Source organism: Ruditapes philippinarum, unplaced genomic scaffold (genome assembly GCF_026571515.1).
Source record: "Ruditapes philippinarum isolate M1 unplaced genomic scaffold, ASM2657151v2 ctg1605_1_1_1_1, whole genome shotgun sequence".
Taxonomy (NCBI): Eukaryota; Metazoa; Mollusca; class Bivalvia; order Venerida; family Veneridae; genus Ruditapes; species Ruditapes philippinarum.
In genome coordinates this window covers 167,703-311,881 of record NW_026866689.1, presented here as the reverse complement: position 1 = coordinate 311,881, position 144,179 = coordinate 167,703, and the positions used below count along the sequence as shown (strand labels likewise).

Here is a 144,179-nt window from a genome sequence, read left to right as displayed (position 1 = left end):
TCATATCCTAGACTTTAAGACTATAACTATATTCATTATATTCACTGTTAGACACTTTATTAGTGAACAATTGCAGTTATTCAATATCTAATTCATGTTAATTAGAGCTTATTCTCCATATTGTATAAACTGAAACATTAATTATTCTCTTTCATTTGAATACCAACCGTGACAAAATGTTTTATATGTATTGATGTATAACGAGATACATGTATATGTATAAGTTAAATAAAAAAAAAATTTCTTCTTCTATAAAGTAAAATCAGGCAAAGGGTTGTTATTTGTCTGAGAAAAGTAACGATGAACAAAATTATATATTTCATGAGAGGCATAGATCAGTTGACATCGTAAATGACACAGTTTTCTAGTACATTGTATTTATTCTGATTATATAGCTCTTCATTGCAGTCATTCAATATATGTTTTATGTAGAGATTGATAAACAATAATACTGGTAATAAACTAAATGACTAATACATTCTTTTCCTACGTAAAGACACAAATACTTCTTGTCACTTGGGCTCATTACTTCTAATGCTTTTTGTGATTAAAAATAAAAACTACAAAAAAATGGAAATTCCAATGCATAGTGTGTTATGAAATGAAGTAGACATTTTTATGAAAAAAACTAATGATTATGTGTATCATTTGTCTATATTAGCCTTTTTCAAATACTAGCCGACATGTTGATAATTATAAAGAAACATAATATTGATTCATGTTTTTCTAAATAGATCCGCCGAGATGTTAATATGACTCAACTAAAAGACCATTAGGTGACTACAAAAAATATGCAATTTATATATGGACAACAAAAGGATCTAGGAATAAAATGTTTAGATGCAAATATCTGTATTGATTTAACTAGACGGAAGCTGTCGTCACTGTGAATGATAGATAGCGGATATTGTGTAACTTATAGAACCAATTTAAAACACCATCACATATTTGTAACTGGCTAAACAAAATGCAAATGATATTTCTTAATCAGAGAAGGTCAACGTACGAAGAAGTGTTTCATTAATTTTACTTACGCTTAAACTACAGGATTATAATCTGCCAAAGTAATAACTTAAGTAATGAACAAATTCATGATAATTTTGAGATAAAAACAAATAAGGGTAAAAACTGCTTGCTTTTGCTTATTTAAATACATAAAGTATTACTAGACTGCGAGACGTATTTTGCAAGATTATTTATTACAAACAAAGTTTAATTGTTAAGTTTTCACAAAAGGAACTAAAACACCACAAAGATGAAGTAGATTAAGAAGTAGAGAGTTGGACTGTAAATTGGGCGACCTGAGTTTGATTTCCGGACTGTGCAGGTCACTTTCGTTGTGATTGATCATGAAATCCTTTCTGTGGTCATTCGCACCGTACCTCTGCTCTGGCAGGTACAACAATTATCAGTTACTTACGAAAGTGACGGCAAGTAGAACTGTTAAACTGCGTGACAACATGCCAAGGGACATGCTGGGACTGAACTCAATGTGGCTTAATGCCGTGATCCGGAGTGAAAACTACTAACACTTCCACCACGGGCCAACATTTAACGGATGCAACCTAGAACTTAACACCTGCTATTGTGAGCATAATGAATTCAATTTCCCGATAGTAGTAAAAAAGCAAATTGTTTCAATTTAAGCAATAATGAAATGTACAAGTGTTCGATTAGCCTATATGAGAGAAATAGTGTGCACCTTTTCCTACTTCTTGTTACACATGTAATTTTAAAGAAAATTGTCCGTCATCAAATAATTCATTTAACACTTGTGCTTATTTCAAAATACTTCCATTATCAAAGCTTACCATGAAATTAAAGTAAATGAAGCAAATCCCATTCAAAGACACGTTTAATTCTACTTAGCTCATACTTATATACATAATTGAAAAATGAATCGAACTTTACGATAGATGTATCATTGTTTTATGCAACAACACAGGAAATGATATTTGAAGAGCTTGAAAGAAGTACAGAAGCAATTTAAATATCATGTTTTAAAGTCAAAAGCTTTCCAATTAATGTTGCACTTGTTTAGGTGTTGTAAATTCGAATGCATTTAAATGAACACATGTCTTTATATTTAAATTGTATATAAAATTTCAATAGTATGCGGCTTTAGGTAACATGGTTTGGGAAGGAAATAAATAATGATTGTATCGCAAATATGTTTATGCCAAACAAAAGGAAGCCTTAGAAATGAATAGTGTCAACAAAAGGCGAATCGTGGTTTCAGCTAAAGTAAATGCAAATTGAAGTTTTCTCTTAGAAAATGTTAAAATGTTAGCAAAGTGAATTTTCAATGTAGAGCTCGCTCCTTGGACGGGAGGGTTCTACGTACGGCTCGTAGGATTAGTGAAACGTGCTTTAAGAAAAACGATTGGAAAGCGCCTGTTAACAATGATTCAATTTCAAATTGTTTTGAAAGAAATAGAGTCTTTAATAAATTCAAGGCCTTTAGTGTATGTGGACGACGATATCAATTCCAATGTACCAATTACTCCTGCAAATTTCCTGATTTTAAATCCAAAAACAGGAATCCAAATACAGAAATAAGTAATAACAGTGATTATAAACCTTATACAAGTACTGGTGACAAATTAATTGAAATTTGGAAAAAGGGTCAGAAAATGTTGGATACTTTTTGGAACATATGGAAAAAGGAGTATATATTAAGTTTAAGGGAACGGACTCAAACGAAACTGTAAAGTGGGCGTGTTTCTTCACAATTTAAGCCAAAAGTGAAAGATGTTGTACTGATAAAAGAGCACTCTCCAAGAGGAAATTGGAAATTAGGAAGAATCAGCAAATTGCTAAAAAGTAATGATGTAGAGAGTCGAGCAGCAAAAGTGGTTGTTTCTTCGGGAAATGAAATAGGTCGACCACTTAACTGTTTGTATCCGCTAGAGATGTCAAGTGATGAAGATTGTGATGAAAACAAAATGATAAAAAGTGATGTACTTGTCAAAGAAAATAGACCTATAAGAAGGACTGCGATTAAAGCTAAAGAAAAAATAAAAAGGATGATAGAGGATGAAAGTACTATGTAATTCAGCACTGAATTCAAGAATATGATCATCATACATCAAGATATTTAAATAATATCAGCTTTTATTAAAAATAAAACAAATAGATATACAGGACCTAGAAACAATTTTTTGTTTTAAAATGCCTTAAACGTTTCTTGTATTGTTGCATGTAAAACACGTGCAGCGGTTCTCGTAAAACTCGTGTAACGGATCTTTAAATAGAAATTTGTTTCGTGGAACACGTGCAACGGCTCTTTATGACATATATTTCTTTTCAATTTCACCAATTTTAGCAGTAGTACTATATATTTAGAACTAGCAACATGTATGTTTGTGATACATGCCGACGTGAATATTGTTCACAGAAAAGTTTGCAGAGACATATTAAAGAACGGCATGTGGATGAAAAGTGCTTCCCATGTTATTTTTCAACTTGCAAGACGAAATTTATCCGACGAAGTTATTTATTAACTCATCTTTTCAAAGTACATAATTTGGACAGAAATATTGCAAAATCACTCTCTTGAAAGTAAAAAGTGTTCCAAAAGAGTGTTTCAATACGAAGACATTAGTGACACAGAGGATTGTTTCACAAACCTTGAAGGCCAACAAAGTTCTAAAGTAGCTGAAGAAGAATTATTCAATGTGATTGATGATATCTCAGCATCTAACTTACAGTTGGATAGAAACAACAATTTGTTGGATATGTATGTTTTAAGTGAAAGTGAAGTTGATGATGCTTCTACTCTACCAGATCTCTCGAACAAGGAGCGACAACTCGATGACGAAAAGAGTACGGTGGGTTACTCTCAAAATGAATGTGACAGTGACAATTCTATTTGTGCCGCTAAAATGATGTTTCTTCTTCAGAAAGCTATACTGATATCAAAAATAGTTGTATTGAGAGTATTGATAATGATAAAACTGGTTATGCTGATAGTAATGAAAACAATACACCGAGGAAATTTGATGTTGGCGGATGTTATAGTGATATCAGCGATGATGAGAATGTCACTAACGATTCCTCGTTTAATGTTCATAACAGTAATTCTTCTGTTAATGTTCCTGATGTTAATACAGAGAATGCAGCCTCCGCTGATAACTTTGATGAGAATAATCCTGAATCTTCTCATACCGGAAGTACTACTGACAGGAATAGTCATGATGTCGAAGAAATTATAGTTTTTGGGAGTGGCAGTGACAGTGAAGACTATGATGAAATAAAATCTACGTCTATCTCCTTAACACTTGTTAAAACTGAAAAATTTAAACATGGAACTGTAAAATCAGTGAAGCGTAGTGCTTCTGTTGGCTATACAGAAAACTTTGGTGAAAACAGCATGAAGTTCAAACTAAACGAGGTTTTTGATTATGTGCAAAAGGAATTTGCTGAGTATGCCAATTTCTATCATGATACTACAAAGTGACATTATCATTTAGTGTATCATAGTTTGGGTACCTTTCTGTTGAAAATGTGTCGAGTTAAATTGTATACATATACATGCACCGTGCGTTAACTGGAGTGCAGGTATTAGTTACCCGCACTCCAGAGCATGCCCATTGATTGGCTCATTTTTGCCGGGGTTTACTTATTGTGACGGCAGAGAAAGGGAAAGCGACAGAAATGTCATATTTAGATGCTCGTTCATTGGTTACCTTTCTCCGGGGTTTCATATTGTAACAACAGGGAACGTGTTTTTATGTTTGACTATGATACAAAAGAGAAAGAACATCGAAACACTCGGCAATCTGATTTATACTCGGGGGCTACGCCCCCTCGTACAAATCAGATAGCCTTGTGTTTCGATGCTCTTTCTATTACTTATGGAATAATCTCTCCTGTTGGGAATGTCGCGAACATCGCGATTATTTATAATATTTGTTAATAATTTAATAAATGTTTAGTTTTTTCTTGTGTTAAAGTTAATAATATGATTAACTCATATAATGAATTAACTCAATATGCTTATGTTCTTTTTCATATGCAACGGTGTTGTGTGTTGCTGTAAAGTATCCGTTTAGCAACGGTGTAATTTACATTTATTTGATATACATGTTATTCCGTTCTTATTGTAACGTACAATCACCGCCGGTATTGATGTCTATTGTTACATCAACGGTGTTTGAATCCGTTGGTCATGCATTTTTTGTGTCTTTCATATATTTGGCGGGATAAGTGATTGTATATAAAGGTTTAGTAGTATATGTAAATGTTAGTTTTTTTATGTATTTAGAACATTTCGGACTTGTGGCATTTGAAACTTAAAATTTGATTAAAAAATGTGATTATTGGATATTTTACTTTGAAATAGAAAAAAGATGGATATTAAAAGTAGTGAATCATTTCTTGTTGTTCTTAATTTTTTATATTACTTTTTCCAGTGTAGCATTTGAAAACTTAAAATTAAAACTTCGCTACATTGTTTGGTCCCGCGAACCGGATTATTCTTGTGTTTATAAAAAATGGCAAATATCTCATATATCAAAGGTGTTAGAACTAGGTTTCGTAATGTTCTAGAAAGAGAAATCAGTGTAGTAAAGGATTTACGTACGTATATTGTTGAGGATGGCGAAGAGGATGAAATGGAATTAAAAATTTCAAAGTGCATGGAAAAGCTTAAGTATTTCATTAAAAAAAGGAAAAAATTTAAAGTGAAAAATTGGTTTTCATTAAAAAAGCGAGACTTGCTTTGGGGGAAAGAAAATGGGGAAAAACTTCCCTTTTTGTACAGATGCTTTGGATTTACATTCGGATTTAAAACATTTCAAAGAAAAAATTGTACTTCGAATAAAGAAAAGCACCATAAAAGAAGAAGCCGTTGATCATTCTACAACAAAGCAATTACTTGATCTGCAAGCTAATATGCAGAAGTTACTTGAGTCTCAATTGAAACAAAAAGAACATTTTGAAATGAAATCGTTAGAAAATGTTTCAACGGTTAAGTTACCTAAAATTGAAATGATCTCATTCGGTGGAGACAAAACAAAGTGGATCGAGTTTTGGGACTCTTTCAAATGTGCTGTTGATAAAAACAAATCACTAACGGATGTTGAAAGATTCAACTACTTAAAAACAAAGTTGTTTGGCGAAGCTAAATTTGCTATAGCAGGTCTAGCACTCTCAAACGAAAACTACAAAGTAGCAGTGGATATACTATTAAAGAGATTTGGTAATCCTCAAGAAATTATTGACGTACACTACAATGAATTGATAAGCATGCAACCTGCTTCAAATAAAGTTGAGTTGATAGTCAAGATCAACAAGGAAACGCGGCGTTCACCACACGACCCAGCAACAAGAAAAGTAGAAATATAGTAGTAATATTAGTAGTTATAAAGTATTTAATTAAATGCAAGTGACAATGGATGAAAAGCTCCCAAGCACTGCGAAAGAGTGCCCTCTCCGGCACCGCCTGATTATTTAAGGAAAGTTTCAAGCAATTTGACAGATATAAGCAATTATCTATGTTAAAGTTAATCTCCTTTATTGATTCCTTGTGGCTCAAACGTATTAGTCGGCGAATCTAGTATGTCTCACGTGATTTGCGTGTTACATTTGACCACCGAGTGTTGTGCTCAATACAAGAGGAACACGTCTTTAAAATTGTGTCCCTCAAGGTGAAAATGTTTAGCGACCGGGGATCTGTTTACTTTGCTCCAGTCGGAGCGGTGTTAGTTCATTTGTTTACTTAATGGAAGTTTAGTTTCGCCGAAATATTGTTTGTTGCATACAAGAGAAAAGATGAGTAACATTTGCTGTTTTACAATTTATCATGTCTTGGAGAGATGTTTTGCATTGTAAGAAGTAGTTTTTGTATTTGCTCATACTTCAATTGAACAGTGTGGCAAGCTTAAGAACTCAGTGTTATTTTCAGCTAATTCCATGTTATGGTGTAAATTGATGATAGATCTATATATTAAGGTGTTAAAATTTATTGTCCTAAAGGATGGTCAGTAATTTTAGCTTGTGAATGCAAACAACCATACCTATCACCTGATTGTAATACCTTCTTTGTAGTAGCAAATAAGCCTTGTAGAAAATTAAAGAAAAAATAACACAAAGTGCATATAACTGGTAGTATAATAAAAGGTGACTGTGTTGACCTGTGCTGAGTTTGTATATGGCCTAGATGACTTGAATTAGCAAGACTGTTTCATTTAGACTGTAAGCCTCCCATGCTACTAGAAACACCACCCAGGACAACAGTTTCTGAAACTGTTAATTAGAAATATGGATTGAATATCACAATCTTGGTCCTCAATTCATATATAAATGTGAAAGAATACCTATCTAAGTTATATGGTTCTTTTCATAATTTTACTAACATGTACCTGGTTTAAGCATGAAACTCTCTAAAGTTTATATCATATTGAAATTTGCTTTTAGCAAAATAAAATATATATTACTGGAAATGTTAAAACTCCACATCATAAGTATTGTCATGAAATATGTATGTGTATGCTGTGAAGCAAATTTGCCCAAATTCTCAAAAATTATTGATGGTCGAAGGGTTTATTGATTTACTTATAAATAATTGCAGAGATCATCACCATCCAAAAGACAACGGAGGTCATCATGTCTCCAGAGTCATGCCAGAAAATCTTAGGAGTTTTTTGGCTAGCAAAGACCCTGATTTGGAGAGCATAATATTTTGATATTTCTTTCCAATAATTATAAACAGCAGAACGGTTTTCATGACCTTTCTTGAGGTTAGCCCAGGCAGACTTTCAGCATATTATTCTCAAATGAACAGAAATAAAGGAAGGGCTACATTTATTATTTTGGTATAAATATTCATGATAATGAGTAAAATCAACAACCTAAAATGATCCAAGTGGCCGTAATTAAAAATAATTAATTTGTATTCATTGCACTTTTTTGAAATTTGTCATACATGATATGGCAGAGTGTTGAGTATCTTTAGTACATTTTTGTTAAATACATGTACCTATCAGAAGTCACAATATATAAATATGGGTAATTTAAGATGTGTATGGGGGTGTATTTTGATTTAATTTCATAATTGTGTTTACATAATTATCAAATCAGTGTATCTCTTTTTTTTTCATGACTCTTTTTAAAGATTGTTCTTCTTTCTCTTATGCGCTGAATATGTGTAATGGATTTTTTATTATTAGCTCTTTGACAGTTTTCAAGTAATTGTTATAACACAGTCATGGGTGCTGGCTAACTTTTTATGGTCATGTACTTCAATACTAAGAAACATTTTACATTGAAACTTCATACATTATGTATGTGGATGCATATTAATAAGTTTTACCTCCCACTCCTTTTTTCAGGTAAAAAGTCAAGGTCACTCAGACCTGTAATATGTAATAGGTTATGGTCCATTTTCTCTGAAGCTATAAAAGCTATGCACTTCAAACTTGTTATAAATGTATGTGGTATATTACATGTGCAGATGCTTTGTTAAATTTCTCAAAAGAAATTACCAAGATAATCATTTGAGACATTGAAAGCAGCATGCCTTCAGATGAGCAAAAATATTTCAATAAAATCAAAATTGAGAACATTTACTAAGATTTCAGGAAAAGTGTTTAGATTCAAAATTCAAGTAATAACATGCATGCAATATGCAATGGATGACTTCTTCCAGTATGAATAACTATATTTCTACTGCATTTCTAACATAGTAATGGCTATTTTTGCATTATTTTGACCTCTCTTTGGTAATAAATGAGGGTTGTGTATGCCATTGATAATTAAATAATTGCTTCCTTTTGGTAAATTCACAGTAATTTACTTTTAAATACAGTTTCCTTTTATATAGGGCTGTTTCCCCAAAGAAAAATTCTTCAAGGTTTTTTTCCCTTTTTGAAAAAAAAATGTCGTTATTTCTAGGAATCTTCTGAGGAAGACTTGGAGGCAGAAGCTAGGGAAAAGGAGAAAGGGAAAGGAAAGGCACCCACAAAAACAACAGAGCAGTGTGGGGAAGAAGAGTACAAAGCAGGGAAAACACAAGTTTCATTGGACAGTGTTTGATGAAGGAAAGGTAGAAAGGCTACAGAGATTGCACCAGGAAAGGACAGAAAAAGCAAATGTAAGTGTATTAATGATGTTCATGAGTCCTTTTTAGAATAACAATAATGAATTTGCTCACTGTTTACAACATTCCTATTTGTCTATGATCCTAAAGGTAACTTCCGTGGTATTTTGGTATGGCATTTGTCCATCTGTCCATTAGTCTACAATTTCTGCTCAAAAGTTTTTGAAATTATGTGCGCTGTCAACCAGTTTGAGGACATTCTTTCATTGTCAAAGTCAATAACTTGAAAAGTAATAAGCTACGATTTCAAAAACAAAAGGTCCATGATAGCCCTATATGGCTCGCCCCGAGTATAAAGACTCAAAGTAACAAGAGGACTAATAGTGATGGATGAAAGACCAGCATAGTGACAAATTCCAGGTCAACTGATATCAAAGTTCAGATCAGCACAAGATTTCATGCTTACAGTAAAAAAAAATACCTTATAGCTACTTTTAAACAAAAAAAGAGGTCAGTGGGCCATTGTCTAGGTCAACTAATGTTAAAGTCTACAAAGTTTAATTTTACATCTATAAATGTCCAAAGTTCATATCTGTAGCATTAAAAAATAGGTCTTATGGTTTGAGTTCAAACTATTTACAAAAAAGAGAAATTGATGACCCACCTATGTGGGGCCAATATAGACACCAGGGCTTAATTTGGACAAACTTGGTACAGGTCCACTAGAAAATAATTCATAATAAACATCTAGAAGCTTTAGCCTTAATCAATTACGAGATTTTTTTTAAAGTTTTTACTACATGTATACACATGTAAGGATAATACATGACCCTGGGCAAGCCAATTTTTATATATTTCACACCTGCATAGATACATAATAAAACTGTCTCAAAATCTATATCCTTTATGCAGGAAAAAGTGGAAGAGCTCACTGATGAGCAAAGGAAGGAGTTGCTCCTGTCTGTTGTTGTGCAAGATCCGGGTCTAATCCTGGATGCTCACAGAATCTTATCACTACCCAGTGAGGGACAGCCACCAGAACCAGAACCAGACCAGCCAGGGGTTGGGCCAAGCTGGTGTGTTTGCAGCCACTGTCCTGATATGCCCAGAGAGGAAGACAGGTCATGTTGCATGATGGCTCCCACACACTGCAACAGTCTGAGGCCAGTAAGTAAACATTAATGCATTCAACAGGTATACATGTAACATTCATACCTGCATAAAGCAATAAATGAATTATTGTGATAATGAGTAATCTGATGGCCATATTAACCTGTGAGTACTGAGCAGTCATATCATTTTATTGTCTAAATGATTATAATATATAAAGGGCTTTCTTGGGTTTGAAATGGTTTCACAACATGCGACTGAAAGGTGTTAAATATCAGCAATATATGTAGAAATAAATATTACGTATGTGCGAAACTAGAATACTATAGACAAAAAAATGCATGTAACGTAGCCACGTGAATTTAACGAAACTGAACATTGATAAGAGAGAGTTTAAATAAGCTTATGGCTTTCAAAGCAATCGAGCTGAAATAAATTCATATAAACTAATATTGATTAGGAAATATTGGTCTCACATCCAGTCCACTTTATTTACATATAATTATATAAACAATGATAAATATTAAATAATAAATAATAAATTTTGTATTTTAGGAAATGGGATTGATCGTCTTGGATGAATTTACACTGAGCATGACGACATGCTTGCATTAAATGCAGCTAATGAGTCGGATGCCAATAAATCCTTTCGCCATGCCGCTTACAGGCAAAATGTTCCGTGGGTACATGGGCAGTTGGCGCAGGAAGATAGAAGGAAAATACCTGCCTGTTGTGTTCGTATGATTAGAGAAAAATACCCAAGCCCAAGTGGTGAATACACAGGGTTTCAACAAGGTGGTATTGGCATGTAAACCTCAATGATATAGCCAATATTACCTAAAAGTAGCATGATGTTACATCGTTTCAAGGCCCATTATGCCTGAGATATGCTATCCATTTTATTTCTCAAAAACTTTGTACTTTCTGTATCTAATACAGTTTTCAAAATTTTCAATATTCATGAACTGTCTTTTGCTTTTGCTAATTGGTAGAATTATAGAGAATAAGAATAATGTATGGATGTCAAAATACTACTTTGTTCACATTTTGCTTCCTTTACAACACATTACTGCTCGGTAAACGCTACTTTCTAAAGTACTCAAACATGTTACATACTTTAAATTATTATTGAAACTTTATAAGCACATGTTTTGCAATTCTGAAGAATAACAACCATGTGGAATTCTGAGGTATCTTGTGCCATTATAGACGAAGTAGAATGAGAGAATTTGTCTTTTTACATTATAATTGATTATCAAATTCAAAGTTTTGGTTCAATGTCAAAAATAAATGTCAAATTGAAAATGCTCTTTTGTGTATGATAACTACCAATGACAATGACAAAAAGTTTATTGACATATGGCCAACGGCCCAAGATCAACAAATGACATAAATACATATAATACAAAGCTTTCTGTGATACAAGAGCATATATAGTGATATCAGTACTTTCTTCTACAGAGAATATATCTAAAGTTGTTCAATTTTACGAATTTACGTATATCTAATACATCAAGATACTGTTCATGGGAAAACTTTTGTTTGTACATGGCATAAAGAACAAGTTTATGAGAATCGTTTATAAGAGAATGCCAATTTTGTAAATATTTATCTCTTAATCTAGTTACAAACTGATTTAAGAATAGCTGCTCATTTTGCACATATTGATTGTCCCAAACATAACCCACACCATTTGAATATAATAATGTTTTAACATCTATTACCCAGTTTTTTGTGCCCCCACTTTAGTGGCGGGCATTTAGATTTACCCTTGTCCGTCCGCCCGTCCGTTCGTCCGTCCGTCCGTCTCTTCTCTTTTGTGTCGCACGTAACTCAAAAAGTATTTGACCTAGAGTCATGAAACTTTACAGGAATGTTGATCAGCATATGTAGTTGTGTACCAGGGTATTTTCGTCTGGATATTTTTAGTATTTTTAAAGTTATTGCCCTTGACTTAGTAAAATATTGCAATTTTCAACTTGTGTCGCATGTAACCCAAAAAGTATTTGACCTAGAGTCATGAAACTTTTAAGGAATGTTGATCAGCATGTCTAGTTGTGAACCTGGGTATTTTCATCTGGATATTTTTAGTATTTTTAGAGGTATTGCCCTTGACTAAGAAAAAATTGCAATTTTCAACTTGTGTCGCACATAACTCAAAAAGTATTTGACCTAGAGCCATGAAACTTTAAAGGAATGTTGATCAGCATGTGTAGTTGTGCACCTGGGTATTTTCATCTGGATATTTTTAGTATTTTTAGAGTTATTGCCTTTGACTTTTAAAATTCTTGCAATTTTCAACTTGTGTCGCATGTAATTCAAAAAGGATCTGACTTAGAGTCATTAAACCTTACAGGAAGGTTGCTCAGCATATTTAGTTTTACACCTGGGGTTTCGCTTGTGGATTTATCCAGTATTTGTAGAGTTATTTCCCTTGACTTATTAAAAACCGTTTCATTATGTTGTTAATTGTTCCTTGAGTGCTTGAGTTAGAATCAACGAACTTTACAGGAATAATGATCAACATCACTAAATTACAGGAATAATGATTCACATCACTGTGAAGCTATGCACCTGAGACTGTGCATGTGGAATTTTTTCAGTTTTGTTAGAGTTATTGCCCTTGACTTGCAATTTTCAACTTGTTCCTGCATAGCTCAAAAAGTATTTCACTTGTAGGCCTGAAAGTTTACAAGAATGTTGGTCAGTATGTGTACTTATGCACCATGGGGTTTGCTTGTGGATTTATTCAGTATTTGTAAAGTTCTTGCCCTTTACTTAGTATGTCATAAGAATGACAGAACAGTGGCGCGGTGGGGGCACATGGACACATTTCTAGTCTTGCCATTATTTGATAGATACAATAGCATATTATAACATTTCTTTACTAATCTATTGTCAGGTAGTTTCACAATTTTGCACCAGTATCGAATAACTCGATTTGCAGCTGTAATATATAAAGGATGTCTCCCGCAGTCACCAAGGACAGCTGCATTTATAGTGCTTTTATTTACACACATGTATCGTTTACATGCATAATTCTATTGAGGTTTGGCGGTGAACGCCCCAATTTTCTGAACCATACAATAAAATTGGACTTATTTTAGTGTAAAAAATGTTAAAGAAAACACGTCTAGGTAACTGACCATAGTTATATAGTTTCGATAATGTGTGAATGAGTACACGTTTGCCTTTCGTTGCTTGTTCACTTGCCATCTTTGAAAAAGAAAGGTAAGAGCTGGATGTTGTTCATAACGATGGGTTCTTAAGCTTGTCACACTGATGAAATGAACTATAAAGAAATACAAAAAACTACTTCTTACAATGCAAAACATCTGTCAAAGACAATATGAATTGTCAAAACAGCAAATGTTTACTTATCTTATCTCTTGCATAGTGAGCAACAAACAATATGTCGGCGAAACTAACCGCGGCGTCTAATAACAAACCTTTGGCTGATTGTACTTTATATCAACAACACTTTATTTGGGATTGGAATCTTACAATAACTGACATTACCAGGTATCTTTAGAAACTAAGATGATAGTATAGTGCTGTTATTCAGTATAATTTGTTCTCCGAAAACAGAATGTTTTTATATGCCCGAAAGAATTTCGGGCATATTATGTTATACCCCCTGGCGTCCGTCCGTCCGTCTGTCTATCCGTCCGTCCGTCTGTTCGTTAGCAAATTGGTTTCCGGAGAATAACTTAAGTTCTATTTGGCCCACAACATTTAAACTTCCTAGGATGATTGTCAATATTGGGTAGAAGACCCCTATTGATTTTGGTTTCCGGAGAATAACTTAAGTTCCATATGGCCCACAACATTTAAACTTCATAGAATGATTGTCCATATTGGGTAGAAGACCCCTATTGATTTTGGGGTCACAAGGTCAAGGTCACTATCACCTTAAAACTGAAAACAGTTTCCGGAGCATAACTTAAGTTCCATTTGGCCGACAGTGTTCAAACTTCATAGGATGATTGTCCACATTGGGTAGAAGACCCCTATTTATTTTGGAGTCACAAGGTCAAAGGTCAAGGTCATTATTACTTTAAAAATGAAAACAGTTTCTGGAGCATAACTTATGTTCCATGTGGCCCAAAGTATTCAAACTTCACAGGATGATTGTAAATATTGGGTAGAAGACCCCTATTGATTTTGGGGTCACATGGTCAAAGGTCAAGGTCACTATTACTTTAAAACTGAAAACAGTTTCCAGAGCATAAGTTAAGGTCTATTTGTCCCACAATATTCAAACCTCATAGGATGATTGTTCATATTGGGTAGAATACCCTTATTGATTTTGGGGTCACACGGTCAAAGTTCAAGGTAGCTATTACCTCAAAACTAAAAACAGTTTCCAGAGCATTAGTTATTTACACTTTAGCAGTGTATGAACGTTTATTTTCTCCCAATGTATTGTTATTCTGTCGACGTTCTTGCATTCTTGTATCCTTTTTGGGATCCAGTGTTTTTGTTTATGATAAGTCTTTTCGTAGGAAAATAATGTATAAAATATGATAAACAAGATCAACAAGGAAAGGCGGCGTTCAATGAACGCAACCCCCATATGACCCAGCAACAAGAACCAGTGGCAAGGAGCCCAGGCGGACCCCAAACAAAAACAGGACAGGGCTATAAGTCATTTTGTTTATTATTAGTATTATCGTTTATCAACTCTTTACATAAAACTTATATTGAATGACTGCAATGAAGAGCTATATAATCAAAACAAATAAAAATACTGGAAAACTGTGTCATTTACGAGGTCAACTCATCTAAGCTTCTCATGAAATAATGTTCTTCATCGTTACTTTTCTCAGACAAATAGAAACACTTTGGCTGATTGTACTTTATATCAACAACACTTTATTTGGGATTGGAATCTTACAATAACTGACATTACCAGGTATCTTCAGAAACTAAGAGAATTATAGTGCTGTCTTTCAATACAGTTTGTATTCTGAAAATTGAATGTTTTTTTCAGAGATGTGGATGACATTCAGTTGAAGATTTTGTCACTTGTTAGATCAGTTTCGTAATGCATATTTACTTCATTAATGTGTATGAATTTAAAATAACCTTCAGTTTTACACAGGTGTACGCAAAAAATGAATATAATAAAGTGGTTCTTTTAATAACTGCATTCTCTTATGAAATCTAGAAACAAGGGACAACCAGCAAGTAGTCCAACAGGGCACTGAACAAAAACAGAGAAGGGCACATGGACAAAGCAAAGACAGTGCGGTTTCTCAAAAACGAGCCAAGAACGAAAGCTTTACAAACCGTTATACGTGTATTTTTTGGGTATGGTACAGTACAGATGAAACTGTCTGTATGGGTTGCTTGAATCATGATTTATGACAAATAAATGAAAACATAAAGACCACCCAAACATCCAATTATAAACTGAATTTACCATGATTGTAACTAAAATATATTTTACTTTTTATGCTGTAAAATTTGTGAAAAAGGGAATAATCAATAAGAAAATAAAACGTGAAATAATCTGTCGTATATCTCTGTCTGATTAAGTATGCTCATAAGAGGTTATTCATATTGATTTTGTCGTAAACTGCACAATTTCGAAAACGTTAGTCTTTAAATAAATCAAAACCTTCAGTTCAGTTCTAAAGATACAAAGGTCATACATAATAAATTTGGTTTGATATCTATTTTTGTTTAAATTTAGTTTAGATTTCAGTTTGAAAACAAATCCTTAACTTCTCTCATAGGTTAATGAGTTTTGAAGAAATCTATATTTACTGTATTTAATTCATGTTTTTCGAAAAAGATCTACCGAGATGTTTATATGACTCAACTTAGAAAAAGGTATATAAGACCATTAGGAGATTACAAAAATTGCAATTTATATATGGACAACTAAAGGATCTAGGAATAAAATGTTAAGTTGCAAATATCTGTATTGATTTGACTAAACGGAAGCTGCCGTCACTGTGAATGATAGATAGCGGATATAGTGTAATTTATAGAACCAATTTAAAACACCCTCACATATTTGTAACTGGCTAAACAATATGCAAATGATATATCTTAATCAGAGAAGGTCAACGTACTCAGAAGTTTCATAAATACAACTTACGCTTAAACTACAGGACTATTATCTGCCAAAGTAATAACTTAAGTAATAAACAAATTCATGATAATTTTGTTATAAAAACAAATAAAGGCAAAAACTGCTTGCTTTTGCTTATTTAAATACATAAAGTATAAATAGACGGCGATAAGTATTTTGCATGATTATTTATAACAAACAAAGATTAATGGTTACGTTTTCACCCAAGAAAAACCAGCCATAATACGTCATGACGCAAGGCTTCTCTACTCTAATTTCTGGCACATCTTGAAAATTATTTATGCACGTTACGCGACTGTTCGTATCAGTCGAGAACAGTTTATTTTCTTGCCATAAAAAATCGTGCGCATAAGAAAGAAAACTAATACAACGAATACATGGCAGTATGTTTCCGAAAAGCCAAAAATGATGTTAATAGTATATAACCAAATAATTATGTTTACAACTGCGAAATCTGTATTATTAAGTCTGTTCATGAATGATATGTTATATGAAACATTTCTCACTTCTCTTGAACAAACTTTAGCATGAGTCAATCTTTGACACTAAAGGAAATGAAGTCTATTATCCCAAAATACCACTTGGCCCTTAATGCTGTGGATTCGAATCCCGCCAGCGATTTAATAATGTGATCATCTTAATTAGTGCAACAGTACCAAACTTTAATAACATTTAATAACAATTAAAATACCTAACATACTTGAACTGAAATTTTGTATTTGTGGCAAGTTCAAATTGTGAGAGTCTTATAAAATTAGATTTTTTTTGTTCCATGGAATATCCTTTTAAATATATGAAAGTAATGGATAAAGTGAATGATACAGAAGAGTACTTGTTTTGTTATACGAGACAAGGGCTTGTATGATATGTCATTATACAGTTACATTATAAGAAACTGTCCAAACCTTAACAGACACATCTCTTAATTCTCGACAATAGCAGACAGTTGATTAATAAGATTAAATTTTTATCTAAGAATAAGCTAGTTTTATCATGATTGCAATCTCAAATTAAGGATTTTATGCAAATAATATTTATTATATCGTTAAAATGACTGGCAATTGTAACAGCTGTAAAAAGTTTTTTTTTCTTGGGTGGTTATGAATTATAATAATATATTTGACATTGCAGAATACTGCTTTATCCGGGGCTAGGGGCTTTAAGCAGGTTGCTGATTTACATTTTACATAGTGTCTCGATGTAACCAGTTCGTGTTTTTGATCTTTTCGTTTATTTTAAACTTTTCACATTTTAGTTTTACAGAGTTGTCTATAATCTCCCTTTCATTGTAAATTTGAGTGATTAGTCAAGCATTTGAATTCCCGCTGTTTTTGAACCAATTATTGTGGTCATGTGATATAGTGTTCACTCTTGCACAAGTCTTGATACTGAGAAGTCAAATGTGAACTAGCTTTGCTGAACTTTATATTAATTTTATTATAACTATTTTGGTGTTTCTTGGAAATTGAAGGTTGAGGTTGGTTGGTCTTATTTATTACTATTGATTCATCTTTTTTGAGTCACAAATGAGCAATGCTTTATTTGTATTAATTTAGTATTTGTGTAAACATGTATATTGGACATGTACATTGTAATCAAGATGGCAGCTTATATTTCTAATAATTTGGTAATTGGTACATCACTATTTACTATCTTGTATTATCACTTGTCATTTAACCATTTACAGTTAATAGAGCACAGTAAGAGTCAGTGAGAGAAACAGAGGTGTATTACCTATACAGTATATGAAACCTGATCCACAATTGGTATGTAGATATATGTATTCTTTGTTTAATTTCATTTAAGGTTTAAATATGTTCATTAATTATTTTAAGTAAGGACTAATGGCTGACTTGACCACAGTGTGAATTTATAACATAATATAACCATAATTAATATATTAAACTCCTATATCATGTATACATCAATAAATGTATTATACTTTTGTGATTTAGTAATATGTTGTATTTGTTAATTTACAGGGTTTGAGAAATATATATATAGTATACTCGATCACAGCCTTTTGTTGTATTGGACCCTTATACTGACTGCTGGCTGGGGCCAGTGTGGTTGGCCATTACTCTTATGTACGTACATGGGCTGGAGCCCACCTGGCCACAGATGGCGCCCAACGTATTATACAACACCGGACCATTTTGATTTCTTGTACGGGGGAGGAGATATGTTACATATGGAACCGACGGAACTTCAGACTAGTGGAACGATCATGGACTTTGTGTTTTGAGATTATGTATTTTACAGAGACAGTGAGTGGTCAAGCAGCCTATTTTGTACATATGTAAAATTTGTGAGTATTGTATATTTTGTGAAAAGTTTCATTTCTGCACCTATATTTATTTTTGACTAGATCTACTTAAATAACAAATTTATTTTTTTATATTTTTCCTTTTGGCTATTTATCTTTTTATGTAATTGTTTAGCTAAGTAAATTTTGTTTACATAGCTAGTTTAGGCGGCATGGTATTAAGAGATTATAAAATGAGATTATAAAATGAGTCACGAATGTGACATTTATTGTTGGAAGATTTCTTTGTTTTTGAAACTTTTGAAAATCAAAGTTATTTCAATAAGCTGATCGAAAAATATTTGATAATTTACACACATTAATGTGCAATACGATGAACCCTTGTTAAGTCGTTTTATAGATAAAAAAGTAACATCATTTGTCAACATTTGTCCATAGAGATAAAATGTTCCATGCACACCTTCAGTTATGACCTAGGAATATTAGAAAGATTGGACATTTTTTTAAATTCAAATCTTAACACTCTCTGGTATAATAACAGACTCAATGTTCTGTAATAGAACGTTTAGTGCAACATTAGACAGGTTATATAGTTTGTGATATGTATGTGAATCATTACCTTATTCATGCTTCTAAAGCTCATATCTCATGATAGCTGCACAATATATGATACACATTCACAAAACATGAAATATTTTTCACAAAACATTATGCATTTCACAAGCTTAGATGCAACTAAGTAATTCATAATGACACGGTCAATTGTTAAATGTAAATTTTTTTATCGAGTTGTTTTAATATTAGACTTTGAAAACATCTGGTAACACATTTGTCAATGAATGTAACATTATTTAGCCAATATACACCTAATACAAATTATATTATTAAACTGTACCATTTTTCTCAAATTCTTGCAAATAGGGAATTATACATTATTTAAGTTAAATGAAACACTGAAAGTTAATCAAAAACATAGAAAATGTTGACCCTACTTAGATTTGAACCCAGGACCCAGTTGACAATATTTGTAGACTATTTCATTACCTTTTAAAGCGGACGTGTAACATTAGGATGTTTATAAGATTGATCGTTGATTGTTATTGTTAAAGTGATTAAAATCATGCATGTTTGTGCGTTCTTGAACTCAAACGTTAGTATATATATTAATGAAGTAATTAATTGGAGGCTGAAGTCTGAACTAAAATACAAAAGTGCAGTTTACATTTAGTTACATTTACATTCAATTTCAGGTACTATATCATCAAACGGTTTGTTATAATTGGAAACATTGTGTATAATATGTCAATGAATTATTATTCCTTTTAAGGTGTCAAATGAAAAGTCTGTTTAGTCGTAAATAACACGCAGGTTATAACTTTGTCTAAAATTATTGATCAAGATACAACCACATCAAATATCAAACACTATATTATTAGATATATTATTGTATTTATCAAGAAGAACTGAAGAATATATACCCTTACAGATTGCAAGGCACGTGTTCTTTGGCGTTATCTTATTTTCTACATTTGTTTAATAAAAGTGATACTTATTTAAACTACAATTTTGTTAGGGACATCTTAAAAACATATCTTCAGAAAAGTAAAAGTATTACAATTATTATCATCGTTTCTTACAAAAGCCTAGCGGCTCGGATTATATATACAAACAATCGTTTATATATGGCCATATTACCTGCCAAAAATCTTTATAACTAATAATATAACAATTGTTTGCACTTTTCTTAAGAGGGAAAATCCATTTCTGAGGCTCATGGAGCGTTTAAAGAAAAGTTAAATAACGTAGTGCAAAAAAACCCTACAGATCTAAGATATCGTATATCCCCAGGCGTTTGTATTCAGGTACATGTAATGTAGCTTTATAAAGGAGACTTTCAATGTTTCATGGAGTCACGTATGTTCGCCTTATGTTCATGTCTTACTCTACAAAGAAGTATGATATAGGATAATTTGTTTTGTTTAGTAAAAGGAGGTTCAATATCGTGTTATATTATGCCTGGCAGCTGTAGACAATTTATTGCAACGATACAACATTCGAGATTCAAATTTAAAAGAAGCATATATATATATGTGTATCTAAGTATTCAAGATTTTAAACGTATTAAAAAAGTAGAATCCCTAAAGAACGTATACAACGGCAGAAATGAAAATATTGCAGACTCAAACGCTTCTATTAGTATTTATATATACTAAAATGCCAAGTACATATTCTACTTTATCTTCAAATAGAACAAAAAACTTCGAAGTAAAATGCATTACCCTTTTAGCATATTTTCTGATCGTTTAAGATGCACACAGAATTTTCTATTTATATGTTTATATGCAAACAAATACATGTCATAGGGAACGTTTGTGTCTTAATTGTTTTGTATATCGTAGATTTACTCTCACTATCTTTTTATAAATATTTTATAAACTGCGTTGAGCGCTTGAAATAATTCTTTTAATTACGATTTGGACTAAGTGGAATAAGTTTCTGTTATCAACACTTTTCAAGAAGAATAAATCACTTCTCATTAATGTTGTAGTGATTATCAATGGTATATTATATTATGGCACTTCTTCATTTACATACATGTATGAAACATATTGAATTGAGGAAATATATATAAACAAACGAGTATTATATTCACATTTGGTAAGTCCGAGTAAATTGTAAAACATTGTATAATGTGTTGAGAATGTAATACAAAAAACATAAAAATCTCGTGTTGTACCAGTGGTCTTTTGTTAATAATTTACACAAATATTTAATGTATAACTTCGTGTCCGTATAATCACTATGGCATGTATAGCATGCATATATGTATAAGTTACCTGAGACAAATCAGAAAGATTAAATGCTTGTTTATCATATTGGTATTATTAGATTTCGCTGTCCAGTGTTAGTTTGAAATAACAATACTGCATAATATAACCCAGCTTATATAATATATAGAATACATACTCCCCTCCTGGGATATATCAACAGACAAAATATGAACTTTTGGTTAATTCAGTGCAATATGGAACTCATAACGTAGTAAAATTCTGTCAGACTATGTTACTAAAAGATAATGAAGGACATAACATATTAACAGAAAACAGGGTTGAAATTAATTTCTATAATTTTGGTACACTGTGTATAGTGATGATTTTAATCCTCTAAATAAATAGATAGACATCGTGCAGACACTAATACCAATTGTAGATAATTCAATACGTTTGAAAACTAATAACTTACCACTGGTGGCAAAGTTTGTAATATAATAACTTGGAATTTCATTTCTGACCGATGAATAAAACTAGTTTTAGTAACTTAGTTCGAAAAAAAAATGAAAATGATATCCGTTGTCATTGACAAACCATTGTTTATTACTGTCATTCTCCATTAATGCATTTTTAAACTAAGAAAGGTTCCTTGCTTCATTATTTAGTATGCATTTTAACATTATCGACAGATATTTTTTCTACTTGCTGATTATTCATTTACCATGTTTACAGAACATTAATCTTTTTTTGTTTAGTTAAGTTGATAATAGAATTTCTTGACTGTTTTTATCTTAAGTTAACTTTTATTCCATTTCTATGTCCATTCGTTTTTGCAATTTAAGTATCATTTTTCAATTTTGGTTATCAAATGTTTATCACTGATTGAAATACAGGAATTATAAGATGATAATGATAATATAATGTAAACATAGGAAACAAATATAAGTTTTAAAAGAAAACTGTCCATAAACAGGCTAAATTAAACCGAGCCTGCATCTTATTTTAAATTGTGCCTTTTTGTGCGTTCTTTAGGAATCATGGTGTCACTATATAATTGAAATGGAAATATATCATACAAAAAGATCAATGCAGTAACGGTGAAATTTACATTTTGGGAGCGAAATACCTAATTTGATTATCGATGATTTATGGCTTATGCGAGCACCTGAATTCCGTTATAGGATAATAGGAACGTGCAGATATGTGCTAGTAATTCCTGCCGTTTTCTTAATTGCGCTATATGATAAGGGTTTGTTTAGTGACGTTGGTAAAACATACGTTTAAAGAAACGTTTTGTGTTTCTTCGTGTACATATTTGTTGGGCGTCCTTGTCTATGGCCGGCTGCTGAAGGTCGTTAATTTTAGAAACACTTTGCATTGACTGCGTTTGTTCGGATCCCGTCAATGATTTTTTTATCTAGCTAGCTTCTAGAACGCCGGTGGTTTTTCTCACGTGCACGTTCGTGCCTTGTATATATTCAAAGATATATTTTTGAGGATTTGAAGTGCCATCCCCGAAATAAGTGCAACAGTAACAAACATCTGCATTTGTGGAAAACATTTTGTGTGAGGATCTTATAATAACAGATTTTGATTTTCATTGAATATCTTTTGGAATATCTTAATACCTAAATTTATGACAGTAATGGATAAATTGAATGATATAGTAGAGTATATGTTTTGTTATGCGAAACGAGAACTTGTATGATATGTAATTATAAATTACATTATAGGACACTGACCAAACCTTAGCAGACACATCTCTTAATTCTCAGCAATAGCAGACAGTTGATTAATAAGATTCAATCTAATCTTAGAATAAGCTAGTTTTATTGATTGTACTCTCTGATTTAGGATTGTATGCAAATATATGATAGTTTTGGTGTGTAAAAATGACTGAATTTTAATAAAGGGTTAGGGTAAGGGTCTGTTCAGGAGTAGATACTCTCATGTCATTTGCAAAAGTGAATATTATTGTGATATTTTTGTGCCCCCACTTAAGGGGGTGGAGGGCATTTAGATTGACCCTTGTCCTTGCTAGATTACGAAATGTTCTACTTGGGTGCCCGTTCGAGCCCGTAACATTGCATGGAGGGGACCTTAGGTTGCAATATGACCTGAACTGTATTGTAGCGACGTAAAACCTTAACAAAAAGTATATCCAAATGCATAGTATGTTTTGAAATGAAGTAGACATTTTTATGAAAGAACCTAATTTACATGTGTAGCATATGTCTATGTTAGCCTTTCGTACATAATAGCCGACAGGGTGATAAATATAAAAAAAGCATAAACACAGAAAAAAGCAACACACAAACTCATACATCATGATTAATCTAAATATTTCCTGTTACGTTTTAAGGAACATGCGTAAGTCTTAAGAAAATTGAAGACAGATCAATGTCCTTAATATTTTGCTGTTAGTGTGATATCTTGAGGTTTTATTGACAGATTACCGGTTAACGGAATATAGCCCTTTATAAATGATAGTTTACACCATTTCACCTTATAAATAAGGATGATACATTTGAAAAAAATTTCGTAATGTTGCGAGTTAAAGTACGTTGTTATAAATGGTAGACTTGTCTATTATACCATGATAATAAACTTTATGAACTGCCACGCGAGGAATAACAAACTATCAAATTGTGTTTAATGGCCATACCATACTATAAGGTATGGCCTCTGTTTATTGTTTTAACCAACAATACTTAAACATGTGCAAGAATGTACATACTCAATATTCATGCAAATTAATACAATATAGAAAATACCATTTAAGGAATATAATTAATCGAGTTCTACTATAATAGTAAGAAGTGAGGGTTTCGTAAGAAAAACGCCATAAAACTAGAATTAGACTAGCTTTCCCACATTCACTTGCATAGGAAGAGAAGACCAAGATTAATGAATCTTGAAACTTTAACCAATAAAGGCTTTATTTAACAGAAATTCCCGAACGGTATAAAAATTGGTTAATGGTATTATTTTTTTTTTTTTTTTTACTATTTTTTCTTTTTTAACTGAAGCTAACCAACCTATGCTATTTAATGAAATAATAATCAAACATATCATTTGTCACAAGCCCCCAGCAAGTGACCCGAATACATATACACACAATGTTATAACTATTGTCACCAAGCCCAAGCAAGTGATGTTCATTATGTACAAATTAAAATGTTGACATTTTGTGTTGACTGCCTAAAGATCGATATGCCACAAAAATATTAACAATTTTAATAATGGTATTAACAATTTTAATAATGGATTGGTCCAGATTACAACCAGCAACTAAAAGTCTTTAAATTAGTTAACAATAAAGTCTTTGCATCATTATAAACAATGTTCAGCTGATACCGGCCGACTTTATTGCTTAATAATAGATTATGATATAATCAAAAAGATTAACCAATAAACTCCAAATACGCTTTTATATAGAAAACAATTGTAGTAAACATTATAATAGATGACACAAAAGTCGAACAACAAAAACCAACAATGTAAAAAACTTTATAAAAATGACACAAAGTTGGACAACAAAAAACACCCACATTTACACATGTATGTAAAAATATAGATATGTATATATAATATTGTATATAAAAAATATTGTATATATCATATACATGTAAACTACTGATCATTAAATATTTTTCAAATCGTGGTCGACTCGCCCAGGAAAACCATAGTCTGGAAACCTGTGCCCTTTTATCTTGTGTCTAGTACCCACTTGATGTAGGGCTACATCCTTGAAAAATATTTTACAAACCTTTACTTCAAGTAAGTAGGCTGCTAAAACATAAAAGTTAAGTTAATGCATTTTGAGTAACAAAATGATAATATGCAAAATTAGAAAGTAAACAAAACAAAAGGAAACTTATAATAGGGTAAAAGTCCAAAAGTGTACGATTTGCGCGCCTCCTGCTGTTATTGTGCTGTCATAAGATCAAAGAAATATACAGTTGTAATATATTTCAGACATATAAAATAATCAATTGTAAATTTCTAGACATATAGAACAGATTTAATTAACGTTACAGTATAAGTTGAAATACATATCTTAAAGAAATTGGTTGATGGTTACTAATAAAACGAATTGTGACATAAAGATTATTTACAATTTACAGACAAAAATATAGATAATTATGAAAATTCTTGTTGTCTACATATAAAAGTATATACATATAAAAATACACTTACTATCACTATTAGTATTGTTCTTGAAAAACCAAGAATGTTAAAATTAGAGTCACTATAAAACAGATCTTATCTTATCTCATCTTATCAATGTATATTTATCACAAACTGTTCTTAAGTAAAACATGAAGTTCAAAATAAAGTTAGGATTAACTGTGTTATTTATACATAGTTTATTATCACTCTTGTGCGTTAAACTACAAAAACATTTTGATTTGTTAAACTGATAAATTAAATTCAATATATAAGCTATAATTAACATTTAAGCAATACATAGTTAACATATACTTCAATATGTTAAACTAGTCTAACTGTGATTTAATTTATTAAGACATTTTATTCCTTAAGTGAATGCATAGTTCGAAAAGAACATACAAACTTTAGGTAATTGTTAATTCAATTTACAAGTTAAAATTAACATTTAAACACTACATATTTAACATACACCCCAATATGTTAAACTAATATCTAAACAAGTACTGTCTCATAACAACAATATTTATTAGGTACAGGATGCCATAGTTTGAAAATAAAATACAATATAATTTTATAATTAATGCATACATTATAATTAATATTTAAACAACACATACATGTAGTTAATATACACCCCCATATGTTAAACTAGTGTCGTAAACCTGGGATTATCGTAATGCTCACATATTCACTCTATTAGATTAAAATCTATTAACTTGTAAATCGTTTAATGCATAAATCTTGACAATGTTGTCAAATTAAATCAATTTCAACCAAAAAGTTATATCTTTCATTCTAGCATCTCATATTTAACATACACAATGATGCTGCAAATTAGAAATGTGTTATAGACACAATATCACTGTGTTACATACGTAGTCAATTTAGGGAATGTTTTAACGTCAATAACGCATAATTATTGCTAATATACTTAGAATACATCACAATATGTTTAAATGGTGTCGTAAATAAAACAACACATTTATTTATCAACAAATATGTGTTAAAATAACAATGTATAGTATTTCTAAAATTTATAAAGAAACTCGTGATTAAATGAATAACATATAATGTAAATAACACTTTCGACGTTAATAATAAACACACGCTAGGATTGTAATTTTTCATAATCGTTACCATCTTATAAATTCAGTTGTACTGAATTACATGAATATAATTCTTTAAATGCTTCAGAAGTAAGTTTCAGATTGATAAGTCTAACAAAATGGACCTATTAAATGCCTATAAAATCATCCATACGATTTGTTACATGTTGGTATTAATTAACACAGGTACTTAAACTACGCTACACTACAGTGATATTGATTACCTATCAACTAACATTGCATGTGTTCAATAGTACTATCAGCAGTGTTATGTAATATTGTAATGATTATCATTTCTGCATTGCAGGCAGGCAATGGTATATGCTAAAATTATGTAAATTATCAGACTTGCATGTACTTGTAGCCCGATATCGCAACGAGAACTTCCAACAAATAATTAATTTTACAAAAAATTCATTTGTTGAAATTTAACTAAATTGTTATTATGTTATTATGACAATCAGTCACTATAAAATATGAGTTTGTCAGTATAAAAAAAAGGTGTGTTATTAATACTCTTTCGACTTTTAAATTTATGTCTAAATGAATTGTCTACTTATTACCATACACCCCAATTATGGTAGCAGTGGGTAAAGTTTCACAAGATATCACAGATCAGTGTCAGTGTCTTAAAGTTGTAATCAAAATCCAGAAAGTCTCACCAATGATATTGTATACATGATATGTAAAATTGTCAAACTCCTCAAGGTGCCTCATGTATTTTATCATGTACTTATATGAAAGATTTATGAAATGGTTCACACTCAAGAAATGTTAAAAAATTGAAATATTTGGAGTCGGTTTGTTTTTTGCATCAGTTTTTATTTTGAAGAAATCGTTTTGTTTTTTTGTTTTTTTTTTGTTTTTTTTTTTGTTTTTTTTGTTTTTTTTTATTGTTTTTTTATTCCAAATGCTGGAATGTAAGAACAGTCATCTAAGTGTTTCCATCCGTCAGATTGTTTGTGGTCATGTTTAGGTTTTATTTCCTTTATAAAACTAATTATTCCCTGTATGTGGATGTCCTTCTTTAATGTTTTGTGGTATAATCTCGTACACTGGTACTTCCGTAATTTTGTATTTACTAGTAGCTGTAAGCAAAGTTTGTAGATTCTCTTCAAGGCTCTCCTGTAAAATAAATGAGAGAGAACAAGTACCTTGTTTTTCAAACAAAAACATAAATTCATTTTCAAAGGTATATTCCCTTAACTGTTGTTTTACATAGCGGATATGTATGTCGGTAGTAATTGTATTGAAGAGTATAACGGTCAGTCGATACGAAAATAAAATAACAATAATTATAATAAAACTGCCATATTTTATTTATTTAAGGTTTTGTTATTCATAACAAAATCAAAAACACTGACTACTATTATAATAGTACCAGATTAATATAATAATCTGGTACATGACATGGAGGCATGGCCTTTGCCGCTGAAACATTAAATATCAATTCATTAGGAACTGACTACTATTATAATAGTACCAGATTAATATAATCTGGTACATGACACTGGAGGCATGGCCTTTGCAGCAAATATTTAAATTAAAAATAGTAACACTTTAAATTCTTAATAAGAATAAATCCATAATTTTATTTAATTCGTAATTAATATATGCTTATGTTTTTTTTATCATTTTAATTTCATGTTGCCATATAAGAGATACCACCCATTAAAATTCTGGCTATTATTAATTAATAACATTTTATGATTCTTATAATATATATATATATGTATTTTTTATTTTTTATTTATTTTTTTTTATCTATTATTATTATTATTATATATATATATTATTTTTTTTTTTTTTTTATTACTATTTACTTATATAACAAAATATATACATATATAGATATGTATTAAGTTTTAATACTTTGTTCACTTGTTTAATATGTATTCATTTTTTATTTATTTACTTTTGTATTTCAATATTTATTATCATTATTATTTATTTTTATCTTTTATTGTTTATGATCATTCTACTTCCATTTGCTTAAACATACTGATAAAGTTATTAGCTAGCAATACAATAAAGCATGGACATCTTAGGGATGAGAATGTATATCAATGCCTACATCAAAGAATTCACAGTTCAATGTTACTATTATCCTGTTTGATGATACCAATATCTCTGCAGGGGTACTGAATTAAGCATGAACAAAGTTTTATGACCCTAACTTACTTCCAAGGCATCTTGCATCTGGCATTAATGACCATGACAAATTACTGCCAGATAGACAATTTCTCTATCTTCCTCTTTCATAACCTAAGTGTTTATGCTATTTAAAAAGATATATTCACACATTAAGTAAGTAAACATAAATTTATGGCGGTCCAGTCATTAAATAACTTAAATAAAGCTCACAGAAAAATAAAAACCTGCGCTAAAGCCCTAAAGACTCGCAGAAAAATAAAGACGTGTGCTAAAGCTCAAAAGCTCACAGAAAAATAAAAACCTGCGCTAAAGCCCTCAATGACTCGCAGAAAAATAAAAACCTGTGCTAAAGCTCAAAAGCTCACAGTAAAATAAAAACCTGCGCTAAAGGCCTCAATGACTCGCAAAAAAATAAAAACTGTGCTAAAGCTCAAAAGCTCACAGTGAAATAAAAACCTGCGCTAAAGCCCTCAATGACTCGCAAAAAAATAAAAACCTGTGCTAAAGCTCAAAAGCTCACAGAAAAATAAAACCTGCGCTAAAAGCCCTCAATGACTCGCAGAAAAATAAAAACCTGTGCTAAAGCTCAAAAGCTCACAGTAAAATAAAAACCTGCGCTAAAGCCCTCAATGACTCGCAGAAAAAATAAAAACCTGTGCTAAAGCTCAAAAGCTCACAGAAAAATAAAAACAGCGCTAAAGCCCTCAATGACTCGCAGAAAAATAAAAACCTGTGCTAAAGCTCAAAAGCTCACAGGGGAAAAAAAAAAAAAAAAAACCTGCGCTAAACCCTCAAGACTCGCAGAAAAATAAAAACCTGTGCTAAAGCCCAATGGCTCACAGAAAAACAAGTTATTTAAGCCTGCGCTAAAGCCCTAAGGACTCGCAGAAAATATAAGAACCTGTGCTAAAGCTCAATAGCTCACAGAAAAAAACATGTTGTTTAAGCCTGCGCTAAAGCCCTAAGGACTCGCAGAAAATATACACACCTGTGCTAAAGCTCAATGGCTCACAGAAAACATGTTATTTAAGCCTGCGCTAAAGCCCTAAGGACTCGCAGAAAATATAAAAACCTGTGCTAATGCTAAATGGCTCACAGAAAATAAAGCTGTGCTAAAGCACAATGGCTCAAAGAAAACAAACATAATAATTTGAATAAAGTTAAAGATCTGTGTGCTTAATGTGATATGCACAGAAAGTGTTCCAAACAATTGAACATTATAATGGTAGACATTAAGTGATTGTGATCATTGTCTGTTTATATTCTACTTTGGAGTTTTTTTTTATATTTTGCTAAAGACTATTTATGGCTTATAAAAATTTATAAAATTTCTGCTATAGCCCAATGGCTCTCAGACAACAATAATTAAGTTAATTGTCTCTGTAAAGACTATACCGTAATTATTATCTTCATGATAACATAAATAATATTATGAATATAGTGACTCTACAAGCTATAATATTCTATTCTATGATATCATATTATTTATACTGGCTTTATTCCCTTCCACACTTCTTATCAACAGACAGGTTTTATGATGAACTAATATACCAAAAAAAATAAAAATTAACAATACTCCCCTACGACCGATCCTTGATTACCGATCTAACAGCTGACATGATGGCATGTCTCAAGGACCTGTAAAAGCGTCGCTGTCCATTGTGGTTAAGGTGGATTCCATCTTTCCGGAATATGGGAGTCTGTGAGTAAAACAGCCTTCTGTGCTTCCAGAATCTTGCTTTATCATGCATATCCAAAAGAGTTTGCAGGATTGATACTGAATGCAAGCGTTTGTGTTCAAATAAATCTGACGTAACTTTCGTTGGTCGAGCACAGGTGAATATTTCGCACACTACAACTTTCTCTACAGCATACTCCTGAATAATTAGAGCTGTAATTTCTTCAATTCTATTGGCAATGTCCAGAGAAGATTTTACTGAATCGACGTCGTTACCTCCTAATTGAAGAAGTACGATGTTTGGCTCAACTTGTCTCAGAAAATCCCCAAATTTTGAGCTGAAATACGTAACTGCATCACCATCACATACTCTAAAGCCACCTATACCAAAGTGGACCACGGAACACTCTTCCAAATCGTAGTTTGCGGGATATGAATTTTGTTTAAAGTCTTCATGCAGCCGACGAATAAAACTGTGACCTAAAATAGCCACACGTATTCCAGTTTGAATACGACCCAATGCCACATTCCCGTTTTGACTCGGTGACAGACGGCGATATAAACAGATAAAGAAAACAAAGTTTTTAAACAATCGGTGGTAATCACACCAAAGAAACAAATATATCCAACCTGGTACTTTCCAGATTAAGTTTTGTGTCCTATGATATCCACAAATGTCCGTAAAATTAGCTATATAAAATCACTAAATATCAAATCACTTTCTCTAAAAATTGTTGCTTCCTCTTTCTACGCTTCTTAGTAATTGCTAACTGGTTCAAGACGATTTTATGTAGGGCTATTATCCGTTCAGCCGTCTCTACGAACGGCTAAAACCCGTACCTCCCGTGGCGGCGCATAAAGTTTGCTGATGCTATTCGGCATAGCTTATATAAAATATATTTTACTTTAAATTTTGTGAAAAAGGGAATATTCAACAAGAACATAAAAATTTAAATAAATGCAAAACGTTTACTAGTATCCCCGTCTGATTAAGTATGTTCATTAGAGATAATTCATACTGATTTTGTCGTAAACTGCACGATTTTGTAAACGTTAGTCTTTTAAAAAAAAGCAAAACCTTCAGTTCAGTTCTTTAGATACAAAGGTCATAAAAATTAATTTGGTTCAATATCTATTTTTGTTTAAAACAGGATAAATTTTAATTTGAAAACACATCCTTAACTTCTTTCATAGGTTGTTGAGTTTTGAAGAAACCAATATTTACTGTATTTGAATCATGTTTTTCGAAAACGATCCGCCGAGATGTTAATATGACTCAACTTAGCAAAGACTATATTAGACCATTAGAAGATTACAAAAAAAATGCAATTTATATATGGACAACTTAAGGATCTAGGAATAAAATGTTAAGATGCAAATATCTGTATTGATTTAACTAAACGGAAGCTGCCGTCACTGTGAATGATAAATAGCGGATATAGTGTAATTTATAGAACCAATTTAAAACACCCTCACATATTTGTGACTGGTTAAACAATATGCAAATGATATATCAAAATGATATATCTGAATCAGGGAAGTTCAACGTACTCAGAAGTTTCATTAATTCAACTTACGCTTAAATTACAGGACTATAATCTGCCAAAGTAATGACTTTAAACAAATGCATGATAATTTTGTGATTAAAACGAATAAAGGCAAAAACTGCTTGCTTCTGCTTATTTAAATACATAAAGTATTAATAGACGGCGATACATATTTTGCATTATTATTTATTAAAAGCAAAGATTCATGGTTAAGTTTTCACCCGAGAAACTATCTCCATAAAGGAAAACAGGCCATAATAAGTCATGATGCAAAGCTTCTATACTCTTATTTATGATTGACTATGAAGTTACGCGACTGTACGTATCAGTGGAGAAAAGTTTATTTCGTTGCCATAAAAACTCGTTCACATAAGAAAGAAAGAATACAACGAATACATAGCAGTATGTTTCCGAAAAGCCAAAAATGATGTTACACCTGCAAACTCTGTATTATACTGGTATGTAATATGAAACATTTCTCACTTCCCTTGAACACACTTTAGCAGTAGTCAATCTTGACACTTAAACTAATGAAATCTATTATCCCAAATGACAACTTGGCCCTTAATAATGTGGTTTCGAATCCCGCCAGCGATTTGATGGTGTGATCCTCTAAATTAGTGCAACAGTACCAAATGTTAATAACATTTAATTACAATTAAAATACCTATAAAACTTAAAATGAAATTTTGTATTTGTGACAAAGTTCAAATTGTGAGAGTCTTTTTTTTTTGTTTCATGGAATATCCTTTTAAATATATGAAAGTGATGGATAAAGTGAATGATATAGAAGAGTACTTGTTTTGTTATACGAGACAAGGGCTTGTATGATATGTCATTATACAGTTACATTATAAGAAACTGTCCAAACCTTAACAGACACATCTCTTAATTCTCGACAATAGCAGCCAGTTGATTAATAAGATTAAATTTGTATCTTAGAATAAGCTAGTTTTTTCCATGATTTCACTCTCAAATTAAGGATTTTATGCAAATACTAATTATTATATCAATAGTTTTCATGTGTTAAAGCAACTGGTAATAGCTGTAAAAAGCATTTTGTTTTATTTTTTCTTGGGTGGTTATTAATTATATTAATATATTTGACATAGCAGAATACTGATTGCAATCTAACATTAAGGCTTTTTCCCGGGCTAGGGGCTTAAGCAGGTTGCTGTTTAACATTTTACAGAGTGTCTCGTTAACATACTCGACCTTGCAATTTTATCATGTAGTTTGAGTCTGTAAACAAGTAAGGATTACTTTGTTTCCAGATTTTAATATTATCATAAACAAAAACCCTGGATCCCAAGACGGATACAGTAACGTAGACAGAATAACAATAAATTGGGAGAAAATAAACGTTCATACACTGCTAAAGTGTAAATACCTAAGTACTTTCGGCGTGTAATGTTTTCGTCAGGAGTGTATTACATGTATAATATGCACACAATAGAGCACAAAACCTCTATACGTGTACTGAAACACCGTCGCTCGAAAGGTGACAAAATTGCATGGACTATGAAAAGACCGTTATTGAATGGTCATTATTGTTATACTTTACAAAAGAATAATATAGCTCGCGGACAATATGGTGTAACGTTGATATAATGTCGAATCTTAGGGAAATTTAAACTTTTTTACAAAAAATTAAACTACATAAATAAAGGCGTTTTGTGTTTATTTACTAAAAGTATAATGTCATAAATTGTTATTTTCATAAAAAATATGATAATCAAGATCAACAAGGAAAGGCGGCGTTCAATGAACGCCAGCCAAAACGCCCAAAAAAACAAAAAAAGTAAAAATAAGTGAAATTAAGTGTTAAAAAGTAGAAAAAAAATTTTTAAATGAAAATAGATGAAAAGCCCCAAAGCACCAAAAAAGGGGCCCTCCTCGTCCCGACTGTTTATTTAAAAAGGGGTTTCAAGCAATTTGTCAGATATAGGCAATTATCTATGTTAAAGGTAATCTCCTTTATTGATTCCTTGTAGGTCAAACGTATTAAGTCGGCGAATCCAGTATGACTCGCGTAATTTGCGTGTTCTATCTTACCACTGTGTGTTGTGTTCAATACAATAGAGAGACACGTCTTTTAAACTGTGTCCCTCAAGGTGAAAATGTTCAGCGACAGGGGATTTGTTAAATTTGCTCCAGGCGGAGCGGTGTAAGTTAATTCGTTAATGGAAGTTTCGCCGACATATTGTTTTTGTGTAAAACCGAAGGGTTTTTAAACATCATACAAATAAATGAAATAAATATGCATTACAAGTAATGATCTAACAAGTGCAAAATCTTCAATTGAATGTCATCCACATCTCTGAAAAAACATTCTGTTTTTAGAGAACAAATTATACTGAAAGACAACACTAATAATCCTCTTAGTTTCTGAAGATACCTGGTAATGTCAGTTATTGTAAGATTTCAATCCCAAATAAAGTGTTGTTGATATAAAGTACAATCAGCCAAAGTGTTGTTATTTGTCTGAGAACTTTGAACAAAATTATATATTTCATGAGAGGCATATATCAGTTGACCTCGTAATTGACACAGTTTTCGAGTACATTCTATTTGTTATGATTATAAAGCTCTTCATTGCAGTCATTCAATTCATGTTATGCGTAAAGAGTTGATAAACGATAATACTAGTAATAAACTAAATGACTTATACATTATTTTCCTACGTACAGACACAAATGTTTCTTGTCACTTGGGCTCATTGGTTCTAATGCTTTTAGTGATTGAAAATAAAAACTACAAAAACGTAAGTTCCAATGCATAATGTGTTTAGAAATGAAGTAGACATTTTTATGAAAGAACCTTCTCTACATGTGTAACATATGTCTATGTAAGCCTTTCGTACATAATAGCCGACAGGGTGATAAATATATTCATTTCCAATTTATTGGCAAATCGGCATATACAATATACAATTGGTCATACATCTAACAATATACAAAAGGATGGCCAATATAATACTACTTACATTAAACATAAATACAATAATGCAAGACAGTTATAACACAAGTACCTAAGAAACAGCAATAATTGTTAGTCTTTCATTTCTCAATTACATAGCATAAAATACAAATTTGGCAATATTTCTAATAGCTCTGTTATTATTTGAAGACAATAATGTAGTAAATTTATTTATGCATGGAAACGAATAATTAACATTATATTTTCGACGAAGGTTTCTATAGAGTGGACAGCATAACAAAAATGATATTCAGATTCAACATTAAGTGAACAAAGTTTACAAGTTCGTAGGTTTTGATCAATACCTGCAAAACTACCACTTTCAATTTCAAGAAGGTGAGAACAGATTCTAAAACGAGACAATTCTTTTCTTTGATGCTCATTAGTAACACTATCTAGATACTTTTCATATTTAAACTCACATTTGAATTTTCTATAATAATGTAACTTAGATTAATTCATCATTGTATCTTTCCATGTTTGAACGTACTGATCAAGCAGCCTTTGTTTAAACATTGGCATATAATTCATATCAAAGTTTAGATAATTCCATAAGTAGCTATATCCAAGACTATCAATTTGTTTTTTAACAGACGATGACCAAGTAGTCATGGTATTATATGGCAAAAAAGCACATTGTTCTAAAAATAGTGCATGTACTAATGATCCTGGACATTTCATTATATTAAACCAGTATTTAAGAGCACGTTCTTTACATACTACAGATAAAGGTAAGTGAAAAAACTCTCCAAGCACAGCAGCATTGGAAGTCTGAGTACGAACACCAAGGAATGTTTTACAAAAACGGGGATGCAATTTGTCGATTTCTTTGCAGTTATATATTCCCCCAGACTTCAGATACATACAATAGTATTGGAACAACGACAGAGTCAAATAGGGACAATTTAGTGTTAATGTCTAGTTAAATTCTACTAAACACGGACAACAAATTGTTATATGCCTTCAGAGCTTGGTCGCTTAAAGTGTTTACAGCATTAACCATAGAACCAGTATAAAATAATTGTACACCAACATAACAAAATGAATCAACTATTTCAATAGGCTTATTATCTATAAACCATCTATAATTATGTCTAGATTTTCTCTTTTCAAAAATACATATTTTGATTTCATTTACATTAATTTTCAAACCCCATTTTTGTGAATACTCATATACCTGGTTGAACTGAAGTTGTAGGATTGGTAGTAAACATTGCAATGTCGTCAGCAATCAATAACATATACATAGACAAAAAAATTATTTATCCTGTCACTTGTATCAATTTCGGCCCGATAACAAGGTGCCGTATATTTTTACTGATCTACGGCACTTGATCACGTGTTATGCATGTTTGCCGGATTACTTTTCAAGAAAAATATAAAAACTGTCCTTAAATCTTCTGTGTGTAGAATAACGAATTTTGGAAACGTTGATAAAACTGTGTTTATTTTATTTCACTTTTTCAAGTGAAATAAAAATTATTAAAAGTGAAATAAATGTTAAACTTAACTCGTTTGCGACATTAAAATAGCGTACTTGATTTGATTGTTTTGCACGTGCTGTTTGGCGCTACATTGTGACGTCACGTAAACAATACTTTAAACGTCTGTACAGCGTTAACGACTGAATAAAAGATATTGGTGTTCGAATTCATTTTCTTAGTTAGACCATTTTCTTTCATTCTAGATAGTTTTCACAACAAAATTCGACAAAAAATTGTTTTTATTTATCACATTTTTCAAACAAAATGGCGCCCTCAATATGAAAATACACAGGGGAGATAATAAGAACGGCGAGTGCATTGTTGTAGAATAATGCAAGCTTCGGGCCTTCTTTGTTTATATAGAAACATTTCGATAGTGTGATTAAAGGTAGTTTGCCTAATAAAATTCTTTAAAAAAAAAAACGGTGACAGGATAAATAGCATAATAGATTGGTGTCGTGGATGGAGAAAGTTTTTCTGGCTCTGCTCCGGAATTAATTGGGTTCGCCTTCGGCTCACTCAATAAATTCCTCCGCCTCGCCAGATAAACTTTCTCCATCCACGGCACCAACCTATTATTCTCTATATCATCACTAGAAAGTTGTGAGAAATCATTACAAGAAGATATATCATTAACAAATAAAATAAAAAGAAGGGGCGAGAGTGGTTCCCCTTGTTTCAGTCCGAGTGACAATGACAATGACAACTGCACGATTTCGTAAACGTTAGTATTTTAAAAATCAAAACTTTCAGTTCAATTCTTTAGATACAAAGATCACAAAAATAAATATGTTTCGATATCTATTTTTGTTTAAAAAAGGATAAATTTTAATTTGAAAACAAATCCTTATATTCTTTCATAGGTTGATGAGTTTTTAAGAAATCTATATTTACTGTTATAGTTATCTAGGTTTAGACAACGCCATAATGTAAACTTTGCATCAGTGTGTGGGAAAAGTGGTAGTGTACCTCAGGAAAAAGTAAATGACTGGATTAAGAGTTGCCAGACATAGTTTCTGGTTACAGGTCATGTGACGTTTATAACAAAAATGAAACGGGACTTTTCTTTCGTGCACTTCCTGATAAGTCTTTAAACATGCGCGGCGATCAATGTTAAGGTTGGAAAGGTCAAAAGATCGCATAACAGTCATGCTATGTGTGAACATGGAAGGGAAAATTGAAAAACCACTAGTGATAGGGAAATCAGCTAAACCAAGGATGCTTTCAAAACATTAACACAAAGAACTTACTTGTAGATTGGAGATACAACAAGAAGGCATGGATGACTAGTGGACTATTCACTGACTGGGTGAAGGATTTTAATGCTAGAATGAAACGTGCTGGGCGCAGTGTTTTGTTATTCTTAGATAATTCTCCATCTCATCCTCATGACTTGAACCTATCAAATGTGAAACTTGTGTACCTACCAACCAACACTACAACAAAGCTTCAGCCTCTTGACATTATTCAAAATATGAAACAGATCTACAGGGGAGATTGCTGAGATCAGTGCTTGCTAAAACTGACAATGGATCTACTGTGAGTGCTGATGAACTTTCTAAGAGTTTGACTGTCTTAGATGCCATTCAATGGACTAGTTGTGCAGTAAAAAAAATAAAGCCAGGGACCGTCACTAAGTGTTTTGAGACCTGTGGACTGACTGTTAGTAAAAGTGTGGATGTGGAAGATGATGACTATGATGATAATGTGCCTGTTGTAGAATTAGTAGAATTGATGAGAAGCGCTCAATCAAAAATATGTGTTGAATCTGTCATGACGCCAGAGGATTACATAAACATTGGCAATGAATTGATAGCAATGATGATATCAATGAGAACTGAGAGAACGATCTTATTGAAGCTCATAAATCTACGGGATCTATAGATGTGGATAACGATGACTGTACTGATGACTTAAAACCTGGTACTGAGTGTTTAATCAATTCCCACCAGGATGCTTTTAAGTGGATTGAACAACTCAAGTTGTACTATTTCAAAAAGGACTTAATGACTATGTTGCCAGCATTTGACCAAGCACAAGAGGACTTTGAAAAACTGTCAGTTAATGTTATGTGTTGATCAAAACAGTCAACTTTGGATAGCTTTCTTGTAAAGTAAAAATACAAAAAGCCCTGCAAGAAGAATATAAATTGGCTTGTGACAGCATCTGATACACACGAGTTGGCTTGTGACATTTTTAGAGAAACATTGAAGAACAATTTAAATGCTAATGGCTATATTTTAGTGCACTTAATCAATGTACATATACATGTATGTTGCGATTAAAATGTGTCTTACTTCATACTTAAATGTTTTGAGAATAAATGAACGAATAAAAAATTGCACATTATTGTATGAAAAATGATTAATTTATTGCAATAAAGTTATGTAAAATGAATATTTAATTTAATTTATAAAATTCTGATGTATTTCCAACAAATAGGGCAGGAATTATAGTAACAATGTAGATCTACATTTAGAAAAGATTGCAAACAAATGACCAGGCTATCATGCTAATATTCACTAATCAGACCACCCCGCAATAAAAGACCACTTGAGGGCAGTCCCATGGGTGGTCTTGAGTGAGGGTTGCACTGTATTTGATTCATGTTTTTTCCAAAAAAACAATCCACCAAGATGTTAATATGACTCAACTAAGCAAAGAGTATATTGGACCATCAGAAAATTACAAATAAAAATGCAATTTATATATGGACAACTAAAGGATCTAGGAAAAAAATGTTAAGATGCAAATATCTGTATTGATTTAACTAAACGGAATCTGCCGTCACTGTGAATGATAGATAGCGGATAAAGTGTAATTTATAGAACCAATTTAAAACACTCTCACATCTTTGTAACTGGCTAAACAATATGAAAATTATATATCTTAATCAGACAAGGTCAACGTACTCAGAAGTTTCATTAATTCCACTTACGCTTAAACTACAGGACTATAATCTGCCAGCGTAATAGCTGTTAACAAATTCATGATAATTGTGTGATGAAAACAAATAAAGGCAAAAACTGTTTGCTTTTGGTTATTTAAATACATAGTATTAATAGACGGCGATACGTATTTTGCAAAATTTATTACAAACAAAGATTAATGGTTACGTTTTCACTCGAGGAACTATCTTCATAAAGGGAAACAGGCCATAATAAGTCATGATGCAAAGCTTCTCTACTCTCATTTCTGGCACATCCTGCATATTGACTATACAATAAACGCTACTGTACATATCAGTTGAGAGCAGCTTATTTACTTGGCATAACAAAATCGTTAACATAAGAAAGAAAACAAGTACAACGAATTCATAGCAGTATGTTTCCGAAAAGCCAAAAAAAATGATGTTTATAGTATATAACCGAATTATGTTAATAATTATGTTAATTATGTTTACAACTGCATACTCTGTATTATTTAGTCTGTTCATGAATATGTAATATGAAACAGTTCTCACTTCGCTTCAACAAACTTTAGCAGTAACTAAAAGTAATGAAATCTATTATGCCAAAAGACCACTTGGCCACTAATGCTGTGGATTCGAATCCCGGCAGCGATTTGATAATGTGATCCTCTTAATTAGTGCAACACTACCAAACGTAAATAACATTTAATAACAATTAAAATACTTAACATACTTGAACTGAAATTTTGTATTCGTGGCAAAGTTCAAATTGTGAGTGTCTTATAAAATTAGATTCTTTTTCTTATTCAATGGAATATCCTTTTAATTATATAACAGTAATGGATAAAGTGAATGATATAGAAGAGTACTTGTTTTGTTATACGAGACGAGGGCTTGTATGATATGTCATTATACAGTTACATTATAAGAAACTGTCCAAATCTTAACAGACATATATTCTCTTCATTCTAGACAATAACAGACAGTTGATTAATAAGATTAAATTTTTAGCTAAGAATAAGCTAGGTTTATCCATGATTGCAATCTCAAATTAAGGATTTTATGCAAATAATAATTATTACAAAAATGTATATCAATAACTTTCATGTGTTAAAGTGACTAGCAATTGTAATTGCTGCAAGAACATTTTTTCTTTCTGTTTTCTTGGGTGGTTATTAATTATATTAATATATTTGACATTGCAGAACATTCCGAGGCTAGGGGCTTGAGCAGGTTGCTGTTTTACATTTTACATAGTGTCTCGTTAACATATTCGACCTTGCAATTTTATCATGTAGTTTGAGCCTGTAAACAAGTTAGGATTACTTTGTTACCAGATTTTAATATAATCATAAACATAAACACTGGATCCCAAGAAAGATACAAGAACGTAGACAGAATAAAAATAAATTGAGAGAAAATAAGATACAGTGCTAAAGTGTAAATACCTAAGTATTTCGGGCGTGTAATGTCTTCATCGGGAGTGTATTACATGTACAATATGCACACAATAGAGAACAAGAACAAAATCTCTATACGAGTGTAATGTATGTATACATGTAGTATCAAACATTGAACTGAAACACAGTCGCTCGACAGGTGATAAAATTGCATGGATTATAAAAAAAGACCGTTATTGAATGGTCATTGTTGTTATACTTTCCAAAAGAATTATAAAGCCTGCGGACAATATGTGTAACGTAGATATATTGTCGAATCTTAGGGAAATTTAAACTTATTTTTACAAAAATTAAAACTACATAGATAAAGGCGTTTTGTGTTTATTTACTAAAACAATTGTGTCATAAATTGTAATTTTCATCAACAATTATGATACTGTATTCCTATAAAAGATTTCGCGCATTTTAAGTTAGCGGATTTCGCGGTAGGAATGATTCCTTCATGTTGATTACCCATCTTACTTTTATCGTTACTAAACTCATTCTGAACGATATTTACCTTACGTTAGATTACCCTGGTTAATCTAAGCTTACCTAGCTTACTCTAAAGCAGATCAAACTTACTCATAAAGTAATCAATATCAACAAGGAAATGCGGCGTTCATTTAACGTAACCCCCACACGACCCACCAACAAGAAAGGTAGAAATGTAGTAGTAATATAACTAGTTATAAAGTATTTAATTAAATACAAATGACAATAGATGAAAAGCTCCAAAACACCGCGGAAGAGTGCACTCCTCGGCACCGCCAAATTATTTAATGAAGGTTTCAAGCGATTTGTCAGATATAAGCAATTATCTTTGTTAAAGTTAATCTTTATTGATTCCTTGTGGCTTAAGCGTATTAAGTCGGCTAATCCAGTATGTCTCGCGTGATTTGCGTGTTAAATCTGACCACTGTGTGTTGTGTTCAATACAACAGAGAAACACGTCTTTAAATCTGTGTCCCTCAAGGTTAAAAAAATCAGCGACCGGGGATCTGTTAAATTTGCTCCTGTCAGAGCGGTGTTACTTCATTCGTTTACTTATTGGAAGTTTAGTATCGCCGAAATATTGTTTGTTGTACACTTAGCAAGAGATAGGATAAATAACATTTGCTGTCTTACAATTCATAATATCTTTGAGAGATGTTTGGCATTGTAAGAAATAGTTTTTGTATTTATTCATAGTTCATTTATTCAGTGTGCCAAGCTTAAGAACCCAGCGTTATTTTCAGATAATTCAGTTTATAATTGGATGTTTGGGGGGCTTCTGTATTTTCATTTATTTGTCATAAATCATGGTTTAAGCCACCCATATAGAGAAACTAGCACGATTTTAAGACAGTTTTATCTGAACTGTAGAATACCACAAAATAAATACACGTAAATTGGTTTGTAAAGCTTTCGTTCTTGACTCGTTTTTGAGAAACCGCACCGTCTCGCTTTGATATGTGCCCTTCTCTGTTTTTGTTCAGTGCCCTGTTGGACTACTTGCTGGTTGTCCCTTTTTGCTGAGAGAATGCAGTTATTAAAAGAACCACTTTATTATATCCATCTTTTGTGTACACCGTGTAAAACTTAAGGTTATTTTAATATCATACAAATTAATGAAATAAATATGCATTACGAAACTGATCTAGCAAGTAACAAAATCTTCAACTGAATGTCATCCACATCTCGGAAAAAAAACATTCAATTTTCAGAGAACAAATTGTATTGAAAGACAGCACTATAATCCTCTTAGTTTCTGAAGATATCTGGTAATGTCAGTTATTGTAAAATTCCAATCCCAAATAAAGTGTTGTTGATATAAAGTACAATCAGCCAAAGTGTTTTTATTTGTCTGAGAAAAGTAACGATAACATTATTTCATGAGAGGCATAGATGAGTTGACCTCGTAAATGAAACAGTTTTTCAGTAATTTTTTTTTTTTTTTTTTTGTTTTTGTTTTTTTTTTATTATATAGCTCTTCATTGCAGTCATTCATTATATGTTTTATGTAAAGAGTTGATAAACGATAATACTAGTAATAAACTGAATGACTTATAGCCCTGTCCTGTTTTTGTTTGGGGTCCGCCTGGGATGCTTGCCACTGGTTCTTGTTGCTGGGTCACATGGGGGTTGCGTTCATTGAACGCCGCCTTTCCTTGTTGATCTTGTTAAACATATTTTATACATTATTTTCCTACGAAAAGACACAAATATTTCTTGTCACTTGGGCTAATTGGTTCTAATGCTTTTTGTGATTAAAATTAGAAACTACAAAAAAGTAAATTCCAATGCATCGTGTGTTAAGAAATGAAGTAGACATTTTTATGAAAGAACCTAATCTACATGTTAACATTTGTCTATATTAGCCTTTTGTACATAATAGCCGACATGTTGATAATTATAAAGAAACATAAACACAGAAAAAAGCAACAAACAAACTCATACATCAATCTAAATATTTCCTGGCACGTTGTAAGGGACATGTCTAAGCCTAAAGAATACTGAAGACAAATCAATGTCTTTAAGTGTATTAATGCTGTAAGTGTAATACCTTGAGGTTTAATTAACAGATTACCGGTAAAAGGACAATATAGCTCTTTATTAATGATCTTTGACACCATTTCACTTAATAAATAAGGATGATACATTTGTATAAAATGTCGTACTGTTGTAATGTTTTATATACCATGATAATAAACTAAAATATAGTTTACTTTATTTGCTGTGAAATTTGTGAAAAAGGGAATATTCAATAAGAACATAAAAAGTGATATTAATGGCAATCGTTTACTAGTATCCCCGTCTGATTAAATATGTTCATTAGAGGTATTTCATACTGATTTTGTCGTAAACTGCACAATTTCGTAAACGTTAGTCTTTTAAAAAATCAAAACTTTCAGTTCAGTTCTATAGATACAAAGGTCATAAAATAAATTTGGATCGATATCTTTTTTGTTTAAAAAAGGATAAATCATAATTTGAAAACAAATCCTTAACTTCTTTCATAGGATTTTTGAAGAAATCTATATTTACTCTATTTGATTCATGTTTTTCGAAAAAGTGCTGCCGAGATGTTAACTATATGAATCAACTTAGCAAATAGTATATTAGACCATAAGAAGAGAACAACAAATTGCAATTGATATATGGACAACTAAAGGATCTAGGAAAAAAATGTTAAGTTGCAAATATCTGTATTGATTTAACTAAACGGAATCTGCCGTCACTGTGAATGATAAATAGCGGATATAGTGTAATCATAAATTCATTTAAAACACCCTCACATATTTGTAACTTGTTAAACAATATACAAATGACATATCTTAATCAGAGATGGTCAACGTACTCAGAAGTTTCATTAATTCAACTTACGCTTAAACAACAGGGCTATATTCTGCCAAAAATTAATAACTATAAACACATTAATGATAATTTTGTGATTAAAACAAATGAAGGCAAAAACTGCTTGCATTTGCTTTTTTAAATACATACAATATTAACAGACAGCGATAAGTATTTTGCAAGATTATTTATTACAAACAAATATTAATGGTTAAGTTTTCACCCGAGGAGCTATCTTCATAAAGGAAAACAGGCCATTATAAGTCATGATGCAAAGCTTCTCTAATTTCTATTTTCTGGCACATCCTGCATATTGACTATGCAAGTTACGCGGCTGTAAGTATCAGTGGAGAACAGTTTATTTCCTTGCCATCAATAACATTGTGCGCATCAGAAAGAAAAAGATACAACGAATACATAGCAGTATGTTTCCCAAAATCCAAAAATGATGTTAATAGTTTATAACCGAATAATAATGTATACAACTGCAAATTATGCAAATGTATTATTAAGTCTGTTCATGAATGATATGTAATATGAAACATTTCTCACTTCCCTTGAAAAAACTTTAGCAGTAGTCAATCCTTGACACTAAAAGTAATGAAATCTATTATCCCAAAATGACCAAAAAAACACTTGGCCAATAATGATGTGGATTCGAATCCCGCCAGCAATTTGATTATGTGATCCTCTAAATAAATGCAACAGTACCAAACTTTATTAGCATGTAAATAAAATTCAAATACTTAACAAGCTTGAAATGAAATTTTGTATTTGTGGCAGAGTTAAAATTGTGAGAGTCTTATCAAATTAGATTTTTTTTTGTTCCATGGAATATCCTTTTAAATATATGCAAGTGGTGGATAAAGTGAACGATACAATAGAGTACTTGTTTTGTTATACGAGACAAGGGCTTGTATGATATGTCATTATACAGTTACATTATAAGAAACTGTCCAAACCTTAACAGACACATCTCTTAATTCTCGACAACAGCAGACATTTGATTAATATGATTATTTTTTTATTTAAGAATAAGCTAGATTTATCCATAAATGCAATCTATAATTAAGAATTTTATGAAAATAATGATTATTATATCAATAATTCTCATGTCTTAAAGTGACTAGCAATTGTTATAGCTGTAAAAAAACATTTTGTTTAATTTTTTTCTTGGGTTGTTATTAATTATGTTAATATATTCATACAGTGCTAAAGTGTAAATACCTAAGTATTTTCGGCGTGTAATGTCTTCATCAGATGTGTATTACATGTATAATATCACACAATAGAGCACAAAACCTCTATACGTGTGTACTGTATAGTATTAAACATTGAACTGAAACAGAGTCACTCGAAAGGTGATAAAATTGCATGGATTATGAAAAGACCGTTATTGAATAGTCATTGTTGTTATACTTTACAAAAGAATAATATAGCCCGCGGACAATATAGTGTAACGTAGATATAATGTCGAATCTAAGGTTTTGTACAAAAAAACTACATAAATAAAGGTGTTTTGTGTTTATTTACTAAGTTTATAACACCATAAATTGTAACTTTCTTCAATTAATTATATAGAGGATATTGAATGAGTGCAGTTTAAATATAAATTTATTGAACGAGTTGAAGAGAGTCATATTTTGCGAGTCTCTGGTGAGCATAATATTGTTTTATTCAACGAGTTCATTGAATTTAGTATTGAATCTTCACGAATATAATATTCTATTTATCACATATATAAAATAAGAAAAGTAGACTGCTAAAATGTGTAACCTTTCAATGACGCGCCCATAGCGTAACACTAACATTAGTGCGCTTTAACACTATTTTTCTATGTAGAGCAAATGACGTCACGTCAAAGTGTTATTACACTCGTGTAATATTGTTTTTATTTGTTTGGGTCGTCAGACCAAACAAATAATGGTAGCGAAATGTCAGACCCTGATGCTGTTAATTGCAAATGCCGAAAGTAGTCTGCTTTTTTGAAGCGGTTACTTCCCTTTATATGTACACTAACGCCGAAAAATTCAGGGGAGATCACTGCGTTAAGATTGTCAAATGACAGGCGCATTAATTTCCAAGCAAATTAGTTCCAGAATAGTCGAAGATTTCTATTATATTTTTATTCTTTACAGATATACATGCTTATAGTAATCTCCATGATTATTAACATCTGTGTTAAGCGTCAAAATAATAAGAGTTACAAACCCTAATTTAGATAAATATGGTTTTCTTCAGGCCGTTAACATATAACTACACCGTGGCCGAGGGGTGTACACTCGTTTTGGAATCGAGAGGTCTGGAGTTCAAATCCTAGTTAAGGCAACTCATTTTTTTAAAATTGTTTAAGTCAATTAAACATTGAATTCAATATCAGTGTTGCAATTAGACTTATAGCTAATTTACAACAGTTAAAACACTGGTAAACATTGGCGGCACTATACAAAAACAAATTGGTTTTTAATCTCACAACCTTCACCTTTTTGACATTCTGAAACCCAAACAAATTCAGCGCCTTCTGTGCTTTGATTATTAAATGGCTTTATTACACTCCTGTGCCGCGGTTTATGTGATAAATTAATATATTTGACATTGCAGCATACTGCTTTATCCGGGGCTAGGGGCTTAAGCAGGTTGCTGTTTTACATTTTACATAGTATCTCGTAAACATACTCGACCTTATAATTTTAATATATTAATATGTTTGAGTCTGTAAACAAGTAAGGATAACTTTGTTACCAGATTGTAATATTATCATAAACAAATACACTGGATGCCAAGAAAGATACAAGCACATAGACAGACAGAATAACAATAAATTGGGAGGAAATAAACGTACATACAGTGCTAAAGTGTAAATACCTAAGTACTTTCGGCGTGTAATGTCTTATTCAGGATAATATGCACACAATAGAGCACAAACTCTCCTGTGTACTGTATAATATCAAACATTGAACTAAAACACAGTCGCTCGAAAGGTGACAAACTTGCATGGATTATGAAAAGACCGTTATTTAATGGTCATTATTGTTATTCTTTACAAAAGTATAATATAGCCCGCGGACAATATGGTGTAACGTAGAAATAATGTGGAATCTTAGGACATTTTAAACTTTTTTTACAAGAATTAAAACTTCATAAATAAAGGTTTATTTACCAATAGTATAATGTCATAAATTGTAATTTTCTTAAAAATATGATAATTAAGATCAACAAGGAAACGCGGCGTTCACCACACGACCCAGCTACAAGAAAAGTAAAAGTATAGTAGTAATATTTGTAGTTATAAAGTATTTAATTAAATAAAAGTGACAATAGATGAAAAGCTCCCAAGCACCGCAAAAGAGTGCCCTACCCGGCACCGCCTGATTATTTAAGGAAGGTTTCAAGCAATTTGGCAGATATAGGCAATTATCTATGTTAATAATAATATAATAATAAATACCACATTTATATAGCGCCCTTTTCATTAAAATGTTCAAAGGCGCTTTACATCAATCATATATGTCTAAAACAATATAAATGAACAGGATTATGAACATTAAAAATACTTTGCATTAACTAATTAAAAGTATAAATTATGGAATTATTTTTACATATTAATACAATATAACTCAAAGATCCTTAAAACTCACTTTACAATATTATTGTCATACATTAAAATTGTCTTCAATATATAATAATAGATAAGATCTTGCTAAATCATCATTATAAAACAATAGAAATACTAAATTGATTTAAAAAATTGTTTGTTTAAAAAAAAAAACAAAAAAAAAACTTTTTTAATAAAACTAATATTCAAATAACAGATACTTCGTATTCACTGTTTATAAAATTCATTCATAAACAGTCACTGATTATTTTCCATAAGCTAAATTGAAGTAGTGTGTTTTAAGATGTTTTTTTGAAACTTTCTACTGTGTTACAGTTTTTTAGATGACTTGGTAGTGAATTCCATAGCTTAGGAGCTGATGCGAAAAACTCCTTTCACCAAATTTCAGTTTAGTTTTTTTTGGTTGCACTAATCGTACAGGTGCATTTGAAGAGCGCAGATTTCGGGAAGTAGAATAAAACTTGAATCATTTCCTGCATATATGATGGAGATTGTTGTTTCAGTGACTTGAAAGTATGTAATAAGATCTTGTAATTCACTCTATATTCGATTGGCAGCCAATGAAGATCTTTCATCACTGGTGTAATATGATCTTTCCTAGATGTACGTTTAATCACACGGGCTGAAGTATTTTGAACAAGTTGAAGTTTTTCATGGTTTGTTGAGGTATACCATATAGAAGAGCATTGCAATAATCCAGTCTTGATGTCACGAGAGAGTTAACGAGTGTTTTTTGTAGCTTCTTCGTTGATATATTTTCGAATACCTCCTATCTTACTTATTTGGGCATACGAAGATCTGCACACGAAGCTAACATGATGTTCCATATTAACCCTTGAATCAAGGAATGCACCCAAATTCCTTACACTTGATGACTGTTTGATTTCAACTTGGTCCACATTGACAGTTATATTTTTCACTGAGTCTGTATTGCTACCCGACGAAAAGACTATAAGTTCTGTTTTTGTCTGAATTCAGTTTGAGAATGTTGCTGTTCATCCAGAATGTTTATTTCTTTTAAGCAGTTTGAGACAGAATCAAGTACAAGTTCAGTTTTTGGTGTTGTCCAACGGTTTGAAAGAAATGTATATTTGAGAATCGTCAGCATAGAAGTGACATTGCAGACCATGTTTTCGACAAATTTCGCCAACAGGTTTTTGTGAAAAGTATGTAAAAGTTTGGTCCTAATACAGAGCCCTGAGGGACACTGTATGTCATATGCACAGGGTCAGATAGTTCTCCATCAATACAACACAGTCTGATAGCGACCACTGAGATAAGATCTACACCAAGCGAGCACTTTTCCAGTAAAACCAAAGTCACATTCGAGTCGATTAAGAAGAGTGTTGTGGTCAATCGTGTCAAAGGCAGCAGATAAATCGAGCATTACTAATATTGTAACTTCGCCTTTGTCAAGAGATTGGAGAATGTCATTTTTGCACTTTGATAAGTGCAGTTTCTGTGGAATGAAATTTCCTGTATGCAGATTGATTTGGTTCATGTAGATTGTTAGTGTTGAGAAACATATCAAACTGACAGTCAGCGCAGATTCTAGAAGTTTTGAGTGATATGTTTCATTAGCAACTGGTCTAAAAGTTTTTCATAATTTCTTGATCCAAATTGTCTTTCTTTAATAGTGGTCTGATTATCGAAGTCTTATTGCGTGGAGGTACGTCGGCGGTGTAAAATGATAAGTTGAACATGTGCGTTAGATATGGTGATACTTTTCAAGTTTGCATTCTTTTTAGGAGCCAAGTCGTATCGGATCTAGTTCACATGATTTAGTAGATGACTTTGATATGAGCTTAAGAACTTGCTCTTCTGTAATAACTTCAAATTCACTGAAATGTTTCTTTAGGCTTTTGTATTTGAGTTGAATTAGATTCATTTGTTATATATACATTCATTTTTAGATGCTATGTCAGATCTGATTTTTTCAATTTTGTTTTCAAAGAAATCACTAAAATCTTGAGCTAGTTCTTTAGCAGAAGTGTGTGATGGGAAGCTTAACTTCAGGTTTGTTTCCGAGGAGATGATTTGTTACTTTTGAAAATTTGTTTTTGATCATTACCACACGATTTTATTTTGTCTTTGTAATATGTTTCACGAGATCTTTCAATTACATCATTTACAACTAAGCACTGACTTCTGTATATTTCATGATCTACAGTTAATTTTGATTTCCTGCCATTTTCTTTCAAGTTTACGTTTAATGTGTTTCTCGTCATGTATTTCTTGATTGAACCACGGGCATTGGGGTCTGAGAACAATTGTTTTTGTTTTCTCTCAGGTGCATGTTTGTCTAACAAAGATGAAAGGACAGTGTGATATTTCTCTGATGCTTCTCGCCATGCTGTCTGGTTTAGGACCAAAAAGTTCAGATGATCTAATATCTGCTTTGAAATCTTCAATGTTTATATCACGAGATTTTCTGTATGTGACTGTTTTACGAATAGGTGGTCCGTGGTTTCGAAACATTCAAGCTTTCATTAGGATAGCAAAATGGTCACGTGTTACTTTTTCCGTTTGAAGTTTTAAATCCAGGATCAGTTATTTTAATATCAGATACTACATTTTCATTTTCTCTTGTTATGACTACATCTAAAATGTGTCCCAGCTACATGTGTCGGTTCATTGACTAACTGTTTTTAATCCAAAATGTGTTTCAGGATGGATAAGAAATTCTGCGCATCACGATTATCAAGTTTATCAATGTGAAAGTTTGTATCCCCTAAAAACACTGGGTTTTTTTCGTTTCAGCATTTTTTCGACAAAAAACGGGGAAACAATTGTTCAAAAAATTTTTAAAGTTTTGGGACTTTTAAGGCCTTTGTTTTGGATGGAGGGGGTCAAATTATTTTCTACAAGGGGGTTGAAAATCAGGAAAACTTAAAATAAATTCCGTCATTTGAATTTCCCGGTATTTAAAACAGATCCTCTATGATCCCTCCTGCTTCGGCCTTGGTTTCACGGTTAATTTTTTATTGGACGAGTAATTTTGATTTTTATTTGAGGTTTTGTGAAGAATGGCAAAACACAATTCTCTTTTAATTTCGGAGGAAACATGAGGGATTTTATACCCGTGCAGGCAAAGTTCACTAAGACAACTTTGTCTGCCTTTACTCCCAAGGCCAGGTTTGTTATAACCCAACTGGCCCAGGTTCATTGGAAATAATAAAGTCATAGATGGCTAACCGTTTTTTTTAACTGATCTGCGTTTATCAAACATATTGGACATATATTTTGAACACTGACTGTTAGTGTTAGAAACTTGGTTTAACTTGGAATCAAATTTTTTTTAATCAACTTTCGTCCTGGTTTTATGTTCGACCCTCTGTTTTAATTTACTGTTCATTGATTTAAAAATGTAGGTATATAATTTGAATGATTAAGTGTTTTCAGATTATTTCAGGGTAAAAATGCCTTATGAATTTGTAGCCCATTTTCTCTTCTTTTATTATATTTTGTCCCACCTTTAGAATTTCCCTATATTGAAAAAAATTTATAATCCTTTAAAGTTTGGAATGGTATCATTACTTAAATCCATGTTGCCTTCGGGGTGGTTTTGCTAGTTTTAACAATTTGATCTCTTCGTAACATCGTATAAAGCCAACATTGTTTGTCTATTTTATATCCCAAGGTTTTAAAAAATTTATATCACATACATGTCATATTTAAAAAATGATTGTCTTTTCTAACATATATATATATATTTCCAATTGTTTGATATCAGAATCCAATGTAGGAAATGAAATATCCAAGGATTTTATTCACACACAATAGCTTTCTAACATTTATACTAATAAGACCACTATGCAAATATTTCCAGCAAAAATCTACTTATTTCGTTAAAAGCCACAATAAATTAAAAAATTAACAGGGGCACAAATTTTCTACGCGAAGCCCTTCTAACACTTAGGGCGCACTTCACTATGTTAAAGTTAAAACCCTTCTCTTATTGTTTCCGTTTCGTCGGCTCAAAAACCGTATTACACGTCGGCGTAATCCGAGCTATGTTCTCACAATGCATTTGTATCAGGTTTCTCCACGTGTTACCACTTTGCACCACTTTGGGCCTGTGGTTGTGTTTCAATTTTACAAAGGGGAAACCCTTTCCTTTAAAATTTTTTGGAAAATTTTTTTGGGCGCGGGGATTTTTTTTATTTTGCCCCCAGTGGGAAAAGGGGTTTGTAAAGTTCATTTTTTTTTCTTTTTTGGGAAATTTTATGGTTTGCCGAAATAGTTTTTTTTGACACTTTTTTGCCAAGAGATAAGTTGGTAAAATTTTGCTGTTTTAAAATTTTTAAATTGTTTTTTGGGAGAAGGGTTTTCCCATTGAAAGAAGTAGTTTGTTGTATTTTGTTCATACTTTCATTTTTAAAACAGTGACTGGCAAGCTTATGAAACCCTAGGCGTTATTTTCCCAGATTAATTCAAGTTTATAATTGGATGTTTGTGTTGGTCCTCTTGTTTTTTAATTTATTTGTCATTTTAATCAAGCCAATAAAATTTAATAAACCTTAATTTAAGTTATTTTACTATAAATTTCTTAGGTTTTGAAGATTCTGAGTAATGTCAGTTATTGTAAGATTCCAAATTCAAATAAAGTGTTGCGTTGTATAAAGAACAATCAGCTAAAGGGATGTTATTCGACCGCCGCGTTTAGTTTCGGCCGACTATTGTTTGTTGCCACATTTGCAAGAGATAAGATAAATATAACATTTTGCTGTTTTACTTATTCAATTTGTCTTTTGAGGAGATGTTTTGCATTGTAAGAAGCGGATTATTGTATTTGATTTAATACTTCATTTCAACAGTGTACCTAGCATTATTTTCAGATAATTCAGTTTATAATTGGATGTTTGGGTGGTCTCTTTTGTTTTCATTCATTTGTCATAAATCATGATTCAAGCAACCCTTATAGAGAAACTAGCCCAATAAAGACGCGTTTCATCTGTACTGTAGTATACCCAAAAATAAATAACTGTCTCCTAACGGTTTGTACAGCTTTCTTAATTGTCTTGTTTTTAAGAAACCACTCAGTCCCTGCTTTGTCCATTGGTCCTTCTATTTTTTGTTCAGTGGCCCTTGTTGAACTCTTGCAAGTTGTAACCTTGTTGCTGGATTTTCTAAGGGGGGAATGCAGTTATTAAAAAGTAAAGTAGAAAGAAAATCTTTAATATCCTTTAATTTTTGTGTTCCTGAAGGGTTTTATTTTTACATCAAACAAATTTAAAGGGAATAAAATTTGGGAAATTACGAGTACTGATTTTAAAACAAATGACAAAGTCTTCAAATCGAATTGTCTCCTATCTTCCAGAAAACACTTTTCTTGTTTTCAGAGAACAAAATTAATTAATTTATCCTAAAAGACAGACTAAACTCCTAGATACCTTCCAGGTATATGAAAAGGTTTCCCTATCCCAATAAAAGTGTTCAAAATAGAAGGCGAATTACGTATTTTGCAAGATTATTTATTAAAACAAAGATTAATGGTTAAGTTTTCAACCCGAGGAACGTAAAACACCCACTAAGATGAAGTAGATGAAAAGTAGAATTCGTTCTGGACCTTGTGAATTGGGCGACCTGTATCACACGAGTTTTGATTTCCCGGCTGTGCAGGTTCAACTTTTTTCGTTGATTTCTCATTAAAAACCCTTTCTGCCGGGTCATTAGGCATGTACCTCTGCTCTGGCAGGTAAGGATTTATTCAGTTCCCTTGCGAAAGGACGGACAAGTAGTTACTACTGGGAAAACTGACGCCGTGAACAACATGCCAAGGGAACCCGATGCTGGGGCTTAACTCCAATGTGTCACTTTATTTGCTGGTGATCTGAGTGTGGAAAACTACCAAACCCTACACCACGGGCCAATATTTTAACCGGATGCAAATCTGCATTGATACCCTGCTATTGTGAGTTAATAAACGCAATATCCAAAAAGTTAGAGAAAAAAAGCAAATAGTTTAAATTTAAACAAAAATGAAATGTACAAGTATTCGATAAAAACAGCTTATCAGCCTATATGAGAGAAATAGTGTGCACCTTTTCCTACTTCTTGTTAAAACGTGTAATTTTAAAGTAAACGGTCCATCATCAGATAATTCATTTAACAATTGTGTTTATTTCGGAATATTTTCATTATCATAGGTAACAATAAATTTTAAGTAAAAGAAACAAATCTTATTCAAAGACACGTGTAATTCTAATTAGCTCATACTTTTATACATAATTTCAAAAAGAATTATACTTTACGACAGATGTATCATTGTTTCATGCAACAACGCAGGAAATAACATGTAAGAGGCTGAAAAGAAGTACAGAAGCAATTTAAATATCCTGTTTTAAACGCAAAAGCCTTCCTATTTATTTTGCACTTGTATAGATTTGCACATTTGACTACCTTGAAATGAACGCCTGTCTTTATATTTAAATTTCATATTATATTTCAATAATATGCGGCTTTATGTAACATGGTTTCGGAAGGAAATAAATAATGATTGTATAGCAAATATGTTTCAGCCAAACAAAAAGAAGTCTTAGAAATGAATTGTGTCAACAAAAGGCGAAACCTGGTTTGAGGTAAAGTAAATGCAAATTGAATTTTTCACTGAGAAATGTTTTTAAATGTCAGCAACTTAATCTACACTATTTACATACAAACGAAGATTGTCAACGTTTGTATCAGACAGATAAGAAAACAGTTACATATAAATGACAAAATGTAAACCCAAGAAAACTATCGTTTTATTCGTAGGTCAATAGTAAGACAACAGGCATTCTCTTTAGAAACGGAAAAATGTTTTGTATTAAAGATGATGGAAACAGTTTTGCTATGAAATGACATATAACAAGGGAATCAATTGTTGACTATATATATAAATACTTTTATTGAGATGATCTCATAGGAAACGAGCCCAATAGGTACGTCAAGAAGTTGCCATATATGGTTATAATGTAATGATGTCAACAGAATGTTACTACCTCTCACCTGACAAAAAATTTACTTAATATTATTACGATATTAATATTATTAGTACATGTATATCCAAATCAATGACAAAAATCAAAATTGTAATGAAGCAGAAGACATACACTGGCGGATAACCCCTTCCAAACTAATGTACCAGGCTGCCTTTTATCGAACTTCTAACATCTTTAATTCAAGTTCTGTTAGTAAATACGACATGGCGTACAAAAGCATTTCACTGCATATATATAGCCGCCGTACAAAGGATTTCAAAGGCAGAAATCATAAATATTTCAGACAAACAATTAATTAATTAATTAATTAATTAATTAAGGTTTAATGCCATTTACTCTGTTGATGCTCCATCCACTTGAATCATCATAGCTACTAGCGTTTAGACAAAGTCAATAGATAATAGGTATATACATTGTAAAACAGATCCATAACATTTTATCATCTCATGTTTGAATTGCAGTAAACGTTAAAAATTATAGAGAAGTTGTAGTGTACACTTTTTAAATTTCTTTGTTGGTACTTGGTAATTTCTTCATAGCCATTTTAACAAAAGTAGGATCCAAACTTCAGTTAACAAAATGTATTAAATAATCAGAAATATCGTTAAAGATATATAACAAAACAATTCTATGTTAGATAATACCCCTATACAAAATGTTGACACGTATTCCCTGTTAAAATCATTATTGACAGTCTTGATATTAATACTTTGCAGACAGAAAAAATTCTCAGCAGCTTAAAGCCATCGGCAGAAGGAAATAATTTCATAATATTTTTTTTACATATTTTTCCCATTTCCGTTTATTTTGTGAAAAAGTTATTAGGTCTTCGGTGTTATTCTAATTTTATCGTATTAATTCTCTTGGGTCAGAAATGAAAGGAAATAAGGAAGCAGTGCATGCTGCTGCCCAAATTTTTTAATATTTTTTTCGTTTGTTTGCCCCCGGGGTAGAAAATTTAGAACAAAGTAACAAAAAAAATTTCAAAATTCCTTTTTTTGGGTTTTACCATTTTAATTTCCCCTTCCCCGGGTTTTTAAACCCAAATTTTTTTTTAAAAATCGTAAACAAATATCAAAGAAAGTGGCGTTTTAAAGAAAGCAACCCTAACACGAAACCCCAAAAAAAGGGCCAGCGCTTGAAAACACAGGGGGACCAAAAAATTAGGATAAGGGGGGAAAAAGGCCCGAGCAGGAAAGGATAGTCCCCTTTATATGCATTTAAAGGAAATAAAACTAACCGTTAAGGAAATCAAATACAATTGATTGATTTATAGGTTCGCAAAGGGAAAGGAGACAGGTTCTTTTGTACGATGAACGGGAGGGGCAAAATTTAAAACAAAAATTTTAAAAGGGGCCAAAAGGGAAATACTTTCCTTTAAAACGGGAGCTTTCAGCCCTTTTTATTTATTGTGTTTTTTATTGCTTTAAAATTGATTGGGTTTAAATTTTTTTGATTATAAAAATATCTGCAAAAAATAATATTTGTTTTTAAAATTTGGGTCGGTTAACTTTTCTAAAAATTTTGGGTTTTCTTTTTACTTTTAAAAAAAAATGGCAAAACCCCTTTCCCGTTTTATTGTTCGTATTTTATTATTTACCAAATTTTTTAAAACAATCAAAAACGTTTACGTTTTCTTGAACCTAACTGAATTGAATTTAATGAGTTATAATAAGCATTTGTTTTTAATGTTTCTCCGCATTCCCTTCCTACTTTTCTGAACACAAACACGAATATGTACAACATCTAAGGGGACACCAAATAATAGTTCATAGAACTGAATTCCTATCCCAGTTTCAACATACATACATTTCCACAACAATAAAAAAATAAAGGCTTTTATTTAAGATCTGCTCTAGTATTGACCATGGAATGATTGATCTATAAAACTCTTTAACATAACTAAAATCAATGAAAAACGTGATTCATCATTTCTTTCATGGCTATCAAGTTTTTCTCCAGAATTTTTATATCACACAGAAGCTAGTGTTAATGTTTGGTGGTAAGTGAAATATGTTGCCTGAATCTTTGTCAGTATTGACTTGCTCTATTTTCTTATTGGTTTGTTTTTATTTTTTCTGTTGTTGCTGTTTTTTTAGGTTCAGGGTGAGCTATAAGTATTCAATGGGGATACTTCGTCGTTCGTCGTCATGCGACAACAATCGTCTTCTTCTCTAAAATTGTTGGGCAGTTTTACCTCAAATTTGGCCTGTATCATCCTTGTGGCAGTCACGCTTAAATTTGCTCATGTCATTTCAATTGGTCCCTTTGAGGGGTGTCAAGGACTAAAAATAGAAAAACCTTTAATCATCTACGACAGAACTAAATGACGGATGATCATAAAACTTTGTCTGTAGCATTCTTAGGTAGTCTTTTATCAAGTTTGCTCATATCAATTTCAATGGCCATTTTAAATGTCTCTAGGGCTAAAAATAGAAAAATCTTTAGACTTCTTCTTCTACAGAACTAACTGATGGATGATCTCCACACTTTGTCTGTAGCATTTTTAGGTAGTTTCTTATCACGTTTGCTCATATTAATTTGATTGGCATCTTTTAAAGTCCGCTTAAGCTAAAAATAGAAATACCTTTAAACGTCTGTTTCTACAGAACTAATGGATGGATGGTCATAAAACTTTGTCTGTAGCATTTAGGTAGTCTTTTATCAAGTATGCTCATATTAATTTGATTGGCTCCTTTTAGGGGCCTATATAGCTAAACATAGAAAAAGCCTTACGACATTTTCTTCTACAGAACTTATTGATGACTGATCACCAAACTTTATCTGTAACAGTTTGGGTAGTCTTTTATCAAGTATGCTCATATTAATTTTGGCCTATGGAGCTAGAAATAGAAAAAAACATTTAGACATTTTCCTCTACAGAACTAATTGATGGATGGTCACCAAACTTTGTTTGTAATATTTTGGGTAGTCTATGATCAGGTTTGCTCATTTTAATTTGATTGGCCCCTTTAAGGGGCCTCTAAAGTTAAAATAGAAAAACCTTTAAATGCTGCTTCTACAGAACCAATGATGGCTGATCACCAAATTTGTCTGTAGCATTTTTGGTAGTCTTTTATCAGGTGTGCTCATTTCAATTTGATTGGCCCCTTTTGGGGGCATCTAAAGCTTAAAGTAAAAAATACCTAAATCTCCTTTTTCAGAACTAATTGATGGATGATCACCTAACTTTGTCTGTAGCATTCCTAGGTAGTCTTTTATCAAGATTGCTCATATTAATTTGATTAGCCTCTTTTAGGGGCCCCTTAAGATTAAAGTAAAAAAAAAACATTTGATCATCATTTTCTACTGAAATATTTGATGGATAATGACCAAACTTTGTCTGTAGCATTCATAGGTAGTCTTTTGTCAAGTTTGCTCATATTAATTTTATTGGCTCTTTAAGAGGCCGCTTAAAGATAAATTCAGACATACACTATGTACCTTTAAACGTCTACTCTCACAGAACTAATTGTTGGATGATCTTTTGGACTTACAATTACATGTATATATATTAAAGAATATTTAACGTTGTCTGTAAAAGTTGCATCCAACTAACATAAGTATTGTATTTAATCAAAAGGACAAAAATAAATCTTTGGAGATACAATTTTTTTTTTAAAAAGGGGTAACCAAATAACCCCCACTGTTAAGTGTTTGAAAAAATGAATAAAAAGGAAGATTTTAATTTGGGTTTAAAAAATAAAGATTGATGCACAGTCTGGAAAATAGAGGTATTAAAAAAATTGATGAAAAACAAAAAAAAATCAAAACAAAAGGGGGCCCTTAAAAGGCCTTTAGTGTTCACAAAAACGACTGTTTTTAGTGATTTAGCATTTTTTGAGGTTTGTCTTTTATCCCAAATTTTTCTCAAAATTAAATTTATTGGCCCCCCTTTTAAAGGGGGCCCCTAAAAGCTAAAAATTAAAAAAACTTTTGGGGAAAATCATGTCCCACCCGGGAAAACACCCAAAATTTGTCTGTAGCATTCTTAGGTAGTCTTTTATAAAGTTTGCTCTTAACAATTTGATTGGCTCTGTTCAAGCTAAAGCTTAAATGCCCCAGGTCATGACATTTCTTTAAATTATAGTTTAGAAATATTCAATGCTCAAATTAAATATAAGAAAATATTGACAATAGATAATTTTTCATCACTGAAAAGCAGTCGTTGTTTGTGAACGACTCAGGGCCATTATGGCCCTCTTGTTTTGATTTCGTTGTTTTTCATCATTATTTTAATACATGTACCTCTAGTGTCAGACTGTGCATCAATCATTATTGTTAAACAAATTGATCTTCCTTTTTTATTTACTTTTCATAACACTCAACAGTACGGCTATTGTTACCCTGTTATTTAAAAAAGTATTTCCGAAATGTTATTTTGTGCCTTTTGATTAAATACAATACTTATGTTAGTTGGATGCAACTTTTACAGAAAACGTGAAAGATTCTTTAATATATCTACATGTAATTGTAAGTCCAAAAGATGTTCTCTTTTTCTCTTTTATTATTGATTACTAAAAATAGTCTAGAAGTGGTAAAAAAAAGAACTGCACCACTAGTTAATATTTGTAGACTGAAAAAATGACTGTTTATGTCGAAGGATACTAGTGAACAGCACTTAAGATAATGCTTTGACAGACTGAAGATTTGTAAAAATCTCCTAAAACTGGTGTTAATATTATTGAACGATGGTGTTAAATATAAAGAAACACAAACTATGGCGCCATCTTTCGTGTGCTATAACGAATTTAACAACCCATCCATATTCCATGACATTACGTTTTCTTTATATTCTAATTGGCTTAACTGCGAGTAGTATTTAAATATATCATCGACATAAAAGTTTGTTTATGTTCATTTGTTGTGTCAAAGTTGTGTTGGCTAACTCTGTATGGTTTGACAGAGAATGTATGCGCAAGAAATAAATATTTGTTAACATTACTAGATTTTGATATTCTAATGATTCAAATAAAATGTTTGGGATATAAAGAAATCGTACGCAGAAATAGAAAAAAAACCACAACAGAAAGATGTGAGACATAGAAATTTTAAAGCATAGCAATAGCAGTAAATCCATGACGAGACAAAACGGTTTCCCTTAACATATAGCGATCTATTTAACTGTGCAACAAATGATGCTGATCATCCAAAACCTTCACAAAAAATAAAAAAGGTATTTAACTATCGACATGGAATTAATCTTAGGAAGTGATTGTTAAATGAAGGAATATTGCATAGAGGCTTTGACATAATTTGTGCCCGTTTGTGTGATATAATCCATGCTATTTTAAACTTTAAAAAAAGTGGTAGCACTGATAACGTTAACTTTAAACTGATGCTTAATTTGTATGGAGGGCGATCGTTGCCAAAAGTCTAGACATGTAATGTGTTTCTTTTGAAAACTACTTTTGAAAATGCGAACGTAAATGTCTAGCATTTTTGATTGTATTCGTGCACAGCAAATGATATGCCTGTTAATCCAATCTTTTAATTGAAGGCACCCGCTTTTAAATAACAAGTTTACATGTTAATCTTAACAACTGACCTAACATGGAGAACAACAACACATTTACAAGTTCGTATCTTCAATTGCATATAATACATAAGCATGTTTGCACACTTGTAGATATCTATCTGTACCTGAAAAATACAAATGAAATGTAAAACTCGAAATACAGAAAATATAATTTAATAAAACGTGTTTCCAGTCGTAGAACTACAACAGTACGTTTACACAGTAACATGTTTTAAATGACAAAAGTAGATTCACAAAGTTATACGATTTTAAGTTCATGCATGACGCCCCGCCCTCTCTGAGTATTTACGATCTTCTATTACGGAAATGTATGGACAAGTATTATACCCCGTCGCCACTCTCCTATTTCTCATAAAGTGAAGGAAAACACGGCGTCCATTCTAACTTCTTTTTTATTTCTATAAAAAGTCAAATATTTTTTTGTATCAAAATGAAAGATTACTCCATAATTTTCTATGAATGCCTCAGAAATAAAAATGAATTAAATAGATGTTTTAAAATTTTTGTTTCAAAATTTATCATGTTTTTCCTCTGAAAATCTCGAATTGGTAAGAAAAATACGGCGTTCCCTCCAAACCTATTTTATTTCGTTATCAATTTTGATAATTTTGAATTATATATGATATATGATTATATAATGCCTAAAAATAAAAATGAATTGAATCAAAATGAATTAACTTTTCGTTTTAAAGTTTATCATGTTACTTTCTGTAAAATAGAGAAAATAAGAATCCCTAAAGAACGCTCAAAACGACAACATTGAGAATGTTGCAGGCACGGTTTGATTGAGCCTGTTCGTGGACGGTAATGGAAAGAGCAAGTTACCGCCCATGCCCCCTAGCACCGGCTTAAGCAAAATTCAACATGAACTGGTACAATTTTGAATTTTGAAACATCCACAGATGTGTTAATATGGCTATTATCATGGAACCTTCAATGTGACATGTAAGTGCCATTCCATGAAAAACGGCATATGGTCCCCAAGTAAAAAAAAACAAAATACACTCTGAAATTTAGTAAGAGAAACATACTACTTACTACTACTTACTTTTTTATTTCTCGGTCATTTTTGATAATTTTAGACTCAAGTAAAAGAATCCTTCATGAACTTTCTAGTAATGCCTTAAAAAAGAAAATTAATTACGTAGAAGAATTAAAAATTTTGTTTCAAACTTATCGTTGTTTATTTTTCTCTCTTAAAACCACACTCATATATTCGGAAAGAAAATCACGTCGCTTCCTTTAGATACTTTATTCAAAAAAGAAAATGAATATTGAATGAAAGTTAAGACCATAAGCTTTGAACAAGTATACATGTATTAAAAAGTCTGGAAACAAAGTGACTCCTCGGAAGCATTAATCACAACAAAGTTACATAAGAATTGCAGATTCGGTTTGAATGAGTCTGTACATGAGGGATAATGAACAAGTGCAACATCCCTCACGCCCCTGGCACCGGCTTGAGCGGACTCAATTCTCAACACTTAATAGCGCTGGCATTAATGATCCCGAAGGACCAGATAAATATAAAAACACTGAAGTGAAGTACGGGGCAACTTTTTACGGCTGCCACACGGCACTTGACACCTGCTGTTGTAAAGTATAAAAAATTTGGAAACAAAGTGATCCCTCGGAAGCATTACTCACAACAAAAATTACATAAGAATTGCAGACTCGGTTTGTTTGAGTCTGTACATGAGGGATAATGAACACCTGCAAAAAGTTTTTATTTATACTGAAAAAGCCTTATTAAAGCCACTGACATCCAGATGGTAAAATGAAAAAAATGAAATAAAATTTCATGTAAACAGGAAATACTGATCTAGTTAGGTTTATTGTATAAATTTATTATCACTGACACCTTAATTCAAGAAACAATGTAGACAAAAGCGTTAATATATCGGGTTTATTCTTTTCCATTATCTACTACGTTACTAACGCAGTAGCCAATATAAATAGAAGAAGATAATTCATTTAACGCGGTCACGTGTCACAACAGTGGTCCGGAAAAATCCCGGTAGGCTCCTATCACATTTCAAGCTCTACGGAACGTCGGTGGTTCTACTCAGGTGCCCGTTCGTGCCTGAAATTATGCACGGAAGGGCACCTGAGGTCTTCCTCCACCAGTAAAGCTGGAACGTCGCGATATGACCTATACTGTGTCGATGTGACGTAAAACCCAAAACAAACAAACAAACAAAACATTTCAAGCTAAAGGTTAAATCGATAAATTGGTCATCATATATATGAAATAATGATTAAGTACGTTTTAACTATTTTTGTTCTCTCACGGGACTCTCGAAACCGCGGCTGTGGCGTTATGTTCAATCTTAAGAAAGTGGTGTATCTGATGTCATGCAAACCTGTTGTCTTTATATGACCAATACACAAATTAGGCAGAGCCCACTCGCTATATAAAAATCGATAAATTATTTGATGTGCTGAATCTTTGCAAATTGTCTTAGTATAATATTTCTGCATTGCATTTTCCCATATTAACAAATTCCCATATACAAGAAGTTTCATCAACTTCATTTTAAAAAATATGAGTTTCCCATACCAACCATAGCAAACTTAAAGTGAAACAGCAGCAAAGATTTTGAAATACATATAGGTTGATATAACAAGCTCTTATGGTATTATGATTGATACATAAAATTCATCTATAGATAATAAAATAAGTATTAATAAATAAAATATAAACGTTTCACTTCGATTTAGTTTTTTTGAAGTAATATCCTTCTCACAATTATTATTGTCATCATACACTCACTGAAATAGGCAGAGTGTTTGTACATATGATGATATTTCATATCATCATTTTGAATAGGGGAAATTTCTAGAGATGAATAAAAACAAAATGCAAGATGAGCAAAAGTGCAGTAGCTTTCATGCCCCTAGCAACAAAGTAAAAGATATATGTATTTGCATAGGAAGCGACAAGATTATTAGATACAAAATGTAAAATAATACTCTAAATGCGTATGAATAACCAAAGAATACACATCAAATACTTACAGAGTTGTACATGATTTAAATAACATGCTTTTTAACAGAACGGCATTTCAATTTAGTGAAAGATAAGGAATTCTATAATATAAGAAATTTAATGAATGGCATGATAATTTATATCGTATAGGTTATTAGACACAACGTGTTTTGTTAGATAATACTTTTTTCAAAATGGTTTAACGCATTCTCTGTTAATGATTTTAACTTTTTCACTGCACCTTTAAGCCGTTGGCAGAAGGAAGTAATTTCAAATTATTTTTACATAATTTTCTCATTTCCGATTATTTTGAAAAAGAAGTCCGTCTCCGTTGTTATCGAATCTAATTGTGATAATTCCCAAGGGTCAGTAATGAATAGAGAAAATGAGGCGTTCGATGCTACATTATATCGTGTTAAAAGAAAAATGAGAAAAAAGATAAATAAAGCATGGCAATGTTCACAGAATATTAAAACTTTAGATATGTGTATTTCTTATCATTACGCACGTCATATGTACTAAGGTTCATAATTCTAGCACCTATCTTATCAGAATTATCATACTTGATCATAGAATGTTCATGAAAAAATGTTGTTTGTTTTTAACTTTTTTTATTACTTAAGGTATCTACTTCGAGCGTCAAGTAAATGTTTCTTATTATCACTCAAATCATGTGTACGCTTGACTTTTTCCAAAATTATGTAACCCTTGAACTAACATTTTTTAACAAATCATTCTTTCTTCATCCTTTACAGGATTTTCTTCAAACTCCCACATTATAATAATATGACAAGGTTTATAAATAACTGTCAATATTTTCAGAATTATTTAACCCTTAAACATGGAATTTCACCTTTTTATTCTCATTCTCTAACCTTAATTTCTTCATATATTTACTTCAAATTTCAAATATAAATTTGTTCATTATTAGAACATACATCATATGTGATTAGATTTATAAATCTAGCGCCTGGATTGCAATGATTTATTTCAGTTTGAGCTTGGAATTAGTTTGAAAACTGTTATATATATGTTTCATTTCCTTCTTTGTTACTATAAATGGTAAATATTTGACAATTGTTATATTTTTCACTTTCTTTTCTTTATTACTATAAATGGTATCTACTTTGGACTTTAGATAATTGTTCTCTGTCACCACTCACATAATGAAGTCTAGCATCTTTATTTTAAGAGTTATCTCCCTCTAGTTAAGTCCGTTTGCCTGGCCATCTCTAAAATACCGAGATCCCTTTAAAAGAACTTTGAATTTTTCTAACAAATGTAAAGTAAATAGAGAAAAGTGTTTGTACTTTATGAAAGTAAAGTTATATAACATCTCGTTTATGAAATACTTTATTCATCTTGAAACTATATGTATTTACTGTCACCAAATAAATTGATAACAACGTACTTTTAAAAACTTATAAACCTCAATTTAATGTTTTGTACGTTTCCAAATTAATTAAGAAAATATAACTTCTGCTTCCTTGTCAGTATTGATATTTAGTGTCACATATTGCTTTAAATCATAGCATTATGTTTATGTAAATGGTGAACTGATTAAAACTGAGTACGAGGACATTGGATGCTGAAACCTTTGTTCAGTTTCTTTTATTGTTTGATACTATTCGAAAAGTGGAGATTCTGTTTCTCCGTTAAAAGATAATTATAAATTAGAAAAGTTTATAAGCAATTAAATATATAACATAAAGTACTTTGCTCAGTTTTATGCATTATCGATTTCAAAAAAAGAATCAGTAAGTATCATATTCCTCACAAAACTAATTACCTTAGACTTTTACCCAGAAATAGTTAATTTCTAAACTATCAGAAAAGTAATGAAGTCAATGTTTTTAAGGCTGAACAATTCAGTTATGATTGCTGCTTCCGTTGAATTTACATTATAGCCTATTTGTCACAACTAAATTGTTATGGTGACACTATTGGATGAGTTGCGTTTGATACAATGCTACAATGTGTTGGAATAAGAATTGATTGCTTTGTTTTGTATGAGTCTTTATCGTCTACTTCAATAAAAAATTAATTTCAAGATTCCTCTTGAAATAACTCTCCAAAAGATTAATCCGGAAATTAGTATTTTTTAATAAAAAATGCAGTTGTTCAATTTTTAACTGTTTTATTTATTTCACAGCAAGTGAAACATGTTTATTTAACTATCCCTGCTTAACCATTCTGAAGCCGTGGTTATAAAACTAGTTATTGTATACCCTTTAAATTTCTCCCTTAAATACACGCATGTCTTCAAGCACAAATACGCTTCCACGGATAGAAAAATCAATATAACATTAGTTACGAATATGGTTCTATATATGGAAGTGCTGAATTATTTTTTCCGTTACTTCCCACCCTAGCTGTGCATTACGTTGGATTTTGAAACGGACGTTAATGCTACTGGGAGCGTTGCTTTTTTTTGCATCCGTCTTTTTTCTTAGAACTTATAGGTTAATGATGAATGGTAATTTATCTTGTTGTATATTTCTTAGGCGGTGGATTTTACTACTTTAGTATCGGGAGATAACAATTTTCCCCCGCTGTTCGTAGCAAAATACAAAGCTACAATATAATACTCCGTATTTATAAACGGAAGAGAAAAGCACAATGACGTGTCTTTGTCACCGCACATAAGTTAAGTCTTGATGCTGAAAGTCTTATGTAAACTGCAAATTTGAAATGGAGAAACTTTCGTCTTATTTTAAATGTTTATATACTATAAAAAAGTATTTCTAAAAGCAGAAAACGAAATTTTGTCATTTAATCTACGGTTATATGAGTGTTACTGTTAGCCAACTGTTGCCTTTGAACTAAATTTAGATAAAAGTAGAAGCTTTTTTGGTAGCAAGGGCAACACATTTTGAGATAACTGTCTATCTAATATTGATTGTTTATGATGAACGACGACTTATCCAATACAATGTCATTCCTTTAATGATTTCATTATGTCATTACGGCTTCCAGAAAATACAAACATATATTGTAATGAAGAACTTTAAATATGTTAATACTTTTTTAAATCAATAATGTACAAGTACAATGCTGTTGTAGGTTGTCAGAAACATTGTAATATGTACATGTATATCACCTATAGTGAATAGCGTCGAATGTAAAATACTTTCTGATAATGGTAGCACTTCCATACAAAATACTTAAGCGCTATAATCGTACTTAATTGCACCAAACCGAAAAGAAACATTGTGTTGAGTTTCTGTTTTCACATATTTAACATGATTGAGCAGTTTACAATTACACTCACAAATTTTAAGAAATTTTATCATATTTGCAAAAATGTATTCCATATTTCACTGAAACTAGCAAATATCTTCTTAGCTTTAATTGTTTGTTCCATGTTTTATGCATTTTCACAAATTTTCTGTCAATTCTATTTGCTTTTAATAAGCTGAAATTTATATTCATTTTATCGATATTTTAAACCAGTATTGCTACAAATGAATTTTTGAAATATGCTATTTCTTATAAACCAGATCTGTCCGACTGGAAATGCTTACGTTCTCAGTTGTGAAAAAGAAAGAAACTAAAGATTTACAAACACAGTCAAATATAAGAGAGACGAAGACACAATTTGAGCACAAAGGTAACAATTGAGGCCGGGAAAGAGGACGCTTATGAACAATTGAATAATTTGCAGTGCAATATTCGACACTTGGCAGTAATTAGAGCTTTTAAAACTCTTTAAATTGAGGGTAATGTATCAGGAACATAAATACTGACCTATTGAAATGCGTAATAAAATGAAGACTTATTTTTGATATAATGGATGACAAATCAGTTTTTCAACATTGAGATAAGTTGATTGACTAATTGACACATATTTTATAATCTGTGTCCAATTTTGAAGTTTAAAAAGTCAGCAAATGCTTGTTAATTTGTTTGTTTCTTTTCAAATTCGACCAATCATTGAGTCAAATACTAGTAAACGATTTTAACATATTAATTTAAATTACTCATTCTGATGATAGACAGAAACATATATGTGTACACATCTTTAAATCTGTTATACCTATGCTTTTATTATCTTTATTCGATCTTTAATTGTTGCCTAATGTTTCTTAATGAAGATGAAATGATGTTTGTTTTCTCAATTAAAAGTATACTAACAGCAGCTGTCATATAGGAGAGATTTACCACCACGTCACTGATAACTGCTGTGTGGACTACGTATACACACAATCTTAGAAGGTCGTACAAACAACATGAAACAATGATAGCATTTTCTGTAAAGTTAACATAAGATGATGTTCCTGGGGCAAAGTTTTAAAGATCAGAATTATCTGAACATATATTTTTGTAATATTCAAAATGAAGAAAAATAATACAAAACTAATTTCTAAATAGTATTGATATATTTTATATATAAGATAAGTGTGATGTTATAAAGGGTTTAATTTTTGCTAAACATCTACATGTACTTTAATTTTTGTGTCTATATCAATCTTGAAACAACTCGCTACATGTGTTCTATGAATTATCATTTTTATGTGAAATATGCCTGCTAATTGCTCAGTTTTGTTTCATTTTCATTTTCCTTATTTTCACCCTGTCAATGTAAATATGTTTTATGATTCAAGGGTATTATATTTCAGCCATTGTTATATGTATGCTTAAGACCCAAAACTGAGTGTTGTTAACATAAATATAATTTAAAACTTTATGCTTAGTTCATGTTCAGTTTTAAGTATTTAGCATCAAAGTGGTATTTATAATGCTCATATTTTCATAGTCAATTTGAGCTGAATTGACTTTATATTTCAAAAGATTGACTGTTAAAATGGTGTTTGACCAACAGGTGATATTTGAAAATGTTTGGGATAAATTTGATTTATTTAAAAAGTTGACAAAATCCCCAGTTAAACATGTTTACAGCAGCCAATATAAAAAAGAAAAGGCAACATAATTACTCAAAATGGTCATGTGTCACATCTGTGGTTGGAAAAAAATCTGGGATCAGGTAGTTATGATAATGACCTCCGTGAATTTATTTCAGAATACTGGTACACCTCTAAAACTATATCATACTTATAAGCTAGGCATTATATATTTGATGTAGTTAACTAATTATATCTTTTTTTAAGGCCACATATTATAACAAATATCTAAACAATGTCTTTATAATTATTCGAATATTTCTTTTGCCTACAGTTTTTATATTATTGTTTGAAGATTTCTTTTCCCTACAGTTTTATTTATTTTCTATAATAAAATGAGATATGAGATAAGAAAGATTATTTTGTTCATATAATTTTGTAGTCGGTACCTTTAAAAGTACAATAGAATTGCATTGTTTTTACAATAATAAAACATATTTTCCCAGTCACTTTGCAAGCTTAATGTTGATGCTTTACTTTAATTATTTTCAATCACCTGTTTTATTCGCGATGAATAAAGTTTACGATGAATTAAGTGTACGTTATTTTTTGCTGATTTAAAAAATGATAACAGTTTCTTGACAATATTTCTAAGCAAGTTTGTTTCACATATGTCTTTATTGTAAATAAATAGCTACTCAATATATTGTTAATCTTTTCTTTATTCATGAACCATTTAACTGATATTTTCTTGAATTTATGATAATACAATCATTTTCTACTCGGGGACTAATGATGCTTTAGCATCAAAACTTCTAATTAATTGAAACAGAGCTCATATTTATTTCTTAATAGACATACACACCATAGTTCTCTTATGTAAAATGACTAGGTAGTACAAAGAGGATGTACGACCAGCAACGGTTGCTATGGTCAGTGCTTATCAGCAATTCTATTTTTAGAATATTGGCCACTGGTAAATCTCTCCTATACGATTAAGGTAAAAACTTTCATTTTAGGAGTAACATTACTTCAAGATATAAAGTGACTGATTTTCTGTGACAGTGTAGATGTCAAACTTTTTCTATTGACACGTCACATTTTATATCATTTTACATTAAAATGACTTAATGTCTTATTTCAACTTAAATTAACCTTAACATAAATGAACAATTAAAATCTTTGCAATTGTTTCATTTCAATTATTTCGTTTTTATTCTTAAGGTAAGTAGTTAAACACTGCAACTGTAAATGAATTAATGAAACGCAATTTTGAAGACATTATAGCACTTAGGTTTAAAGAATTGATATTGTTCAGATGTTTTACCTTATACGGAAACATGGGTAATGGGTTATTTTATCCCAATAGCTACATGAAACCGCGTAAATTGGCAGACTTATTTAAAGCAAAATGGTTTTAAATCGAATGTTTGTTTGAGAATGCACACGTCTATTTACTAAATAAATGTTCTTAACAATGTCGTCATAGTTTTGAATAATTTCCTTCCACTCACTGAAAACTCATGGATTTTTATGTATATTTAGGCGCCGATCGTTATGGTTATATGTTATGTTATGTCTAATAATGAAGTGGAACTCATTTTCTTTGTGTATTAAATGTTTACACATTTTCTTTCATACCCGGTATTGGATTAACAGAAAATCGATTTCTTTTTCTAAAACGATAATAGGCCATGTGGACCCAACCTAAATTGGCATAGAATGGGCAACATTTGTACCGAAAGTGTTCCATTATTCTTGTATGTCGTGAAAAGAAATGCATTTCTGTGTAAAGACATCTAAAACAAAAAGCATAGGAAATATTTAAAGGCTTTAACAACTTTATTTGTTTCAATTTGCATACAAAGTAAAAGATGGTATGGTAACGGATTTACAGACAGGGAGGCAGTTACCTAAAACTGTAACAATGACATTATATCTTACATAGAGCGTCAATTTTCTACAGAAGTGAAACTTGATACAAATAACACAAAGAGAAAAACCGACCGTATTTAATGATATTCAAAGTGTCTTTGGTTAAATAGAAATGAATCTTATAAAGATACAATATTAAAATAAAGAATGTCATGAATCCGTTAAAAGTGAAGGAATAATAATATGCCTGGCAAACATCTGGCGTGTATTTTGATAATAAAGATGTAAGAAATTATGTATAGAGAAGATTTATCGAGTGCAATGAAACAAGAAATCAACTGTAAAATATTGCACACTCAATTATATTTATTATGTTCGTTAGTAATGGCTTAAGCAGTATTCAAGCCTCAGGAATTTGTTTGAATCAATTATCTAAAATAAAATGGAAATATACAAAACTAACATAAAGAACGAGAAACTTTTGACAGCTGCCATACAACACTTGTGAAGATGATAACAAATGATTCACATTTTCAAAAACAATATTCTACGTAATTACATATTTAGTATTATACATTCCCGTTGAAGGATTTTGAAATTCAAAGGAAAATCAATTTGTAAAATTGGTCTCAAATTAAACACGATATTTTGTAATTCCAAAGCATTGAATAAAAATTGTACATTTGGTACAAGGCATGCGTTTACATATTACCAATTTCCGGTCATTCTTTGTTGACATTTATAATCATCAATTTTAAATTGATAAAGAATGTGTCTAGACAAAACCACAGAAATTGTCAATTTACAGGTTTAAATGCATACGAAATTCCCAAAGGATAAATGGAATCGTAACAAAAGTAGCATTATAATAAAAAACTCTAGAGCATCTGGTTTGTCTGGGTAACATTTTAAACATATATGCTTATAAAACGATATTCCACATACCTTAAGATCTCTGTAATAAAGTGTTAACGTTATCATAACATTAAAATAGAGTAAGGACACGCATCTGGTGATATTTTACTGAGCAATTTTTGGCAGAAGATCTTGGATTAGATACAGTACGCTGGGAACCCCAGTTATTGATCAAGGACAAAACGAACGATACTGTAACATAACATGTATAAACTACAATAATGCCGTGCTGAACGAAGGTGACCCTTCAATGTTGTGCAAAGTCGAATCCGCAAAGAAATGAGACCAATCATGTTGAAGCAGTTTGCCAACGTATATCATGTATTTATTTAAATTTATACACTTTGTATACAGAACGAAATAATGTTGAAGCAGTTGGCCTACGAAGATTGTGTTTATAATATAAATATATACACTTTATATAAGGAAAGAACAAGTCGCAGTCATAAAAAACGACCATGCCACGCGGCAACGAAATCAGACGAAAAATGTTGAAGCTGTTGGCCTACGAATATTTTTTTATGTACATTTACACACTTTATATACTGAAAAAACGACCATGCCATGCGGCGATCTTACGGATGCTTTAGGGCTAGGGCCTTGAGTATTATATTTCTGTAAAGGTGACCCGTCAACGTGGTACGAAACCAAATCTGCAACGAAATCAGACGAATGGTTTTGCAGTTTGCCTACGAATATTGTGCTTTAAACTAAATTTATACACTATAAATACTGAAGGAACTAATTGCCGGTCATAAAAACAACCATGCCACGCGGAGATCTCATGGATATTCTACTTGCGGTAGGGCCTTGAGCCTTATATTTCTGTAAAGGTGACCCTTTAAAGTTGTTGAAAATCGAATTAGCAAAGAAATCGGACGTATGGTGTTGAAGCAGTTTGCCTACGAATATTGTGTTTTACGTAACTTTTATACACTTTATATATAGAGAGAACAAATTGCCGTCATTAAAAACGGCCATGCCACGCGGAGATCTCACGTTCTACTTGGGCTAGGGCTTAGAGCCTTATATTTCTGTAAAGGTGACCCTTCAAACTTGTCGAAATCGAATTAGCAACGAAATCTGAGCAGTTTGCCTGAAAATATTGTGAGTTTTTTACGTAAATTTTACATTTCATATACACAAAGAACAAATCGCTGTTATTGACGTCACCCAAATGATTTAACGTATTTTGTCTTTATAAAACTAATTGTCTGACATTTATCCGGAAATCGTATTTTTTCTCCAATGACAAGAAGACAGAACCCCACAAAACGTGTATCGAAAATGAACAATACCACAAACTAGCGATAAGTTCCTTTTGTGGGCTTTTTATTCAATCATCTATTTGTTTTCTTTGAATTCCTTATCAGTTACAAATTAATAATCTTTTTAGTGATTAACCTGTCCGTGCTCTTTCTTGTGCCCTGCCCTGTTTTTTTTTTTTTTTTTTTTTGGGGGGGGGTGTCCGCCTGGGCTCCTTGTTACTAGTTCTTGTTGCTGGGTCGTATGAAGGGTTGCGTTCATTGAACGCCGCATTTCCTTGTGGATCTTGTTTATCATATTTTAGAGATATGCTGAAATTGCAAATACTAACAAACTAGTAATTTAAGAAAAATATTTTAGCAATACGCGATTTGTTTATTACCTCGTGGTATGAAATGTTCACATTTTAATCGTGGCTACCGCCACTCGTGAATCATTAATCTTTTTACCACTCAATTATTTAAATAAAAAAACTTGAATATCCCCTGTATATTTAATATGCACTCATTTGTTTGATTTAAGTGGTTTGCATTTTCAAAAAAGCATGGTCGATTTGTCAAAATTTCGTTCAGCTAAGTGAAATCTAAAGTTGTAAACAAACGATCAATTTTAAATGTAATTTGATATTCAATATATATCCCTCCTAATGCATTACCTCCACTTTGAATAGTATTTAAATAGACTAAACTTTCTAAAGTTGCATGATGATTTTTAGGAAAACACCACGATTTTGTGCCATGATTGAAGCAATTAACTGACTTAATATTATATTGAGAACTGTCTGCAATTTCAGTACTCTGCAATGAATTTGCTATGCTTCAAGATGTTTGTAATTTAAACTTTAAGACAAAATTTTGTGTTTGCTATCTCCTTGACGACAGAAATATATGATAAAATATTTGACGGATTGGCAATGAGTAACATATTAAGCCTACGATAATGTAAAAACACGACGGCAAGTCGGCTGTAGATGTTAGATGTACCATGAATGCAATGAGATTGAAATTTACGCTTCTCGTAGGGTTTATTCCTTTTCGTGAAATCATTTTAAAACTTAAATTAGAAATTTATTTGTATGAATATTTTGATGATAAAACACTTGGTTGTCAGTCAAAAAGTTCATTAATATTATTTCATTTTATAGTAAAAATAGAAAAATGTATAACGGAAAAAAAGACCAATGAACACGCATCTGAATATGATATTTCTGTCACTTACCCTTTCTCTGTTGTCACAATAAGTAAACCCAAGAAAAAATGAATCAACGCGCATGATCTGGAGATCGTAAAAACTAATACCTGCATTCCAGTTAACGCACTATGCATGTATATGTATACGATTTTACTAGATATGCAAAGCGGAATATTCTCAAAAAGCGGAGACACCTCAAAGGTACAGGGATATTTATTAATGCAGACATAACTTTACTGAACCAAAGAGTTTTAATGAGAAGACTTGGTATCTGATGTCTGGACGAAGAACGGAAAATCCTTTTTAACAATTTAATTGTATAAATTTATTACTGCATAGCTCACGACAGAACAGTCTCGTAGGTTAAATATAAGGAATTGTGTTAAAAAACAACTGATGTTTCGTTCTGATTTTTATTTTAAATGCATTCAATACATAACATCTACTTATAGTCGTTTTTAATCCGGATTGCTGTTCGAATAAAAATATGAGGTTATAGCATTTTTTTATGTTAAAAAATCAATTTCAATGCTTAAATCTTTAAGTCCTGATTAGAATTGTATTTCTCATCACTAGACTATCTAAACTCATAATTATGAGTAACAGTGTCCTAATTAGGCTTTAAAAACTGACAATTATGAGTTATTTATTAAGCGGAGACCACAATTCCCGCCGATCTGAAAAGTTTTCTCTAAAAAACATTATAAATTATATTCAATTCACTTTGCATAATAAAACACTTATATTACCTAACTTTAAGTACATGGAAGTAAATGCAACAATATCTGTAAAGCAGCTATTTCCGTTATCTCCCTTCATCTGCCATTTGCACTTCATAAAATTGAGAGTATTCAAGGTCAGTGACCCCTAATATTTGATACGGGGTGAAATCTGACTCAACCTGTCTTTGCTCGGGTAAAACATTCTTAACATGGATTGTCAACTTAAATGATAATTGTTGTAATATTCCGCTTTTCAAATAGTATGTGCCATATTTTTTCATTGATTGCAAATATACAGCAAAGATTAACTATGCACATCTAAACAGGTTTTATTATACCAAGAAAACACTTTTCTTTATTCTTACTATTTCTTCGCGAGTCTGTTTGTGCTACGCATATCAAAACCTTTGAAAAATTTTAATAGAGGCAATTTCTAATCTAAACGCTCTAATTAACAATACATTTGTGTGTATTTGTGTTAACGTTATTTATGTATGTATTGCAATAAAAAACTACTTTGATAAGTGATTATATAATATGTACAAACTGTGCATATACAACCGTGGATTGTTGATAGTTTTACCAAAATATAAGTGTAAAGCATATAAAGTTGTTTGGGGTTTTTTTTTCTACCAAATTTATATCTTTACATTTTTTTCAGAAATGGGCTACATTTTTCTACGACATGCTATTGTACCAGAAAACGTAAATTTGTTGATAATCATTTTAAGTGCAATCGGTGGTTTTGTCCTCTTGTTTTTACTGGTCATAATACTATTAAAGGTGTGTTTCTCATTTATTTATGTCGGTATTAAAACTATATTCAATCGTTATTAAATGTTGATGGCAACTCAAACGAAGGTATTTCTTACATTTTTATGTTATAATAATTATTTCATTTTCTTCTATCTATAGCTACACATTATCGCTATACTGTCTAAGTCTGCATAACACCAGTTTATGAAACAATATCCAATTTCGACTTAAGTGCTGTAAAATTTATCCCGCAGAATAAAACCACATATTATTATTATAATTTCGTAGATAATTTGTAATTTTTTCTCAAATTTTCGTAAATTACTATATATAAATAAATATAATATATGTATTTTCATTTACAGTAATATGTTTTCAGTGCAAATTTTTCGAACGGAAGAAGCGCTTTGGAAAGAAAGTAGAAATCATACGACTGTTCCGGAATATTGTGCCGGAAGAATCTAATGAAGCATGGAATCAAATGTAAACCAACACTTATGTTAACTTTAACTCATGCAGTCGTTTTGTTGTAATTGTCTTACAGTAAACTATCATTCCTCAAGTAAATCTCAGTGGTCGGGGATAATTTGCTGACAATGGAATTCACCTTAATATTAAAAGAAAAGTGTTGATAATACATTCATAATTAATGAAGCACTTGAATCTACTTAAGAATGAGCAATATAAACCACATTATCAATGAAATACTTTGAAGGATCAAAGTGTTAACATTAATATTGGCTGGTTTAAACATTTCAGACCCAGCATCTACGAACCCTGTATTCTACTCTCTGACATCTATGTAATTTTACCTTACCATATTTTGTCTTCATTGTACGTTTATGTATATTTAAACAAACGTTGTGCCCTTAGTGTTATTCTATTCGACAAATCCCTACTCTTCTATGTCAGCCACAAAAACATGTAAACTTTAAGGAATATGCTCAAAATGGAACTGTTACATATGTTTTCCCTTTCTTTGCAACTTAGTATCATTTGCTGAAGACAAAGATTCACCGACCTTCACCTTTTACCCAATGAGCACATTGCGAAAAATGGCAGTTTTCATTGAAAAGCCTCCTGTAACAAGTTCAAACTGCTATGAAACTATGAACAATGCTTCAATACTGATGAAACTTGGCGCAAATGTTGACTAGACCATAGCCTCTGTAACAGCATGCTCAATCGTAAATTTCCTGATACCATGACAACGGGGAGACGTCTCAAAATTGCCAAAAATCACAATTTTGCATTGTTTTTTTCCATCAAAACGGATTTCAAAGTGCTGCTACTTCTCAATGAATTGAGCTAGAGTAAAAGGCTTTTCAGTGTCGTTTCTAGCTACCCTAAGATCGACCTGAGGCTTTTTTTTAGCCTGTCACATGTCCAAAATTTTCTTGGCGATGAAGGGGACTACCGCCCCCCTTCATACCCCCCAAACAGAAGGGGGCACACCCCCCTTCTGGCAACCCCTGATGTAATATTTGCATGAGGGGCGGCGCCGAAAAAGTGCTCACTGTTTTTAACAACATTTTCAAATGAAAAACAGTGTTTGGGGCCTAAATATGGCATGTTTTTTACTGTTTGAGGCCTCAAAAAAGAGTGGATCAAAAAGCCGTCAAAACACGTCTATATCAGGGAAAAGGTTAAGTGAATCAGGTTTAATATTTATGCTTCAGTGGACAGCAAAGTAATTTAGGTAGTCCGGAGAAATGTTATTGACACCAATGTCAGCGGCATGACCGTACTATCTTTATCTACCAACATCATACCTTTTACGAGTATTTGGTCAAATGAACATTTCACAAAGTACATGTAAAACAAAACCGTGTAACTGGAGTTATTATTGTGTACATAAGATATGATTAAGAAAAATATTTAAGTTGTAAATACTTTAAATAGTGAGCATAGCGTTAACACTGATTGCCCTTGTTATAACAATGAATGTGCCAAAAAAAAGATATGCATTTTTACGACTTTAAAATTGTTATCGTAATAACTCTTGTGACGAAAATAGAATCAGTATGGTTAAATGTAGATCAGAATATGAAAAGATATTACGTACATGTAGATTTGAATATGAAATATAAGCAGAAAACGTCAAATTTTGAAAACAATAGATTGAAGAATGCTCGTTTATACTGGAACATGATAAAAGAGTCTGCGGGGCTTAAACCGATAAATGAAATTTTAGAATTTAATAGTAGATAAAGAGATAAAGAATTTAAAAAATCTGGAAACAAAGTGATCCCCCGGAAGCATTAATCACAACAAAATTACAAGAGAATTACAGACTTGGTTTGATTGAGTCTGTACATAAGAGATACTGAATAAGTGCAACATCCCTCACGCCCTAGCACCGGCTTGAGCGGTACTCACATCTCAACACTTAATAGTGCTGGCATCAATGATCCCGAAGGACCAGAAAAACACTGAGTTTAAATATAAATATAACAACACTGAAACACTCATGTTTCATGAGCTAAATGTAATAATTGCAGAATATGAGATAACACAAGCAATTAAACAATTACAACGTAATCGATCTGCAGGACCAGATTTGCTACTTTAAGATTTTTTTATAACAGGAAAAGATGTTTTGTACCTATATTATGTGTTTTATTCAATAAGATATTTGAAACTGAATATTTTCCTGATAGATGGTCAGAAGGATATGTCGTTCCGTTACAGATAAAAGGTAGTGTTAATGAAGTAGAAAATTATAGAGGTATTACATTGTTAAGTAGTCTTGGTAAGTTATTTTCAAGTGTTATTAATGCAAGGTTAAAAAAATTGGGCTGAAAAATATAATGTCTACATTGAAGCTTAGACTTGATTTAGATTAATTATGAGTACTAAAAATAATGTTTTTGTTTTAAATTGTTTAAAGGGAAAAACAAGGTTAGAATAAAAACTTGATTTCAGAAAACGAATACTATAAATAATAAATCTGCAAATTTTCTGTCGCCAAATAATAATATTAAACGAATGATAACGAAATAATATTAAACGAATGATAACGAAATTTAAATCGCTAAATCGCCGATTTCTACAAATCAGTAGGCGCGGCCATGTTTGTGTATTGGCCGTATAAAAACAGGTGCGCGTGATGTCATTTCCCCACATCTTTAGATTTATGATAAATCTAGCTGAATCGTAGCGAAACATTTACATATTAATAAAGTATTGACCAGACAGTTTAATTTTCACAGGAGGTGTAGAGGCGATTTTTTTATTGTTCAAAATACGTAACAATATAAAAAAAATAAAAAAAAATAAATAAAAAAATAAAGAAACAAATAAAAAATCAACGTCTACCGGTCGCACCACTTCAGGCCAGTGATGCCCGTTACTCCAAACAATGCTCTGTTCATTAAAGTCTCATCTTAATGTAATTAATAAATACACATGTTATTATTTAACAAAGTTTACCAATCAAATAATGCAATTAAATAAACAAACGCACCAACGAATAATTGGCTGTTAATTATTGAACGGCGATAATTATCATTATTATTAAAATCCTACTAAAACGTGTTCTAAATAGTACATGTAATTAAATGTTTGCAGTTTGATTCAGACTTTCAAATGAAAAGGTGTGAATTAACATATGTTAGTAGTGATGTACACATTTCAAAAATATAAGCAACTCTTTCGAAAAGTAAATTGTTTACATGTCTGTCAACGTATGGTGCTTCGTGGTATTTATTTACATCGTAATCGTAGCCTAATATTAACTGCATGCAAAACATTTTTATTGGCTGCTCAAAAATCTCATTTGCATAATTTATTCACACAATTGCTGGTTCTTACTACTTATGACTAATACTGTGTATTATCCATTTTAATTGTTTCTAATTTGCACCAAATGTTCCTGTCACACTGTGTACTAACGATTTTTATTGCTCCTTGTATTGCCTTTGTGCCGACAGAACTTTTGATCATGCACACTGTTGCCCTGATTGGTTAATCACCCTTCAGTTGTCAAATATTCTAATGACGAAATAGACATATTTTTTTACGCTTCATCAGTGAACTGAATGACCTTAGAGTAGTCAAGTTATACTGTAAATTACAGCATTTCATACAATAGCAACACATTTTTCAGTTACCAATAATCATTTTGAATATTAAGTAGATTTATGTTTTTTGTTTTATTGGATTAAATTTACGGTAGTAGATAAGATTAATTAAGTTCTTCGTCAAGATATATTTCAGTTGTACCAGCGTGTACACCTTTACCGGAAGTGGGTATAACACGTCACAATCTCGGTCTCGTCTGTCTCGCGAGAATGACAGAACGCCAAAATGGCGGCGCCTATGAACTTATTTCTCAAGTAAAAAATAGTGTCTTAAAATACGAATTTCTCACTTAAAGGGTTGATGTCAACAAAAAAACTGTCATGGTACCTCTTTTTTAATGATGAATATTTATATTAGACAGACATCAATCCATCCATTCCTATTCCTTTAATATCGCATTATATAAATCAAGGAAAACAGCTTTTTGTCTATTTATTGACTACAGTAAAGCATTTGATGACGTTGTGAGGGACAATCTTTGGTACAAGCTTATTAAGTAAGGGTTAAGAGGGAAATTTTTAGATGTCATTCAATCTATGTACAAATGTGTAAAATCAAATCTTAAGTATTTGAATAATTTAAATAATGAATTGACATGTATACTAGGGGTAAGACAAAATGTTATTCAATCTATGTACAAATGTGTAAAATCAAAAGTTAAGTATTTGAATAATTTAAATAATGAATTTACATGTATACTTAGGGTAAGACAAGGTGAATGTTTGTCACCTTTTCTTTTTTCTATGTTCTTAAACGACTTAGAAGTGGTGTTGCAGGAATAGATGTAAATATATGTTTAAAGTTTTCTTGTTATTATATGCTGACGATATCGTATTGTTTGCAAACTCAGCAGAAGAACTACAACACTATCTATGTCTCAGGTATAATTATTGCAATACATGGAAGTTAAAAGTCAACGTATCTAAAACAAAAGTTATGATTTTCAAAAGAGGTGGTAGAATTCCAAGTGACCTTCAATTTGATTATGGTGGTAATTTGATTGAAATTGTTTATACATTTACACATCTTGGTATTGTCTTTACTTGTGGTGGATCCGTTACAAAAGCACAACAATGTTAGCTGCACAAGCACAGAAACCTATTTTTAAACTCAATAAATATTTATATAAATTTATGTATATTAAACCAAGGCATAAGCTTAATCTGTTTGATACATTAATTACAACTATATTAAACTATGTAGTGAGATAATGGGTTTTACTGTTAGTCAAACAATAGAACGGTTACACACAATTTTGTAAAAAGATTCCAGGAGTTAAAAAAACTACACAAAATGATTTTATTTATGGAGAACTTTGTAGAATATCTTTTCATTGTAGACATCTTTTCAATATTGTAAAATAAAATTCTGGATGAAAATATAGTGTAGTTATGGAAACAAATATGTTAGTAGAGTTTATAAGTTATTGAAAAGTGATTATAGAATAACCCAAATGTAGTAAACTGGTGTTCGAAATTAAAACAACTTTTATGTTCTTTAGGATTTTATGATGTTTGGTTACAGCAGAGTGAAGGCATATTGATATGTTTTTAGTAATTTTAAAACAACGTTTAAATGACAATTTTGTTCAAAACTGGCATGAAAGATTATATAATTCTAGTAGGACTTTATTTTATAGGACAATAGCGAATTTTGAGTTTCAATCATATCTAAATCTTTTAATGTAAACAATGTGTGTCAGGCTATGGTAAGATTACGAGTTTCCTCTCATAGGCTACAAATAGAGGCTGGACGTTGGTCCAGTCCTACAAGAACTCCTGTTTATGAAAGAAAGTGTTTAACGTGTAATCTTTAAGATGATGAATACTATTTTTATTAGAATATTTGATGTATGCTGAATTAAAAAAACAATTTATTCATAAGAAATACTGGAAACATCCAAATTTGGTAAAATTTATTGAATTGTAAACCAATGAAAATGATACAAATATAAATAAACTAGGAATGTGTGTGTATAAATCTTTTGAAAAGAGAAACGAAATACTACAAGGTTCAGTTTAGTAATGATTTATTTTTCTTGTAAACCTACTTATGCGCTAAGTTTTTAAAATGTGTATTTAAAACATTGATCTAGTTAAAAAAAGACATGAGGAAAATTAATATTTTAAACATGTCGATGTGTATATTTTCTTATAACCAGTATGATAAATACATCATGAAAATGTGTATGATTAATGAGTCATGTTAACTTGTTTGTTTTATTTATCATCATGTTGGTGCGTATGTTTAATTCACTATATAACGTGCATTTTAAGTTTATCACATTAATGAGTATGTTAACTGCATCATGCTAATTGTGTTATGAATTGACCATGAATTTATAAAATATAAATGTCATACTTGTCTAATAAGATTCAAATTTTAACATACAATATAACGCGTGTGTTTAAGTAAACTTATTATATATGCATAGCCGTTTCGGATTATATTTTAAAAACTAGATGCTTGAAACAATTGATAAAACGATTGAGAAATATGGGAGAGGATTGAAGGTCAGACGATTACGAAATTTTAAAAACGTATCATGCAAAGTATTTTAGTAGGCTAGTTTAAATTTAATCTGAATAAAACCATTTATCATTGTAGCAAACTTTCAAAATAAGTTCCGGATAGCAAAATATGCAGTCGCTGATCGTGGTCATGTATCAAATAAAATCCGCATACCCTAAGATCATGAACAATATCTACAATCCAAACGCCCTGCACACATTAAGTGTAGTTCGATTTTACGAAGCAGTCCGATATCCTTTTAAAAAAGTAGAGACAGGAAACCAGGACTTTTATCAGAAGGCGGTTATAAAATTTCGACAAGAATTAACGCATATTCTATAGAGTTAGGCATATTTCATGATGGGGGTTGGAGTCATTTTTTTCATATTTTTAAGTAAAAACGGAATTTCATTTATGTATAGTCTAATACATATTACCCAAATGCCAGAGGGTTATGACCCACAGCCCCCCATCCCCTTACCCCGTCCCCTTGATCGAACCACGCATGTAGTTTTTTCTGACTAATATTTGACTTCAAACTACATGCTTCTCGTCGCTGCCAGAAAGTTCCTGACAGAGGCTTTGAATTCTTTCATTCAAGTTAACTTACGGAACGTTGATGGGTGTACTCAGGTGTCCACTTTGCCTTAAATAATGCACAGAGGGGCACCCGAGGTTGTCCTATGCTTGTGAATCTGGAACGTCGATATATGACTATTGCAGCGTCTGTGCATCACTCGTTCACGCGATAGTATCATCGGGATGCATCTCCTATCAACTGCTGTAAAACAGTGCCATATATGTCTTTGCAACCTCAAAATGCTCACAAATACATAGTTTAATTGAATTAGTATTTTGCATGGAAGTCAAGATACTATGTTTACATTTTTGCTACCTTTACGACAAATAACTGCATAATTATTCAACGCCTCTTTCTTAAGTTTTTAAACATCTTACATTATTAAACATGTGTTTGACACGAATAGCGTCTATAATATGAACAAGAATTGACAATTTGAAATAGATTTATCATTGATATCAACAGCAAATTTACATAAAAAAATTATAATGGATAGTAAAATTTAAATAAGAATGTTGGCCAAAATACCGCATAGACGATATGTTGATCACATGATATCATTATCAGTTTATATGAAAATATTATTATTAGTTCATATGAAAAGTATTTATATTATAAACATAAATTAACATTATTGAAACGGAATTAAATCAGTAACTAACAATAAGAAATAATATAAACAACCTACAAAAGATAGCAAAATTGAAAAAAAAATGACCCGCGCACCGTACAATTAATTTCACTCATTAAGTATATCTGACTTCAATCTACTTCAAAGTGCCTAATAAGTATATTAAAAAGCCTGGACTGACGTTTGTTTTACCCCACGCAGATCACAAAATGTCACCTGGTACAGATACCGCGTACTTACAGTGTAAACGTATGTCTCACAGTATTAATTTGCAGTTTCACTTTTGACGTTTGTGTAAATGTCAGATCCATTATAACTCTGCAATATGCATTAGGAAATAATGTGTGGTGATAACGAGTTGTGCTTTTATTATTACTATTTCATGTAACACATGAACATAATTGTACATGCGCAATGAATTACCATATATTTTAACATACTTGAATAATTACGGTCTATATATGATGTGACAGCCAGAGAAAAATATGTTTCCTCCTTCCTTCTCCTCGGGTGCTTAGGGTGGTATTATATATTAATATACATGTATATCGCGTGTTTTAAGTTACATCCAAAAACGGTAAAGTAAATTTGTTGTGAAAAAAAATAGCCTCAGTAAAAACAGATTAACTAGATAGTTTTTTTTAAATCTTTTTTTTTTTCTTTTATTTGTTTATTATGTAAATATGAGAAAAAACGTTCAGGTTCATGTAGTGCTACACTTTAATACTGTTTCGGTGAAGGGCCACATAACGCAGTTGACTCGTCGATTTGAGACAATGACATGACTCAATATGAAAATATAAGCGGATCGGAAATAACGATATAATGAATAGTGGAACTTGGTTAATATTATAATTTTAATATGCAAAAACGGAAATAAGATGTTGAACGTACGAAGATTGAAACATAATATCCACTTGAAGTAATAATTTACTAATATAACTATGTAGTGCTATTATAAATGCGTTAAGCAACTGCTAAGTAGATTTCTGATTAAAAAAAAAACGGTGCTAAACAGATACAACACGAAATATATGGATTTTATTACAATTAAACACTGAATATTTTTGATAATCCTTATTATGATATATTTGTTTTAATGAAACTGTTTAAGTTTCATTCCAAAAAATTATGATGGACAGAACATTTATATAAACTAAGAAATAATAAATAAAAAGTTGTTCTGGAATAAGAAAAAAACCTGACATATTTGAGTTTAAAATGGCTCGTAACATATGTTATGATAATATGCTTACTGTGCTTAAGTACGGTTGTCTTGTGCTCTTTGCTGTACAAGTTGGGGTTGTTTTGAGTTATAACATTGAAACTAATCCGAAAAAAGTCGGAAAAGCTCAAGGTGAAAGGAATTCACAATTTGGATACACCGTTGCAATAGTTCGTAAACCTGGATGGACCACTGGAGATAAACGTTTTCTTGATAAAGAGTAAGTACTGTCATCTTATTTAAGATATTAACATTTATTCATAACGTTTGCTTTTTGTTTATCATATCACACACAAATCAGAACCTGGAATACATTATTCATGTCGGTTATAGTAAATCTCCTGTCTAATATATTGTCATGAACGACAGATAAATATAAAAACATCAACATATTAAACGTGGTCATGTCTACATTTACTCATATCGTCATCATGTGATATAACATAAAACATCGGCAAGTAGAAGATAATTGTGCAATATCAATATCATATCATACATACACAATAATATAAACCATCATTATGCCATTTTTATGTTACTAAATTATATTTGCAAGGCACTCATGTAATACATCAGCATGTTATAAATGCAAATCAAAACCATTACCATACCACATGCTACGCAATACCATAATAATGGTATACATGTTATACAAAGCCATCACTGTTATGTGTTAAAAATACCATATAAGTGCCTAACATACCACATAATTCCATTTTCGAATTTGTAATACTTTCAACATACAGCTCGAGTAACTCAATACCTCTGATTTAGATAACATATATGAAGTACCATTAACATGCCATATGATGCCTTTTAACAAGATGTACAAGTCATAAGCATGTCATATAACGGTATATTGCACCATTATCATGAAATGGTTAAATAGATTTGCTTAAACGATCAGAAAAAGGTATGAGTTACACATTCACGCATGTTTTTTTTTCTAAATCCAACAATTACTTCCGAACAAAGAGATAGAAAATAGATTATAGTCTCTCAAACTTGTTTATAATAATATCAATACAAAAAACTTCACGTGCAACTGATTGATTCCATAAGAAGGTCGTGATCTAATGTGCAAAAGATCATTTTTATAAGGATATTGAAAAAAGAATAAAGTAATAATATTAGAAAATTGTTGACAGGAAGGGGTTCGTACATACTACAAAGTGTTTTGAACGACATATAAATATAAATGCATCTGCATATTAAACATGGTCATGTCTTCTTTACTTAAATCGTCATCATGTGATATAACATAAAACCATCGGCATGTATAGAAGATAATTGTACAATATCAATATCATATCATACATACACACTAATATAAACATGCCATTAATATAACATTTACGGTACCATCAACAATGTCTTCACTTTGTACATTAACATTATGATGTTATACATATTTCACAGTGACATATACAAGTCATTAAATACACACAAATCCATCATCAGGCCGTTTTTATGTTAATAAATCATACATCTGCAAGGCATTCGTGTAATGCAACAGGATGTTATAAATGCAAATCAAACCCATTACCATACCACATGCTATGCAATTCCATAATAATGGTATACATGTTATACAAAGCCATTACTATGTGTTAAACAATACCATATAAGTGCCTAACATACCACATAATTCCATTATATATATATAACTCCAGCTCATTCAAATGCCATACATGACCGCCTCCGTGGTCGTGGGGTTAGAGTCGATTACTTCTAATCCAATTACCTCTCTGGCGTTGGTTCGATCCCCGGGAGATGCTTTGGTAGTTTAGCGCGGAGGAAGGTAGTCTAGTACTGGTGTAACTCTCCAGGAACAATGGTTAGGAAACAACCCGCCTATATGACTGAAATTCTGTTGGGAAAAGGCGTAAAATGGAACAAACAAACAAACAAATGCCATATATGAATTAGCATTAACATGTCATATGATGTCCTATAACAAGAAGAGCACGACATAAACATAGTTATATAATGGTATATTGTACCATTATCATGATATATGTGAAAAAGTGAAATAAATTTACTTATACGATCAGAAAAAGGTATTAGTTACGCATGTTGTTTTCAAAATCTTAAAGTTGATTCCGAAAAAAAAAGATAATAGTCTCTCAAACTAGTTTCTAATAATATCAATACAAAAAGCTTCATGTGCAAATGATAAGATTCCATTTTTATAAGGATACTGAAAAAAGAAAAAAAATAATAATGTTAGAAAATTGTTGACAGTAAGGGATTCGTACATACTACAAAGTGTCATGAACGACATATGAATATAAATGCATCAACATATATAACATGGTCATGTCTTCATTTACTTATATCGCCATTGTACAGCATAAAAATCATATCATACCTACACAGTAATGCAAACATGCTATTTATATAGCGTTTACAGTACTATCAACATGGTATAAAAATGTATAAAGTTTTCATCATGTCAAGCATGTTTCTTAATATTGTAATAAAGACTTTTTGACTCGCAGACATGTGGTGACTTCTATGAACCATAATAATAATGTCATATATCCTACCTTATATTTAGTCATTATTTAGATGTACGTTATAAGTAGATCAAAAATTTATTTAACTACTTTTATCATTGAACACCGTAAAAGTGCGGTATTGGATTTGATCCGATATTTACATAAGATCTGTGAAAATCATAATTAAAATATTTAAAACATAGAACAAATTAAAATATTTTCAAATATACGTGCAAAAATTTGTATTCAGATAAATAAGCGTGACTTTCGGTATTTTGACAGCACCTCAAACATAGGTTACAGTATATCAATAGCACAAGATTACATGATCACGTGATTTATATTGAGTTTATAGATCACGGTGTCAAGGATATACGCATCATTTTTCCGCGTACCGTCGATAATTTAAAATCCTACGTGCAGCAACGTAGACAAAACAAACACTGAAACACAACAAGCATGATGGAAAACGACCCGAAAGTCACATTTTTGAAGTAAATGTATTCATAAAAGTGTATCTACGGAATATTAGGATCATTGAAGCTAATGTCTTCACTTAGTTTTTATCAAATACTTGTACGATTTCTTTTTTTTTTAATAAAAACAGCTAGAGCTGCCTTGGGGAAAATGATCATTTAGAAAACTTTTAAAATGAGAAAATTATGTTGTCAATCAAAATATTTATTTGATTTAACTGTAAGCATTACAGAATATTGCACACAAATTTAAGCTGTTTAATTTCTTAAAAAAGTCATAAAAGTGTGACAACTGACCGAGTTCTTGGTACCGTATCATGGGTCCGCACCGAAAATTGTGGCACCGTATACATTAGCGCTAGACTTGCACCGCATCATGATGATTAACCTAATGGTGAATAATCTTATTTATATTTATTTATTGTTGTCCATCTGGGCGAGGTCTGTACATGTATATTTATTATTTACAAACCGGAGGAAAATGCATAAATACTTTTCAGGCAGTGAAAGGTGTAGGTAAATTGTATTCGCACGGAACTTTCGTGCACTTAGTCAATCGGACATAATTCACTTTCATTCATGATAAACAATTTTAAAATAGCTGCAATCAATTACCAGAATGTCAAATTTACTAACATTGTTAATGTCAGTCAACATTGAAATCCTCTCTAACTTGTTTTGCGTCAATGTTATATGGATTACGTTTTGGACCCCAAATTTAGTAAGTTCCCTTATTCACATGCTTACCTTAACGCCATGTTCAGCCGTTTATGGCAGTTGATTTTTGTGTGTCGGGCGATGGGTACAGTAAATGTCACGTTAATGTTGTTTTTTTATAGAATGTCAGACTATATACAAAAAACACTAAGTATTGTACCATCTTCCAACGAACAACTGTTAGTTTTGTCAATGCTAAAATCCACAGTTACTTTGTTCCTGGAAAAGGCCATCCAATTTCTCGATAAACTGGATTTTCTCATGAGATGCGCACTACTTTCCAACGGTAACTATAGTGTCCGGTTTGAGGCAGTTAAAATATCACCTGTTAAGATTGACTAAATCTCTTGTTTTAGCTCAACTATTCAAAACATTGGGAGAGCTAATGTAATTGTGAATTTTGACGGAACTATCGTCCTTATTGAAATCCTACATTATTAAGGCTCTTGTTTTACTATCAAGCAGCGCACCGGCTCTTCTTAATAGATAAGAAGCGAGATTGAACATTCTCTTTCGAAGATTTTCTCTATAGTCACCGGTACTGTAAATAAGTTACAGTTCCCGAATTAAACATGCGAAAATTAAGTTTAATCATGGCAAAGAAATTTATATTTCGGTTCGCACGAGGATTTAAGTTAAGCATAGGACAAATTCAATGTTGAATGGCGCAAAAAGTATCTTGTGAGAATGTAAATTCTTGCTACTTTATCTATAAAAATACAGAAAGGCGGACAAACTTTTTAGAAAACATCGTGCATGCCTTTAACGGTCCCAAGAAGGACACCGTATATTTCAACTGTGCTAAATCCACGTAGAAAGTAACGGTTATTTAAAAGTGTCTTCTCACTATGGTGGCTGATTTGGAACGCTTTTGTGCGTGCGTCGTGTTGGCGCTACTTATCTTCATGGTTAACAATCCAATATATAGAGAATAATAGGTTGGTGCCGTGGATGGAGAAAGTTTATCTGGCGAGGCGGAGGAATTTATTGGGTGAGCCGAAGGCGAACCCAATAAATTCCGGAGCAGAGCCAGATAAACTTTCTCCGTCCACGGCACCAATTTATTATTCTATTTATCCTGTCACCGTTTTTTTTTAAAGAATTTTATTAGGCAAACTACCTTTAATCACACTATCGGAAATGTTTCTAAATAAACAAAGAAGGCCCGAAGCGTGCATTATTCTACAACAATGCACTCGCCGTTCTTATTATCTCCCTGTGTATTTTCACATTGAGGGCGCCATATTGTTTGAAAAATGTGATAAATAAAAACAATTTTTTTGTCGAATTTTGTTGTGAAAACTATCTAGAATGAAAGAAAATGGTCTAACTAAGAAAATGAATTCGAACACCAATATCTTTTATTCAGTCGTTAACGCTGTACAGACGTTTAAAGTAGTGTTTACGTGACGTCACAATGTAGCGCCAAACAGCACGTGCAAAACAATCAAATCAAGTACGCTATTTTAATGTCGCAAACGAGTTAAGTTTTACATTTATTTCACTTTTAATAATTTTTATTTCGCTTGAAAAATTATAGAGTGAAATAAAATAAACAAACAAAGTTATATCAACGTTTCCAAAATTCGTTATTCTACACAAAGAAGATTTAACGACAGTTTTAATATTTTTTCTTGAAAAGTAGTCCGGCAAACATGCATACCACGTGATCAAGTGCCGTAGATCAGTAAAAATATACGGCACCTTGTTATCGGGTCGAAATTGATACAAGTGACAGGATAAAAACATTTATCACACAACCGTGCCGATTTTGCGACTCCGTAAATATGGTATTGCACGGCCGTGCATATATTTTGACGTGACGTCATTAGCGTTATACAAACATAATGTAAAGACGCGCTAAATGTAAGCGTTATACTATAGGCGCGTCAATGAAAAATGACTCTTATTTCACTTTAAACTGTCTTTATTTTGGGTATGTGATAAATAGAATATTAAATTCGTGTAATATCATTACTGAATTTATTACACTCGTTGAATAAAATAATATGCATAAGAGGCTCGCATAATATCATTTTATCCAACTCGTGCAATAAATTCAGTATTAAACTTACACTCATTCAATATCCTCTATATCCAACATAAAACTATCCTCCAAAAAAAAAGGATAAGCTATATTATTTCAAATTTTTCAACAGAGCGAAAACAAAGAAGTTTTTCCGCCATGATCACGTGACTCTATATCTTTTAGATTATTATACTAATTTTAGAATGGCCAATAAGAATCCCGGATTTCAGTTTACAATTCTGTAATGACCAATGGAAATCCTTCTAATATTCAGCTCTTCCCTGCAAATTAAACAGGAAGTCAAAAAGATCTACTAAATCGTGTGTCCTAGTAAAGAATGATATTTAAATATTAAATTTCTAAGCCGGTAAAAGACAGATCTAAACAAAATAAAAAACATGTATGTATTAGTGCATGTATTAAAAGTGTCATATAATGAGTGTTATACAATGTACCTGTTTATAAAAAAAACATTTTTGCTTTCTTGCATCCAACGTGTTGTCATGTGAAAAGACCTATCGTTTGACAACGACCACACATGATCTATTTTCAGACATTTTGTAATCTTCCTTCCCATATAATTGTATAAGTTTCTGAATAAATATCTAATTTGAGTAAAATACTAAACTTAGTTTTGACTAAACATATGGCCTTGTTTACACCAGGTGTCAAAATTTTGCATTTATTTCGTAATCTCATTTTGTCCATGTATTGATCTGAGAGAAAAAAAAATGTACTATTCTGTTATGTTTTTCTTCAGACTTTTGGTAGGAGCGCCATATTTAACATACAACAAAATCATCGGTCATGGTCAGGTGACTCGGTGTATGACACCGACAAGTGAGAATATCACCTGCATTTCCCTTGACCTCGAAGATCCTTCAAACTTGTGTGGTAAGTGCTAGCTTTACAGAGCCTCACGTATTAGATTTCGATTAGATAAAATGATCTACTTCTAATTATTTGTTCTCATTAAGATGGCACCGATGACATTTTCAATCCCGTCAGTAACATTATCTGGTTATAAGGTAGCTACTAATTTTGTCAAGCAGTATTGAAGTTAGATTGTTCCATCTAAGTTAGACATAAATTCGTTATAAAGATTTTTGACAGGTTATATGGCCGTATATAAACGGCTGTTTGCAATATAACCCTCGCCTAACGGCCCGGGTTATATTTACAAATAGCCGTTTATAAACTTGCAGTAACAAACGTGCAGTATTATAAAAGATTTTATAATACTGCACGTTTGTCACGTCACTTTTCATTGGAAAATCGTGACATTTTTATAGTTTTATTTACACTGTTTCTGGCAATTTTCTAAGAAATCTCACTTTGTTTTTCTCAAAAAAGGGAAGTTCGCGATTTTATAAATTCGTTATAAATATTCCTGACATGTTAAATGGTTGTAGGCAATATAAACATCGCCTAGCAGATCGGGTTATATTTCCAAACAGTCGTTTATATAGGGCGATATTACCTGTCAAAAATTTTTATAACTAATAATATAAACGTCATGATTATCCAATGAAAATCGACTTTACATATTTAATATATAGAGGATATTAAAGTTTTTTCTATAGATACATGATTTATTTTCATTGAGTGGTATGAAAATAAATATTTCATGAGTGGCGGTAGCCACGAGTTAAATATGGTAATTTTCATGCCACAAGATGAAAATAAATCATGTATTTATAGAAAAAAACTTGAATTTTCTGTTTATTATATACATTTTTCTCTTTTTTGCGATAAAATTTGAAAGACTTTCCCTTAAATTTTATGTACTGGCAGAATTTAAAAGAAAGTAGTCTGGCAAGACACCAGTGAAAATACGGAAAATATGTTTCACTGCAGTGAAAAATAAATTTTTACAGTGAAAATACGGAAAATGAAAATACGCATTTTATTTATCAATATTTCTCAATATTTCATTTATAAGTATATAATCGCCTGTTTCAATGGAACTTTCAACAGGGGCAGTTCCAATGACTGTTCTCTTTTTTTTTAAAGGAACCGTTGTCGTAGGTTTACCACTATCACAATTGATATTATCAAGGCAATCGGGATTTTCATCGCGAAACAAGTCTATATTGTAAGACGACAGACCGGCGGATCCTGCACGTGTCGTGTGATTGTGTTCCGGTTTAGCATGATCGTAACCTTATATTCACCTTCGTTATAAACAAGAGCAGTACACAATTTCCGCGGTACATGTATTCAAATGATAACACAACGCAATCGTTAATAACTAACGAGTAAGCAACGAACGATTGCTTAACTACTGCTTTCGAGATACCCGCGCTAGTCTCTCGTTAACCAACCCTCCGTCAATCGTTAGCATGTTCGTAAACGCAAATATAACGATAGCTTCGAGATACTAACCCCTGCAGGATTATAATTTGTCTCCAAAGAATAATATCAATCAATGATTTCTTTAATCAATTTTCATTTGTGAAATGACGTTTGGTGTCCATCATTTGTCCATCATTTCCTAAAACTGCGTCAACACCTCTACTAGACCGGTTAAAATTCTTTCCTTGAAAATTTCCGGTTTACATTACAATATGTGCAACCAATATAATCATAAATTCAAAATAAAACGGAAAATTTAATATATTTTGAAATTATCTTGAAGGATATAAGTTGAATCAGGTTGTGAAATAAAACAAATATCAAACAACTATTACCCTTCCTTGAAATTCACATACTATTGTGGAAATATCGAGTTTTCCTGTGTGCTCTGCCTGGTAATCCATTTATGAGTTATTTTCTACGGTTTTATATTAGTATTATCCTTAGTTTTCTTTAGAGAGCCAGGCTGCTAGGCTTCACAAATTGTGAAGCGTCAGAATGAAAAGAATCTTATAAAAAGACCACTTTATTGAAAAAGGCGTGTAATGGTCGATGCAAGTGCTACTAATTCAACTCAACTCAAATAATTTTATTGCGTTAAACATACAATATATGTTTATAGCACATACAAATATCTATAGACAGAAGACATGGATTTTTCAAGGAGCACAAAAATACAATGTAAAACATTATGACTTGTTTGAGGTTCTGTAAAACTATTTTCTAACCAAATTTGCATAATATAAATATTAAGAAAGATCTCTTACTCTTATTTTAGATTCAGACAATAATAAATTAGTAAATTTTTGCAATGTAGGCCATCTATAATAGAAGCATCTTACATACTTTTTGCGAAAGTCAGCATATTGTGAACATGTCAACAAAAAGTGAAAATCGTTTTCAATTTGTCTCGAAGAACAATTATTGCATATTCTTTCCAGTCCAGGTACATTTGTACATCTTTCCTTTTCAATAAACAGGTCGTGAGATGATGTGCGAAATTTTGTAAGAGCAACTCGAAATCTTTCGTCCGTAATACAATCACTTTCAAATTTATATTTTATAGAACGTTATGTATCAAGAAGTCTAGAATTATTGATGGAACAATACCAACTTTGATCATAAATATCTAATATGCGTCGTTTAATAAAATTGTAGTCAATTAGCATGCTTAATTGGTTTTGCCAATTATACGAAAGTCCGCATTTATCAAGTATAATTTTAATTTGATTTCCGATGGTTTTCATCTTCGAACTATTCGTAGTTTTCTTTAGGCTGCCAGGCGGCTGTGTTGTTGATTTCAGGGGCGTAATGGGCCTTAATTTAATGACAATAAGAATTGTGATTAAATTTCAGTGTACGTAATTTGCTTGATACGATTATATTTTTTTTTAAATGATAAGTTTTCGTTATCTAATTAAAAGAAAAGTCAAGCCATTCGCTTACGTAATTAACTCGTTTATGTAATTAACTTCGACTTTGTAATAGACAAACACATATACCTATGAAAATACTGACGGTACAATCAGGGTTACCATTCAGAATGTTTATCAAATGCAATAATTAAATATTGTCGAATATAAAACAGCCGAACTGAAATCTTTTATTCTTGAAAATTAAAATAAGTTAAAACATGTTTTTAATTGAAAGGTGGCTTTATTCAAAACTTATTGTTTTTGTTTTGCTTTTTTTCTCTTTTTGTTTGTTTGTTTTTTCTTTTAACTTTTTAGCAAAATTAAAGAGAACCACAACTGACTGTGCATTTCAAAGCAGACTTGGAGCGACAATTGAAGTAAACCGAAATTATAATAAGGACACCGAAGCTGATATGGTTACTGTAAGTGTTTTCAATTACTGTATTCGTTGAGGTTTCCAAACCTTTGGATAAATTTTAGAGTCCTTGCAAAGGATGTGTGCTAAAGGGTTTGCAAGGTAAAGGGCAAACGAAGCATATGTGCCCAGTATGACAAATGTGCTCGTGTGTTTGCACATTCATCGCACATTGGAAATGTGGGGATGTGTTCCACAAACTATATGGGAAAATAGTTGGAAATGTCTCATGAAGAGACAGACAAACATGTCAATTCATAATTCCTATGAATTGTCTATTCATGGTATCTTGTTATGATGTCCCGTCTTGAAACAAAGCTTTGACCGTCAGAAATGTTCTATACGCATAAAATACTGGTCACTATAATGATTATTAAAACGTGTTCTAAAGGGGTGCCGAGCATGTGGAAAAGATTCCTACGGGAATAAAAGAACAAATATGCACCTTTTATTGTCTTAATTGTTTGAGGGATATTGATTAAAACGAATATTGTACAGCAATAGAAAATACACCTTTGGGTATGTTGTTGGTCAAATATAGTGTCAACAAAGTATTGAATCTATGCCAAAATACCGCCAGTAATATAAAAGTTACTTATTGCGTCAGTTGAATGCATTGATACTTATTTTTGCTTTGACAAATGTAAAAATTCGCTTGTTTACAAAATAAAGTAGAGTTGACAAATATGATTTGATGTCATTTGAAAACCTCAACATGAACATAAACGTCACTGCAAATGTAAACAAGTAAATATTTGTGTTGTGTGCAACATACGTGATAACATAACAAATGTCTAAGGTGTGACTGAATGGACGTGTGACATACGTAATCCGTGTTGAATGTGCTCTACAAAGGCAGTGGTTTAATTATTCGTATTAGTCATATAGTAAGTGCAGATCAAGGAGATAAGTTTAGTTTAAACATATTTATTTAAGCTTGATTGCGACTTATATAAATCACTTTCGAGTCCGCTTCCTGGAACAAACCTGTACTGGTGTCATATGAAGAGACATGATTGAGACCAAAGTTGCGTTTGAACCCATGATCCCTGGGTTAAGAGGCAGACAACTTAACCAATAGACCACTGAATGAGATTTAACGTAGTTGTAAAATTGTGTTTTCAGGTTTGTGCCCCTGGTTGGAAAAACGTTTACCCCGAGATAGCCTCTCATAAATACCAGAATGATATGCCTGGTATGTGCTTAAGATTGAGAGATGAACTCCAAGTGCAGCCATGTACTCGATCGTAAGCACAATTTTATCCTAAATAAAGAACTTAAGCTGACTATCATGTTTTCTATTGTTTGTTGTATATTCGTTTTTAAACGTAGAGATACATGTATCAATAAAGCAAATATATGTATGTTTGTATTGTCAGGTGAAATGGCATTTAGTTTTGCAATAAAGCTAACTTTCTTTTTCTTAGTTAGATACAGTATTATTATGCAATACTTTTAATAATAATAATAATAATAATAATAATAATTATAATAATAATAATATTAATCACAAGAATAATGATAATTAATAAATAAAAAATAAAATAAAATAAATAATGACAATAATAACAACAGCGATCAGTGATCAAATGTGTCACCTCATGATAGCCATAACTCATCAGAAGTCATTTAACCTAAATGTATGCACAAGAACATTAGATACAGATCAATCCTGTAAAGTTTCATTGAAATTACATAAGTGGAATGAGAGTCAAAGTCCGGACAAATTATAAAAATGGCAATCATTAAAAGGGCTATAACTATACAGGCCCACCAGAAAATGTTTTTCTTTTTAAATTGATATTAATTAATAAAGAGTGAGAACAATGAAAAAATCTATAATTTAACAAAATAGAGAAAAACAGAATCCTTAAAGAAAGTCCAACACAACACAAGAGCGATCAGTAATCACATGTGTCGCCTCATGATGGCACATTTCATGTTGGGACAAATTTTGTGACAGACGGACAGACAGACGGACAGTGCACAACTAAAATTGGTACTGATCATTCCTGTAAAGTTTGGATAAAATTGCACCAGTAGTTTATGAGGAGTAGTCCGGACAAGCTTTTGCGTATCTGGCAACACACAGAAAAAACACCTTTTTATCAAAGGGCCATAACTTGGCCAAAATCATTCAACCAAAAAAACCCGTGCAATATACGCAAGGACTTGAGCTACAGATCAATCCTGTAAAGTTTCATTGAAATTGCATTAGTGGTATAAAAGAAGTAGTCCGGACAAACTTTAAAATTAAAAATTATTAAAGGGCCATAACTCTGACAAAAATCATTGAACCGGAAAATGCTGACAATATGCACAACTAGACTTGTCGGGTGGGGGCTGCGTTCATTGAATGCCGCCTTTCCTTGTCGATCTTGTTATCATATTATATTTGGTACTGATCATTCCTGTAAAGTTTGGATGAAATTGCATCAGTAGTTTATGAGGAGTAGTCCGGACAAGTTTTGTGACGGACGGACGGACGGACAGACAGACGGACAGACAGACGACGGAGAAGTGACTCATATATGTCGCCACTACTCCGTAAAGGCGACACAAAAATTGAAAATGTTGCAGGCTCGGTTTGATTGAGCCTGTTCATGGACGGTACTGGAAAGTGCAAGTTACCGTCCACGCCCCCTAGCACCGGCTTAAGCAGAATTCAACATTTAAGACGAAAATGGTGAAATTTTGAATTTAGAAACATCCGCAGATGTGTTCATACGGCGGTTATCATGGAACCTTCAATGTGACACAGGAGTGCCATTCCATGTTAAGCGGCGTATTGTCCCCAAGTAAAAGAATGATTTTGCCCTAAACGAGAGAACAATGAGCATATCACAGATAAGACGTCAAAAGACAAATTTAAAAAGAAGGCCATATATCCTAAGGGTGATTATACAGTATTCAATTAGGAATACTGGAACCACCCAAATTGAAAATGGCCAAAAAGAAGAAACTTAAAGTACCACATAACATGTTTTCCCATTTTCATAACTACGATCTCCATAGGTATTGAGAAATTGCTACCCCGTTGCTACCCCGTTGTTTCCTTGAGTAAGAAAATTTTCACACAGTGCTTTGTACTCACTTCAACAAAGCCGTTTATTAGGAAGCTTATAGCTCTGTGGTTTCAGGGACGGATTCGAGACTGTGTATTTTTTTGACGCAATCAAACTATTAAAAAATCTGTATAAAATGAATTAAAGGTTCCCTACAAAAATATATTTGAAAAGTGCTGATACTCGCCGATTAATGACGTTAAACATGTGTACAGTTCAGTACCATATATGAAAAAAATCACATTTTCCGGCGTCACCGCGAAGCACTATTCACTTACATCGACGTAACCTTATAAAAACGAATAATAATCGATCAATAAATCGAAGGTCTTTGGAAACTGGTGACCGTTGATGACCGAAGAAGGTCGAACACAACACAATTATTTCTTTTTAAGAAAATGATTTAATAGGCCTACCATTTTATGAATAATTCCGAGCAAAAAAATATCAAGTAAACACACAAGTTTACGCAGAAAATATCTCTATTTATTATGGCAGATGCCACTACGAATATTTTAATTTTGTAGATTTTCAGTATAAAAAATTTATTGTTTGTAAAATTTGAGATACATATTAAAAAATATTGATAAATTTCAAACACATCATTCAAGTTTTTCCACCTTATAGGGTTAAATAATTATAGAAAATTAGAAATATCACGTAATCGTTTTTTGTTCTTAATTAGGTGTAATTCTGACTAAATCCCTAGAGGTAAATCCGTAACGTACCGGCAAACGGTATTTAGCCAGGTTTTCGAAAAGGTCAATTAACCAATCATGTACGGTTTACAGATCACATGCTCCTCCATGTACCGAAAACAGGTCACGTGCTCCTCCATGCCTCAAAAGTTAAACGCGTACCAATAATTGGATGGAAGCACCGTATCACGGACAATCTGCACCGTTTCACGTACCCGACAGTGTATTAGAGGGGCATCTATATGGAACGCCTGGACTGTCTTATGTGTAGAATGACTGATATACATGGTTAAATGTCATTCTGTTGAGTCCGAGATATAATATGCTGGGTCAAAATCCCAATATACTGGGTGGAAATCCAAATGCGCTCAGTTATTGAAGTGTAATGTTGTGTGCTGATTACATTTTATTCAGTCAAGTCAATGTATTGTCGGGTGCATAAGTCGTTCTGTTCAGTTGTTAAAACAAACAGGCATGTGGTAACACAATTATGTTGAGTTAAAAAGAATTGCTGTAGGGTGTGACAGTTGTTATGTTCGGTTAAAATAGCTCTTCTCATCATGTTCAACCATGAACATCAACAGTTGGGTGCTTTATTCCTTCTGTTCAGTCGTGAAATAGAACTGTTGAATAGTACTGTCATTATGTTCAGTTCAGATGATATACTGTTCGGTGCAGAGGTCATTCTGTTCAGTAGTGAACACAAACTGTTGTATGATACCGTCATTATGTTCAGTTCAGATGATATACTGTTCGGTGCAGAAGTCATTCTGTTCAGTAGTGAACACAAACTGTTGTATGATACCGTCATTATGTTCAGTTCAGATGATATACTGTTCGGTGCAGAGGTCATTATGTTCAGTAGTGAACACAAACTGTTGTGTGATACCGTCATTATGTTCAGTTCAGATGATATACTGTTCGGTGCAGAGGTCATTCTGTTCAGTAGTGAACACAAACTGTTGTATGATACCGTCATTATGTTCAGTTCAGATGATATACTGTTCGGTGCAGAGGTCATTATGTTCAGTAGTGAACACAAACTGTTGTGTGATACCGTCATTATGTTCAGTTCAGATGATATACTGTTCGGTGCAGAGGTCATTATGTTCAGTTCAGATGATGTACTGTTCGGTGCAGAGGTCATTATGTCCAGTAGTGAACACAAACTATTGTGTGATACCGTCATTATGTTCAGTTCAGATGATATACTGTTCGGTGCAGAGGTCATAATGGTCAGTAGTGAACACAAACTATTGTGTGATACCGTCATTATGTTCAGTTCAGATGATGTACTGTTCGGTGCAGAGGTCATAATGGTCAGTAGTGAACACAAACTATTGTGTGATACCGTCATTATGTTCAGTTCAGATGATGTACTGCTCGGTGCAGAAGTCATAATGTTCAGTAGTGAACACAAACTATTGTGTGATACCGTCATTATGTTCAGTTCAGATGATATACTGTTTGGTGCAGATGCCATTCTGTTCAGTAGTGAACACAAACTGTTGTGTGATACTGTCATTATGTTCAGTTCAGATGATATACTGTTCGGTGCAGAGGTCATTATGTTCAGTAGTGAACACAAACTGTTGTGTGATACTGTCATTATGTTCAGTTCAGATGATATCCTGTTTGGTGCAGTGGTCATTATGTTCAGTAGTGAAGACAAACTGTGGTGTGATACTGTCATTATGTTCAGTTCAGATGATATACTGTTCGGTGCACAAGTCATTTGACAATGCGCTGAGTGGTCATACAATTATGTTGGGTTCATTCGGATATCTTCGCGTCAAACAAGATGGCGGGCGGGAGCAACTAATTTCCATAGGTCACGTCGAGGCTAATGACCACTAAATTGCCAAAACAATTTTCTTCCCCGTAAATACCATCGGGATCTTAAAAACGTTATTTCCATAAATTGGACAGATCGTATGGCATATTTAGTACCCAATGGGTATTTTATCAAGTTAATTTGTTACAGTCATAATGGGCACCGTATATTAAAATTAAAATATGGTTAAGGGTAGCCTGTTCAAGTCACACATGACCACCGTAAATAAAACTTAAAATATATGTGTTGGTAACTTTTTAGACTCACAAGTGGACACATCAAACGAAATTTAAAATATGAAACATAATATACAAGTAAGGCAAACCTATTTGAGTCACACATGGCCACAGTATATGGAACGTTAAATATAAGTATGGAAACCCCATTTGAGACATACATGACCACAGTAAATGGAACATTATATATAAGTAAGGGTAGCCTAATAAAGTCAAACATGGCCAAGTATAAAGAAAATTCTATATAAGTAAGTGAAACCTTATTGAGTCACACATGGCCACAATATATTAGACATAATGTTTAAGTCAGGGAAATGTATTTGAGTCTAATTTTATTAGGCTACCCTTATTTATATATAATGTTCCATATACTTTAGTCATGTGTGACTCATATAGATTTCCCTTACTTAAACATAATGTTCCATATATTTTGGCCTAGTGTGACTCAATTACCCTTACTTATATAGAATGTTCTTCATAATGTGGGTATGTGTGACTTTATTGCGCTACCCTTACTTATATTTAATGTTCCATATACTGTGGCCATGTGTGACTCAAATAGGTTTCCCTTACTTAGATATTATGTTCCATTTATTGTGGTTATGTGTAAATCAAATGGGTTACCAACACATATATTTTAAGTTGCATATGCTGTGGCCATATGTGACATTAATAGGCTACCCTTTCTTATTTGTTCCATATACTGTGGCCATGTGTGACTCAAATAGGGTTCCCTTACTTGTACATGATGTTTTATATTTTAAATTTCGTTTGCTATGTCCATTTGTGACTCTTATAGGTTACCAAACAGATCAATTTTAAGTTTTATTTACGGTGGTCATGTGTGACTTTAATAGGCTACCCGTACCTATATTTTAAGTTTTATATACTGTACCAATTATGACTATCACAGTATAGTATAGTCATGAATTAACTAAATAAAATACCCATTGGGTATTTAAAAGTCACAATTTATGAAAATTACGTTCTTAAGCCCCCGATGATATTTACGGGGAAGAAAATTGTTTTGGCAATTTAGTGGTCATTAGCCTCGACGTGACCTATGGAAATTAGTCGCTCCCATCTTGTTGCCCGAAAATATCCGAATGAACCCAACATAATTGTGGTATCACACAACAGTTTGTGTTCACTATTGAACATAATGACCTCTGCACCGAACTGTATATCATCTGAACTGAACAGAATGATAGTACCAAAAAACCACTGAACATAACGACCTTCGCACCGAACAACACATTGACTTGACTGAAGAAGATATAATCAGCACACAAGATAATGATAGTACCATTTAAGATAATGATTGTACCATTTAACAGTTCTATTTCACGACTGAACAGAAGGAATAAAGCATCCAACAGCATGTCATTGCAACTGAAAATAATAAAAGTATCACCCAATAATACACTGCCTCAGCCAAACAAAATGATAGTACCACTCAACTGTTGATTTTCATGGTTGAACATGATGAGAAGAGCACCAAACAGCATAATATTATAACCGAACATAATAACTGTAACACCCTACAGCATATCTTTTTAACTCAACATAATTGTGTTACCACATGCCTGTTTGTTTTAAGAACTGCACATAACGACTTATGCACCCGACAAAACATTGACTTGACTGAATAAAATACAGTCAGCGCACAACATAGCACTTCAATAACTGAGCACATTAGGATTTCCACCCAGCATTTTGTATCTCGGACTCAACAGAAAGACATTTAACCATGTATATCATTCATCCTTAACATAAGACAGTCCAGGCGTTCCATACATCTAAACTAACAGCTGTTATCTTGTGTATCACAAGAATGTAACCAAAAAAACCAATATCCCTGTAGCTCCGCCTCCAAGGCACACATGCGGAACAACGCCGGTAAATCATTTCATTCGATTTACCTGGTTAGTAGCACTGGCTCTTTAAAGTTGATTTTTACTAAAATAAATTCTTTCAAAATTTGAAAAATTGGACAAAAAAAAAACTCGCCGCGCTTGACCAATTTAATTTTGTAAATACGTACCAAGTAGGTTAAATTTTTATTAGTGTTTGAAAATATTTTTGTCCTATAGGATTGCAGTATTTCATATGAATTGAAACACAATCACTTTGGTAAATTGGCGAAATGTTAACCAGGCTAATTAATCGACTGTTTATAAAAATAATTTAAATCACTAGTATAGGTTAAAAATTATTAGTACGTATTTACAAAAATAAATTGGTCTGTCGAGGCGCAGCCGCGCGACCAATTTATTTTTGTAAATGCGTACTAATAAACGCAACATTGGTTGACACCCCGAACCACAAAAATCATGCCTGTCAATATCAGCGACGTCTGATCTTTTACCGCCTTATGCAAAGTAGAATACTTAATTCGCGAAGGTCAAGGATTATGTTTTATGTTTATAGTTATGATGTTTATATTTGCATTCATGACGAAGGATTGTATTTACTGCATTAACAAATAAAATCTACGGACGAGTCTGTACACCTGTGACCTTAGTGTAGATGCATCTTTTAAAAACGGTTAATTGATATACTACTTGTATAAATTGAATTCAATTCTCTTACAAACCGACGCTAACCACAGAAATTAATTGTTAATATATATAAACATGTCATCGCTAGAAAATTACAGAAATAGGGAACGCATCGTAATTTGTTAGAACAAAGCTTGGTACATGTCTAGCATTACCGTGTTTTCAATGTTGCTCTTTCACTTTAATTATTAATTGGAATATAAGACTGGATGTAACACCTTTTCTCGTTTTTATTCAAAATCTCATAGCAGCTTTTCGGCTCTTTTTATTGTGAATATAATTCGGTACCAGTAAGTCATGTTAATTTTATCACAAAATTGTACTTCTAAACCTTTTCCATCTCGTCTGAAAATATATTGTTCAAAGTATTGATTTACCTGAAACGGGGTCTCAGTTATTGCACATGGGCATTCAAGCTAGAATTTGCCAGGTGTTGTTTATTTTTAAATGTCACAAGTTCTCTGTTATGCTCATATTTTCATAGTCAAGTTGAGCTGAATTGACTTTATATTTCAAAGGATTGACTGGTGTTTGACCAAAAGTTGATATTGGAAAATGTTTAGGATAAAATTATAAATACGCCTAAAATTTGAAAAGACTGTCCCACTCTGTTTATACAGTAAGCGTTATAGGTAAATTCTAATGGATCTTTACAGAAATTTCATTTGGATCTGTGTGTAATTTATTGTAAATGCGAACTTTATTATCAAATTGAAAGGAATTATGGCAAAATGAAAACTTATTTTGATCTTCACCCGTTCACTTACTGGGCATAATATCACTTTAAACAACATGCAAAACTTCAAAACATATAAATCGCTGTACTATTTTAATTGCTGTATTGCATATAAAACAAAATGCTAGGAAACCAGTAATGTTTTCATTTAAAATGTTCAGATTGAAAACTCGGATTAAAAAAAACTGTTCACCATCTATTACAGATAATTTAATAAATGTATTTGTTTTTACGGCTACTTTCTCTTTAATCCTTTATATTTCTATGAAAACATGTCCACGATATTATAAGACGAGCGTCTAAACTAACAGCTGTTCTCTTGTGCATCGCACGAATGTAAACAAAAAACCAATATCCCTGTAGCTCCGCCTCCAAGACAAACATATTCGGAATAGCGTCGGTTAATCAGTTCGTTAGAAGCACTGGTTGTTTAAAGCTCATTTACTTTCAAAATTTGAAAAATACTGCCATCTCATTTGACATTTACAAAAAAGGATTTGTCGCGCGGCTGAACATTTTGCCACAATATACACTCAGCCAAAAGAAGAAACTTTACATTATGTAGACCAGAATTTCAGTCTTGTTATGATTTTATTGACATGTCGATACACATCACGATAATCTCGAGCAGTTGTATCATGCAAGGGGATGCTCCGGCTTTTAACACAGAGCACGCCTCAAATAATATCATGTAATATTGAGTAAAAACGTCTTACGCAGAAACTTATGCTATTATTCACAATTTCGAAAAAACATTATTGTTAAATCGTAAGATTTTAAGCAGCCAGGCCACGGCTATCTGGAAATCAAAGTAATCAGGCTATTGGGATGTTGGAAGCGGGTAATGGACATTGCACAGCATTTTGGCTTCTCTAGGGAAACAAGTCATAGTCTTAGTACACTGTTCGGTAATTTTGGATCCTTTCATGATCGTTCGAGATCATGTGACCTCATGTGACGTCATTAAGGGATGACCACGTTATTAGGCTGAATCACTTTCGCAACTTTTTTTTTCCTGCTACCGCCGCTAGTCGACAATTACGTGTCAATGCTCAATTTGCCCGAAATCCCACATTGTAATTCGTCCTCGCAAACAATATACTGGTCAGATACTGAGACCCTACCATAGGGTACCAGATTGGCCTAGGCACAGCGTCACTTCCGCTGGACACGAACCCAGTGGGGTCGCGATATTTTCAGCGACGAATCTCGCTTAAGAGTTATTTTTACTGACGGCAGGTTGAGAACCTATCGTCGCAGAAATTACCGCTTCCCACTTCGTTGCATCCGGTTTTGTTGGGTGAAATGAGAGAGTATGGGGAGGGATTATGGGGGACCGAAAGATTGATCTTGTGGTTTTGGCAGACAATCTTTTACCATTCAAGTAAGCTCATGGTCCTGTTTAACTTTCAAGCAAGACAATGCAAGACCACATACTGCCCGTTTAACAGCCAATGTTCTACCTCACAACCAGGTTAACGTCTTGCCCTCCCCCCCCCCCCCCTTGTTTCCCTGGATATGAATCCCATTGAACATATCTGGGATGAATTTTGGCGGAGAGTGAAGACAAATCACCAGATAGACAACGTTAACGACCTCGCACGGTTACTGCAGGAGGAACCACGGACCCTGCCTAAAGTCTTAATCAGACGTTACGTTCACTCAATGAAGAGGAGAATTCTAGCGTGTATTGCCATTTCCTGGGGCCACACACGTTACTTAGTTGTTCTGATTTTCTCATTCCTGGATATTTTATTGGATCCCTAGGTCAGAATTTGTTAGTGTATTAATTGTTTCATATGGTTAGATCAACAAACATGTGAGTAATTTGAAGCAAAATCTCAAAGGAATAAAATGTAATCAGTTTCATCCGGATACCCCAATAGGAAATTGAAATGTACCCATTTTAGTCCATGTAAAGTTTTTTTTTTCATTAGAGTGTTTTTTCCCAAATCTTTAATTTACTTCTCACGACAAACAACTCACGTGACCCAAAGAAATTTCTGTTTTTTACCGATCGGAATTACCTGTTAGTTTCAATTTATAAATATAGTTTGGCAGTTTTATTTTTATTTTTATAATTATTGTTTCTTGTTATAAAATTATTGATAGTTTTGATTGATTGATTGATTGATTGATTGATTGATTGATTGATTGATTGATTGATTGATTGATCTTTCTTATTATTGTTTAATTAAAGACTTCAAAGCTATTGTGCATTTTATAAAATGAAAGTGACTTTTACCTTTAAGATGGCCTTTTATACAGAATATTATTTAAGATGTATTCAGTACAGTAATATTTAATCTCTACAGGTACTGCTGGCCGTTTTGGCCAGGCTATAATAGAAGATATTATAGAGGGAGACCACAATATAACTACGCAGAGGGTGGAATGTCTGCCACATATACAAAGGTATACGTATCGCGATTCATGTGTGAAATCACAAATGTGTTAAATATTATGAGGTAATAATATATTGTTGAGTACAATACTGAATTCTTTTGAAATAGTACACATATGTCGAAAACTTTATTGGACCGATATAAGGTTTTCAGCTGTGTACGAGTCCAATAGAATAAGTATTGTTCTCAACCCTGATGAATGATCATTTTTTTACATTATTTTGTTACTTCATTTTCTACACGGATTTGATGTTGATTTTGGATTCTTCAAAAAATAAATACTATGCTCATTGAGGTGCCATTGGATATGACTTGTTTGGACTCTAGAAATGTAAACGAGTCTAAATTGATAAGACTAGATTAAATGATGATTTCTGTTGAAACATCACAGTTATTGATACTGGCGGTAAGTTTGCTACATTTTAAAAGGTGTGAAATATAACTTTATTACTGTTCAGATACAAGATTTTATCAAAATATTTCCTAAAAATGAAATTTTAATTGAATGACTACCAATTTCGCGCAAAAAAAATAAATAATGACGTTATATAAATATATCCAACATAATTATTTCACCGTTTCTCGTTCAGATACTTCGAATATTTATAAATAGGCCTTCGTAATTGAATGATCGCATTTTATAACATTGTGTATAATTAAAATTTAATAAATGTTTTTTACAGTTGCAAAGATTTATCATAGTTTTAAACGAAATAATGAATGTAGGAGATGTAATACATATTAAAAATCCTATTTGATATACTAGTAACAGAAAAAATTAATCCATCATTCTATCTAAATGTATCATACCTTTGAAAGCCTTTTCCTATTACAGGATGGATTTGGGGACATTATTGGCGCTCCCGGGGCTGATGATTGGCGGGGTAAATATATATATATACTACATAAATTACAAATATCCAATAATATGTTCACAATAGTTTTTACAAAAGTTCTTTTTGCTTAAGTACAAAAAATGATCTGTTTTACAGTCTGCGAAATTAGCAGTGGCCCGAGGCCCCTAAAAACTTTGTATTTATTAAGTTCGGGCCAGTAAAGATTTCTCAAATGCCTTAGGATTTTATAATCAAGGGCCTGAATGGCCAGTTGGTAAAAAACCTAAATTCTTTGACTGGTTTATGCCAACCTTTCGGAAAAACGTGCAACATATTTTATATGCTATTATTTGACATATATAGGTAGGAGATTTCAATGTTTCAAAATTGGTTTGTTTGATAAGAGATGATCAAAAATAATCAGATAGACTTTATTGATCAATCATTGGCAGAGTATGGATACCACAGTTTCAACTTATCATCAATTTTAATCAATAACCAATTTGATCAATTTTCAATTCAATTTTAGAAATGATAATTGTTGAAACACTGAGAAATTTATTTGTACTTGTACAGTTTTTCATCATGAAGTATTTTTTATTTACCCAAAAATTCTGTGCCACTATCACAATAAAATGGTAATATTATGTGACCAGGCCCAGGCTTAGCCGCCCCCCCCCAATAATTTTGGCAATTATACTTTTTTAATAGTGATTTAAATATCGGCTCGATTTTAACGACAATTTTGGTAGTCTATAGCTATATAAGTAGCCACCCAGAATCTGAATACACTTCCTACGGGCCTGGTGACTACATTATCTAGTCATAGAGTGCACTCTATATTGTATTCGCCAAATACATAGTTAAGGAAATAAATAAAAAATCCCCCTTTATGGGCCGTAAAAACAACAACTGTTGAACTAAGACTAAAAATCCCTTTCAATTTTGTGTTAGTGCAGAATTAATTAGCTTCATTTTAGTATACTTACTTCTATCTTTCTTCTTTTTGATGCAATTGACTGGGCAGATTGTATCTTTTTCTCTGGCCTTTGGTGCTCAAAAATGCTTGGTAGAGCATTTCTTTTTAGTTGCGGTCTGAAAACGTCGCCACATCCAACACTTCTCAATACTGAAGGACTTTTTTCAAAGGCCGAATCCTCAAAGTGCTTAGAGTAAAGTCTGCTGTATATATTTGGTACATATACACGTCCTTTAAACTTTTCATCACTTCCCCCGAATCTTTCAGACCACGTCATCCTCAATGTCTTATTTGTGGGAAAGTTAAAAAAACTTACTTTCTCTCCCAGACCGAGAATAACACCCGAAAGCAGCACACACAACCATGGTGGCTGATCGTCAAAATATCGGAACAAATTATCAATTCCACGGACGATTTTTCACAGAATAATGTCACAATATTCACACACAGACACAAAATGTATAATCCTTGAAGAAAGTGATAAAAATAAACAAATATAAACGAAGAAAACTCAATTACAAAGCAACAAAAAGTGTATGGCATATACGCGCGTTATTATTGTTTAGACAGGAAGTGTTCACTAGTGACGTCACACGGTCGAATCGACAAGGGAGGTAATCAATGTAAGACTAGCCAGGGGATCATTTTTTTTACAAAAGTGCGATTTAAGTTACCAAAAAACGTTTTTCAGTGTGAAACAATGCTACTATCAGATTTTAATAATTCTTTAGAGCTTATTTATCACTTTTGAAAGGTTTTTCATTTTTTCACCAAATATGACCTTTAAAAGTCCTTACTAAGTCCTAACACATTTACTTTGGTAAATTGGCAAACTGTTTATCAGTCTTATCAGTCTAGTAAATATTGTAAATATGTGTAAATCGGCTGCACCATGCCTGACCAATTTAATTTTTTAAATACGTACTAATAAACTTAAACCCTGTCGTCGTCGAATAAAGGCAGGACATCAAATGACCAAATTACACAAGAAAATATAGACCTCATACGGACCTTTTGGCATGAAACGGGCCGAACTTGGGATACGTTGACTTGATGTTCTGGATGTCCACAGGTCCAAAGTAGCATGTGTGTTTATATTACTTCTACACTGTATGGCAAAATGAGCGCAACGAGTTTATGCGTTGATATAGTAAGACATATTCCTTTTATAACTTCATTCCAATGGCATAAATTAAGAGTTGCCAGCCGTAACTTGTAACAGTCCAAGCACTAAGCGAAAACCATAGTCTTTTGCATAATATATTAGCTGTTGACGTTTTTTAGCAGTTCGTTAATTTGTAACACTAATGAATGCCCATTCCAACGGTTACTCCGTTCTATTCTGGAAATACTGACAATGTCTTAAGATTTGTACTGATATTATTATAAATAATGAAATGGTGATAATTACTTAGTGTATGTTAAACAGTAATTTAAGACTCCTTGGGTCTGATGAGTTTGTGATGTTTATAATTTATGTGATTCGAAACACATGTGTAGGCTCACGAAAGCCTCGCAAATATAAAACTTTCTTACTTTCTAACTATATCATTTACTCATTTATCATTAAATTATGCACACCAATTATCCATTAATCGTTATTACACGTTTATTCGGCTAATTTGAGTAAGTGTTGCAACGCGTTTCATATTCTGGTCAATTTGCGTAATAAAATTGATTATCCATTGTAAGCAATTTGAGCGAATGGTCAGAAATTTTGCACACAGGTTATTGATTCAGACCTACATACAGTAAAATAAAAGTCTTAACAAATATTTTCGATCCATTCATGTCAAAAATCCTGTGTGAGATTATTTATCAATTATTAATTCATCAAGAACCAGACTGTGACTTATCATCACTTATTCATTATCCAGATTAATAAATTGTTCCTAAATCTTATTTTCAGGTGCGTTTAAATCGTATCAAAAGCAGTGGACGGCACGGCTGAGCTTTGATTACACACCACCCACGATGTATTTCGGTAGGTACTAAATAATTATCTTTGACTTGTTTGTATCGTTTTAAACTGAAATATCACAATATTAAGACTGTCGAAACCCACGTCAGATTGCTAGATTGAACACTTTTATAACAGACGTGATAAACGCTTTCCCCTTACAGTGAGTGGTGGGGCGGGTTCGATTCCGGCCAGGATTTTCGGAGATGAAGCTATCTATAGCTAGTTTATGGAAAAATAACCCATTATTCAGGACTTTGCATATTATTAAGTGTTTGTATACTTTTTCTAAAATCATATAAATTTCAAGTGATAACTACTTAATACAATTTTACTACTTTATGCTCATGCCTGGTAAGCAACAGATCTACCCTTTTTCGGAGATGTATGATTAATTGACCTATCCTTTAGCCAATTTTAGTGTCAACAAAATAAATGTGTTGTCATATTTTTATTTATTTATTTATTTATTTATTTACTTATTTGCGTTATATACGTTATACGACGGATGATCAAAAATTAACCGGACTTTGTAAATGATTCTTAACCTGTTAAATGAATTTACATAACAATACACGGAAAATAAATCGGAATCTATCCCCTAAATGATACAAAAAATACCAACAAGAAATATTTACAAAGAAAAAAGTTATGCTGTTATTGGCAAGCACATGTAAAGCAATGTGGCGCACGGTATCACATTGAAATTGACGTTAACGACGTCACAAGCGTATTGTCCTTAACGGAGCAGCTTTTAACTCATTCACGGAGTAGGCCAATACGTGGTACAGTCATCTTATTGATGCGGCGGATCCTCTGCTTATATATATTTCTGTACAAGTGGGTATCATATTGTATTGTAATAGAATGAATGGTGATAAAGAGCTCCTGTAATGACGCAAACTTCCGTTATTTCCTTCTGTAACTTGATTATTGAAAAAATCGCACAAGCAATTAACTATATTATGTATCAGAAATAATTATTAATCACCAATGACTTTATCGGTTGTTTAATATTATTCAAACGTATAGATAGTTGACATAAATAAAACATTTTACTTCAGGATATGCGTTGACTGTTGCAAATCTTTGGAAGGGTGAACTGGTTATATCTGGAGCCCCTAACTGGAATGATCCGAAAGGTACGGGACATTTCGGAAAGGTAACAAAACAAATGATTTTGTGTATGTGTGTGTAAATTTAGGGATAAATCCACTCCACTGGTACTTTACATCTGATTTATGTTTATTTAGCAATATCGTTTATAAATTATCAACTTGATTTATTAAATGTTTAAGACTGGATAACGTGGCAAATTTCGAACTAAATGATTATATTTGTTTTAATTGTCAGGTGTATCTGTATATTGGACAAGACCTAGAAAGTTATCTAGATTTTGGCATCACACGTGCTGTAAGTATTTTAATGCTTCATAATAAGATGGAATTGTATTTTATGTACATACTGGTGTGTACTTAGGCGTCATTTGAAATACACCAGTCTATGAAGTATCTAGTATATTTTATATATAAAAGCGTGCCTTGTCAGACAGCGCTCAGTCACTTATGTAATAATTGAAGTTTTCATTCATTTAAAATGAATATGCAATAGCACAACGAATGTTGTTTGGGGTTATACTGGTTTGAGGCAGTCCGTATATTTGGATGATTTGCCGTATGTGTGGCCCTTGCTTGTAGTGATATCTTTTATTTGCCCTTTTTATCACGTTCAGTCATAAAGTTTCAGTTTATCATTTTGAAAAACAAAGATTGTGCTATCGAAAATAAACAAATAAATAATTTCATTTATAATGTTACTACATTCTATCAATAAATATTATGATTTCATTCTGTTTCAACAAACAGGAATGTCCTGACCAAGATAACCTGAATTTAGGAGAATTGATTGACACAGAACAAACTGGTACCAAGTTTGGCGCAGCACTCGCTGCTGTTGACGTCACAGGTGACGGATATGACGAGCTGTTTGTTGGTGCCCCGTTCTACACTGGTGACAATCCGGAAGAGGGACGTGTGTTCGTTTACAGTTCCTCAAAAGTATGACCAATTGCAGAAATAAGTATTTAACAATGTCATTTTGCGGTTAATGTGGCTCAAAATTAAAAACATTCTTTACCTCATAGAAAAGGCCTCTGTGAACGTGGGATCAAATTCGCTGGCTTCTAATTAGTTTCCTTACCCTAGTTGCGTGTTCGATTCCCAGCTTAGGAATTTGAATTATTAGTGGTTCTACTTAGTAGCAAGCGCTTGAATGAAATGATGCAAAAGGAGCATTGCGTTTGTTTTCATGAAATGAAGTTTAATTTTGTGTCAAAACGCTTATTTGTAAAAAGACTTTTTAAACCTGAAAAGACTACGATGTGACTATAGAGATACGGTGTGACTATAGAGATACCGGTAACATTAGTCCCCTTTTGAGCAAATTGTAGGTCATTAAACATTTAACAACTGAACTTAAAACTTCAAATGTCAAGGTCACCATTGATCTTCCGAATTGAAATGTTTTATGAGCATTTATAATTTGAATCTTGGAACATTCATGTAAGGTATTTGTTTTCTGTAAAACTAATTAAATTGTGTAGATTTTCTTAACGTCTCCCGATGTACTTAATACATGGATATTTATTGCTTTCAAATTTGCACCTCTAGGTCCAAAAATCATTTGAGATCACTCCACAGTGTTAACTTTGTTGTGGCTCTTCAGTTAGCAAGAAGCTCTTTTTCTCATATGGAATATGTTTTAAGGACTATTTTTTCTTTCACTCAGGCAAATCAATGAAACAATATATTAAAATAATCCTAGGTACTCAAATCACGCTCAATTGACATTTCTAAAGTCCCAACTTGAATTTCTATTTATTTTTTTATTTTCTATTTGAGTTTGAATTATAAATATATTTATATAATGTCGAACGAAATTTAGACGCCGACAGAAAAACAGAGTAGTTTTTAAACAAGCCATGTGACTTGACCAAACTGAAAGTTGCAATAACAGATATTGCGGATATTGTATGATTAAAACAAGTCTAAGCCATTCATTTGACTTTGTTTTTTTAACTTTTCAAGATTTAACTGTGACAACTATTGTGAAATCTGAACGCTCTAACCTGACCAACGTGGGTCAAGTTAGGAAACCGCCATTTTACTCTTCATAAGGTGAAAAGTTTTGTTCCCGTGACTGCCTAGTGTATTCATTTTGAGGACAGTAACAGAATAATGAATGAAAAATTCGAATGGAAGAAATGAAAATTTTGCCTGTGTCTCCTTTAATAAGCTCACCAGAACCGAGGATTCAGGGTGAGTTATAAGGCTCAAAGGGGGGTGATCCTGCGGGGCGATTTACTTCAAATTTAGTCTATAGCATCCTTGTGACAGTCACACATACATTTTCATTTCAATTGGCCCCTTTTAAGGGTCAACAGAGCTAAAAATAGAAAAACCTTTAAACATTTTCTACTACAGAACTAATTGATGGTTAATCACCAAACTTTGTCTGTAGCATTCTTAGGAAGTATTTTATCTAGTTTGCTCCTATAAATTTGATTGGCCCCTTTTAGGGGTGTCTATGGGTAAAAATAGAAAAAAAAACATTTAGACATCTTTTTCAACAGAACTAATGGATGGATGATCACCAAATTTTCTCTGTAGTATTCTTGGGTAGTTTTTGTTATCAAGTTTGCTCATATTAATTTGATTGCCTTCTTTGGGGGCCGCTAAAACTAAAAAATAGAAATACATTTAAACGTCTATTTCTACAGAACTAATCGATGGATGATTACCAAACTTTGTCTGTAGCACTCTTAGATAGTCTTTTATCAAGTTTGCTCATATTAATTTAATTGGCCACTTTTAGGTGACGCTAAAGTTAAAAATAGAAATACATTTAAACATCTACTTATACAGAAATAATTGATGGATGATCACCAAACTTTGTTTGTATTATTCTTGGGAAGTCTTTTATCAAGTTTGCTCATATAAATTTGATTGGCACCTTTTTAGGGCTGCTATAGCTAAATATAAAAAAAACTTTGAACATCTTTTCCTACTGAAATAATTGATAGATGGTCATCATTTGTCTGTAGCATTCTTGGGTAGACTTTTATCAAGTTTGCTCATACTAATTTGATTGGCCCCGTTTAGGCTAAATATAGAAATACCTTTGAACATCATTTTCTACTGAAATAATTGAAAGATGATTACCAAACTTAGTCGGCAACATTCTTAGGTAGTCTTTTATCAAGTTTGCTTATATTAATTTGATTGTCACCTTTAAGGGGCCGCTAAAGCTAAAAAAGAAATACGTTTAAATGTCTCCTTCTACAGAACTAATGGATGGATGATCACCAAATTTTGTTTGTAGCATTCTTAGGTAGTCTTTTATCAAGTCCGCTCATATTTATTTGATTGGCCCCTTTTATTGGCCACTAAAGCTAAAAAATAGAAAATAAAATGAACACCATCTCCTACTGAAATAATGGATAGATGATCACCTACTTTGTCTGAAGCTTTCTTAGGTAGTGTTTTATCAAGTTTGCTCATATTAATTTGATTGGCCCCGTTTAAGCTAATGCTTAAATGCCCCACCTCATGGCATTTCTTCACAATATTGTTTAAAAGTATGCTATGCTCAAATTTAATATAAGAAAATATTGACAATGGATAATATCGTACACTGAAAACCAGTTGTTTCTGGTGAGCTACTCAGGACCATCATGGCCCTCTTGTTCGTAGACCGATCCAGCGAACGTGTTTTGCTCTTCCTTTACATTATTTTGTTCTCATGACAAATACCTTAAATGCCAATATAATAATTTAACAGTGAACTGTAACTTGTTAGACAATTTTCGGTGAGCCAAATGATTATTGTTCTGTTTTTTCCAGGACACCGGTATTTGTGGTCCAATAGGAATACTTTCAGGTGGTGTAAATGTACCTTCATTAAAGGATAAATCTTCTTTTGCTCGGTTTGGTGCAGCAATCGCATCCATTGGTGACCTTGACATTGACGGCTATAATGGTAACTTTAGATTTTATTTTTTGAAATATTTGTTTTCGATAGTTATTTCTGAACGAAAAAATAACGCTGAAATTGTTTTCAGTAGTTTGGCCTTATTACCAGATATAGTTTGGGTATGAAGGGGTACTAAGGTCGTATGTAGGTAAGGGGGTAGGTAGGGTGGTAGGTTGGTGAAAGAGTGGAAGGGTAGGTTTTGGATCGGTTGGTCGGACGTGAGCGCATGCGGCTTAATGGGTGGGGGGGGTAAAGAAGTTAGGCTGAGCTATACTTAGGAGTGTAAGAATGATGGAAATAATGTAAATATATATGTTTTCTTAGAAAGGGCTCTGTTTTGAATTTAAAACCTCCAAATTTTAGTTTGAGGAATTTATATGTCAAACTATTAAGAGTTTGCTGCCAAATTTCATTTAAAGTGATCACTTTAACAACTGTTAGGGTTTTTATCATCTTAAGAATTTAAGATAAAACATGCTATTATGAGGTTAAAAGGGGACACAATTTCAAAATATGTGAGAGAAAAAAAATCAATTTATATTAATGAAAACACTCAGTACCTACATATGTACGTCATGAACTTTACTTTACAGATGTAGCTATCGGAGCACCCTACGAAGATGATGGAACCGGTGCCATATATATCTATCCAGGAATTGGAAAATCTAAATGCGAAATGAAGGACCCTTTCACCCAAAGAATAGCTGGTACATTACACAATCATTCTTGATATCATTCTTAAAATACTGGTGCACATTTATTTTCTTATATCAATTATTCTTGATAAAGACGCCATCATTTATAACACCGACTTACGACTTTATACATATAAAAATAGAAAAAAAAATAAACATCTTCTCCTACAAAACTAATTGCTGGATGATCACCAAACTTTGTCTGTAGCATTTTCAGGTAGTGTTTTATCAAGTTTGCTCAAATTAATTTGATTGGCCCCTTTTAGGGGCCGCTTAAGCTGAAAATAGAAATACCGTTAAATGTCTGTTTCTAGAGAAATAATTGATCGATGATCAGCAAACTTTGTCTGTAGCATTCTTGGGTAGTCAGTTATCAAGTTTGCTAATGTTATTTTGATTAGCCCCTTTAAGAGGTCTCTAAGGCTTAAATAGAAAAACCTTTTTACATCTTCTCCTACAGAAGTAATTAATAGAAGATCACCAAACTTTGTAGGTAGCATTATCAGGTAATGTTTTATCAAGTTTGCTCATATAAATTTGATTGTCCCCTTTTAGGGGCCATTTAAGCTAAAAATAGAAATACCTTTAAATGTCTATTTCTAGAGAACTAATTGATGGATTATCACCAAACTTTGTCTGTAGCATTCTTGGGCAGTCTGTTATCAAGTTTGCTCATATAAATTTGATTTGCCCCTTTGGGGCAGCTTAAGCTAAAAATAGAAATACCTTTAAATGTCTATTTTCTACAAAACTAATGGATGGATGATCACCAAACTTTGTCTGTAGCATTGTTGGGAAGTCTTTTATCAAGTTTGCTAATATTATTTTGCGTGGCCCCCTTTAGGGCTACAAAAGCTAAAAATAGAAATACTTTTAAATGTCTATTTCTACAGAACTAATTAATGGGTGATCACCAAACTTTGTCTGTAGCATTCTTTGGTAGTCTTTAATCAAGTTTGTTCATAATAATTTTATTGGCACCTTTTAGGGGTATCTATATCTAAAAATAAAAAAAAACCTTTAGATATCTTCTTGTACAGAACTAACTGATGGATGATCACCAAACTTTGTCTGTAGCATTCTTGGATAGTCTTTTATCAAGTTTGTTCATATTATTTTGATTGCCTTTAAAGGGATACACGGGCAAAATAATGACAAAAATACAAAAATGATCTTCTGTACTCAAATCACCCTAAAATGACTTTTCCTAAAGTCCCAGCATGAATTTCTGTATAGATTTTATATATTTTGGGTTTGAAGCTTAAATATATTTATATATGTTGAACAAAATTTGGTCACAAACAGAATCACCGAATAGTTTAAAAACAAGTCATGTGATTTGAACAAACCCTGTGTGAGCCGCTAAAATTTAAAATAGAAATAAGTTTAAATGTCTATTGCTACAGAACTAATAAGTGGATGATCACCAAACTTTGTAGGTAGTATTCTCAGGTAATGTTTTATCAAGTTTGCTCATATAAATTTGATTGTCCCCTTTTAGGGGCCATTTAAACTAAAAATAGAAATACCTTTAAATGTCTGTTTCTAGAGAACTAATTGATGGATGATCACAAAACTTTGTCTGTAGCATTCCTGGGTAGTCTTTTATCAAGTTTGCTCATATTAATTTGATTGGCCCCTTTAAGGGGCCATTTAAGCTAAAACTAGAAAAACCTTAAAACATCTTCTACTACAGAACTAGTGGATGGATGATCACCAAACTTTGTCTGTAACATTATTTGGAAGTCTTTTATCAAGTTTGCTTATATTAATTTGATTAGCCTCTTTTAGGTGCCGCTATAATTAAAAATAGAAATATGTTTAAACATCTTCTCCTTCAGAACTAATTGCTGGATTATCACCAAACTTTGTCTGTAGCATTTTGTGTAATCTTTTATCAAGTTTGCTCACATAAATTTGATTAGCCTCTTTTAGGGGCCACTTAAGCAAAAAATAGAGAAAAAAACCTTCGATCACCATTTCCTACTGAAATAATTGATGATCACCAAACTTCGTAGCGTTCTTAGGTAGTCTTTTATCAATTTTGCACTTATTAATTTGATTAGCCCCGTTTAAGACAAAACTAAAATGCTCCATGTCATGGCATTTCTTCAAATTGATGTTTTAACATATTCTATGCTAAAATTTAATATTAGAAAATATTGACATTCCAACACTGAAGAACAGTTGTTTCTGGTGAGCGACTCAGTGCCATAATGGCCCTTGTTTTATTTATTTTATTTATTTATTTTTTGGGGAGTGGGGGGCGGCATTGCGAAATTAAAATGCCTAGTCTTGGAAAACGCCTACTCTTGAAAAACGTAGTGAGATGGCAAAGTATTCAACTAAAATGGTAACTCAGGCTATTTATTCGCAACAGAAACTATAACCAGAGCTATTTATCAGCATCGGTAACTAAAATTTAGGTTATTAATCTGTATAGGTTACTATATCTAAGGCTGTTTATTAGTATCTGTAACAGTTATCAATATCAGGCTTTTTATCTGTATCAGTAATTATAACCTATGCTATGTATCAGTATCGGTAACTCTGACCCTGGCTATTTATCAGCATTGGTAAAAATATCCAAGGACAATTATCAGTACCGGTAACTATAAACCAGGCTATTAGTATTGGTATATATAACCCATTCTATTTAACAGTATCAGTAGCTAAAACCCAGGCTATATATATATATATCATTATTGCTAACTATAACCCGGGCTCTTTATCGATATCGGCAACTATATCCAAGGCTTGTTATAAGTATCGGTAATTTTACACTGGCCATAATCAGTATCGGTAACTATAACCCAGGTTATTTATCAGTATCATTGACTATAACCGGAATTTTTAACAGTGTCAGTATCTATAACCCTGGCTATTGATCTGCATCGGTAACTGTTATCCATGGTATTTACATGTATCAGTTACTCTGACTGGCTTGGGCGACATCAAGGGGTGTTTCTGCTAAAAGAAATGTCGAGGCCGACAGGCCCAGACAATGTTTTGCAGAAACATCCCGTGATATTGCCCCAGCCAGTGTTATATCCCCGTAACTAACTCGTTTCATACACTTACTGTTTTATCGCATTTTCCTTTTATTTTGTAATTAAAATTAGAATAAAACTAGAACTGCCACTATCATGGCGTGAATACCCCCGCATACCACTTTGTCAGAATCAACAGTGGCCATTTAGAGCTCAAGGACAACCTCCCTGCCAAATCTGACGTTACTAAGCCAGTGCATTGCTAAGTTATGTATTCTACATGCTTCAAATGTGAAAATGTCAAAATCAATACATTGCGGACAGGACATTCTTTAGCAATTGAGAAGAAAAGCTTTTTTTGTCAAGGTCCCTGTGACCTTGACCTTTGACCCAGTGACCTCAAAATCAATAGGGGTCACCTTATAGTCATGATCAACATCCATGCCAAATATGAAGACTGTGGGTCAAAGGAATCTTAAGTTAATGGGTGGACAAACTTTTTGAAGTCAAAGTCCCTATGACCTTGACCTTTGATCCAGTGACCTCAAAATCAAAAGGGGTCATCTACTAATCATGATCAACATCCATGCCAAATATGAAGACTGTGGGTCAAAAAGAGGATCTAAAGTTATTGGGCAGACAAACTTTTTGAAGTCAAAGTCCCTGTGACCTTTGACCTGGTGACCTCAAAATCAATAGGGGTCATCTACTAATCATGACTAACCTCCATTCCAAATATGAAGACTGTGGGTCAAAGGAATCTTAAGTTATTGGGCGGAGAAGCTTTTTGAAGTCAAGGCCCCTGTGACCTTGACCTTTGACCTGGTGACCTCAAAATCAATAGGGGTCATCTACTAATCATGACTAACCTCCATGCCAAATATGAAGACTAAGGGTTAAAGAATCTAAGTTATTGGCGGACAAGCTTTTAGAAAGTCATGGCCCCTGTGACCTTGACCTTTGACCTGGTGACCTCAAAGTCAATAGGGGTCAACTACTAATCATGACTAACCCCCATGCCAAATATGAAGACTGTGGGTCAAAGGAATCTTAAGTTATTGGGCGGAGAAGCTTTTTGAAGTCAAGGCCCCTGTGACCTTGACCTTTGACCTGGTGACCTCAAAATCAATAGGGGTCATCTACTAATCATGACTAACCTCCATGCCAAATATGAAGACTAAGGGTTAAAGAATCTAAGTTATTGGGCGGACAAGCTTTTAGAAGTCATGGCCCCTGTGACCTTGACCTTTGACCTGGTGACCTCAAAGTCAATAGGGGTCAACTACTAATCATGACTAACCTCCATGCCAAATATGAAGACTGTGGATCAAAGGAATCTTAAGTTATTGGGCGGACAAGCTTTTTGAAGTCAAGGCCCCTGTGACCTTGACCTTTGACCTGGTGACCTCAAAGTCAATAGGGGTCATCTACTAATCATGACTAACCTCAATACCAAATATGAAGACTATGGGTCAAAGGAATCTTAAGTAATTGGGCGGACAAGCTTTTTTGAAGTCAAGGCCCTCTGTGACCTTTACCTTTGACCTGGTGACCTCAAAATCAATAGGGTCATCTACCAATCATGACTAACCTCCATGCCAAATATGAAGACTATGGGTCAAAGGAGGATCTTAAATTATTGGGCGGACAAGCTTTTTGAAGTCAATGCCCCTATGACCTTGACCTTTGACCTGGTGACCTCAAAATCAATAGGGGTCATCTACTGATCATGACTAACCTCCATGCCAAATATGAAGACTAAGGGTCAAAGGAATCTTAAGTTATTGGGCGGACAAGCTTTTTGAAGTCAAGGCCCGTGTGACCTTGACCTTTGACCTAGTGACCTCAAAATCAATAGGGGTCATCTACTAATCATGACTAACCTCCATGCCAAATATGAAGACTGTAGGTCAAAGGAATCTTAAGTTATTGGGCGGACAAGAAAAAACCGACGGACGGCCGGCCGGACGGACGGCCGGCCGGACGGACGAACGGACAAGCTGATTCCAGTATACCCCCCTTACAACTTTGTTGTGCGGGGGTATAAATATAAAAAACGTGCATATCTCTCTCTTGTGCCCTTTCACTTTTTCACCTTCTCACTCCCAGATAAAATAAACCAATACCAGCTAATGAAGTCGTAAGCTACCTTACAGATATATTATTTTATTGAAAATTTAAAACAACGTCCATTGTTAGAGACAGATTGTAACCTGATAGTTTGCGGAGAAAGTAAATCGGATTCAAGATTTATTCAGCGGATGTACCTTTTGATTCCAGCAGTTGCAGTTGCATAATTATATGAGAAGAAATTCATTTCATTAATTTTCTTCTTACTTATTATTGTTATTATTATTATTATTATTATTATTATTATTATTATTATTATTATTATTATTATTATTATATGTTTGTTACCGCTGCCTCATTGGAGCCTCAGAGAAAAAACTACACTTAAATATACAAGGTGCGAAACAAACTCTTTTTTTCCTATATGAATCAATGAAATCAAAGCACAGAAGGCGCTGAATTTGTTTTGGTCTCAGAATGTCAGAAAGGTGAAGGTTGTTAGATTATAAACCAGTTTGTTTTTGTAAAGTGCCACCAATTTTTTCCAGTGGCTGCAACACTGATAGTCAATTAATTGTTTATTTTTAAAAAATGAGTTGCCTCAACTGGGATTTGAACTCCAGACCTCTCGATTCATAAGCGAGCGTGCAAAACCCTCGGCCACGGTGAAGTTATATGTTATCGGCCTGAAGGAAACCATATAACTCTAAATTAGGGTTTGTAACTCTTATTATTTCGACGCTAAACCTGTTGTTTAACACAGATGTAAATAATCATGGAGCTTACTGTAAGCATGTATATCTATGAAGAATGAAACAATATTAGAAATCTTCGACCATTCGGTGAAGTACTTTGCTTGAAAATTAATGCGCCTGTCATTTGACAATCTTTACGCATTGATCTCCCCTGAATTTTTCGGCGTTGGTGTACATATAAAGTGAAGTAACCGCTTCAAAAAGGTGGACTACCTTAGGCATTTGCAATTAATAGCATTAGACTCTGAAATTTCGCTACCATTATTTGTTTGGTCTGACGACCCAAACAAATAAAAACTGTACTGCTATACATCAATACAGTTTTCAAATGCTCATTGAAAGTGTACTGAATATAATGGGTTAGTAAGAACAAAGAAAAAGCTCCAAACCATGCGATAAATTTATAAAATCATTGCCTTGAAACACAAAGAATCCTTACTTACATGTCTCTTACGACGTCAGAATTACAACATCGGCTATGAAATTACCGTATCTTTATCCATTCACTACAATTACTTTGTGAAATTTAAAATCGTCAACTAAACACGGCTTAGTTGAAAATGTAATAAATCTGTAAAGCACTTTCTATACCTAACTGAAAGATCCCACATGGGTTTGACACGCAACTCCATAACCTAATTTTCACAAAATAAACATAATCGACGTCTGATAATAGAACAAGAGTAGTGTCATTACCTTGCTATGTGAAATAAACATCATTTAATGTTAATTTCAGACTATCAATAACATGAGGTCAAAAATACGTCAATTAAAATGCTACATTTCAGAAAAAGTGTTAGCCATTTTATTTATGTATATTGATTATCTTTTATGTTTGGTTTTGTACTGCTGTGCTAGAAATAATTGCAGAATACATACCTCAGGATTGTATTATGTATGATGTACTTTAATTTGGATTAACAGGTCGTGATCTTGACATAGGTTTACGATCGTTTGGCTGGAGCATGTACGGTGATGAAGATATTGATGACAATTCTTTCCCAGGTATCTTTAACCTATATAATATTATACTGTCTAGGAATTGTATTTTGTATTATTTTAATACCACAAAATTCGTAATTTTTGTTTCTGTGTTGGTGTTTGTGCTTTAAGTTAAACTTGCCGCTGGTACTTGAGATGATTTAACCTTGACCTCTCCGCGATGTGCACGCCTTGGAAAGGATTTGATTTTATTTCAACACATTCTTATACACCTTGTGACTAAGATACATCTTGTCATGTTTCTTCATGCGAGATAGATATAGATAAACTATCTTTAAAAACTTTTTTCTTCTTCTTTAACTTTCTTGGAAAAAGTATATACCGCAGCCTACATGGCTTTTATAAAAGCTACGCCACTGATTTTATTAATGTTCTTCCTTAGTTATTTGAGATATGAATAGTATGCAAAGATATTAAAAAAGCTATTAATTGAAGCTAACAAATATAACAGTATTTTTTTCTTGTCAACAGATTTGGCTGTTGGAGCGTATGAGTCAGACACTGTGTTGGTGTTCAGAGCGAGGCCATTAGTCAATGTTATCATTGAAATTGAAATGACTCCAAATCCAATTCCTTTAATTGGTTCCCTTTTACCCTGTTCCACCGATAATAAAACTCTCTGCTTCACTGTTAAAGTCAAGTTCCGTTTTGTCTATGTCGGGAGTAGGAAAGGAAAAGTGGACAATGTCTGTAAGTTCATCAAACATATCAGTTTTATATTAAGGCGAATTGGTCTATAATGGAAGGTATGTAATCCAATAAATAATTACGTTGAAAGTATTAAGTATCACACATAACAACATACTACGAAATAATATATATGTATGGTGTTGATGCATGTTCTGAATTAACATATATCTATAAAGCAAATGATAAAGAGCAAAATATTTTCTATACATCATAAAAATGTTCATATTTTACTCATAGAACATTTTTCTTTGAAACAATATTTTATAAGAATATGCAATTGATTACATTTGATCTTTTTACTTCATTGGCAAAAGGAAAAAAGAGGTTAGGAAGCCGAGTAAGTAAGCTTTGTATTTAAACATTTTTTTTAATTTTTTGGCAGACCTTAATTGGACACTCGATTCTGACACTTTACATAAGAGCATGGAAGGATGGAGTAGGGTTTCATTTAGATCTTTTGATAAACATGACATTATTACTGAGAACATTACACTCTCTGGACCCAGCGTACAAAATAAAACATATATAATGGACGTGAAGGTAATGTATTTATTTAAATCAAAATATTATATATCTCTGTTTCCCTTATGAGGCGATTGCTTTATAATCGCTTAAACATTGATTACTATATATTTTGCTTTATCCGCCTAGCATGTAAGTGTAAAGGAAATTTTTGAGGATATGTTATTTTTAAAGCATACTTTAAGAAATATGAACACTGAAAATTTGTCTCAACCTTCCTTCAATCTCTGTCATGACTGGTGTGTTTGATATATAAAATCATTTAAAGGGCAGTTTAGCAGCTGTAAAGACTAATTTTGTACTATTAATTGTGTTATATTTTTTCTAGTCCTTCATGAAAAAATCATCGCAGAGAGTAAAGTTGGAAAACAGAACTTCTTTTCTCCCTTTAAAGTCGATGCTAGTGGGCTTGACATATGTGACATTTTGAATTATATTATACGCCATGTTCAGTCAAATCGAGAAGAATACACTTTTGATCTTTTCAACATTTTTTTTTCTTTTTACCCTTTCCTTTTTCTGGATTTTTTTATCCTTATACACATTGGTACACTTATAATATCATAATATGTATATACAGTTTGAAATGTGTCGTTTTTGTGTCGCTTCTACGGAGTAGTGGCGACATATAGGGATCACTTCTTCGTTGTCTGTCTGTCTGTCCGTCCGTCACAAAACTTCTCCGGACTACTCCTCATAAACTACTTGTGCAATTTCATCCAAACTTTACAGGAATGATCAGTACCAAGTCTAGTTGTGCATATTTTCACTATTTTACAGTTCAATGATTTTTGTCAGAGTTATGGCCCTTTTATTATTTTTATTTTTAAAGTTTGTCCAGACTACTTCTCTTATACCAATAATGCAATTTTTATGAAACTTTACAGGATTGATCTGTAGCCCAAGTCCTTGCGCATATTGCACGGGTTTTCCGGTTGAATGATTTTTGGCCGAGTTATGGCCCTTTGATAAAAAGGTGTTTTTTTCTGTGTCTTGCCAGATATACCGGACTACTCCTCATAAACTACAGGTGTAATTTTACCCAAACTTCACAGGAATGATCAGTACCAAGTTTAGTTGTGCATATTGTCAGCATTTTCCGGTTCATTGATTTTTGTCAGAGTTATGGCCCTTTTATAATTTTTATTTTTAAAGTTTGTCCGGACTACTTCTCTTTTACATCTAATGCAATTTCAATCAAATTTTACAGGATTGATCTGTAGCTCAAGTCCTTGCGCATATTGCACGGGTTTTTGGGTTGAATGATTTTTGGCCGAGTTATGGCCCTTTGATAAAAAGGTGTTTTTTTCTGTGTCTTGCCATATACACAAAAGCTTGTCCACTACTCCTCATAAACTACTGTTGCAATTTTATCCAAACTTTACAGGAATGATAAGTACCAGATTTAGTTGTGCATATTGTCTGCATTTTCCTGTTTATTGATTTTTGTCAGAGTTATGGCCCTTTAATAATTTTTATTTTTTTTAAGTTTGTCCGGACTACGTCAGTTGAATTACTAATGCAATATCAATGAAACTTAACAGGATTGATCTGTAGCTTAAGTCCTTGCGCATATTGCACGGGTTTTCCGGTTGATGATTTTTGGCCGAGTTATGGCCATTTGATATAAAGGTGTTTTTTTCTGTGTCTTGCCAGATACACCGGACTACTCCTCATAAACTACAGGTGTAATTTTATCCAAACTTTACAGGAATGATCAGTACCAAGTTAAGTTGTGCATATTGTCAGCATTTTCCGGTTCATTGATTTTTGTCAGAGTTATGGCCCTTTTATAATTTTTATTTTTAAAGTTTGTCCGGACTACTTCTCTTTTATATCTAATGCAATTTCAATCAAATTTTACAGGATTGATTTGTAGCTCAAGTCCTTACGCATATTGCACGGGTTTTTGGGTTGAATGATTTTTGGCCGAGTTATGGCCCTTTGATAAAAAGGTGTTTTTTTCTGTGTCTTGCCAGATACACAAAAGCTTGTCCAGACTACTCCTCATAAACTACTGGTGCAATTTTATCCAAACTTTACAGGAATGATAAGTACCAGATTTAGTTGTGCATATTGTCTGCATTTTCCTGTTTAATGATTTTTGTCAGAGTTATGGCCCTTTAATAATTTTTATTTTTTTAAGTTTGTCCGGACTACGTCAGTTGAATTACTAATGCAATATCAATGAAACTTAACAGGATTGATCTGTAGCTTAAGTCCTTGCGCATATTGCACGGGTTTTCCGGTTGAATGATTTTTGGCCGAGTTATGGCCATTTGATATAAAGGTGTTTTTTTCTGTGTCTTGCCAGATACACAAAAGCTTGTCCGGACTACTCCTCATAAACTACTGGTGCAATTTTGTCCAAACTTTACAGGAATGGTCAGTACAAAGTCTAGTTGTGCACTGTCCGTCTGTCTGTCTGTCTGTCTGTCTGTCTGTCTGTCACAAAACTTGACCCAACATGAAATTGGCCATTATGAGGCGACACATGAGATCACGGATCGCTCTTGTTTATTATACCGAACAGTTAAAGGTAATTTTTCACCGAATTCCGATAGTTATTTGGCATCGTGTTTTACCAGTGTAGAATACCTTATAGTGCTGTATTGTGTAATTGTAAAACAAAATTTCTTCATGAAATAAAAAAGGCATGTATCTATAAATGGAGAGTGTCCTTTATCAAATGTGCTGTATTTGGACAGAAATCCAATAATTATATTTATATCCAGGGGTATAGAGGGAAACCGGAACCGAAAGATGCCTGGACAAAAATTCGTATGGAAGGGCGTTTTGAGCTAATACCTTCTAATGAAGACAATTTTGATGTCCTTGAACCGATCCTTTCCAAAGACGTTAATGCGCTGATCATTGAAGATGTAAACGTTTACGTTGTTACTTAATCATTCATGTTCTTTAATCGTGAAGGCACTAAGAAACTATATCTGATAGAGAAAGGATTTAAGTACCTTTCATTTTATTTACATCTTGTATCTTTTTAAAATGCATATTTGTTTCTTTGAACCAGGGTCATTGCAAAAAAATGACACGTTTACTATTTCATTTTTGTTTCATTTTACAAGAGGTCTACATTGTAAAGATCATATTACAATTTTGCAGCTTTACCGATGGCGGAAGACCTCAAGTGACCCTCCGTGCTTTTTTTCAGGCATGAACCGGTACTTGAGTAGAACCATCGGCGTTTCGTAAGCTAGCTGGATAGCTTTCATCACATGAAAAAAAAATATCAAAAGTTCCTTGCGCGATTCAAACCCACAGCGGTGACAAGAGGTTTCAATTCAGCGACCTTAACCACTTTGCATTGGATGCCCAAGAGCATTTACTAAAAAATTAACATTTATATCGAAAGTTTAGATGATGGATATTTTAAGGTTTATTTGGATCAATTTGTGGATTCAAATAATTTCCTTTGGTTAAGAATATCAAGCCACTGAATTGGCAATGGAAAGGTCATTACTTTAAGATTCTTTAAAAATCAATTGCTTGGTTAATTCATGTATAATGACCCTTATACTTTGCGGTACAAATGTCTTTTATTGGTATAAACGATGTTAAATGTCTTTAAAGTAGACCTGTTTTGTCCGTATATGTACAAATCCTTATTTTATTTACAATTAATTTTATCTTATGGTAATTTTAAAGACTGAATTTGACAAGAAATGTGATAATATCAACACATGTTCTTCCGACCTGAGACTTCAAGTAGAGATGTTTCTGCTCATGGATGGCGTTGTACCTACACATGTCCATGATAATACTGTTTTATACGTTGATGCAGCTAACATGTTACAGGTGAGCATTTATTTCTCGTCTTATATGAAGTGTGGTCATATATCTATATATTTATAAATATTGTGACAGATTGTGTTCTTATATATGCATTGTGAGAGATTGTGGTTTCAATATGCGTTCTGAGGAAAGTTGTCCTACATATGCATTGTGAGTGATTTTGGTCTTATATATGCATTGTGAAAGAATGTTGTAGTACATATGCATTGTGAGAGATTTTGGTCTCATATATGCATTGTGAAAGAATGTTGTACTACATATGCATTGTGAGAGATTGTGGTCTTATATTTGCATTATGAAAGAAAGTGGTACTACACATGCATTGTGAGAGATTTTGGTCTTATATATGTATTGTGAAAGAATGTTGTACTACATATGCATTGTGAGCGATTGTGGTATTTTATATACATATTTAAAGATTGTGGTTCTAGATGCATTGTGAGAGATTGTGGTCCTATCTAAGCATTGTTACAAATTGTGATCTAATATAATAATAATTACCATTGTTTTGCAAATTTATTCCCCTTTTTGTCAATGTTGCTTTTATTTAACTATCGAGCACTGAGAAAAGTTGAGTGCGCTGTCCGCGTACATGTCTTGTTTACTAACAATTTAGTCCATTTATAAATACAGTTACATTGTATAACCATTCTTTATTTTGTATTTTTCGTAATGGTTAATATGATAAACTACAACCAACAATTGCAGGTAACGGCTGACGTACTGAATCTTTTGAATTCATCTTACACTGCTAAAGTTAGTGGAGAGGTTTCGACATTGATGAAAAGAGATGTATTGTAAGTAAAGAAGAAAATATTGTTGCCGTAAAAAATTTGTTTACTAACTCGTATTGTGTACCAAAATTAAAGTAACATTATGTTCATTATGGGGGATATAGTGAGTGAACATTAAGAAAGTCTTAAATCGTTTACATTTTGCCATAATTCCTTTCATTTTCATCATTATTTTTGCATAAACGATGATATAAACAACTCACATGGCCTACTCAAATTTCAGAAAATATCCATCGGTATTTACCCGTAACATTCAATTTATAAAAAGAGTGGAGTAGTTTTTTTATACTTCATCCTATTTAGTAAACATTTTTCTACATCAACTGTTGGTCAATCGCTTTTATAGCAGTCAATAATTTGAAATATATAGACAAATTTAAATCAAACTTGACAATGAAGAAAAATAGCATAGCGTCAGTTTTATTAAAAACTAGAGGATGCTTTTGTAAAAAATGTCTCCCCCACTGCTGAGAATAACTGTGAATGGAAACAGGAATGGAAATGGAGATAAGATAATGTAAATACCCGGTAGTCACTTCAATGAAGGCTGTCTATGGAGAAAATGACCAATGGTCACTGTGACCTTAAGCTTTGACCTACTGACCCCATAAACAAGAGGGATCATCTGCTCAATAAGACCAATCATCCTATGAAGTTTGAGGGTTGTAGGTCTAAAGGAACTCTAGTTATCATCCGGAAAGGAGAAATTAACCAACGGTCGCTGTGACCTTGACCTTTGACCTACTGACCATTAAAACAATAGGGATCATTTGATTAATAAGACCAATCATCCTATGAAGTTTGAGGGTTGTAGGTCAAAAGGAACTCTAGTTATCATCCGGAAATGAGAAATTGACCAACGGTCACTGTGACCTTGACCTTTGACCTACTGACCCCAAAAACAATAGGGATCATCTGCTCTATAAGACCAATCATCCTATGAAGTTTGAGGGCTGTAGGTCAAAAGGAACTCTAGTTATCATCCGGAAACGAGAAATTGACCAACGGTCACTGTGACCTTGACCTTTGAACTACTGACCCCAAAACAATAGGGATCATCTGCTCAATAAGACCAATCATCCTATGAAGTTTGAGGTCTGTAGGTCTAAAGGAACTCTAGTTATCATCCGGAAACGAGAAATTGACCAACGGTCAGTGTGACCTTGACCTTTGACCTACTGACCCCAAAAACAATAGGGATCATCAGCTCTATAAGACCAATCATCCTATGAAGTTTGAGGGCTGTAGGTCAAAAGGAACTCTAGTTATCATCCGGAAACGAGAAATTGACCAACGGTCACTGTGACCTTGACCTTTGAACTACTGACCCCAAAAACAATAGGGATCATCTGCTCAATAAGACCATTCATCCTATGAAGTTTGAGAGCTGTAGGTCAAAAGGAACTCTAGTTATCGTCCGGAAACGAAGAATGGACGGACGGACTGACGGACGGACGGACTGACGGACGGACAGGGCAAAAACAATATGTCTCCCCCCGAGGTGGGGGGAGACATAATTAATTAATAAAATAGGAAAATGAAAGCCTGTTAATATACTGAAATGAACAGTGACAATTATGGAAAAAAATAAAAACAAGATCAAATAAAAATTATCACCAGTTAAAACATTACTTATTGAAATGTATATAAATTATTAATTAACCTAACAAAGTAACTTGCAATTACAAAAGATAAACAATGATAATTTTTTTTAAACAATTAATGGATGCTATTGTAATCAAAACAATTGATTGTTAAATAAACGATTTCAACGATTGACATAATAATAGTAACAAACATATTTGACATTCGTTACCTCACAAAAATGATTTGGTCCGGGCATTACTAGTAAATCACAACGGCATAACACATGTATGACTACGAACGGGTAGATATTTTAGACCATTCAATCAGCGTATATTTTAGTGTCAACATAATTTCTTAGCGGACAATGCGTTTTAATATGACGATCTTACCTTGAGACATAGTGCACAATACTTAAATATTTTTATGATATAACGGGATGAGAGGACGAAATGAAGATTTGCAAACAAGTTAATAGTCTAGATCTTCATCGTACACAATTTCTTAGAAACATATTTCAAGTCCAGTCGGTCTCCCTTAAAGAAGAATTGATATAATACAATATATAAATACTTCACAGCATGATAATATCAATGTATAAAGAACTATCACATATACTTTATGAAATTTGAGAAACTTAATCGAAATTCTTAAGTGTCCCTTCTTGCAGTACAATAGGCATGAATCAAAACATTGGAAGAAACCTTACCTTTTCCACACTTACATATTACTTACATATTAACTTTCAGTATACTCACAATAAAAACTTCTATCCTATACATTGTAGCTAGGGCATTCTTGAATTAAATGTCATCATATTATAAAAGTTCACCACAGGCTCGTACATTTATATGGAACTAGAAGATTAATTCATGTATTGTCTAATGGAAAAAACACAAGTAGTAGAGTATCCTGCTGGATTTTTTTAAACCGTTGCAACATTTGATTTTGTAAATATTGACTTATATTATAAACACAACCATTAAATGATTGTAAGTCGATCAGATGTTGCTTGTAGAAAAACTGTGCGGTTGTATATTAACCGGTGTGAACAGTGAGGTGTATAAATCTGTGTCAAGTGAAACATGATAACTATCAGGTCACAGTTTTGTCATGGATTCTGCAAATTTTGCTTCTATGCATATTTAATAACTGTGAACAGATATGATGATGTTTTTAGACCCGTTTTGTGTGGGAGACTAGCTTGAAGAGGTGGTCGACGGTTAGGTCATATGTAAATCATTTACCTAAACTGTGTTACCGAGCAATTCACACATAAAACAATAAAATATATTTTTTGTAATACCGTCACATTCTTTCTGTTCAGCTCGAACAATGGCCTGATAGGAGCAAGTTGCAAGTACAAATTTCTTCACCAAACCAGCACGATTGTCAACTGTACCGCAGACATTAGGCTAGATAGAAATGAAAACATGAAGATCAAGATGTACTACGATATTAGTAGGCAGCGCCTTATTCCTGGAATGGACCTTAATAAAATGAAGGAACGCGTACATGTAAGTTTCTATTTGCCTTCATATATCTATAAGCTATTCAAATGGTAGAACTTGAAGTGGATAGCCTTTGCCACATCCTTCAACTGGGAGAAACCAAAGAGTTAAGCTGTTGCAACATCCTTAACTGGTAGAACGACAAGTGGTTAGCCTTTGCCACATCCTTAGAATGGTAGAAACCAAAGTGTTAAGCCGTAAAAACATTCTTTAACTAGCAGAACGGCAAGTGGTTAGCCATTGCCACATCCTTAAAGTGGTAGAACGAAAAGCGGTTGGTCTTTGACGCATACGTGCAGTCTGACCAGGCTGAACACTGTTTGTTATTTCATCAAAGTTTCCTCTTTGTAACCTTAAAAATTATTTATGGATAGTTCAAAACAAACTCAATATATCCACTAAAAATGTCGCAGGTCAAGCAGCAACGGTGTATGGTCACGGGAATCTATCTGTTAATGTATTTTGTCTTGTCTGTTAATGTTGCCCTGCGTTCACAAGAATTTCAAGAATTATGATTTCATTTTGGTTGGGTTTTTCATTGCATCAGCTTTACTTGCGTTATTTCAGGCAAACAAGAACACTTTTGTAGAACCACCGTCAATTAAGCTAGCTGGATGGCTTTTGCAAATGAAAGAATCCAAATACTCATAAAGAATGTAAATAAGGACCTTAAGAATAGTACACAAAATTGCAGTACATTTATGTGCTATAATATCTCAGTACATGCCATTTACTTAATTGGGGAGAGAGAATACCTTTCGCGACAAGATCAACATTTCCCTAACTTATATTTATTGTTTTCATTTAAGCTAAGATTATATTGATTAATGTCTACGAAGAAGTGAGCATGATTTTAAAGTATTTATATTTTAACCATTGTTTGCGTCATTTTCAAACTTTACTATGCTGTAGAGTATACATATTCATATTGATTTGATAAGTAAGTTGTATTGGACAGAAGTATAATTAATAATTTGAAATTAATTAGTTTTCATGTAGCATTCAAATGCATCAGCGTAAAAATCGTTCTGAAATTCCATCATTGATAACTCTTTTATCAGAATTATGTTTGTTTTATATTTATATATTCAATTTATATATTCATTTATTTTTTATTTTCCTGTTTGTTTGTTTGTCTATTTAATGTTTAATGCAGAGATCATATTGACATTACTCATCAAAGTTATATAATTTAATTTGTTTTACTCCAAACGCTATGGTTTGCTGATGTGTGTTATGTCGGATGTTCGCTCTGCGGGGCGCCATGCAAAAAAAACCACAAAAATACAACAGAGTTATCACTTTTTTTGCTCTAGATTTCTATGCTGGCTGACCAGGCTAATTTAGACGTTGACACTAGCAACAATGACTTCAAAAAAACAATTTCAGTGAAGCTGAAATACGCTGTACATGTACAGGCAGAGTATGTTTTACTTTGTAACAAATTTTGTTTGTTTGTTTTCGGGTTTTACGTCACATCGACATAGTATAGGTCATATCGCGACGTTCCAGCTTTACTGGTGGAGGAAGACCTCAGGTGCCCTTCCGTGCATTATTCCAGGCACGAAAGGGCACCTGAGTAAAACCACCAACGTTCCGTAAGCTAGCTGGATAGCTTCCTCACATGAAAGAATCCAAAGTCCCTGTCGGGACTCGAACCCACAGTGGTGACTTTGTAACAAATAAACCCATCGAAAGCCACATGTGTTTTATCACTCAAGTTTGTTTTTCCATTTTTTTTATTTTTTGTTTTGTTTCATAAGCATTGTTGTCACCGATTTTAAAACATTTTTATCTTTTCTTTGATTTCGACAGTATATCAATCGTGTATGCTTTCCTGATTGACTTAACGGTAAGTACCGATTTTTTCACAAAATGACTGGCTTAATTCACAAAATGACTGGCTGAATCAGCGGCCGGAGACAACTGACCACTAGTCTAAATGTTCCTGATTCACCCTTCCCCAACCCACCTCCTACCCTAGGTTTAAAATATGATAAACAAGGAAAGGCGGCGCTCAATGAACGCAACCCCCGCACGACCTAGCAACAAGAACCAGCAGCAAGGTTTATTTAAACCAGCAACACTTGATTATGAAGCACTCCATTTTGAGCTTAGCGGTCGTATACTATAATTTTGAGGATCAGATATACTGTTATTTTGTGTCTTTATATAAAATGATCTTTGAAAACTATTTTTACACTCTGAATCTAATATATTTTATTATATTTTATATTCCTTCAGTTAAAATATGCAGAAAATCTTAAATGTTTTTACCTCCTATTTGTACAAAAAATGCTGAAAGGAGAGACTTTGATCCGAAATCATAACTGATTACATTCTATTTTTTAAGCAAAGAAACGTTCGATCAAATAAGATACAAGGCTGACGAAAGCAGCACACAGATGCTTCGTTTGATTCATAGATACGTCGTTACAAACGAAGGACCTAGTTTTCTTCCGAAGACATATGTTAACATAACAATACCGCTGTCCAAGGAAGATACAGAGTTTGCTAGCATTGTGGTAAGATCTAATTGGTTCTCTGTTTCAAAAAAGGACTGTTTTAAATGTTTTTAAGATACGCTTTTTATCTTTTGGCATAGAAACAAGTGTCATTAACATGGTTGTAAGGAAATTATGTCATAAATTTGTACTATATTAACTGTGCTTAATAATGGGACCGTGGTACGAGTTTTGAACAATGACAATGACAGATTGTTTTATCTGTGTTCGTGCATTTCTTTGTTTTTTAAAGGCATATGTTTAGAATGGTAGAAAATTATCGACTACATTTTGAACTCGTAAAATAAAAATAAAAAAAATATATTCAACTTGTATTGATCCTAAACTCATTCAATATCGTCTATTTTTTTAATACTGCCTAATATTTCTTCTGTTGGTGATATGTTACCATACTTGCTTAAGAAGTTTCATAGTCATAAAAAACGACAAAAAAATTTTTTTTTTCTAAATTAAAAACATATGTTGTTGATAAACTTGATACTATGAAAGATTTATTTCAAACTTTCAAGTTTACTTATTTCATCATCAGGAATTGCCTTCTGAATGTGTGTACAGTGGAACTTTAGTTGAGACTTCTACACAATCATCAACCACGACGAAAGCAACAAAATTCTCACCTTCTCCTGACACGAAACCAGGTATTTAACCATAAATAATTATCATCTTACCCTAAAATCTGGTATATAATCATTAGCAATTATTATCTTATCACAATATGGTATAAAAACATGAGCAGCTATTATCTTACCCTATTGTGGTTTTAAACTATAAGTAATAATTAAAATACACTTAACAATACACTTAGCAATGATTTATTATTATATGGCACTAATCTTGCTATATATGTTGAATTATTTAGTATACAATGTATGACTCAAAACTTGGTATATAACTATAAGTAATTATGATGTGACACTACACCTGATTTATAGCTATGAGTAAATAGATATGATTGATTCTTATGTATCATTGTATATCATTTTTGCTTCAAACTTATCGAGTATGCACAAATATCATCTTCTGTTTATGTATTGATCAGGTAACTTAAGGGTCCAAATGTGTTGAAGATCCTGGACGTTTGAACTATTATTTGATATAAATACTGTGAAAATTTTAACGTGCTGAAGAGCAAATATAATTGTTTATTTATACAAATGTATTGTATCTCAAACATTTCTATGATTACAGAAAGGAGACGAAGAGAAGTGGAACAATCGGCACAAAGTGCGAAAAACACTGGAGAAAAATCAGAACCGAAATCCAAAGCTATGAATATAGTAAGCGCTAGTCATTTGCTTTTTAAACAGTCCACATTTCATTTTTAAAGTGAAAACATTAATGATGTACACCAGATGAGACAAAATATTTTAAGAAAATGAAATTTGAGAATATGTTTTATATTTAAAGAAAAGCAAGATGATTCAAGATACACGTTATAATTAACATGGTATGTGAGATAAAATGCTTAGTTTTTCAGTATTAATTACCTTTTTCCTGCGTGACTTACGCAGCAAGGGCTATATTTTGCATATTTTCATATGTTTGTTTTGTAATTGACATTGATTGTAAGTGCCTATTGCAAAGTGTAAATTATCTTTTACGATCACTTTGTAATATTTTACTTTTTGATACATATTCAAAATTTTGATGAAAATTAGCATGAATGAGGATGCGTGCTACTTTTCAAATCGGTTGTGTACTGTTCTTAAGGGATGACAATGCAATACAAAGCTTAAACACGCTTATTTTCTTTAATTGCCTTGTCATCTAATCTGAACAAACCCAGTTATTATTGTTAGTTAGGGAAAACAATAACTACTGACTGAGAAGCCAACAGTGCTGACCGTGATCAGTGTACGTAGAGCCAGATAATTTGTGAAGGCTAAGGGTTAAAGTGATATGACAAAGGTATTAAATTTCCATGTAGACATTTGTTGAAATATAAATATCCCTATCCAATTACGAATTTTGCATTCTTGATATATAAAAGCCGAGTTTCAAGTGCGAACAGCTTCTGAAGATGTTGCAAAATATCTGTATACACTCTATTGCAACCAGTTTATACAAAGTATAAGCTTAAACATTAAACAAACTATTACAGACAAACAACTGGCCCGATGTTCACAAAGAAAAGATCAGAATCAGGATCAAATAATCCAGATTTTATTCTATAATTGTATTACAAAACTAAAATTGATGGTATTTTGCTAGAATTAAATGTCAAATAAACAAGCTGTTAACAATTGCTGATTAGTAAAGAAAACAAAATATTTTTGGGATAAAATAGACGAATTTTAAAACAAATACAGACATAATTGGTTCAAAATAATAATCACTTTTAGGATCAAGATAAATATTTGGATCAACTTTAAAATGTCTATCTATTGTAAAAATCACTTTTCATTAATTCTAAAATCCTATAAACATGTTATTTTAAGTCCAATTTAATAAAGTTAATTTGAAATATTTGATATATGTGAATAAAAAATGGCAAATATTTGAGTTTTAAATTTGATATTAATGTTTACCTTGATCCTCAAATCTAAGTGAACAAAGCACCAGATATGTAAATGTTTGAATTTTTCAGACATGCAACGACGACTATTCTTGCGAGGTGATAATATGTGAAGTACTAAATTTGGAACACAATAAACAACACATCATTGATATCAAACTAGATGTTTTTGAAAATAATCTTGCCAAAGAAAAGGTATGTTTCAAGCACATTCCTTTGGTGCCTAATTTAGTCCTATCATTCATAATGTTATAATTGGATTGTTGTTAATTGGAAGGCCTAAATATAATGCGTTTTTACGAGAGAATATCTACTTCAATCAGTTTTGTATGGTTGCTGATTTATGGCATGTCGTATTCGCTCCGCTGGGCGACCCGCGGAGCGAAAGTATGACAAATGGTCACATTGTCGTATTTTCTTGTTCTCGTCTGGCGCCCTGTGGAGCAAAAATACGACATAGTACAAAACAGTCACCATGATTTTGTCTAAGGGCATCCTATAACGATATTATCCTCAATAATAAGTGTACCGGTAAGAATCGGCAGTCTACAAGTTTAATCCCCACCGCGCAAAATATCCTAAATAGACATTTTCATCTTTCAATCTGAGACAAAACAATCATAATTTTCAAAACAAAAGAAGTATTGACTGAATAGCAAACAGTGCAGAACAATGATTGCCTCAACCCCAATTGTACCGGCTGATCTAGGTCTTAACTTGTTGTACATGTAAATTCAGTTGCAGAAAGCTCGCCTTGGATTTTAAGAAAGTATGTGTATTAACCCATTCTGATAGATTAGAACTTTCATTTGTGATAGATTTATAATGAAGAAATTGAAGATATAATATTTCGTGACAATTTTGTATTGTTTTATATAGGAATTCCTTGAAATACATTACGCAACATACGCAACCGTTACTGATCCGTTTATATGGTATGGTGGAAAAGTTGTTCCGTGGAATAAAACTGTATTTGCGGAGGTAAATTTTGAATTGAGATACGTTTGTCATATGATATGTTAGTATGATGTAGGTACATGTTATTTGACAAAGTCCCGCCTTTATTCTGCTGCAATGATGCAAATAAATCATTTGCAATTGATAAAAACATTTGTCCGTCCTGACTTACTCCCACAGGATTTTCCTACGTCCGTTTGTGACAATTTAACAAGGGCATAAACCCTTAACAACTTCAGTTTTAAACATCATTAAACTTCATGTGAGGTTACATCGCATTGAGAGAAAACTAATTTACAAAGAATCGTTAATCTTTTTCTCTTTGCAAAATGTTTTTTCGGGCTATAACTTATATCAATACCAGGAACTTTATTAATGCATATAAGTATGTTTATACTGAAAATATTTACTTGACTCTGTTATATATAATATGTCATTATGCATGTTTCAAATGTCACATAAAATTACAGTTTTTCACAGTAAGTACATATATTTAACAACATTAAAGAATTATTATTACGTTACTTTTGAATATATTATATGTAATAAATACTGTACATTAATGCAATACAGCGATGTAAATTAATGTATTCCAGAAATGGACAACATTTGTTGTAGAACTTACATCTGATGTATCAGAGATGGTCATTTGGATTATTATAGGAAGTGTTCTTGGTGCCCTTGCTGTCCTAATCATAGTTGTCATAATTCTTTGGAAGGTAGGTCATTTATGGAAAACTTGATAATTTCTGGTTAGTTGTCCAGAAAAACCGGTTTGGTGGATCGACTGTCGATATATGAGCAAATTATGTTTTAAATCGGCTAAAAATTCAGAAAAAACACACACAAATAAGAGGTGTGAGATTATAGTGTTGTTCTTTAAATTTCAAATATGTTATGCCTTAATTGTGATATCAGACTTAAAGTCGAATATCTCACAAGAAACCGGAAATCGGCAGTTAATCCAAATCAGAATCATTTGGGACAGTAAATAAAATATCTTGCATATCTTGGCGAATAGTACAGTCGTTTTGTAACATACATGTGTCAATCAGCTCTGTACTTTTAAAATTTTATTTGACAAAGTCTCGCCTTTTTTCTGCTCCCATGTTGAAAAAATCGTTTGCAATTAATTAAAATTATTTTTGTACGACGATTGTTTGAAACATAATTTATCTTAAAATGTCATATTTACACTAAATATTCTGTAGAGTTGCCAAAGTTTCTTTAAAGCAAAGGATCATATAGAAAAGGACATATCTTAATAGGAAAAAGCACTTTTTTTAAAACAGTATATTGTATTTCCAGTGTGGGTTCTTTACAAGGAAGAAACACAAAGAGGTCCAAGAATGGAAGCGCGCAAGATTGTACAACCGTAAGAGTGTCAGAATGTCAAATAACGAAAAACAACCTTATTCTGCAATTGAGGAGACAGAAACTTAACTTACTAGTGTGCATGCACATTTATAACGTCAGTTGAAATGCTAGTCTTAAAATTTGCCCATCTTTAGTGGTTTTGTTTATATTTGGATACAATTTTCGTAAATAAACTGTAGATAACATTTTGAAAACATGATTATTTCTTGAGCTTTACTGTGTCAGCATAGTTATAGTATAGTGTATGTTCGAGTGATATTTTGAATCACTTGACTAAACTTTTCTGATCCGGCATATATCATTGTTTGAAAATACGTTTTGTGTAACTAAGTTTTTTCCCTCGATGATAAATGAAGAATACATATTTGACGTTGTCCGTTGTGACATTCTGCTTCCGGTTTTCCTTCGTCCGTTTGTAACAATTTAACTAACAAGGGCATAAAACCTTAACTATTTGAGTAAAATCATTATTAAACTTCACATCTCATTGAAAGGAAACGAATTAACCAAGAATTGTTAATCTTTTTCCATCCAAATTCTTTGAATTTATTGCCCTTTGAAATATTTTAGCCTTTTTTGGGGGGTATAACACAAGTTGAAATGGAGAATTTCACGCTAGTAAAGAAGAAGTGCAATATTTAAGAATAATCACTTTCATAAGAATTATATTGCTCTTTGCCATTCTTTATACTTAATTTGTGTGCATATCTAAAAGGAATAAATGGGGATGGGCATGTCTCATAGACTAAAACAGCAGTACACAAGAGTATTACTAATTGTATAATTTGGAATTATTTCCCTTTGTTTTATACTTTTATAGGCATACAGAAAGGTAGCAAGTATTAAATTGAATCCAAATACAATAATAGATAACATCTTCAAAGAACTACCACTATTTTGATGTAAATGTCGTACTTTTGTCTTCTGCATATTTAATTGTAGTCTAGGGTATAGTTCAAAAAGTTATTAGAAATAACTTTAAATTTTACAGCTGGAATGAGCTCATTATTGGAATTCATCTTAGATTTTATGACATGACAGGACTGGAAATAATTTTCCAAAATCAATGTTCCATTTGTTTAAGGTCTAGACCAATAACCTATCTGCAAATTTTCAGATCGGTCGCTTACTCGGTTTTTCCAGAATATCTATTCTTATTTTGAAAATAAGCCAAAATTGAAAAGCGTTGCAACGCTTTTAACTCAAATCAGGCTTAAAATAGAAAAAAATACGAGTTTTTTTATTTCTTTCTGAGTATGTGTCTTAATTATCGTTTTATTAAGTAATTCAATTAAAATAGACACACCATGATGTCAACATCAATTGTAAATAATAAGTGCATGAATATAAAAATTCTAAAAATCTAAAAGCGGCTATGATTCAAATTAAATTTGATATATCATAAAACTAGTCACGTTTGATGCATTTATAATTGCGTATATAATTGCTCTTGAAGCTTCTTTAAAATAAAAGCAGAGAAATATTTCAAATAAATAAAGTGTTAATGATAATTCATTTTTGATTTTCGGATGTATAACTTTAGATTTGAATGTTTTTAAAATATGCTTAGTAGGTAGTAGTGAAACTTTGACTTAAAATGAATTGACAAGATATTGTATGTATAATAACTGTTACTTATGAGTGTATTCTCTTCATATTTGAGCACAACTTCCTTCAATATCAACTATTAAATTTAGATTAGACTATAATAATTTTGTTATTTGTTTTCGGATTTGATATATACTTGAACAAAAGTACCCTTATAATAAAAAAACTTAAACGACGATTAATTCAAATGTGACCTTGACCTTTAAATGACTTTGGTATCTTATCAGTTAAAACATATTTTGTCTCACTAAGCTTTTTCTCGAATGGAATCTTTGAGTTTGTGTTAGAAAAATTGGTCAGTTTTTTTTTTATTGAAACTTACCTATGTCAATTCCAGTAAACTCCATGTAAAAGCTGTATATTTATGTAAAATGGAACGATTTTAATACATAGTATATGTCATTTTATTCACATTTGTGACTTGTCATTCATTTTCGCACAATTTACTGTAATTTAAAGACCGGAATAAGGCCTTTTTTCTTAAATGAAAAAGCATATATTTCCCCTAATTAAAGAACAATATTCCCCTATCAATGTTTTGATTTCTTGAATAAACTGAGGATAGCAAGCAGGTATAAAATTGAATTTATTTCTAAATTTGTTTTAAACTTTCCTGACTTTATCTTTTTCCCAATTTGCCGAGACCCCATCCCAAACACACACTTTGTTGGCCTCGCCAGCGGATTCTGGAGGATGAAAACATTACGGTCTTTATCTGTGTTAGCCTAATGTTATTATTTTGATAGTTCTGATATGTCTTTTACTTTTTTTGTTATTCAATTAACTAATTTTTTAAATTTATTTCTAAAAATCAGGATCATTCTTTCGTTTTCCTGTTTGGAACATATGCAAAAGCTTTTTCGAAAACAAAGTAACGGCAAGTACGTAAAAGAAATACAAAACACTGTTGCAATTATGAAATTTAATAAAAAAATAATGTTTTATTTTAAACATTTCTTTGTCTTACAAAATGAAAGTGAGAAATGAGAAGAAATCAGCATGTTTTATCTTCAATAAATATTACTATGTACTATAGATTAAAAATTGAAGAAGCTATTGCATTGTTAAATGACAAAGTTTAAAAACACGGACAAAAATAGAATTAACTCGATGAAACCAATAAAACAATGTAAATTAATCTAAGAAATGGGTCAAAGACAGAAAAGGCCGGGTTGCATTTGTATACCAAATATCATGAGACTGTGATGTTACGAAAACAAAATTACTATTGACCATGTCGAAACGTTAACTAAGTCAGTAACAGGAAATGGATGAGCGACAAACACCATAGTATGGGATCACATGACAATGCTGTATGCTGAATATCAAGAGGCTATGATGAGAAGTGGATGAGAAAATTTCCTACCATTGACCATAAATGTAGAAAATTTAAATAAGTTGCAAAACAAGAAAAGGATAAGCGACAGACCAGGCCCGGCTTTCACTAACGTTCTCAAAATCAAAATCTCAGCTTAAATCTGAGGTTTTACTCAACTTAGAAATTTAGATTGAGATTTTTTTCAGTTTGGCTTTCACTAAAAACTATTAAGAAAATCTCAACTTAATATCTGAGATTTTTCTCAGATATATTGAGACAAGGTTTGGCTGTCTCAGATTATGTCTCAGTGAAGCTAATTTATTATTCTCAGGGATATTTAACTGTCTGCATGGTTATTATGATAACTTAACATAATTTTACATTTTTTGGCAAATTAAGTTCCTATTAATTTCATATTAAGTAATATATTGACTGATTCAAGCGGGTGACATCATGTGCTCTAATTCATGACGTCATGTTTTAATGACGTCAAAATAATCATACTAAAATAATTCATGTAATTTTGTTTTGTTTTCTTTTAAAATGTTGTTTGCAAAAATAATCATGTAGATCTACATTTTATTCTTGATAAATTAGCATTCAAAAATTCATACATTTGCAATTGCTTCTTGGTGTTTTTTTTTCTTTTTTTTTTATTTTTTTTTGGGGGGGGGGGTGCGGCTTGGGGAAAATAAAACAAGAAAATATAGATCTACTTAATGCAATAAATACACAAAACATTTTTACCTGTTGTGCCATCTTACATCAAAATAACAACTATATACTTCGTCAACAATGCCCACTTAGAAAGTCGCTCATGTATTGAGAAAAAAGAACAATCTCAGTTGAGAAAATTCTCAAATGTTGAGAAAAAGTTTAGTGAAAGCCAACTTGAGATTTTTCTCAGGTGAGTAAGAATCTCAGTCAATATTGAGTTAATCTTAAGTTGAGATTTATCTCAGTTTGAGAATGTTAGTGAAAGCCGTGCCTGAAATCAAATTCTACGGTATGGGACAAAGTTTCAATGCTGTATGCCAAATATCAAAAGGCTGTGATAAGTAGTTGCCGAGAAAAAAAGTAACGAAAATTTCCCGCCATTGAACATTTATGTCGAAAATTTAGCTAAGTCAGTAAACCGGAAGTGGGTGTGCGAAAGATCTGAAAGCGAATCCCATGGTATGGGACCACATGCTAATGATGTATGTCAAATATAAAGGGGCTGTGATAAGTAGTTGCCGAGAAAACAGTAACGAAAATATCCCGCCATTGAACATTTATGTCGAAAATTTAACTAAGTCAGTAAACAGGAAGTGGGTGTGCGAAAGATCTGAAAGCGAATCCCAGGGTATGGGACCACATGGTAATGATGTATGTCAAATATAAAGAGGCTGTGATAAGTAGTTGCTGAGAACACTGACATTGACCATTAATGTAGAAAATTTAATTAAGTCGGAAAACAGGAAGCGGATGAGCAATAGACCTGAGATGTCCACAGTATGGGACAATGTGTCACTGCTGTCTACCAAATATCAATAGGCTGTGATTAGTAGTTGCTGAGAAAACTGTTACGAATAAATGTCCCCGCTCGCCCGCCGCCCAACATTAACCTAATTATAACCCGGGTTTGCACCTGTGCAACCCGGTCAATATTTTAAAATGTCTTTGTATGTGTGTGGGTGTATCTGATGTAAATTTTCTTTGTTTCCCTTTCTACAATTCATTTTTCATTCATTAAAAACGTAGATAATATTTTTGAATGTCAACAGTATAGCTGAATTAATAATGAATCGATTGTAAAGACAAAACTAATGTTCATAGAAACATGAATTGATAATAAAATCACTTTTAATTTGAAAGCTGTTGAATAAATTATTCATCAAGAACATTTTTCCTAGTAGTTGTTAAGACGCAGTAGAAATGTGTTTGTCATAATATGTGATAGGTACACTAAAAGTGTTTGTTTTAGTAAGAATGAAGCATTTGTAAGACATGGGAATTAAATAAAGTATTACCTCCCTCCTTGCATATATATAAGGGTTTGATTTAATGATAATTACTTACTTAAAGTATATTTTTGTGTATGCTTGTAACTGTTGATGAGATATTCTTTATGATAAAAGTGTAAGCAACTAGAAGTACCTATTATTGTACGAGTTTTACTTACTTGAAGTACCAAGTATGTAAGTGTTACCAATTTGAAGATCTTTTAAACATAGTAGCGCATTCTAAGTATATGAATTTCACGAACAGACATGAGTGTCACCTGTTTGAAATACTTTATAGTATACGAATGTTCCCAATCAATGAGTATGCTCTGGAGATCGGATAACTTGTATCTCCATTCCAGTTAACGCACTGTGCATGTAAATGTATATGATTTAACTCTGACTCATTTCAACAGAAAGGTCCCTAAACTATGAAACAAGTGTAATAAAATAAAAGTTTTAGTTTGAAATAAATTTCAATTGAAAATTAAAAGATGATTCCGCGCATGCACCACCAATTTTATCCAATTGTTTTGTTTTTTTTACACACATTCTTATTTTACATGATTCGTATCAATTACAGACAACCCTATCTAGGTTTTGCATTTAAAGACTTTGACTTAATATTGAATTTTCAATTATTCATTGTAAAGGGTTAGCCTATGTTATGACATTAAGATATGATCACCCTAAATCGCATTGTATGGAACTGAAAAAATTAACAACATTGGTCAAATATATGTATTAAAGGACACCTGTATGTTAAGATAAACAAAGTTTACAGTACGGTTTACAAGTCATGGACATTTTTTATTTAAAGCTTGAATATTAGAATGGCTGTTTTTTAAAAATGAGGAAACTATCTTATTTATAATATCATCCTCTTGAAAAAATATTCATGTTGATTATAATAGCTGTCAGCTATGCAAAATGATTGCTTCTTCTCAAATTGTTTGAAATATGTATAAAATGTTACTCTACCCAACTTCTTAAAAAAAATGTTTAACCATTTTCTACTAACAGAGCCTTATACAAAATACAGAGTATTTCTAAAATGTATCTTCATAAAGGACAGCTTTCAAAATATGCCTAAATTTTCTTAAAAGTGTATTGGTGCTCTTGTCAAATATCAAATACTTTTTCTGTGTAGTTTTGATTTTATTATACTTTGAAAATATCAGGTACCATATTTGCTATCAAATTTAACATCAGGTACCACATTTATTATCAAATTTGTCATACCTATGATTATATAATGAAAATCAAACACTTTTTTTCTTTCTTAAAGGGATCAGAGATACACAAATAATGTTAAAAGAGAAAAATGCCCCTCCTGGACTTTGAACCCATGTGCCTTAGTTTCAGTGCAGTTGACAGTAATTCTAGTCTATTTAAATAC

General features: G+C 32.3%; 1 protein-coding gene and 2 long non-coding RNA genes across 3 annotated transcripts; 2 read left to right on the top strand and 1 right to left on the bottom strand.

The window, feature by feature from the left end:
• Nucleotides 1-17,458: 17,458 nt before the first annotated feature.
• On the top strand, nt 17,459-18,713 carry LOC132733358 (uncharacterized). Its single transcript, XR_009626156.1, has 3 exons — nt 17,459-17,730; nt 17,941-18,019; nt 18,236-18,713. It is a non-coding gene; the product is annotated as an uncharacterized LOC132733358 (long non-coding RNA).
• Nucleotides 18,714-30,039: 11,326 nt separating this feature from the next.
• On the bottom strand, nt 30,040-31,257 carry LOC132733357 (uncharacterized). Its single transcript, XR_009626155.1, has 2 exons — nt 31,032-31,257; nt 30,040-30,881 (listed from the first exon to the last, which is right to left on the bottom strand). It is a non-coding gene; the product is annotated as an uncharacterized LOC132733357 (long non-coding RNA).
• A 51,714-nt stretch (nt 31,258-82,971) lies between these two features.
• LOC132733356 (integrin alpha-3-like) lies at nt 82,972-140,184 on the top strand. Its single transcript, XM_060720001.1, has 27 exons — nt 82,972-84,040; nt 90,304-90,437; nt 93,629-93,735; nt 94,854-94,975; nt 105,174-105,273; nt 106,099-106,147; nt 108,988-109,062; nt 110,103-110,200; nt 110,392-110,451; nt 110,904-111,095; nt 113,940-114,075; nt 114,663-114,776; nt 121,504-121,584; nt 122,053-122,271; nt 122,654-122,811; nt 125,529-125,675; nt 126,460-126,609; nt 127,315-127,403; nt 130,312-130,501; nt 131,812-131,918; nt 132,849-133,020; nt 133,550-133,658; nt 134,209-134,297; nt 135,608-135,730; nt 136,415-136,516; nt 137,089-137,211; nt 137,801-140,184. The coding sequence occupies exons 1-27, from the start codon at nt 83,817-83,819 to the stop codon at nt 137,933-137,935; spliced, it is 3,405 nt and encodes a 1,134-aa protein (XP_060575984.1). The 5' UTR covers nt 82,972-83,816; the 3' UTR covers nt 137,936-140,184.
• Nucleotides 140,185-144,179: the final 3,995 nt, after the last annotated feature.

Bases quoted from the DNA above. Each gene is read 5' to 3' on its own strand.
- LOC132733356 (XM_060720001.1), top strand. From the start codon at position 83,817: ATGGCTCGTAACATATGTTATGATAATATGCTTACTGTGCTTAAGTAC. The intron at 111,096-113,939 runs GTATGACCAATT...TGTTTTTTCCAG, and splicing joins TCGTTTACAGTTCCTCAAAA to GACACCGGTATTTGTGGTCC. The intron at 137,212-137,800 runs GTAGGTCATTTA...TTGTATTTCCAG, and splicing joins TTGTCATAATTCTTTGGAAG to TGTGGGTTCTTTACAAGGAA.